Genomic DNA, 144,179 nt, shown 5'->3' with positions numbered 1-144,179 from the left:
ATAGTCTGGCCATTTATCTGCTTCCGCTAACCGTATGATTGCCTTTTGTCACATTAATGGCCAAACGATCCATTAGATACTTGGGAGTCCATTTATTCAATATTTTCACATGATGTAGGTACCCTTTCAATAACTTTCCAACTTAGAGGAACAGAGTTGACGACATAATATTGCTCTGTTTCTACTGAGAAATTTTAGCCCAGTTTTTTTTCTTTTTTTGTTGTTTGTTTTTTTGAAATTTTTTTTTGTTTAGTTTATATTGTTTACGATTTTTCTTATTGATTTGGGTTTTTTAAATTTATATAATAAACCCTTTTCTTTCCTTTTTATTATATTAATTTACTAAGAGATCGTTGGATCTACAGTTTTTATATTTTATTGTTCTTTATGATTATCTATACCATGATTGTTATCCTGATCTTTGTCTTACATGTATAAACATTGATGCTATATATCAATCTGTATTAATTTGAAAACTAATACCTGGGAAATGAATTTTCAAGGGTATACATGCTATCGTAAGGACAGGAAGGTGGGCAGAGGGGGTGGGGTGGCCCTGTTGGTGAGGAATGAGATTCAGTCCCTTGCAAGGGGGGACATTGAATCAGGAGAAGTAGAGTCAGTGTGGATAGAACTGAGGAACTGTAAGGGCAAAAAAGACCCTAATGGGTGTTATCTACAGGCCTCCGAACGGTGGCATGGATATTGGGTGCAAGCTGAATAATGAGTTAATGTTGGCATGTGGCAAGGGTAATGTCACAGTAGTTATGGGGGATTTCAATATGCAAGTGGACTGGGAAAATCAGGCTGGTACTAGACCCCAGGAAAGGGAGTTTATAGAGTGCCTCCGGGATGCATTCTTGGAGCAGTTGGTACGAGAGCCGACCAGGGAGAGGGCTATTCTGGATTTAGTGCTGTGTAATGAGCAGGATTTGATAAGAGAACTCGAAGTAAAGGAGCCATTGGGAGGTAGTGACCATAACATGATAAGTTTTTATCTGCAATTGGAGAGGGAAAAGGGCAAATCAGAAGGGTCAATTTTGCAGTTGAACAAAGGAGACTATGGAGCCATGAGAGAGGAGCTGGCTAAAGTTGACTGGGCGGGCATCCTAGCAGAATTGTCAGTGGAACAGCAATGGCAGGTATTCTTGGGAATAATGCACAAGGTGCAGGATCAGTTTATTCCCCAGAGAAGGAAAGACTCAAAGAGGGGAAAGGGGCCACCGTGGCTGACAAAGGAAGTCAGAGATAGCATTGTGTTAAAAAGGAAGAAGTATGGCAGAGCCAAGCTGAGTGGGAAGATAGAAGATTGGGAAATTTTTAAGGTGCAGCAGAATTTAACTAAAAAGGTAATTCGGGAAGAAAAAATGAGGTACGAAGGCAAGCTAGCCAGGAATATTAAGGAGGATAGCAAAAGCTTTTTTAGGTATGTGAAGGGAAAGAAATTAGTTAGGAACAACGTTGGGCCCTTGAAGACTGAATCGGGTGAAATTATTACGGGAAATAGGGAGATGGCAGTAGAATTTAATAAGTACTTTGGATCTTTCTTCACTGGGGAAGACGTAAGAAATCTCCCAGAGGTAAGGATGGACAAAAGGCAGAGGGTGACAGAGGAACTGAAGTGGATTGACATTAGGAAAGAAATGGTGATGGGTAGACTAATGGGGCTGAAGACTGACAAATCCCCAGGTCCAGATGGTCTACATCCCAGGGTACTAAAGGAGGTGGCTCTAGAAATTGTGGATGCATTGGTGATCATTTTCCGATGTTCCTTAGATTTGGCGTCAGTTCCTGAGGATTGGAGAATGGCTAATGTTATCCCACTTTTTAAGAAAGGAGGGAGGGAGAAAACAGGGAACTATCGTCCAGTTAGCCTAACATCTGTGGTGGGGAAGATGCTAGAGTCCATTATTAAGGATGAAATAACAGCATATTTGGATAGCAATGATAGGATTGGGTTGAGTCAACATGGATTTACTAAGGGCAAATCATGCTTGACTAATCTATTGGAGTTTTTTGAGGGTGTAACCAGGAATATAGATGAAGGAGATTCAGTGGATGTTGTATACCTTGACTTTCAGAAGGCATTTGGTAAAGTGCCGCACAGGAGATTGGTGGGTAAAATTAGGGCTCATGGAATTGGGGGGTGGGTATTAACATGGATAGAAAACTGGTTGGCGGATAGGAAACAAAGGGTAAGGGTGAATGGATGTTTCTCAGAATGGCAGGCCGTGACTAGTGGGGTGCCACAGGGCTCGGTGCTGGGACCGCAGCTGTTTACAATCTATGTTGATGATTTAGATGAAGGCATTGTGAATAACACTAGCAATTTTGCTCATGATACAAAGTTGGGTGGCAGTGCGACATGTGTAGAGGAAGTTAGGAGAATTCAAGGTGATTTGGATAGGTTGGGTAAGTGGGCAGATACTTGGCAGATGAAGTTTAATGTGGATAAGTGTGAGGTTATCCACTTTGGGAGCAGGAACAGGTAGGCGGATTATTATCTGAATGGTGTGGAGTTAGGTAAGGGGGAAATACAAAGGGATCTAGGAGTCCTTGTTCATCAGTCACTGAAAGTGAATGAGCAAGTGCAGCAGGCAGTGATGAAGGCTAATGGAATGTTGGCCTGTATTACAAGGGGAATTGAGTACAAAAGCAAAGATTCTTTTGCATTTGTACAGGGCCCTGGTGAGACCACTCCTGGAGTATTGTGTACAGTTTTGGTCTCCAGGGTTAAGGAAGGATATCCTGGCTATAGAGGGCGTGCAGCGTAGGTTTACGAGGTTAATTCCGGGGATGTCAGGACTGTCTTAGACTGGGATTGTACACGCTGGAATTGAGAAGATTGAGAGGGGATCTGATTGAAACATACAGGATTATTAAGGGATTGGACAAGATAGAGACAGGAAATATGTTCCAGATGTTGGGGAAGTCCAGGACCAGGGGGCATGATTTAAGAATAAGGGCTAGGCCACTTAGGACAGAGGTGAGGAAAAACTTCTTTTCCCAGAGGGTTGTGAATTTGTGGAATGCACTGCCTCAGAGGGCAGTGGAGGCCAATTCTCTGGGCACTTTCAAGAAGGAGCTAGATAGGTTTCTTATAGATAGGGGAATCAAGGGATATGGGGACAAGGCAGGAACAGGATATTGATTGTTGAGGATCAGCCATGATCTCAAAATGGCGGTGCAGACTCGAAGGGCTGAATGGTCTACTTCTGCTCCTATTGTCTAATAAAAAGATTGAAAAAGAAAAAAAGAATAGGAGGAGATGGCAGATGAATGCGCGTCTGAGGAGTTGGTGCAGGGGGCAAGGTTTTAGATTTTTTGGATCATTGGGATCTCTTCTGGGGAAGGTGGGACCTGTACAGATTAGATGAATTACACCTGAACTCGGGGGACCAATATCCTTGCAGGCAAGTTTGCTAGTGTGGTTCAGGAGGGTTTAAACTAGTTTGCAAGGAGGATGGGAACCGGAGGGGTAGGTCAGAGGAAGAAGTGCATGGAGTAAAGTCAGATCTAACATATAGAGAGGCTTTGAGGAAGGAGAAGCAGAGTATAGGGTATAAAAGTAGAAAGGTGGATGGGCTAAAGTGCATTTACTTAAATGCAAGAAGTATCAGGAACAAGGGTGATGAACTGAGAGCTTGGATAAATACATGGAACTATGATATTGTGGCTCTTGAAGAGACTTGGCTGTCACCAGGGCAGGAATGGAGACTGGATATTCCTGGATTTCAGTGCTTTAAAAAGGATGGGGGGGGGGGGGGGGAGAAGAAGAGGGGTGATGTTACTGGTCAGGGATACTATTACAGCTGCAGAAAGGGTGGATAATGTAGAAGGATCCTTTCTAGAGTCAGTATGGATGGAAGTTGGGAACAAGAAAGGAGCAGTTACTCTACTGGGAGTATTCTATAGGCCCCCTGGTAGCAGCAAGGATACTGAGGAGCAGATTGGGAGGCAGATTTTGGAAAGGTACAAAAATAACACTGTTGTTATCATGGGAGACTTCAACTTCCCAAATATTGATTGGCACCTGCTTAGTACCAAAGGTTTAGACAGGGCAGAATTTGTCCAGGACAGGTTCCTGTCACAGTATGTATGGTTCCCTGAAAGCAGTGTCACAGGTAGACAGGGTTGCGAAGAAAGCTCTTGGCATGCTAGCCTTCAGTCAGGGCACTGAGACAGAAGTTGGGATGTCATGCTGCAGTTGTACAAGATGTTGGTGTGGTCACATTTGGGATATTATGGGCTACAACAGGCTACAAAACAAAGTTGGGCAGCATAGTTAACAAAAGCACATCCCTTCCTGATGAGCTTAATGCATTCTATGTGCATTTTGATCAGAAGGGATGCAGATTGTCACCACCCACCCTGACAGTCCCCGACGCAAATGAACTCATGGTCACCATTGAGGATGTAAGATCAGTCTTCCGGAGAGTGAACCCGAGGAAAGCATCTGGCCCAGATGGTATCCCTGGCCAAATGCTCAGATCTTGTGCTGATCAGCTGGCAAGGGTATTTGCAGACATACTTAACCTTTCTCTGCTTCAATCTCAGGTTCCCACATGTTTTAAGAAGACCACTATCATCTTGGCACTGAAGAAAAACAAGGTAACATGCCTTAATGACTACCAACCAGTGGCTCTGACATCCACCATCATGAAGTGCTTTGGGAGACTGGTCATGGCACGCATCAACTCCAGCCTCCAGAAAACTTAGACCCAACTGCAGTTTGCCTACCACTGTAACACGTCTACAATGGATGCCATCTCCCTGGCCCTACACTCATCTCTGGAGCATCTGGACAGTGAAGACACCTATGTTATACTATTGTTTATTGACTACAGCTCTGCCTTCCATACTATCATTCCAAGCAAACTCATTACCAAACTCTGAGACCTGGGACTCAAACCTCCCTCTGGAACTGGATCCTTGACTTTCTGACCAACAGATTTGCAATCAGCAACACCTCTAGCATGATTATTCTCAACAATGGTGCCCCACAAGGTTGCAGCCTCAGCCCTCTACTCTACTCCCTAAATACTCATGACTGTGTGGCCAGATTCTGCTCTAACTCCATCTAAAAGTTTGCAGATGATACCACTGTAGTGGGCTGTATCTCAAATAATGATGAGTTGGAATACAGGAAGGAGATAGAGAGCTTAGTGACATGGTGTCATGACAACAACCTTTCCCTCAATGTCAGCAAAACAAAAGAGTTGGTCATTGACTTCAGGAAATGGGGCAGTGTACATACACCTGTCTACATCAATGGTGCTGAGGTCAAGAGGGTTGACAGCTTCAAGTTCCTAGGAGTGAACATCACCAATAGCCTGTCCTGGTCAAATCACGTAGATGCCATGGCCAAGAAAACTCACCAGTGCCTCTACTTCCTCAGGAGGCTAAAGAAATTTGGTTTGTCCCCTTTGACACTCACCAATTTTTATCAATGCACCATAGAACCATACAGCACAAAAACAGGCCCTTCGGCCCACCATGTTATGCTGTCCATCAAACCACCCTCACACTACCTAACCCCTTCCTCCCGCATATCCCCCCATCCCACACTCCTCCATATGCCTATCGAACAAGCTCTTGAACCTGTCCAATGTATCTGCCTCCACCAACCACTCTGGGTGGAAAAACCTCCCCCTGACATCTCCCTTGAACCTCCCACCCGTAACCTTAAAGCCATGCCCTCTTGTCTTGAGCATTGGTGCCCTGGAAAGGAGACGCTGACTGTCTACTCTATCTATTCCCCTCAATATTTTATATACCTCTATCATATCTCCTCTCATCCTCCTCCTTTCCAGTGAATAAAGCCCTAGCACCTTAAGCCTCTCCTCATATTCAATAATCTCTAATCCAGGCAGCATCCTGGTAAATCTCCTCTGCACCCTCTCCAACACCCCCACATCCTTCCTATAATGAGGCAACCAGAATTGAACACAGTACTCTAAGTGTGGCCTAACTAGAGTTTTGTAAAGCTGCATCATCACCTCACGGCTCTTAAACTCAATCCCTCAATTTATGAAAGCCAACATCCCATTGGCCGCCTTAACTGCTCTTTCCACCTGTGAGGCAACTTTCAGTGAACTGTGAATATGAACCCCCAGATCCCTCTGCTCCTCCACACTGCCAAGTACCTTGCCATTTACCCAGTACTCTGCCCTGGAGTTTGTCCTTCCAAAGTGTACCACCTCACACTTCTCCGGATTGAACTCCATCTGCCACTTGTCAGCCCAGCTCTGCATCCTATCAATATCCCTCTGTAAGCTCCGACAGCCCTCCACACTATCCACAACACCGCTGATCTTAGTGTCATCTGCAAACTTACTAACCCAGCCCTCCACCCCCTCATCTAAGTCATCTATAAATATCACAAAAAGTAGAGGTCCCAGAACTGATCCCTGTGGGACACCACTAGTCACTGCCTTCCAATCCGAGGGCACTCCTTCCACCACAACCCGCTGCTTTCTACATGCAAGCCAATTCCTAATCCACACAGCCAAGCTTCCTTGGATCCCTTGGCCTCTGACCTTTTGAAGAAGCCTACCATGAGGAACCTTATCAAACACCTTACTAAAATCCATGTAAACCACATCCACCGCACTGCCCTCATCAATCTTCCTGGTCACCTCCTCAACGAACTCTATCAGGCTTGTGAGGCAAAATCTTCCCTTCACAAAGCCATGCTGGCTGTCCCTAATCAGTCCATGATTCTCTAGGTGTTCATAAATCCTATCCCTTAGAATCCTTTCTAACAGCTTACCCACCACAAACGTGAGACTCACTGGTCTATAATTCCCTGGCCTATCCCTATTACCTTGTTTGAACAAGGGGACAACATTCGCAACCCTCCAATCCTCTGGTACCATCCCTGTGGACAATGAGGACTCAAAGATCCTTACCAGCGGATCAACAATCTTCTCCCTAGCCTCTCGAAGCAGCCTGGGGGAAATCCTGTCAGGCCCCGGAGACTTATCTGCCTTAATATTATTTAAGAACTTCAACACATCCTCTCTCTTGATATCTACAACCTCGAGAACATTACCCCTACCAGCACTCCCTTCTGCGTCATCAAGACCCCTCTCCCTGGTGAATACCGAAGAGAAGTACTCATTGAGAACTTTTCCCACTTCCGCCGCCTCCAGGCAAATTCTCCCACCTTTGTCCTTAATCGGACCTACCTTTACCCTGGCCATCCTCCTACCCTTCACGTACTTGAAAAAGGGATTTTCCTTAATCCTACTAGCCAATGTCTTTTCATGTCCCCTTCTAGCTCTCCTCAGCCCTTTCTTAAGTTCCTTCCTTGCTACCCTATATTCCTCACGGGCCCTGTCTGAACCTTGCTGCTTATACCTCATGTATGCTACCTTCTTCTCCCTAACAAGTCGTTCCACCTCTCTTGTCACCCACGGTTCCTTCACCCTGCCATTCCTTCTCTGCCTCACTGGGACATATTTATCCCTAACATCCTGCATAAGATCCCTGAACATCGACCACATCTCCATGGTACATTTTCCTTCAAAAAGGACATCCCAATTTACACTCCCAAGTTCTCTGCTTATAGTCTCATAGTTCGCCCTTCCTCAATTAAAAATCCTCTTGTCCTCTCTGCACCTGTCCCTGTCCATGACAATTTTAAAGGTTATGGAGCAATGGTCACTGTCCCCCAAATGCTCACCCACCAATAGATCCTTCACCTGTCCCGGTTCACTTCCTAAAACTAGATCTAACATGGCATTCCCTCTAGTCGGCCTGTCAACATACTAAATCAGGAATCCCTCCTGGACACAGTTAACAAATTCCGTCCCATCTATACTTTTGGCACTAAGCAGGTTCCAGTCTATATTTGGGAAGTTGAAGTCTCCCATTATAACAACCCTGTTATTTTTGCTTCTCTCCAAACACTGCCTGCCAATCTGCTCCTCTATGTCTCTACTGCTACTGGGGGGCCTATGGAATACTCCTAGTAGAGTAACTGCTCCTTTCTTGTTCCTTAATTCCACCCATACAGACTCTAGAGATGATCCTCCTACAACATCCATCCTTTCCACAGCCGTAACAGTGTCCCTGACCAGTATCGCCACCCCTCCTCTTCTTCCCCCCTTCCCCAACCCTCTGAAAACACCGAAAACCAGGAATATTCAAGATCCACTCCTCTCCTGACATCAGCCATGTCTCAGTAATAGCCATGATATCATAGTCCCCCATACTTAACCAAGCCCTCAGTTCATCCCCCTTATTCCTGACACTTCTTGCATTTAAGTAAACACACTTCAGTCCATCTACCTTACTATTTTTATAGCCTGTATTCTGTTTCTCCTTCCCCAAAGCCTCTCTACCTGTTTGATCTAACTTTTCCCCATCCCCTTCTTCCTCTGACCTACTCCTTTGGTTCCCTTCCCCCTCACAAACTAGTTTAAGCCCTCCCGAACCACCCTAGCAAATCTCACCGCAAGGATATTGGCCCCCTTCTGGTTCGGATGTAACCCGTCCTCTCTGTACAGGTCCCACCTTCCCGAGAAGAGATCCCAATGATCCAGAAATCTAAAACCCTCCCTTCTGCACCAGCTTCTCAGCCACGCATTTATCTGCCACTTCCTCCTATTCCTGCCTTCACTATCGCGTGGCACTGGCAGCAATCCTGAGATTGCTACCTTTGAGGTCCTGTTCCTCAATTTTCTGCCTAGCTCCCTGAACTCACTCTTCAGGACCTCATCCCCCTTCCTACCTATGTCATTGGTGCCAACATGGACCACAACTTCTGGCTGCTCTCCCTCCCGCTCAAGAATCCTGTGGACCCGATCAGTGACATCCCGGACCCTGGCACCTGGGAGGCAACATACCATCCGGGATTCATGCTCACTGCCACAGAACCTCCTGTCTGTTTCCCTGACTATCGAGTCCCCTATCACTACCGCATGTCTCTTTCCCACCCTTCCCTTCTGAGCAGCAGTACCAGTCCCAGTGCCAGAGACCTGGTTACTGCAGCTAGGCCCCTGCAGGTCATCCCCCTCAACAACTTCCAAGGCAGAAAACTTGTTACTGAGGGGAACAGCCTCCGGGGCTCTCTGTCCTGTCTGCCTGCCTGACTTCTTCCTCTTCCCTCCCCTGACAGTCACCATTCTACCTGCCTCCTGAGCCTCAGATGTACCTGCTCTAGGGGGGGTGACTGTCACCTGATGGACTGTGTCGACATAACTCTCTCCCTCCCTTATGCTGCACAGTGTTTGTAGCTGCGACTCCAGCTCATCAACTCTTGAGCCGAAGTTCATCCATCCTCAAGCACTTACTGCAGATGTGGCCATCATGGACCGCAGCAAGGTCCACGAGTTCCCACATCAAACAGCTGCAGCATATGACCATGTCCTCCATCTGACTACCTTTCTTTTTTCCCTAGTTAGTCCCACCTACAAATCTATAATGAACAACAGGTAAACCCTGCCTTTACCTACTTACCAGCTACTTACCCTCCTTGCCCCTTCACGCCGAAGCCCCTTGAGCCAAAGCCCAGAACACTCCGCTGCCCGCTCCGACGCTGCCCACTCTATAGGCTGTTTGCTTTTTAAGCTGCCCGTACTGTGCCTGCACAGTCCATTGTCTACATGTAGCAAGGCCTAGACAACATTCACATGTGTGCTGATAAGCAAGTTAACCTCCTTGCCTCAAATGTGCCCTGTCATGGAGACACAAAAGTTCCTTAATCACTGTTGGGTCTGAGTTCCAGAGTTTCCTGCCCAACAGCACTGTGGAAGCACCTTCCCACCTTCCTTGGTTCAAGATGGAGGATCACCACTGCCTTCTCCAGGGTAATGAGGGATAAATGCCATCAATACCCAGATCCTGGAAAATGAATCCATAAAAATCCCTTGTAAGATGGTGGGAGTCCTGGGAGGAGGTCCACACTTCAGGGAGGAGTGCTTGGCCTTATAAGGGCAGCAGTGTAAATTTAGCTGGATGATAGCTACACTCTAAGGGTTAAACTAGAAAGAGAGATTTGACAACCATTTCCGTACTCTGACATTCAGAATGTCAAGGGTGATGGTGACACGAAGGGTTGGGGAACACTGCTGCAGTAGTGGCTCTGCTGAATATAATGGGATAATTTGTTCAGATAATGAACTGCAGAGAGCAGGATACATTCCTTTGTTTAAATCAGTTGAGTAGTTATCAGCCTTGTTTGGGAAAATTTGTAATGCTCCTTGTTTGGGAAAATTTTCCACATATTTTGTTGATTACCATTGAGTCAGTTCTGGTTCAGTATTAAGTATCTGAGTTTCAGAACACATATTCAGTCACCTACCAATCTGTTTACACTTCCAAAACGTTCAGCCACACCCAAGTCTCATGTTCCAGGCTTAAGTTCAATTTCCCACAGCCAGGTTTTTCTGTTAGGCAGATAACATAAATGTATATAGTTCCTGGGCAGGATCGTGTTGAGAGATGTAAACAAACAGTTTGAGATTATAGCATTGATTTCCCGGAAGACACAAAAGCCTGAGAGCACGTACCACCAGACTCAAGGACAGCTGCTATCCCGCTGTTATCAGACTCTTGAACAGACCTCCCACATGATAAAATTAAACTTTTGATGTCCCAATTTACCTCATTGTGGCCCTTGCACTTTATTAATTTACCTGCACTATATTTTTTCTGCAGCTGCAACACTATATTCTGCATTCTGTGAGTAGGGTTAAGGAGAATCCCAAGGATTTTTCTCACGTACGTGAAGAGCAGAAGGATGACGAGAGTAAAGGTAGGACCGATTAGAGACAAAGGTGGGAAGATCACAAAATCACAAGATAAGGGAGCAGAAGCAGGCCATTCGGCCCATCGAGTCTGCTCCAAGGAAAGGGAAAATAGAAATGAGAAATGGGGAATGGGGGAAAGAAAGAAAAAAAACTATTCTAATCCCAATTCCCGGCCTTATCCCCATATCCCTTGATATCCTGACTATTTAGGTATCTATCTATCTCCTCCTTGAACACCCCCACTGATCTGGCTTCCACTGCTGTACGTGGCAAGGAGTTCCACAAATTCACCACCCTCTGGCTAAAGAAATTTTACCCTCTAATTGAAACTGTACCCTCTAATTCTAAGACTGTGCCCTCTGGTCCTGGACTCGCCCACCAAGGGAAACAGCCTAGCCACATCTACTCTGTCCTTTCCTATCAATATTTTAAATGTTGCTATGAGGTTCCCTCTCATTCTTCTGTACTCCAGTGAGTACAGTCCAAGAGCCGACAAATGCTCCTCATACGTTAGCCCTTTCATTCCTGGAATCATCCTCGTAAATCTCCTCTGAACCCTCTCCAACGTCAGCACATCCTTCCTAAGATGTGGGGCCCAAAACTGCGCACAGTATTCCAAATGAGGCCTCACTAGTGCCCCATAGAGCCTCATCAACACTTCCTTACTTTTATGCACTATACCTCTCGAAATGAATGCCAACATAGCATTCGCTTTCTTTACCACCGATCCGACCTGGTGGTTAACCTTTAAGGTATCCTGCACGAGTACCCCCAAGTCCCTTTGTACTTCCATGCTTTGAATTTTCTCTCTTCCTAGATAATAATCTGCCCACTTATTTCTGCTTCCAAAGTGTACAACTGCACATTTCTCAACATTGAATCTCATCTGCCATTTCCTTGCCCATTCTCCTAAACTGTCTAGGTCCCTCTGCAACTTTCCTATCTCTTCAATACTCCCTACTCCTCCACCTATCTTGGTGTCATCCGCAAACTTAGCCACAAAACCATTTATTCCATTATCCAAATCGTTAATGTACAAGATGTGCCTGGAAGCTGTGGAAGTGGGTGAGGTTCTCAATGAATACTTCTCTTCAGTATTCGCCAAGGAGAGGGGTCTTGATGACGCTGAGGACAGTGTTGGTCAGGATAATGTTCTAGAGCATGTAGATATCAAGAGAGAGGATGTGTTGGAGCTGTTAGAAAATGTTAGGACAGCTAAGTCCCTGGGGCCTGACGGAATATTCCCCAGGCTGCTCCGTGAGGCGAGGAAGGAGATTGCTGAACCGTTGGCTAGGATCTTTGAGTCTTCGTTGTCCATGGGAATGGTGCTGGAGGAATGGAGGGTGGCAAATTTTGTCCCTTTATTCAAAAAAGGTAGTTGGGATAGTCCAAGGAATTACAGACCAGTGAGCCTTACGCCTGTGGTGGGCAAGCTGTTGGAAAAGATTCTTAGAGATAGGATCTATGAGCATTTAGAGAATCATGGACTGATCAGGGACAGCTAGCATGGCTTTGTGAAGGGAAGATCATGTCTTACAAGCCTGATAGAGTTCTTTGAGGAGGTGACCAGGAAGATTGATGAGGGTAGTGTAGTAGATGTGGTCTACATGGGTTTTAGTAAGGCATTTGACAAGTTTCCACATGGTAGGCTTCTTCAGAGGGCATGGGATCCAGGGAGGCTTGGCTGTGTGGATTCGGAATTGGCTTGCCTGTAGAAAACAGAGGGTTGTGGTGGAGGGAGTGCATTCAGATTGGAGGGCTGTGACTAGCAGTGTCCCACAAGGATCGATTCTGGGACCTCTACTTTTCATGATATTTATTAATGACTTGGATGAGGGGGTAGAAGGGTGGGTTAGCAAGTTTGCAGATGACGCAAAGGTTGGTGTGTTGTGGATAGTGTGGAGGACTGTCGAAGATTGCAGAAGGATATTGATAGGATACAGAGCTGGGCTGAGAAGTGGCAGATGGAGTTCAATCTGGAGAAGTGTGAGGTGGTACACTTTGGAAGGACAAACTCCAGGACGGAGTACAAGGTTAATGGCAGGGTTCTGGCGAGTGTGGAGGAGCAGAGGGATCTGGGGGTTCATATCCACAGATCACTGAAAGTTGCCTCACAGGTGGATAGGGTAGTTAAGAAAGCTTATGGGATGTTAGCTTTCATAAGTTGTGGGATAGAGTTTAAGAGCTGTGAGGTAATGATGCAGCTCTACAAAACTCTGGTTAGACCACACTTGGAGTACTGTGTCCAGTTCTGGTCACCTCATTATAGGAAGGATGTGGAGGCGTTGGAAAGGGTGCAGAGGAGATTTACCAGGATGCTGCCTGGTTTGGAGACTATGGATTATGAGGAGAGACTAAAGGAGCTAGGGCTTTACTCATTGGAGAGAAGAAGGATGAGGAGACATGATAGAGGTATACAAGATATTAAGAGGAATAGATAAAGTGGACAGCCAGCGCCTCTTTCCCAGGGAACCAATGCTCAATACAAGAGGGCATGGCTTTAAAGTAATGGGTGGGAAGTTCAAGGGAGATGTCAGAGGGAGGTTTTTCACCCAGAGAGTGGTTCGTGCATGGAATGCGCTGCCTGGGGTGGTGGTGGAGGCAGGTACCTTGGTTGAGTTCAAGAGATTGTTAGGTAAGCATATGGAGGAATTTAAAATAGAGGGATATGTGGGAGGAAGGAGTTAGATAGTCTTAGGTGTAGTTTAAAGGTCGGCACAACATTGTGGGCTGAAGGGCCTGTATTGTGCTGTATTGTTCTATGATTCTGTTTTCTTTTTGCTACTTCAATGTACTTACGTATGGCATGATCTGCCTGGATGGCACACAAACAAATTTTTTCACTGCATCTCAGTACATGTGATAATAATAAACCGATACTAATTCAACTGTAAAAAAAAAAAATAGCCTAGACTTTAACATTCAGTCACTGGGGATTCACCAGGCCACCCCTTGTTCCCAGATTCTGAGAATCTCTTCCTGAAAGGTCATTTTAAGAAAATACAAACAAAGTCGTTATTTAAGTGATATATTGTGTCAAGACCGGGAAATGTTCCAGAAACACTTGCAAAGTCTATTAAGTTGATTGGAACCCACTGGGTCCCACAAAAACTGCAGGTCATCAGGGAATGTGTTAGAATTTGAGTTTTGAGTTGTTTTGCCGTAATATCTTTGTAACTATAAAGGTAAATTAAAGAGATTATGACCAATACTACTGAATGTAAAATAACAAGGGTTTGTTTGAAAAGAAGTGCAGGAAAGTACATTTATAATAGTAATTATTAAAAATATGATTTTAGGCCATTAAGTTGTTAAAATGGAAGTCAAGGGAATGATGGATGGGACAAATCTGTGTGCAATGTCATTGATATCCTGAGGCCCTCTTCGTCATCGCAGGGGACTTCAATCAGGCCAACCTCAAGAGTGTGTCACCAAAATACGATCAGCACATCCCCTGCTCCACCAGGGGCACCAACACCCTTGACCACTGCTATACAACCATCAAAGATGCCTTCTGAGCCACCCCTCGTCCTCATTTTGGGAAATCAGACCACCAGGCTGTGCTCCTTCTCCCTGCATATAAACAGAGACTGAAATGTGAAGATCCGGTACGGAGAGTCGTGCAGTGCTGGTCTGAGGAAGCAGATGAGCTCCTACGTGACTGCTTTGAGACAGTGGACTGGTCCATGTCCAAAGACTCAGCTGCCAGCCTTGTTGAGTATGCCACCACCATCACAGACTTTATCAGCAAGTGTGTGGAGGACTGTGTCCAAAGAGGACAATAAGGGTGTTCCCAAACAGGAAACCATGGATGAACCGGGAGATCCACTCCCTACTGAAGGAGAGGACGGCTGCACACAAATCTGCTGATCCTCATCTGTACAAGAAATCGAGGTATGACCTTCAGAAAACTATCAGGGATGCCAAGAGGCAATACCAACTCAAAATAGAGTCCCTGACCAGCTGTCAGTTATGGCAGGGCTTACATGCCATAACAGGCTACAAGATAAAGTCGGGCTGTATAGCTAACAACAGTGCATCCCTTCCTGATGAACTTAATGCATTTTATCTGCATGTTGAACAGAAGGGAAGTGGATTGTCACCATCCACCCTGTCAGCCACCAATGCAGCTGAACCTGTGATCACAGTAGAGGACATAAGATCAGTCTTCCAAAGAGTGAACATGAGGAAGACACTGGGCCCAGATGGTGTCTCTGGCCGTGTGCTCAGATCTTGTGCTGATCAGCTGGCAGAAGTACTTGTGGATATATTTAACCTCTCCCTGCTTCAATCTCAGGTTCCCACTTGTTTTAAGAAGACCACTATCATTCCGGTACCGAAGAAAAGCAAGGTAACATGCCTCAATGACTACTGACCAGTGGCTTTGACATCCACCATCATGAAGTGCTTTGAGAGGTTGGTCATGGCATGCATCAACTCCAGCCTCCCAGACAACCTGTACCGATTGCAATTTGCCTATCGCTGAAACAGGTCTACAGCGGATGCCATCTCCCTGGCCCTACACTCAGCTCTGGAGCATCTGGACAGTAAAGACACCTACGTTAGACTATTATTTATTGACCTTCAATACAATAATCCCAAGCAAGCTTGTCACCAAACTCCCAAGACCTAGGACTCAACACCTTCCTTTGTAACTGGATCCTTGACTTTCTAACAAACAGACCGCAATCAGTGAGGATAGGCAGCAATACCTCTGGCACGATTATTCTCAACACTGGTGCCCCACAAGGCTGTGTCCTCAGCCCTCTACTCTACTCCCTATACACTCCTGACTGTGTGGCCAGATTCTGCTCTAACTCCATCTACAAGTTTGCAGATGATACCACCGTTGTAGGCCGTATCTCAAACAGCGATGAGTCGGAGTACAGGAAGGAGATAGAGAGCTTAGTGGAATGGTGTCATGACAACAACCTTTCCCTCAATGTTCACAAAACAAAAGAGCTGGTCATTGACTTCAGGAAAGGGGGCGGTATATATTGAACGGTTCCCTTATACAATGAGACGGACTATGACCTCACGATCTACCTTGTTGTGACCTTGCACCTTATTGCACTGCACTTTCTCTGTAGCTGTGACACTTTACTCTGTACTGTTTTTGTTTTTACCTGTACTACATCAATGTACTCTGTACTAACTCAATGTAACTGCACTGTGCAATGAATTGACCTGTATGATCGGTTTGTAAGACAAGTTTTTCACTGTACCTTGGTACAATTGATAATAATAAACCGATACCAATTTCGTCATTAGCAGTAGGGTCAACAACCTGAGGACATAGAATTAAGATGTTTAGCAAAAGAATGAAAATTAACACAAGGATAAAATATATTTGATGTATGCAGTGAATAGTTAGGGTCAGTAATGAACTACAGTGGGGAATTGTGGAGGCAGTTTCAATTGTAGGGCTCAAAAGGGAACCGAATCAGTATTGGGGCCAGCGGTGTGGGATTAGCTGGATTGTCTTACATTGAGCCAGTACACACTTCCAGGCCGAATGGCCTCCTTCCATACAGTAACCATGCAGTTTTGTTAAGAACTTGTCAACATTCACCCTGTCATACCCACTCCATATCTTACGAATTTCAATAAACTTTCTCCTCATTCTCAACACCAAAGAACGTGGATCTTATATCTGAAATCCAATCTACTGAGTCTCTGTGGATCCATTGTGTTAATTTTCTGGATCTGCCTGCCACAAGGGACCTTGTTTGAATACTTTATTAAACTCCATTGATGTTGTCTGGATTAGAGAATTTTAACTCTTAAGGAGAGGTTGGACAAATTTGGGTTGTTTTCACTGGAGCGGCAGAGGCTGAGGGGAGACCTGATCGAAGTTTATAAAATTATGAGAGGTAGATAATCAGAATCTTTTCCATGGGTGGAAATGTCAAATATCCGCACAGAAGCTTAAGGTGAGAGGTGGAAAATTTAAAGGAAACAGAGAGTGGTTGGTGCCCGGACGACATTGCCAAGGAGGTAGTGGAAGAGACATGATAGCAACGTTTAAGAGACACTTACTCAGACCCATGAACAGGCAGGAAATAGAGGGCAGGCAGATGGGATTAGTTTAAATTGACATCATAGTCAGCGCAGACCTGGTGGGCTGAAGGGCCTGTTCCTGTGTTGTTCTACGTTGTACAGTATGTTCTTTATGTTCTTTAGCCGCTCATGATAGAACAATAATTCTTTGGGACATTGGAGGAAATTGGACCACCCGGAGGAAACGCACATAAATGTGGAGAGAATCTACCAACTCCACAGACAGCATCCGAGGTCAGGATTGAAGCCAGTCCCTGGAGTTTCGAGGCAGAGGCACTATCTGCTGCAGTACCCTGCTGTCTTCCATTATTGAGTTCCAAGCAATCCAGCAAAGGATTAATAGATATTTCTGGAAAGGGAGGCCCGTGTTCTGAGGTGATGTTGGAGAGGTGAGACTTGGGACATAAAAGCTCCCAAGGTTCTTGACAGGCTGGGTGTAGGGAGGATGATTCCCCTGGCTGAGCAGGATCGCTGAGAGCTGGGGTAGTTGCAGGAACAGAGTTCATGGTCTGGAGCGGGAACAGGTGTGTGATAAGGAGCGGGGACAGGTGTGACACAGAGTGGGCACAGGTGTGTGACATGGAGCAGGCAGAGGTGTGTGACACAGTGCAGGCACAGGTGTGTGACACGGAGCAGGGACTGGTGCATGACACAGAGTGAGGATGTGTGTGACATGGAGCAGGGACACGTGTGTGACACGGAGTACGGATAGGTGTGTGACTCGGAGTGGGCTTATGTGAGTGACATGGAGCGGGGACACGTGTGACATGAAGCAGGCACAGGCATGTCACACACAGCAGGGACACGTGTGACAGAGCAGGGACAGGCGCGTGACATGGAGTGGGGACACGTGTGACACGGAGCAGAGAACTCCAGGCCAGTCTGGGATAAGTGTAACTATAAGATAACGAAAAACATTCTTAGCAAGTTTCAGCAGCAACACAGATCAATGATGAGTTTTTGAAAACTTCCAATAATCAAACTGGGCCACCTTTGATTTATTATAAAGTCATAGAGCAATACAGCATGGATACAGGCCCTTAGGCCCAACCAGTTCATGCTGACCATGGTGCCCACTCAGCTAGTCGCAATTTCCTGCGTTTGGCCCATATCCCTCCAAGCCCCGCCCCTCCATGTACCTATCCAAGTGCTTCTTAAATGATCCTGTTGTACCTGCCTTACCCACTTCCTCTGGCAGCTCGTTCCATATACTTACCACCCTCTGCGTGAAAAAGTAGCCCCTCAGGTCCCTTTTAAATCTTTCCCTCTCACCCTAACCCTAGTTTTGGACTCCCCTACCCCGGAAAAACAGCTATTACCATCCACCTTATCTATGCCTCTCATAATTTTAAACACTTATAGAAGAATGAGTGTTATAAGGTCGCCCCACATTCTCCTACGTTCCAAGGAATAAAGACCCAGCCTGGCCAACCTCTCCCTGTAACTCAGGCCCTCGAGTCCTGGCAACATCCTCGTAAATCTTCTCTGCACTTTTTCCAGGTTAACCACATCTTTCCTACAACAAGGTGACCAAAACTGTACACAGCGCTCCAAGTGCGGCCTCACCAACGACTTGTTCAACTGCAACATAATGTCCCAACTCCTGTACTCAGTGCCCTACTTGTGACACAGCTTTCAATGAAATATGCACCTGTACTCCTAGGTCCCTCTGTTCCATTACACCCCCTAGTGCCCCACCATTCACACTATAAGTCCTACGTTGGTTTGTTTTCCAAAATGCATCACTTACACTTATCTGTGTTGAAGTCCATTTGCCATTCCCAGGCCCATTTCCCTAAATGATCAAGATGCCCCTGCAATCTATGATAACCCTCTTCACTACATGAATGTACGAGGCATAAGATAAGATAAGATAAGATCTTTATTAGTCACATGTACAGCGAAACACACAGTGAAATGCATCTTTTGCGTGGAGTGTTCTGGGGGCAGCCCAGAAGTGTCGCCACGCTTCCAGCGCCAACATAGCATGCCCACAATTTCCTAACCCGTACGTCTTTGGAACTTGGGAGGAAACCGGAGCACCTGGAGGAAACCCACGCAAACATAAGGATAACGTATAAACTCCTTACAGACAGCAATGGGAATTGAACCCGGGTCGCTGGCGTAGTAAAGCGTTACGCTAACCGCTACACTACCGTGAGTAAGATTGCTGATGACACTAAAATAGGTGGCATAGTGGACAATGAAGAAGGTTATCAAAAATTACAGAGGGATCTTGATCAGCTGGGTAAGTGGACTGAAGATTGGCAAATGGAGTTTAATTCGGATGTGTGCGAGGAAAAGTCAAATCCAGGTAGGAATTTCACAGTTAATGGCAGGGCACTGGGGAGTGTTGTAGAACAGAGGGAACTTGGAGTACAAGTACATGGTTCACTGAAAATTGGAGTCACAGGTAGACAGGGTGGTGAAGAAGGCTTTTGGCACGCTGGCCTTCATCAGTCAGGGCATTGAGTATAAAAGTCGGGAGGTTAGGGTGCAATTGTACAGGACGCTGATGAGGCCACACTTGGAGTATTGTGTTCAGTTTTGGTTGCCTTGCCATAGGAAAGATGTTATTAAACTGGAAAGAGTGCAGAAAAGATTTACAAGGATACTGTCAGGACTTGAGGGACTGAGCTATAGGGAGAGGTTGGACAGGCTAGGACTTCATTCCTTGGAGCGTAGGAGACCGAGAGAGGATCTTGTAGCGTGTATAAAATCATGAAGGGTATAGATAGAGTGAATGCATTCAGTTTTTTCCCAGAGTTGGGGCATCTAGAACTAGAGGGCACAGGTTTAAGGTGAGAGGGGAAAGATTTAAGAGGAACTTGAGGGACAATTGTTTTACGCAAAGGGTGTATCTATGTGGAATGAGCTGCCAGAGGAGGTGGTTGAGGCAGATACAATAACAACTTTTAAAAGACACTTGGACAGGTACATGGATAGGAAAGGTTTAGAAGGTTATGTGCCAAATGCTGGCAAATGGTATGGGGTCATCTTGGGTCGACATGGACTGGTTGGGCTGAAGGGCCCTGTTTCTGTGCTGTATAACTCTACAACGTTATCAACAACACCTCCTAGTTGTGTGTCATGCACAAACTTACTGATCAAGCCTTGTACATTTACATCCAAATCATTTATATAAATAACAAACAACAAGGGTCCCAACAGCGACCGCTGCGGCACACCACTAGTCACCAGCCTCCATTCCGAGAAACAACCTTCAACCACCACCCTCTGCTTCCTACCTCCGAGCCAATTTTGAATCCACCTAACTAGCTGTCCCTGGATTCATGAGACCTAACCTTCCAGACCAGCCAGTCATGTGGGACCTTGTGAAAGGCCTTGCTGAAGTCCAAGTAGACAACATCTATTGCCCTACCTTCATCTACGCTTATGGTCGTCTCTTCAAAATACTCTAAAAGATTCGTCAAGCACAACTTTCCACACACAAAACCACGCTGACTCCTAATCAGACTCTGTCGATCCAAATGCTGGTAGATCCTGTCCTCAGAATTCCATCCAGTAACTTCCCCACCACCGATGTCAGGCTGATTGGCCTGTAGTTCCTTATCCTGCTACCTTTCTTAAACAATGGAATAACATTAGCCACCTTCCAGTGTTTTGGAACTTTAACCAGTGGCTAACAATGAAGCAAAATATCTCCACAAGGGCCTCTGCAATTTCTCCTCTAGCCTTCCACAAACTCTGAGGATGCACTTGGTCAGGTTCCTGAGGATTGATCCACCTTAATGCTCTGTATTCTGAAAACAAAATGATAGAGTCATCAGTCATCCAACACAGAACCAGGCCCTTCAGCCAATCAACTACTTGCTGTTCATTAAGCACCCATGTACAGTAATTCTACTTTATTCTCCAGCATCAGTATGAAGTCCTCCAGATTCTACCCCTTATCTACAGACAAGGGCCATTTACAATCACCAAATAAACCTACCAATCAGTTTTCTGATTGAGAGAATTAGACTCAACAACAAACTGCTCTCTGTAAAATTCAGCCAATTGTAAGTTTTCCTATTTTCATGGTTCAACTTAATTCAGTTCAAGAGACTTTTGGTGACAACAGACCACTGTGGTACAGGTACACAGGTCTCCTTTCCCTCATGACTTTCCGTGGTGGGTAACAACACCCTGAGCTATTTGGGCCCAGTCATTTCTCACCCATATCTTACACTTCACTTGTTATGGGCATGTTGCTTCTCTTCCAGACTCAGTTGTTCTTACTGGTACTTTTTATGCAGTTAGTCTTGCATAGTGGTTCCAATAGATCTTCCTTCAGTGATAAGGTCCTGCAGATGTTTTAACCCTTCTGTTGGTTTCTTTCCCTTAGTTAACATTCTGCCCCAATCAAACTTTTTTTGAGAGCCGTATCTCATTAGTACATTCCTTCCAGATTGAATGAATGTTCTGGTCCCACTCACCTGTCTATTTAAAGCATAACACTGCTCTTTAGCTCATTCCTAACTGAAGCCTGACTTTCACAGCTGGTAAATGTCCAAACATTCCATCTTGTGCAGCTTTCCAGTCACAATCGACCTTCCTGCTACTCATGCCTTGTACCCCTCTGCTCCTGACTTCATAAATGGTTGCAGTTATTTTTTACAATCTTTTAAAACATTGTTCTATAACTGTGGAATGCAAGCAAGTCAGCCTCAATCCAATCCCAAGATCCACAACATTAGCCACCTTCCAGTCTTCCAGTACCTCACCCGTGGCTAAAGATGACGTGAATATCTCTGCTAGCACCTCTGTAATTTGAACAGAGAGACTTAGGAGTACAAGTACATAGTTCCCTGAAAGTGGCGACACAGGTAGACAGGGAGGTGAAGAAGGTGCTGACTTTTATTGGTCAGGGCATTGAGTACAGGGGTTGGGACATCATGCTACAGCTGTACAAGACATTGGTGAGATCACACTTGGAATATTGTGTGCACTTCTGGTCACAGTACTATAGGAAGGGTGTCATTAAGCTAGGGGGTGCAGAAAAGATTTACAAGGATGTTACTAGGACTGGAGGGCTTGAGCTATAAGGAGAGACTGGATAAATTGGGACCTTTTTTCCCTGGAGTGAAGGAGGCTGAGGGTAACCTTATAGAGGCTTATAAAATCATGAGAGGCATAGATAAGGCGGACAGTTGGACAGGTACATGGATTGGACGAGGTTTAGAAGGTTATGGGTCAAACATTGGCAAATGGGACCAGCTTGGATGGGAATCTTGATTGGCATGGACAAGTTGGGCTGAAGGGCCTGTTTTCGCTGCATGTGTGACTCTGCTGACACAACCCTGTAGCCTGGAGGAAATACTCTGGATTATGTACTTAGTTTTTGTCTGAGAATAAAAAGTTTCTGTGAAAAAACATGGACAATTTGAGATCGGATCTGAAGCCGGCACAGTCATTGCATCATCTGGTGCTGGGGCATGCATTAGGATTTCTGCAGAATGTGCGTTATGGAAAAGCTGATCAACAGTGGACCACATAACAACATGTTGTGGGCTGAAGACCCTGTCCTGAGCTGTACTGGTTCTATGTTCCTATGTTCACTTATCTTGCTTTGGCAGCACATACAGTAGAGTAAAATTGGAATGATACACAGCATGGCCCTGTGCAAGGATGACATGAAAATTCGTGAAGTGTTCCATTTTTTTTTGAGCAGGCATGGTAGTGTAGCGCTTAGCGTAACATTATTACAGCATCAACGACCCGGGTTCAATTCCAGCCACTGTCTGAGTGGGTTTCCTCTGGGTGCTCTGGTTTCCTCCCACATTCCAAAGACGTACAGGTTAGGAAGTTGTGAGCATGCTATGTTGGTGCCGGAAGTGTGGCAATGCTTGCAGGCTGGCCCCAGAACACGCAACGCAAAAGATGCATTTCACTGTGTGTTTCAATGTACATGTGACTAATGAAGATATCTTATCATCACTCAAGACAGGTGATGGTGACGTTGCAGGAATACCTTGCTTTTCCTCGAGAGCATTACATTAGTTATCTAACTTTAAACCAGACTTGTAATCGTTACTCTGGGAACTGTGGCCACCGGATGTAACTTTTGGGGCTGACTGTCTTCCTGCCCACAGATTATTCACTTCTACAGTTGTCTGCTGACCTCTTTGGGTGTGTGAATCTTGATCAGCCATGACCATAGACAATCCTGTTTGAAGTATCAAATCAAATATCAGCTTGGGAAATGTCAACAGTTCCTCTGATTGGGTTTATTCTTCAGTTCGCACACAGGAGCGGAGGATGATTGGAAGGGGTGGGGTAGGGTGGGAAAGGGTCACCTAAAATTGGAAAACTCAGTGTTCATGCCATTGGGTTGTAGACTGCCCAGGCAGAATATGAGCTGTTGGCCTCCAAATTCTGTTGGGCTTTTTCCTAGCAGTGGAGAAGGCCAAGGGTGGACAGGTCAGTGTGGGAACGGGATGGTGGATTGAAATGATGTGTAATGAAGAGCTCAGGGTCTACTGCATTTGGTGCTCCCGATGTGACCTCCTCCACATCAGTGAGACGAAGTGCAGACAGGGTGACATTTCACAGAGCACCTTCGCTCTGTCTGCAATGGCCATCCTAAGCTTTACCCTATCAGAGACATTCTCTTTGTCCTGTCCATCCTTCCACAACCCTCTCTGAGACTTAAAACCAACTTGTTTTCTTTCAATCTCAATTCTGATGAAGGGTCTTTGATCTGAAACATGAACTTTGTTGCCTTTTTTTCACAGATACCTCCTGACCTGCTCAGTGCTTCTGGCATTAGTTGGACCATGCCAGGAGGTGGTCACCTCTCAGCTTCATCTTCTGCCGTCAGAGGGGGAATGGGTAACCACCAGGCAGACCAAGAGGCTCTGGCAGGTAGTGTATGTCACTCCCTAACTAGTCTTCACCTCGAAATACAGCGGTAGTAGTGGTTCCTCAAGGACACACAGCCTGAGACACATCTATGGCATTTGGGTATCTCAGTTGTACAGATCTGAGATAGAAAGGACTCTAGAGATAGGGGTTCAATAGGGGAGGAGGTTGGTGTTTCTGTGACCGCAGATATGATTCCAATGGGATATGTTGCCTCTCAGATGCCAGGGTCAAGGATGTCCACTCATGAACTGATTGCAGAATGTTGAGGCTGTGAATTGTGAAGGGTATGAGTACTTGATATCCAGAGGTCATGGTCTAAATGAATACAGTACAACCCCATGTTACAGAATGGCTGTGTTCCTAGAAAACTCTCTGTATTGTGATTTTCATAACATGAACCCTTGACAAAAATTGACAAAATTTGGTATTTCTGATGCACTTTGTGTTTATTTGGTTATTTTTTTCACACACAAATTCCATACGAGCAAATTTTTATTCCGTGTCTCAACTCTTGGTTGATACTTTGTGAATTCTGTGAGGGTGACTTTCTGTTACCTGACTGCTGTAGGACCTGAAAGACAGGAATGTTTGGATAGTTGTCAGAACCACACACAGTGAGAAAAGAAAGAAGTGTGGTTGGAGATTGTACCTGAGGGATGGTTTCAATTCCTGTGGCATTCAGGAGAATTAGGACCTGCAAAATGGGAAATAGTCTTCTGGCAGAGAGTTGTTTACTCTTTAGTTAAAGGGGGCTGGGGATTCAGGTAGTGAACTGATGAAGCGTGGATGTGGGAGGTGATGACTCAGCCATTACTGGAACATGGCTTTGTGAGCAGCTGCTGTGGCTAAGGTTGCTTGATTTCTCAGGTGAGGCAGTAGTGGTCCACAAAGGAGAATAAAAAAAAGATCTTTTAAATCAGGAAGTGTATTCAGGCTTTTGCTAAAGAGAGAGAAATTTTTATTGTAAGTGAAAATAAATTAATGGTACAGTAATCCAGTAAACAAGCTTTTATCGAGAGCTTGCTTTGTTTACCCACCTGGTTCAGAGGGACACCTGAGAACTCACTGGAATATTGTAAATAACAAACCTGATCACCCACACATTAAGTGATATTATAGATCTATTTACATCACTATTAAACATGAAGTCACATCAGGCCTTTATAGCACACAGCCCTTCCATCGTTGGAACAAATGCACTGTCATACCGTCGTATGATCAATGATTGGCATTTGATTCTTTGGATTGTCAATGTTACCAGACGGTCGTCAGTACCAGGTGGTTCCTCCACACCCACTAGTGCATTGTTGATCACAGTCGGATGTCTGCACAGGGAACTGTTGACCCACAACCCAGGGCAGGACCACGACACTCCACTTGGTTCTTTGTGTTCATCTAACAAAGCTACAATTTCAGATTTCTTTGTGTTCTCAGCGTTACCTGTTTGGCATGGACTGGTTGGGCTGAAGGGCCTGTATCTGTCTGTATTGCTCTATGACTCTGTGACTACCATTTGGCTGTGGATACGATGTTGATGTTGAAAACTCCAACACTGCAAGTTCTGCTGATGTAAATTCCTATCACTAACTGCTCCTTCAAACCCAGTGACTGTTATATAGAGCCAGGGAGTCATATAGCACAGAAACAGGCCCTTTGGCCTATCATGCCCATGCCAACCCTTTTGCCCATTAACACTAATCCCATTTTCCTGCACCAGTTATACTGTTCTATCCCTATTAGAAGTCCCTTCAAGAGACATTTCTTCCTCCTTTGTTGTTTCTCTCATAATTTTCCTCGTAACACAGAAAGAGGCCACTTGGCCCATCAAGTCTATGCTGGCTCTCAGAGCACACCGATCAATCCAATTTCCATAGATATCTCCCTGCAACCCATCCTCCCTCACATTCCCATAAAGTCCCATTTGATGGTCCTGAGACCCTACACTTGGGTAATTTAGTTAATTACCCCACCAGCATGTGTTTGAGATGTGGGTGGAAGCTGGAGAACCCAAGGGAAACCAACTGGTCACCGGAGATTGTGCAAACTTCACACAGGCAGCAGCCAAGTTCGAACCCCTGAAGCAGAAAGGCAGAAGAACTACCTGCTGTGCCACCATACCACATCCTCCTGCAACAGTCATTTGGAATCGAGGAAGACTTCCTTCAGACTGCTTTTGTGGATCCTGAGCGGACTTATGAGGCCAACCAGGGAACTGTGTACCCTACCGCACATGGGTGGATGAGCTACAAGCTAAGAAAAGTAAATAGGGAGGTCGTCAATAGAATGTTGTCGGGTCTTCAGGAGTTGAGTTACTGGGAAAGATTGAACAGGTTAGGACTTTATTCCTTGGAGCGTAGAAGAATGAGGGGAGATTTGATAGAGGTTTACAAAATTATGAGGGGCATAGACAGGGTTAATGCGAGTTGGCTCTTTCCACCTAGATTAGGAGAGATAAGTACGAGAGGACATGGCTTTAGGGTGAAAGGGGAAAGGTTTAGGGGGAACATTAGGGGGAACTTCTTCACTCAAAGAGTGGTGGGAGTGTGGAACGGGCTGCCATCTGATGTAGTAAATGCAGGCTCACTCTTAAGTTTTAAGAATAAATTGGATAGATACATGGATGGGAGAGGTCTGGAGGGTTATGGACTGGATGCAGGTAAATGGGACTAGCGGAGTAATGTTTTGGCACAGACTAGAAGGGCCAAATGGCCTGTTTTCTGTGCTGTAGTGTTCTATGGTTCTATGGTTGTAAATCTCCTGGGCCTGACCAGGTTTATCCAAGAAACACTGGGGGAGGCTGGAGAAGAAATTGCAGGGGCCTTGGCTGAGATATTCGCATCATCATTAGACACGGGTGAGGTGCCAGTAGACTGGAGGGTAATGAATATTGTGCCTTTATTTAAGAAGGGCGGCAAAGAAAAACCTGGGAACTGTAGACCAGTATGTCTAACATCTGTGGTGGGTAAGTTACTAGAGAGGATTCTGAGGATAACATATATATACATCCAGAAAGACAGGGGTTGACTAGGGGTAGTCAGCATGGCTTTGTGCATGAGAGATCGTGTCTTACAAACTTGATTGAGTTTTTTGATGAGGTGACTAAGAAAGTTGATGAGGGCAGGGCAGTAGACAAGGTTAATATGGATGTCAATGAAGCCTTTGGTAAGGTTCCACATGGTAGGCTGCTCTGGAAGGTTAGATCACATGGAATCCAGGGAGAGCTGGCTAATTGGATACACAGTTGGCTTGATGGTAGAAAACAGAGGTGATGGTGGAAGTTGTTCTCGCACTGGAGGCCCGTGACAGTGGTGTGCCTCAGGGATAAGTGTCCATTGTTGTTTGTCATTGATATCAACAATTTGGATAAGAATGTACAAGGCATGGTTAGTAAGTTTGCAGTAGCTTAAAATAAGTATTATATTTATAGTATTAATGGTAGGACTGTTGGCAGTGTGGAGGATCAGAGGGATCTTGGGGTCCGAGTCCATAGGACACTCAAAGCAGCTGCACAGGTTGACTCTGTGGTTAAGAAGGCATATGGTGTATTGTCCTTCAATCGGGGGAATTGAATTTAGGAGCCGAGAGGCAATGCTGCAGCTATATAGGACTCTGGTCAGACCCCACTTGAAGTACTGTGCTCAGTTCTTGGTCACCTCACTACAGGAAGCCATAGAAAGGGTGCAGAAGAGATCTAACAAGGATGCTGCCTGGATTGTGGAGCATGCCTTATGAAAGCAGGTTGAGGGTACTCGGCCTTTTCTCCTTGGAGCGATGGAGGATGAGAGGGTGACCTGACAGAGGTGTATAAGATGATGAGAAGCATTGATCGGGTAGATAGTCAAAGGCTTTTCCCCAGGGCTGAAATGGTTGCCACAAGAGGACACAGGTTTAAGGTGCTGGGGAGTAGGTATAGAGGAGATGTCAGGGGTAAGTTGTTTACTCAGAGAGTGGCAAGTGCATGGAATGGGCTGCCAGCAATGGTGGTGGAGGCGGATACAATAGGGTCTTTTAAAAGACTTGGATAGGTACATGGAGCTGGATAGGTAAGCCTAGTAATGTCTAAGGTAGGGACATGTTCGGCACAGCTTTGTGGGCCGAAGGGGCCTGAATGTGCTGTAGGTTTTCTACGTTCTATGTTCTAGAACAGTTCTGGGGATGTTGGTCTGGGAGTGGATGGGGGGAGGGGGAGAGGGAGGGGAGGTGGGAGAGGGGGGTTCTGGGAGAGGATGGGAAAGGTGAGGGGGAGTGGGAGAGGATGGGGTGGGAGGTGGGAAAGGAGGGGAATGAGAGGGAATGGGAAGAAGGGAGGGAGTGGGAGAGGATGAGGAGGAGAGCGAGGTGGGAGAGGATGAGGAGGAGAGCGGAGGTGGGAGAGGATGAGGAGGTGAGGGGAGGTGAGTCTGGGAGAAGTGGGAGTGGGAGAGGACACTCTGTTGGTTTAATTATCATTTCAGGGGATTTGGTGGATTTGCAGTTACGGTGAGATGCGGATGCGGATTTTGCAGATGAGGTGAGGTGCCTGCTGCAGGTAGTCCATCACGGGTGTCTGTAGGAAGCAGGGATCCCTGCTGCCAGTGCTCTGTGCTATCTGTGAGTGCTTCATGGTTAAACACCCTTCACCTCAGTCAGCTTGAAGAGAATATGTGATGAATAAAGAATGGGATTAGTGTAGGATTAGTGTAACTGAATAGTCGATGGGCCATGCAGACATGATGGGCCGAAGGGCCTGTTTCTGTACTGTGTCTCTCTTATGTATTTTTGAATTTATTGTGCAATTAAAGCTATCCCCAAATGAATCATCCTCACTGTGGGAGGGGAGGTACTGAGGGATGGTCACTCTGTGGGGTGGTGGTACTGACGGAGGATCACTGTGGGAGGGGAGGTACTAAGGGATGGTCACTCTGTGGGGTGGTTGGTACTGGCGGAGGATCACACTGTGGGAGGGCAGTACTGAGGGAGGGTCCCACTGTGGGAGGGGTGGTACTGAGCCCTTAGCAAAATGTTGCTAATGAAATAGTGAATATTTTCAACATATAAAAGCTTATTTAAAAATGTTTCTTGTGTGTCTTGGGGTGTTGGGATTTTTACTATCATGTGACAGTATGTAAAGATTGTTCAACCTATTTATTGGAACAACAAAGATTTTAAAACAACATAGCATGTGTTTTAAACTAAAAAAAAACGTAAGATACTGGAAATATGACTTCTGGAAAGAATTAGGAGTTTACTGAGACTGGAGACTGATGTCTGGAAGTTTATCTGGAACATCTAGAGATCAGGAAATACTGCTTGTTTTCATTCAAACCTGCATGAAATCATAATTCCTGTTCTAACCCAGACCCATCAATCCCACTCATTCCCTCACACGCACATGCATGCACACGCGCACGTACACACACGCGCACATGCACATATACCCACCCACACACATGCACACCCACACACACACACACAGAGACACAGACACACACACACACACACACACACAGACACACACACACAGAGACACAGACACACACAAACACACACACACACAACAAAATTTAAAAAACAGAGAAAAACACAGGCAGAAACACAAACACACACACAGAAGCAATAAACAAGGTGATGGAGGAACTCAGTGGGGTCAGGCAGCATCTGAGGAAGGAAATGAACAGTCGACACTTCAGGTCGAGATTACTCCAGTGAAGGGTCTCAAGCCGAAATGTCACTGTCTGACCCGCTGAGTTCCTTCAGCAGTTTGTTTTTGCTCTAAATTCCGGGATCTGCATTCTCTTGTGTCTCCAACACAGACGCAGAAACACACTCAGAAAAATACACAATCCAGTCAGAGAAAAATACATAAACAACACACACAGAAACATGCACATAGAAACACACACACAAAGAAACACACAGAGACACACCCACAGAAACACACACACAGAAGCATACACACAGAAACACACGCACAGAAACACATGCACACAGAAATTGGTATTGGTTTAATTATTGTCACTTGTACCGAGGTAAAGTGAAAAACTTGTCTTGGATACCGTTCATAACAGATCAATTCATACACAAGTGCATTGAGGTAGTACAAGATAAAAAACAATAACAGATAAAGTGTCACAGCTACAGGGACGTGCATTGCAGGTGGACAATAAGGTGCAAGTTCATAACAAGGTAGATTGTAGGTCAAGAGTCCATCTCATCGTATAAGGGAAACCGTTCAATAGTCTTATCACCGTGGAATAGAAGCTGTCCTTGAGTCTGGTGGTACGTGCCCTCAGGCTCCTTTATCTTCTACCTGATGGGAGGAGGAGAGAAGAGAGAATGAGCTGGGTGGGTGGGGTCTTTGATTATGGTGGCTGCTTTGCCAAGACAATGAGAGGTATAGACAGAAACACACGCACACAGAAACACTCAAACTGACAAGAGTACCATAGAAGAAGAATCTGTGGAGTGCATCAGCAAGGCTTCTCAGTTATGCAACAGGCTATTTAGATTAGATCATAGAACATAGAACAGTACAGCACAGTACGGGCTCTTCAGCCCACGATGTTGTTCCGACCTATATAAACATTCACGTTCAATCTATCCTCCTCTCTACTTCACCTCCGATAACCCTACCTTTTTCTTTCATCCATATAGTCTATCTAAGAGTCTCTTATCGTATCAGCCCCAACCACACCACCCATGTGTAGTGAGGGATTAATAAGATATCTTGTGGTTCAAGGAGGAAGTGACCACAATACGATAGAATTCCAGCTGTAGTTTGAGGCTGACTACAGGACCAAAACTACGGTCTTCTGAAATAAGGGCAATTATAATGGTATGAAGGTGGAGGTGTATAAGGTGGACTGACAAGATAAGGTAAGGGATAGATCAGTAGATGAACAGTGACAGATGTTCAAACAGCTGGTCTACACTCAGCAGCATTTATCCCAATTAGAGAGAAGGATTCCATGAGACAGAGGCACTATCTGTGATTAACAAAGGAAGTCAGGGATTGTAAATCAGTTTATTATTGTCACCTATACTGAGGTACTGTGAAAAACTTGACTTGCATACCATCCATACAGATCAATTCAACACACAGTACATTGAGGTAGTACAAGGTAAAACAATTACAGAATGCAGAATAAAGTGTCATGGTTACAGAGAAAGTGCAGTGCAGGCAGACAATAAGGTGCAAGATCATAACAATCTAGATTGTGAGGTCAAGAGTCCATTTTATCGTACTAGGGAACCATTCAATAGTCTTATAACAGTTGGATAGAACCTGTCCTTGAGCCTGGTGGTACGTGCTTTTAGGATTTGTATTTGTGGTAAATGAGGGCTCACTCTTAAGTTTAAGAATAATTGGATAGATACATGGATGGGAGAGGTCTGAGGATTATGGACTGGGTGCAGGTCAATGGGACTAGCGGAATAAAGTTTTGGCACAGACTATAAGGGCCGAATGGCCTGTTTTCTGTGCTGTAGTGTTCTATGGTTCTATGGTTTTATGGTGCCTTCTGCTGATGGGAGGGGAGAGAAGAGAGAATGTCCGGGGTGGGTGGGATCATATCTGACCCAGAGGAAGGGAATGAGAAAAGTGTTTGACAAGATCCCATATGGTAAGTTGATTAAGGAAGATTAAGATGCATTGGATCCATGGTGACTTGATAGTTTGGATTCAGAATTGGCTTGCCCATAGAAGACATAGGGTTGTGGTGGAAGGGTGTTATTTGGTTGGATGTCTGTGACCAGTGGTGTTCTGCAAGGGGCAGTGCTCAGAGCTCTGTTATAATGACTTGGATGAAAATGTAAATGAGTTGGTTAGTAAAGTTTGCAGATGGTGAAGAAGGTCATCAAAGGATGCAGCAGGGTGTAGATCAGTTACAGTTATGGGGGAAGAAATGGCAGATGGTGTGAGGTGTTGCACTTTGGGAGGTCAAATTAAGGGGAAAGTATACAGTTAATGGCAGGACCATTAACAGCACTGATGTGCGGTGGGATCTTGGGGTCCAAGTCCATAGCTCCTGAAAGTGGCAACGTAAGGAGATTGGGTGGTAAAGAAGGCATGATGCATGATTGCCTTCATTGGTTGGGACATAGATTATAAGATTCAGGAAGTCATGTTGCAGCTATATAAAACTTTGGTTAGCCGCACTTGGAGTATTGCGTGCAGTTCTGGTCGCCCCATTACAGGAAGGATGTGGAGGTTTTGGAAAGGTTGCAGAGGGGGCTTACCAGGATCCTGTCAGAATTAGAGGGTATTAGCTATGAGGCTATGACAAACTTGGATTGTTTTCGCTGGAGCATCGGAGGCTGAGGGGAGACATGATAGAGGTTCATAAGATTATGAGAGGCATTGGTAGTGTAGACAGTATCTTTTTCCCAGCGTGGAAATGTCTAATACCAGAGGGCATAGAACATAGAACAGAGAACATAGAACATAGAACACTACAGCACAGGAACAGGCCCTTTGGCCCACAATGTTGTGCCGAACTAATTAAGATAATGACACCTAATCCCTTCCATCTGCACATGGTCCATATCCCTCCATTCTATGCACATCCATGTGCCTATCTAAGAGTCTTTTAAACACCTCTCGAGTCTGCCTCCACCACCACCTTAAATGTGTGCCCAGAATTGAATGCAAAACCCCAGGTGCATTCATAATACTAGCAGTGCAATGTTGTAAGCTAATTGGATGCTGGTAAACTTTGTCCGATGCACTCCTTCTGCAGATGGTGTTGAGTGTGAAAATTCTAGGATTTGGGCCCAGCATTACTGAAGATGCCAATTTAGAATTTACAGCACAGAGACAGGCTATTTGGCCCTCATGCCTCATTGTGGTGTATGAATTGGGATGGAGATTTGCAAGTGTCACGATGTTGCCACACTTGTCTCCATTGTTAGTAGGTTACAGTATTCTTGATGAGTTCTTATAGTGCATGTTGTGGTTACTAATACTGGCAGCCCCAATGCATCTTTTGAGGAGTGGGTGGAGACCATGAGTCATGAGATAAAGGTGCTGCTAAAGCAAGTGTTAAGCTTCTTGTGCATCCTGTCTGTCGCATTGAACTAATTGTCTCTTCTGGGGAAGGTACAACCTGTACAAAAAGGATGGGTTACACCTGAACTGGAGGGAGACCAACTGGTGGGCAGGTTTGCTAGAGCTGTTGGGGAGGGTTTAAGCTAGTTTTATAGGGGGATGGGAACCAGAGTGATAGGTCAGAGGTTGGTGCATTTAGTGTACAAGTAGATGCAGAGTGTAGAAAGACTGTGAGGAGGACAGGCAGTTGAAAGGGCAAAATTGCAGTCAGTTGGATGACAATAGACAATAGACAATAGGAGCAGCAGTAGACCATTTGGCCCTTCGAGTCTGCACCGCCATTTTGAGATCATGGCTGATCCTCAACAATCAATATCCTGTTCCTGCCTTGTCCCCATGTCCCCTGATTCCCCTATCTATAAGAAACCTATCTAGCTCCTTCTTGAAAGTGCCCAGAGAATTGGCCTCCACTGCCCTCTGAGGCAGTGCATTCCACAAACTCACAACCCTCTGGGAAAAGAAGTTTTTCCTCACCTCTGTCCTAAATGGCCTAGCCCTTATTCTTAAATCATGCCCCCTGGTCCTGGACTTCCCCAACATCTGGAACATATTTCCTGTCTCTATCTTGTCCAATCCCTTAATAATCCTGTATGTTTCAATCAGATCCCCTCTCAATCTTCTCAATTCCAGCGTGTACAATCCAGTCTCTCCATCCTCTCAGCATAAAACAGTCCCGACATCCCCGGAATTAACCTCGTAAACCTACACCACACCCTCTATAGCCAGGATATCCTTCCTTAACCCTGGAGACCAAAACTGTACACAATACTCCAGGAGTGGTCTCCCCAGGGCCCTGTACAAATGCAAAAGAATCTTTTTGCTTTTGTACTCAATTCCCCTTGTAATACAGGCCAACATTCCATTAGCCTTCATTACTGCCTGCTGCACTTGCTCATTTACTTTCAGTGACTGATGAACAAGGACTCCTAGATCCCTTTGTATTTCCCCCTTACTTAACTCCACACCATTCAGATAATAATCCGCCTTCCTGTTCCTGCTCCCAAAGTGGATAACCTCACACTTATCCACATTAAACTTCATCTGCCAAGTATCTGCCCACTTACCCAACCTATCCAAATCACCTTGAATTCTCCTAACTTCCTCTACACATGTCGCACTGCCACCAACTTTGTATCACCAGCAAAACTTGCTAATGTTATTCACAATGTCTTCATCTAAAGTGTGTCTACTTTAATGAGAGAAGTATCAGGAACAAGGGTGATGAACTTAGAGCATGGATCAGTACATGGATGGCTCAGGGACAGGAATGGTTACTTCAAGTACTGGGATTTAGATGATGTTTCAGAAAGGACAGGGAGGGAGGCAAGAGAGGTGGGGGAGTGGCACTGTTGATCAGAGGTAGTGTCCTGGCTGCGGAAAAGGTGGAACGTCATGGAGGGACTGTTTACAGAGTCTCTGTGGGCGGAGGATGGGAAACAGGAAAGGGTCAATAACTTTACTGGATTTTTTTTATAGGCCACCCAATTAGTGACAGGGATATCGAGGAGCAGATAGGGAAGCAGATCCTAGAAAGGTGTGAGAATAACAGAGTTGTTTGTTATGGGAGATTTTAATTTCCAAATATTGATTGGCATCTCTATACAGTGAGGGGTTTAGATGGGGTGGAGTTTGTTAAGTGTGTTCAGGAAGGATTCTTGACAGAATATGTAAATAAGACTACAAGAGGAGAGGCTGTGCTTGATTTGATATTGGGAAATGAACCTGGTCAGGTGTCAGATCTCTCAGTGGGAGAGCATTTTGGAGATAGTGATCATAATTCTATCTCCTTTACGATAGCATTGGAGAGAGATAGGAACAGACAGACTAGAAAGGCGTTTAGTTGGAATAGAGGGAATTATGAGCTCTCAGGCAGGAAATTGGAAGCTTAAATTGGGAACAAATGTTCTCAGGGAAAAGTACGGAAGAAATATGGCAAATATTCAGGGGGTATTTGTGTGGAGTTCTGCATAGGCATGTTCCAATGAGACGGGGAAGTTACGACAGGAAGTTACAGGCTATAATAAATCTAGTCAAAAGAAAAAGAAAAGCTTACAAAAGGTACAGAGAGCTAGGTAATGTTAGCGATCCGGAAGATTATAAGGCTAACAGGAAGGAGCTTAAGAAGGAAATTAGGAGAGCCAGAAGGGGACATGAGAAGGCCTTGGCGGGCAGGATTAAGAAAACCCCAAGGCATTCTACAAGTATGTGTAGAGCACAAGGATAAGATGCGAAAGAATAGGACCTATCAAGTGCAGCAGTGGGAAAGTGTGTATGGATCTGGAAGAAATAGCAGAGGTACTTAATGAATACTTTACATCAGTATTCACTACGGAAAAGATCTGGGTGCAGAGGAGATTTACAAGGATGCTGCCTGGAATGTGGAACATGCCTTATGAAAGCAGGTTGAGGTAACTCAGCCTTTTCTCCTTGGAGAGACGGAGGATGAGGGGGGACGTGATAGAGGTGTATAAGATGATGAGAGCTATTGATTGGGTAGATAGTCAGAGGCTTTTCCCCAGGGCTGAAATGGTGGCCACAAGAGGACGTAGGTTTAGGGTGCTGGGGAGTAGGTATGGAGGAGATGTCAGGGGTAACTTTTTCACTCAGAGAGTGGTGAGTGTGGGGAATGGGCTGCCGGCAACGTGGTGGAGGCGGATACGATAGGGTCTTGTAAGAGACATTTGGATAGGTACATGGAGCTGAGGAAAAATAAGGGCTATGGTAAACCTAGTAATGTCTAAGGTAGGGACATGTTCGGCACAGCTTTGTGGGCTGAAGGGCCTGAACTGTGCTGTAGGTTTTTATGTTTCTTTGTTCCTACGATGTTGTGGCCATTACAGACACTTGGCTGTCACAAGGGCAGGAATGGCTGCTGGATATTCAGGGGCTTAGATGTTGCAAAAGGGACAGGGACGGAGGTAAAAGAGGTGGGGGAGTGACTTTGTTGATCAGGGACAGTATCACAGCTGCAGAAAGGGAGGAAGTCCTGGAGGGATCATCTACTGAGTTAGTGTGGGTGGAAGTCAGAAACAGGAGGGAGCGTTTGCTCTATTGGGAGTATTCTACAGACCCCCCAGTAGCAGCAGAGGCACTGAGGAACAGATCAGGAGGCAGATTTGGGAAAGGTGCAAAAATAACAGGGTTGTTGTCATGGGTGATTTTAAATTCCCTAATATTGATTGGCACCTCCTTACTGTAAAGGAGATAGATAGAATATTGAGCACTACAGCACAGTACAGGCCCTTCGGCCCACAATGTTGTGCCGACATTTTATCCTGCTCTGAGGTCTATCTAACCCTTCCCTCCCACATAGCCCTTCATTTTTCTATCATTCATGTGTCTATCTAAGAGTCTCTTAAATGTCCCTAATGTATCTGCCCCCACCACCTCTGCTGGCAGTGCATTCCATGCACCCACCACTCTCTGTGTAAAAAACTTACCCCTGACCTTCCTCCAATCACCTTAAAATTATGTCCCCTTGTGTTAGCCATTGTCACCCTGGGAAATATGGCAGAGTTTGTTGGGAGTGTCCAGGAAGAATTCCTGGCACAGTATGTGGACAGGCTGACTAGAGGAGAGGCCATTCTGGACTTGGCACTGGGCAATGAGCCTGATCAGGTTTCAGATCTCTCGGTGGGAGAGCATTTTGGAGACAGTGACCATAACTCCTTAACTTTTACCAAAGCCTTGGAGAGCAATAGGACCAGACGATATGGGAAAGTATTTAATTGGAGGGGGAATTAGGTTGCTATTAGGCAGGATAAAATGTCGGCACAACATCATGGGCCGAAGGGCCTGTACTGTGTACTATGTTAAGGTGGAGGGAGGTAAATATTTAAAAGGTCGAGGAATTGAGGGTTATGGGGAACTGGCACAGAAGAGGAGTTGAGGCAGCATAGATCAGCCATGGTCATATTGAATGATGGGATAGTCCTGATGGGCCGAGTGGCCTCTTCCTGTTCCAATTTTCTTGAGTTCTTGTGTCACACAGAACATATACATGGTCTTCTGCTTACATTGTCCCATACTTCCTTACAATATAGGAAACCATTCAACCCATTGATTTCATGCCAGCTCTCTGAGAAAGGCCATTCCCCCAGTATTTCCACATAACACTCTCTCTCACATGCCCATTAACACCACCCTCCCACCACTCACCTGCACAAGGAACAAGGAAGAAAATGGCCAAGTGTGCGAAGTGGGAGGAAACCGGAGCACCTGGAAGAAACCACGTGGTAATGGAAGAACATGCAAACTCCACACAGACAGTACCAGAGGTCAGGATCAAACCTAAAAGTCATGTGAATATTGGCAATGATGGCTGCCTTCACTAAGAAGTGGGTCTTGATGTAAGTGAAGTGGTCCACACTTTCCAGGGGCTCACCTTCAACCTGTATCATTGGTGAATGGTTTTGTGTAACTGGGCTACTTGGTAGAACCATAGAACCATAGAAAAACTACAGCACAGAAAACAGGCCATTCAGCCCTTCTAGTCTGTGCCGAAACATTATTCCTGCTTGTCCTATTTACCTGCCCCCAGCCCATACCCCTCCAGACCTCTCTCGTCCATGTATCTATCCAATTTACTCTTAAAAGTTAAGAGCAAGCCCCAATTTACCACATCAGATGGCAGCCCGTTCCACACTCCCACCACTCTTTAAGTGAAGAAGTTCCCTCTAATGTTCCCCTAAACCTTTCCCCTTTCACCTAAAGCCATGTTCCTCTCGTACTTATCTCTCCTAATCTAGGTGGAAAGAGCCTACTTGCATTAACCCTGTCTATGCCCCTCATCATTTTATAAACTCTATCATATCTCCCCTCATTCTTCTCCGCACCAAGGAATAAAATCCTAAACATGCTCAATCTTTTCTTATAACTCAAATCCTGAAGACCCAAAACAGTCTTGTAAATCTCCTCTGCACTCTTTCAATCTTACTGACATCCTTCCTGTAGTTCGGTGACCAGAACTGCACACAATATTCTAAATTTGGTCTCACCATGACTTATACAACCTCACCAAAACATTCAACTCCTATACTCTATACTTTCATTTATAAATGCCAGGATTCCAAAAGCCTTTTTTACAACCCTGTCTACCTGTGACTCTACTTTCAAGGAATTATGTATCTGAACTCCCAGATCCCTTTGTTCCTTCGCACTCCTCAGTGCCCTACCCATTTACTGTGTATGTACTCCCTTGATTTGTCCTTTCAAAATGCAACACCTCACACTTGTCTGCATTAAATTCCATCTGCCATTTTCTGGACCATTTTTCCATTTGGTCCAGATCCCTCTGCAAGCTTTGAAAGCCTTCCTCACTGTCCACTACACCTCCAATCTTAGTGTCATCCGCAAATTTACTAATCCAATTTACCACATTATCGTCTACATCATTGATATATACAACAAACAACAATGGCCCCAACACAGATCCCTGAGGCACACCACTAGTCACAGGCCTTCAATCTGAGAAACAACCATCCACAACCACTCTCTGTCTTCTCCCACTCGCCATTTTGAATCCAGTTTACAGCCTTCCATGGATACCCATTGACTGAACCTTCTGAACTAATCTCCCATATGGGACCTTGTCAAAGGCCTTACTAAAGTCCAAGTAGACAACATCCACAGCCTTACCTTCATCTACTTGCCTTAGTGACCTCCTCAAAAAACTCCACAAGATTCGTTAAAACACGATCTACAACGCACAAAGCCACGCTGACTATCCTTAATCAACCTTTGGCTGTCCAAATACTTATATGTCCTATCTCTCAGAGATACCTTCCAATAATTTACCCACTACTGATGTCAGGCTCACTGGCCTGTAATTACCTGGTTTACTCTTCGAGCCTTTCTTAAACAATGGAACAACATGAGCTGTCCTCCAGTCCTCCAGCACCGCACCCGTGACTAAGGACATTTTAAATATATCTGCCAGGGCTCCTGCAATTTCTACACTAGTCTCTCTCAAGGTCCGAGGAAATATCTTGTCGGGTCCTGGGGATTTATCTACCTTTATTCGCTGTAAAGGCATCAAGTACCTCCTCCTTTTTAATCTCTATATGTTCCATGACACTACTGCTTGTTTCCCTTCCTTCCATATCCACGATGCCAGCTTCCTGAGTAAATACTGATGCAAAAAAACTCCTGAGGCTCCATGCATATACGACCACTCTGATCTTCTAGGGGACAAATTCTGTCTCTTACTATCCTTTTGTTCTTAATATACCTGTAGAAACCCTTTGGGTTTACCTTCACATTATCTGCCAAAGCTGCCTGTCTTCTTTTTGCCTTCCTGATTTCCTTTTTAGTATTTTCTTACATTTCCTATACTCTTCAAGTACCTCATCCGTTCCTAGTTGCCTATACCTGCTATACACACCTCTCTTTTTCTTAACCAGCTCACCAATATCCCTTGAAAACCAAGGTTCCCTATGCTTGTTACCTTTGCCTTTAATCCTGACAGGAACATAAACTCTGCACTCTCAAAATTTCGTCTTTGAAGGCTTTCCATTTACTGAGCACATCCTCGCCAGAAAATAACTTATCCCAATCCACCCTACCTAGATCCTTTCTCATTTCCACAAAATTGGCCTTTCTCCAATTTAGAACCTCCACTCGAGGACCAGACCTATCCTTATCCATAATTATCTTGAAACTAATTGCATTATGGTCACTGGACCCAAAATGCTCACCTACACATACTTCTGTCACCTGACCTGTCTGGCTCCCTAATAGGAGATCAAGTATTGCATTCTCTCTCGTTGGCACCTCTATATATTGATTTAGAAAACTTTCCTGAACACATTTGACAAATTCCAAGCCATCCAACCCTTTCGCAGTGTGGGAGTCCCAGTCAATATGTGGAAAGTTAAAATCCCCAACTATTACAACTTTCTGTTTCTTACATCGGTCTGCTATCTCCCTACAGATTTGTTCCTCCAATTCTCTCTGACTATTGGGCGATCTATAATACAACCCTATTAGTGTGGCCACACCTTTTCTGTTCCTCAGCTCCACCCATATGGCCTCTGTAGACAAGCCCTCCGGGTGTCCTGTCTACGCACAGCCGTGATCTGTTCCCTGACCAGTAATGCCACTCCTCCCCCTTTCATCCCTCCCCCTCTATCACGTCTGAAGCAACGGAAGTCTGAAACATTAAGCTGCCAGTCCTGCCCCTCCTGCAACCATGTCTCACTAATAGCAATAACATCGTAATCCCATGTGACCTTTGTTTTTGAATGGTGAGTGCAAGGCCATACTTCTGTATGCTTTATTGAACAAGTTGATAAGGGTTTGGGCCTTGACCCTCAATATGTGCGCTAACTCAAGGGTCATCTATGTACTGCAACTCAGCTACTGGGGTTGTGGTGACCTTGGTTCTGGAGGAGGCAATGTAGATTGAACAGTTTTGCTATAGTCCTTTAGATCTGTACCACTCCACAAGGAAGCTTGTTGAAGGTGAGGTGCAGCATTGCAAGGAGAAAGATTGAAGCAAGTGTTCGGGCAATGACGCAGCCTTGCTGAAACGCATCTAACCAGAGACTGGTTCTGTGCTGACTCTTTAGTTTGGAACAGCTTGCATGTAACCATGAAGCAGACATAAAATGGAGATTAATTTTTGCAGTTTGCTAATTAGTTGTGGGTGCTCCACAATGCCTCTCAGTTCTCTCTGATTGTGTCTTTTTTGCACTAAGGTCCTGTTTCTGCACATCTTTTTTCTCTCTCCCTTCACTGTCTTGAATAGTTTACGTATCATGTATATTCCATGTGTTGTCTGAATCTGCGTGCCTCTGATGCTACCGCAAGTTTTTTATCGTATCTATATCTCACTGTACTTGTGCATATGACAATAAAACTCGGCAACTTGTCAGTAAAAAGCTTTAGTGAGGCTACATACAGTGGCTGGGGCTGCTCCTGTATTTAGTGAGGCTATATACAGTGGCTGGGGCTGCTCCCTGCATTTAGTGAGGCTACATACAGTGGCTGGGGCTGCTCCCTGCATTTAGTGAGGCTACATACAGTAGCTGCGGCTGCTCCCTGCATTTAGTGAGGCTACATACAGTGGCTGGGGCTGCTCCCTGCATTTAGTGAGGCTACATACAGTGGCTGGGGCTGCTCCTGCATTTTTCTTGGAGCTTGCCAGCATTTGCACCGTGGCCTTTCATTCTTTAGCAATTCAAGTGTTTGTTAAACATTGTTACAGCCTCTGCCTCTGCCACTCCCTCAGAGAGTGCGTTGCAGTTACCCTGCTTAATAAAAGAACAGAATATGAATCATAGAATCATAGAACAGTACAGCACAATACAGGCCCTTCGGCCCACAATGTTGTGCCGACATTTAAACCTCACCTAAGACTATCTAACCCTTCCTCTCATATATCCCTCAATTTTAAATTCCTCCATATGCTTATCTAACAATCTCTTGAATTTGACCAATGTACCTGCCTCCACCACTACCCCAGGCAGCGCATTCCATGCCTCAACCACTCTCTGGGTAAAAAACCTTCCTCTGATATCTCCCTTGAATTTCCCACCCAAAACCATGCCCCCTTGTATTGAGGGAGACTTCATTCACTTCAATTAAGTGCCTGCTGAGCGGAACAAACGGAGGAACTCAACAGTCGAGCAGCATCTATGGCGGGAAGAATTATCCATGTTTCAGGTTGAAACGCTGCATCAGGACTGAGAGGGGAGATGGTCAGTGTAGAGAGGAGAGGGAGAGTAGTGAGACAGGGGCCAGTCGGTGGTTGGTGACCAAGGATGGTGAAGGATGACGGCAGATGGAGCGAGGTGGGGGCAGGGGAGGGTGAAGGTGGGGACAGCTGCTGGAGGGAGATGAGCAGGAACACAAAGCACTCCCAGTGCTGGACCAAGTAAAAGGAGGTGGGAATGGGAACCATCAGGGAGAGGTGAAGGGCAGATGAAACAGGAACCAGAGGGCGTAGGGGGTTTGAGAGCCAGTGGGTGAAATGTGTGGGTAGCAGGTGGATAGAACAAGGAGGTGGAAAACTGGTGATTTGGGAATAGAGGGGTGGTATGGGAAAGGGGTCAAAATGGGAGGACTGGAGGTGGATTGGGAGAGAGAGAGTGGGGGTAGAGTTGGGGAACACAGGAGGGAAAGGGTTATCTGAAATTGGAAAATTCAATCTGCCTGTCTTCCTTCACCCTCCTTGATCTACAATCATCTACTGGTTCGTATCTAACCAACTCCCCTCTCTTCGTTATACTACCTATCTTCCCTCTCCACTCTCGACCTGAAACATCGACAATTCCTTTCCACCAGAAGTACTGGTCACCCACTGAGTTCCTCCAGCAGATTGTTTGTTGCTCTAGATTCTAGCACCTACAGTCTTTCTTGTGCCCAGTTAATGAGTTTTGTTCTTTGTTTTAAAACCATAGAACGATACAGCACAATACAGGCCCTTCGGCCCACCATGTTGTGCCACCCTTCAAACCACACCTAAGATTATCTAACCCCTTCCTCCCACATATCCCTCTAATTTAAATTCCTCCATATGCTTATCTAACAATCTCTTGAACTTGACCAACGTATCAGCCTCCACCACCACCCCAGGCAGCGCATTCCATGCACCAACCACTCTCTGGGTGGAAAAACCTTCCTCTGACGTCACCCTTGAACTTCCCACCCAATACCTTAAAGCCATGTCCTCTTGCTTTGAGCATTGGTGCCCTGGGAAAGAGGCCGTGCTGTGAAGTTTGAGCACTTCATAGCCATGCAGTCAGAAAGTTTAACAATTCTGACTGGTAACATCAGTAGTTTAGATTGCTTGTTGTCTCTACATCTTCCTTGTGAAGTGTACATCATACAGTGATAACTATATCTGGTCAGATCAGTATGAGTGTTTAACACTAATCCCTAAACCAGCAAACAACACTTGAAGAGACAAATTACTTTTTCTGACATGAATTTTACTTCAGATTCAAAGTTGTCTCCAGCTGTGTTTTCAGCCTCCCTGACTCTGGAATTTGAGACCTGGCAATTTTCCAACATGCGTATTCACAATGAAGTGCTAATGAACCACATCTTATTACCTCTTACCAGTGATTGGATGTGGTTTGTTTATTTCTTTATCCGATTACCAGAACTGATTCAAGCATTACCACACAGCGTGTCACAGTCAGAGCTAACATTTTAACCCAGTGGATGGTTGAGCAGAAAAATCTTTTCTAAGTCTTGGGATGACAAAATGAATTGTTATCAGAATCTATCACAAAATCTGTTTCCAACTCCTTCTCTCTACCTGACAAATGTCTGAAGCTGAAAAAACGTTCTTGCAATCCTTCCATTGTCATTGAGGCTAGTTGCTGGAAAACCTCGTGCCATCGCTAAGAACCTCTACTTTCACAGCTTTGCTTCAGTTCCTCTACTGAAGAATCCTCACCCCTAGTGACAGTCTCACCTATTCCAACCCTAACCTCCCCTCAGCTTGCACTGAAAAATTGAGAACGTTCGAAAACCAACTTCCTTGTGTGTTAATCTGCACCATCACCTCACTGACCACTTCTGCTTGAAAATCAAAAGAATACAGGTGCTGGAAATCTGAAATAAAAGCAGAAACTGCTGGAAATGCTCAGCAGATATCAGGCAGCATATGTGGAAACAGAGATATTGTTTCAGGTTGAAGATGTTTCATCAAAACAGGGAAAGAGAGAAAAAAGTTAGTTTTAAGTTGCAAAGCAGGTGGGGTGGGATGAAATATCTCTGATCTCACAGAGGACGAGCAGTGGTTTTTGAAAAGTCTGTTACGGGTGAGCAGCTGTTAGTTCCACAAAGGAAGAAATGAGATACTCTGTATTCTGTATTCTTCTGGGCATCTGTATTCTTTTGATTTTCAAGCAGAAGTGGTCAGTGAGGTGATGGTGCAGGTGACGGTGCAGATTAACACACAGGAAAGTTGGTTTTCGAACATTCTCAATTTTCAGTGCAAACTGAGGGGAGGTTAGGGTTGGAATAGATGAGACTGCCACTAGGGGTGAGGATTCTTCAGTAGAGGAAAAGAAGCAATGAGGTACTGCAGAGTGAATATAGGGAGTTAGGCAGAAGGTTAAAAAGCAGGACCTTTGGATCTCTGGATTACTCCCAGTGCCACGTGCTGGTGAGGGTAGGAATAGGAGGATGGGCCAGGTCATTGCGTGGCTGAGGAGCTGGAGCAGATCAGATCAGATATCTTTATTAGTCACATGTACATCAAAACAGTGAAATGCATCTTTTGCGTAGGGTGTTCTGGGGGCAGACTGCAAGTGTTGCCACACTTCCGGCGCCAACATAGCTGCCCACAGCTCCTAACCTGTACGTCTTTGGAATGGTGGGAGGAAACCGGAGCACCTGGAGGAGAACCCACGCAGTCACGGGGAGAACAGACAAACTCCTTACAGACAGTGGCCGGAATTGAACCCAGGTCGCTGGCGCTGTAAAGTATTACGCTAACTGCTACACTACCGTCAGGTTCTTGGACCATTAGGATCTCTTCTGGGGCAGAGGTGACCTGTAGAAGAGGGATGGGTTGCACCTAAACTGGAGGGGAACCAATATCATGGCAGACAGATTTGCTACTGCTACTTGGGAAGGTTTAAATTAGTCTGGCAGATGGGTGCGACCCAAAGTAATAGTGTGGCAGATAAGAAAGTTGAGGCAAATGTAGAGGTTAAAGCCAGCAAGTTCAGTCGGCAGAACAGGGACAAGGAAGATCTGATAGGTTAAACTGCATTTATTTTAATGCAAGAAGCCTGACAGGTAAGACAGATGAACTCAGGACATAGATACATACGTGGGACTGGGATATTATAGCCATTACAAGAACGTGGTTGAGGGACGGGCAGGATTCAATATTCTGGGGTGCAGATGCAGCAGGTGTGATAGAGGTGAGGTAAGAGTGGAAGGGGGAGTTGCCTTCTTTTGATTAGGAAGGACATCACAGTGGTACATAGAGAGGATATTCATGGGGGATCATCTAGTGAGGCTCTATGGATGGAACACAGAAATAAGAACGGGTGATCACTTTGATGGATTGTACCATAGGGCCCCCCAACAGTCCAGCAGGAATTAGAGGAACAAATATGTAGGGAGATGAGAGATATAATAGGGTTGTAATAGTTGATGATTTTAAACTTCCATCATATTGATTGGGACTGCCATTGTGCTAGGGGTTTGGATGGAATGGAATCTGTTAAGTGTGTTCAGGAAAGTTTCCTCAAGCAACATGTGGATTGGCCCACTAGAGAGGGGGCAACACTTGACCTTTTGTTGGTTATTGAAGTGTCAGTGGGGGAGTACTTTGTGATCAGTGACCATAATTCCATTACTTTTAATATAATAATGGAAAAAGATAGGACTGGTCCACAAGTTAAAGTCCTAAATTGGGGAAAGGTTATTTTTGATGGCAGTAGACAGGAATTTGCAAAGGTTGATTGGGAGATGCTGTTTGCAGGTAAACAGACATCTGGGAGGCTTTTAAAAGTGAGACGGAGAGTCCCTTTTAGAATGTAGAACAGTGAACATAGAGCACTACAGCACAGTACAAGCCCTTCGGCCCACAATGTTGTGCTGACATTTTATCCTGCTCTAAGATCTATCTAACCCTTCCCTCCCACAGAGCCCTCCATTTCTCTATCATTCATGTCTACCTAAGAGTCTCTTAAATGTCCCTAATGTAGCTGCCCCCACAACCTCTGCAGTCAATGCGTTCCATGCACTCACCACTCTCTGTGTAAAAAACTTACCCCTGACATCCCCCTTATACCTTCCTCCAATCACCTTAAAATTTCGTCCCCTCGTGTTAGCCATTTGTCACCCTGGGAAAAAGTCTCTGACTGTCCACTCGATCTATGCCTGTTATCGTCTTGTCCACCTCTATCAAGTCACCTCTCATCCTCATCTCTCCAAAGAGAAAAGCCCCAGCTCACTCAACCTGTCAACCTTAGAGTGAGGGGCAAGGCTGGCAGGAGCAGGGAACCCTGACTGACATAGGATATTGAGGCTCTGGACAGGAAAAAGGAGGCATGTGTCAGGGATAGGCACTTAGGATCAAGCGAGTCCCTTGAGGAGCAAAAGGGGTGTAGGAGTACCCTTAAAAGAGAAATCAGGAGAGCAAAAAGAGGACGTGATAGCCTTGGCAGACAAGATGAAGGAGAATCCTAAGAGATTCTATATGGAGAGCAAAAGAGTAAAGAGAGAGAGAATGGGGCCCTTAAGGATCAATGTGGTTGTCCATGTGCATAGCCACAGGAGATGGGCAAGGTATTAAATGAATATTTCTCATCCGTATTTACCATGAAGGTCATGGAGCTCAGGAATTCAGGGAAGAGAATAGTGATGTCCAGAGACATATCCACATTTCAAAAGAGGAGGTGTTGGCAGTCTTAAAGTGCATAAATTAAATCCCCAGGGCCTGACCAAATAAATCCTAAAATATTGTGGGAAGGAAGGGAAGACATTGCGGGGGGCCCTGGCAGAGATACTTAGATATATCAGGGAGGGAGAGAGTTATGTAGATGCTGTGCATCGGGAGACAGTCACCCCCCTTAGAGCAGGTACTTCTAGGGTCCAGGAGGCAGATAGAAGGGTGACTGTCAGGGGAGAGAAAAAGAAGAAGAAAGGGAACAGGCAGATAGTGCAGAGGACCCCGGAGCCTGTTCCCCTCAGTGACAGGTTTTCCGGTTTGGAGACTGTTGAGGGGGACGACCTACATGGATCAAGTAGCAGTAGCCAGGTCTCTGGCACTGGGACTGGTCCTGCTGCTCAGAAGGGAAGGGAGGAAAAGAGGAAGGCAATAGTGATAGGGGACTCGATAGTCAGGGAAACAGATAGGACGTTCTGTGGAAGTGAGCATGAATCCCGGATGGTATGTTGCCTCCTAGGTGCCAGGGTCCTGGGATGTCTCTGATCGGGTCCACAGCATTCTTCAGCGGGAGGGAGAACAGCCATAAGTCGTGGTTCATGTTGGTACCGAACGACATAGGTAGGAAGAGGGATGAGGTCCTGAAAAGTGAGTTTAGCGAGCTAGGCAGAAGGCTAAAGAACAGGACCTCAAGGGTAGCAATCTCGGGATTGACGCCAGTGCCACATGATAGTGAAGGTAGGAATAGGAGGAGATGGCAAATAAATACGTGGCTGAGAAGTTGGTGCAGGGGGGAAGGTTTTAGATTTGTGGATTATTGGGATCTCTTCTGGGGAAGGTGGGACCTGTACAGAGAGGACGGGTTACACCTGAACCCGAGGGGGGCCAATATCCTTGCAGGCAGGTTTGCTAGGGTAATTTGGGAGGGTTTAAACTAGTTTGCGAGGGGAATGGAAACCAGAGGGGTAGATCAGAGGAAGAAGGGGATGGGGAAGAGACAGATATAACAGGCAGAGAGGCTTTGAGGAAGGACAAGCAAGAGTACAGGGTATAAAAGTAGAAAGGTGGATGGGCTAAAGTGCATTTACTTAAATGCAAAAAGTATCAGGAATAAGGGAGATGAACTGAGAGCTTGGATAAGTACATGGGACTACGATATTGTGGCTCTTACAGAGACGGCTGACACCAGGGCAGGAATGGATATTGAATATTTCTGGTTTTCAGTGTTTTAAAAGGGATAGGGAGGGAGGCAGAAGAGGAGGAGGGGTGGCGATACTGGTCAGGGACACTGTTACAGCTGCAGAGAGGGTGGATAATGTGGGGGGATCCTCTCTAGAGTCAATATGGGTGGAAGCTAGGAACAAGAAAGGAGCAGTTACTCTACTGGGAGTATTCTATAGGCCCCCCGGTAGCAGCAGGGATACTGAGGAGCAGATTGGGAGGCAGATTTTGGAAAGATGCAAAATAACAGAGTTGTTATTATGGGATACTTCAACTTCGCAAATATTGATTGGCACCTGCTTAGTGCCAAAGGTTTAGATGGGGCGGAGTTTGTTAAGTGTATCCAGGATGGATTCCTGTCACAGTATGTTGACAGGCCGACTAGAGGGAATGCCATATTAGATCTAGTTTTAGGTAATGAACCGGGTCAGGTGACAGATCTCTCGGTGGGTGAGCATTTTGGCAACAGTGACCACTGCACCATAACCTTTAGCATTGTCATGGACAAGGATAGGACCAAAGGGGACGGGAGGATATTTTATTGGGGAAGGGCAAATTATGAGGCTATAAGGCTAGAACTTGAGAGTGTAAATTGGGAATGACATTTTGAAGGGAAATGTACTATGGAGATGTGGTCGTTGTTCAGGGACCTTTTGCAGGATGTTAGGGATAAATTTGTCCCAGTGAGGCAGAGAAAGAATGGCAGGGTGAAGGAGCCATGGGTGACAAGAAAGGTGGAACAACTAGTTAGGAGGAAGAAGGCAGCATACATGAGGTGTAAGCAGCAAGGATCAGACAGGGCTAATGAGGAATATAGAGTAGCAAGGAAGGAACTTAAGAAGGGGCTGAGGAGAGCAAGAAGGGGACATGAAAAGGCTTTGGCGAGTAGGGTTAAGGAGAATCTCAAGGCTTTTTTCTTGTACGTGAAGAGCAGGAGGATGACGAGAGTAAAGGTAGGTCTGATTGGAGACAAAGGTGGGAAGATGTGCCTGGAAGCTGTAGAAGTGGGTTGAGGTTCTCATGATACCTCTCTTCAGTATTCACCAAGGAGAGGGTCTTGATGATGCTGAGGACAGTGTTGGTAAGGGTAAATGTTCTAGAGTATGAAGGTAACAATAAAAAGGATGTGTTGGGAAGCTGTGAGAAAATATTAGGACTGATAAGTCCCCGGGGCATGATGGAATATTCCCCAGGCTGCTTTGTGAGGCAAGGGAAGAGATTGCTAAACCGTTGGTTAGGATCTTTGAGTCCTCGTTGACCACAGGAATGGTGCCAGAGGATTGGAGGGTGGCAAATGTTTGTCCCCTTATTCAAAAAAGGTAGTAGGGATAGTCCAGGGAATTACAGACCAGGGAGCCTTACACCTGTGGTGGGCAAGCTGTTGGAAAGGATTCTAAGAGATAGGATCTGTGAGCACTTAGAGAATCATGGACTGATTAGGGACAGCCAGCATGGCTTTGTGAAGGGAAGATCTTGCCTCACAAGCCTGATAGGGTTTTTTGAGGAGGTGACCAGGAGAGTTGATGAGGGTAGGGCAGTAGATATGGTCTACATGGATTTTAATAAGGCGTTTGACAAGGTTCCACATGGTAGGCTTCTTCAGAAGGTCAGAGGGCAAGGGATCCGGGAGGCTTGGCTGTGTGGATTCAGAATTGGTTTGCTGTAGAAAGCAGAGGGTTGTGGTGGAGGGAGTGCATTCAGAATGGAGGGCTGTGACTAGTGGTGTCCCACAGGGATCAGTTCTGGACCTCTAATTTTTGTGATATTTATTAATGACTTGGATGAGGGGATGGAAGGATGGGTTAGCAAGTTTGCAGACAACACAAAGGTCGATGGTGTTGTGGATAGTGTGGAGGGCTGTCGAAGCTTACAGAGGGATATTGATAGGATGCAATGCTGGGCTGAGAAGTGGCAGATGGTGTTCAATCCGGAGAAGTGTGAGGTGGTACACTTTGGAAGGACAAACTCCAAGGCGGAATACAAGGTTAATGGCAGGATTCTGGGGAGCGTGTTGGAGCAGACGGATCTGGGGTTCATATCCACAGATCACTGAAAGTTGCCATCACGTAGATAGGGTAGTTAAGAAAGCTTATGGGATGTTAGCTTTCATAAGTTATGGGATCAAATTTAAGAGCCGCGAGGTAATCATGCAGCTTTACAAAACTCTGGTTAGACCACACTTAGAGTACTGTGTCCAGTTCTGGTCACCTCATTATAGGAAGGATGTGGAGGCATTGGAGAGGGTGCAGAGGAGATTTACCAGGATTCTGCCTGGTTAAAGAGAGTATGGATTATGAGGAGAAACTAAAGGAGCTAGGACTTTACTCATTGGAGAGAATGAGGGGAGACATGATAGAGGTATACAAGATATTAAGAGGAATAGATAGAGTGGGCAGCCAGCTCCTCTTTCCCAGGGCACCAATGCTCAATACAAGAGGGCATGGCTTTAAGGTAATGGGTGGGAAGTTCAAGGGTGATGTCAGAGGGAGATTTTTCACCCAGAGAGTGGTTGGTGCATGAAATGTGCTGTCTGGGGTGGTGGTGGAAGCTGATACATTGGTCAAGTTCAAGAGATTGTTAGATAAGCGTATAGAGGAATTTAAAATAGAGGGATATGTGGGAGGAAGGGGTTAGATAATTTTAGGTGTGGTTTGTTGTCGGCACAACATGATGGGCTGAAGGGCCTGTATTGTGCTGTATTGTTCTATGGTTCTACCATTATCTCTCGGATCCTAAATCAAATTCCATGATTGATGAAGGACAATACAACGTATGCCTTCTTCACCACAGAGTCAACCTGTGCAGCTGCTTTGAAACATAGAAACATAGAAAAACTGCAGCACAATTCAGGCCCTTCGTCCCACAAAGCTGTGCTGAACATGTCCCTACTCTAGAAATTACTAGGCTTACCCATAGCCCTCTATTTTTCTCAGCTCCATGTACCTATCTAACAGTCTCTTAAAAGACCCTATCGTATCCGCCTCCAACACACCGTTGCCGCAGCCCATTCCATGCACTCAACACTCTCTGAGTAAAAAACTTACCGCTGACATCTCCTCTATACCTACTCCCCAGCACCTTAAACCTATTCCTCTTGTGGCCACCATTTCAGCCCTGGGGAAAAGCCTCTGACTATCAACTGATCAATACCTCTTATCATCTTATATACATCTATCAGGTTCCCCTCATCCTCCGTCATTCCAAGGAGAAAAGGCCGAGTTCCCTCAACCTACTTTCATAGGGCATGCTCTACATTCCAGGCAGCATCCTTGTAAATCTCCTCTGCACTCTTTCTATGGCTTTCCACATCCTTCCTGTAGTGAGGTGACCAGAACTGAGCACAATACTCCAAGTGGGATCTGACCAGGGACCTATATAGCTGCAACAATACCTCTTGGCTCCTAAATTCAATTCCCTGATTGATGAAGGACAATACACCATATGGCTTCTTAACCACAGAGTCAACCTGCGCAGCTGCTTTGAGCGTCCCTCTGGAATTGGACCCCGAGATCCCTCTGATCCTCCACACTGCCAAGAGTCCTACCATTAAGACTATATCTTCCATCATATTTGACCTACCAAAATGAACCACTTCACACTTATCTGGATTGAAACTGCATCTGCCACCTCTCAGCCCAACTTTGCATCCTATCTATGTCCCTCTGTAACCTCTGACAGCCCTCCAAACTATCCACAATACCCCGAACCTTGTGTCATCCGCAAACTTACTAACCCAACCCTCCACTTCCTCATCCAGGTCGTTTATAAAAATCACAAGAGTAAGGGTCCCAAGTAGAGATCCTTGAGGTACACCACTGTCACCAACCTCCACGCAGAATACGACCTTCAACAACCACTCTTTGCCTTCTGTGGGCCAGCCAGTTTTGGATCCACAATGCAATGTCCCCTTGGATCCCATGCCTCCTTACTTTCTCAATAAGCTTGCATGGGGTACCTTATCAAATGCTTTGCTGAAATCCATATACACTACATCTACTGCTCTCCCTTCGTCGATGTGTTTAGTCACATCCTCAAAAAATTCAATCAGACTCGTAAGGCAGGACCTGCCCTTGACAACACCATGCTGACTATTCCTAATCATATTATACCTCATAAATCCTGCCTCATCAGGATCTTCTCCATTAGCTTACCAACCACTGAGGTGAGACTCACTGGTCTATAATTCCCTGAGCTATCCCTACTCCCTTTCTTCAATAAGGGAGCAACATCCGCAACCCTCCAATCTTCTGGAACCTCTCCCGTCTCCCATCGACGATGCGAAGATCATTGTCAGAGGCTCCGCAATCGCTTCCCTTGCCTCCCACAGCAGCCTGGGGTACATTTCATCCAGTCCCGGTGACTTATCCAACTTGATGCTTTCCAAAATTTTCAGCAGCTCCTCTTTCCTAATATCTACATTCTCAAGCTGTTCAGCCCACTGCAAGTCCCCACTACAATCGCCCAGATCTTTACCGTAGTGAATACTGACGTAAAGTATTCATTAAGTACCTCCGCCATTTCTTCTGGATCCATACACACTTTCCCACTGCTGCACTTGATAGGCCCTATTCTTTCGCATCCTATCCTCTTGCTCTTCACATACCTGTAAAATGCCTTCAGGTTTTCATAGATCCTGCCCACCAAGGCCTTCTCATACCCCCTTCCTGGCTCTCCTAATTTCCTTCTTAAGCTCCTTCCTATTAGCCTTATACTCTTCCAGATCTCTAACATTACCTAGCTCTCTGTAACCTTTTGTAAGCTTTTCTTTTCCTTTTGACTAGATTTATTCATCATAAGAACTCTGTTATTCTCACACCTTTCTAGGATCTGCTTCCCTATCTGCTCCTCAATATCCATGTTACTATTGGGCGGCCTATAAAAAACACACAGTAAAGTTATTGCTGTTCCTAAACTCCACCCACAGAGACTCTGTAGACAGTCCCTCCATGACGTCCGCCTTTTCTGCAGCCGTGACACTATCTCCGATCAACAGTGCCACTCCCCCACCTCTTTTACCTTCCTCCCTGTCCTTTCTGAAACATCTAAACCCGCACTTGAAGCAACCATTCCTGTCCCTGAGCCATCCAAGTCTCCGTAATGGCCACGACATCATATTTCCAAGTATTGATCCAAGCTCTAAGCTCATCCACCTTGTTTCACAATACTGCTTGCGTTAAAATAGACACATCTCAAGCCTGTCTGAGCACATCCCTTCTCTATCACCTGCCTATCATACCTACTACTAGCTTTCTCTATTTGAGAGCCAAACACCTCTTCCCCAGTCTCTCCAGTTCGGATCCCACCCCCCAACATTCTAGTTTAAACTCTCCCCAGTAGCCTTAGCAACTATCTCCGCCAGGATATTGGTCCCCCGGGAGTCAAGTGCAACCTGTTGACAATAAAGGGTACAGCCACAGGGGTACTCTCTGGTACCTGACTCTTCCCCTTCCCCTTCCCCCTCCTGACTGTGACCCACTTGCCTAACTCTCGTGGCCCTGGTGTGACCACCTGCCGAAAACTCCTTTCTATCACCTCCTCATTCTCCCTGACCAGACGAAGGTCATCGAGCTGCATCTCCAGTTCCCTAACACGGTCCCTCAGGAGCTGCAGCTCGAGACACCTGGTACAGATGTAGCCTTTCCGGAGGCAGGGAGACTCGGAGAACTCCCACATCTGAGTACAGGAAAGCACACTCCTGCCCCTTTCTTTCCTCGAGCCACCTACCTTTCCTCACCCCTTTTAAGCCGAAGCCCCTTGAGCCGAAGCCCAAAACACTCTGCTCCCTCTCACTCTGCTGCCTGCTCCGACGCTGCCTGCTGGATATGGCAGTTTGCTTTTTAAACTGCCCATGCCTTACCTGCCGACGTCACGTGCCTGCGCAGTCTAGTCCCCACTATTCCCGATTAAAAACTTATAAAACAACTTAAAAAAAGAACTTTATAAAATCTAACCCTTATGATAAAAAACCATATTAAAAATAAAAGAAAAAAAAGACTCAGATCCCAAGATCCCTCTGATCACACTGCCAAGATTCTTACCATTAATACTATATTCTGCCATCATATTTGACCTACCAAAATGAACCACTTCAGACTTATCTGGGTTGAACTGCATCTGCCACTTCTCAGCCCAGTTTTGCATCCTATTTATGTCCTGCTGTAACCTCTGACAGCCCTCCACACTATCCACAACACCTCCAACCTTTGTGTCATCAGCAAACTTACTAACCCACCCCTCCACTTCCTCATCCAGGTCATTTATAAAAATCATGAAGAGTAAGGGTCCCAGTACAGATCCCTGAGGTACACCACTGGTCACCGACCTCCATGCAGAATATGACCTGTCAACAACCACTCTTTGCCTTCTGTGGGCAAGCTTGTTCTGGATCCACAAAGCAATGACCCTTTAGATCCCATGCCTCCTTACTTTCTCAATAAGCCTTGCATGGGGTACCTTATCAAATGCCTTGCTGAAATCCATATACACTACATCTACTGCTCTTCCTTCATCAATGTGTTTAGTCACATCCTCAGAAAATTCAATCAGGCTCTTAAGGCAGGACCTGCCCTTGACAAAGCTATGCTGACTATTTCTAGTCATATTATACCTCTCCAAATGTCCATAAATCCTGCCTCTCAGGATCTTCTCTATCAATTTACCAATGACTGAAGTAAGACTCACTGGTCTATAATTTCCTGGGCTATCTCTACTCCCTTTCTTGAATAAAGGAACAACATCCACAAACCTCCAATCCTCTGGAACCTCTCCTGTCCCCATTGATGATGCAAAGATCATCTCCAGAGGCTCAGAAATCTCCTCCTTCGCCTCCCACAGCAGCCTGGGGTACATCTCATCTGGTCCTGGTGACTTAGCCAACTTGATGCCTTCCAAAAGCTCCAGCACATCCTTTTTCTTAATATCTACATGCTCAAGCTTTTCAGTCTGCTGCAAGTCATCACTACAATCACCAAGATCCTTTTCCATAGTGAATACTGAAGTAAGGTATTCATTAAGTACCTCTGGTATTTCCTCAGGATCCATACACACTTTCCCACTGTTACACTTGATGGGCCCTATTCTTTCACGTCTTATCCTCTTGCTCTTCACACACCTTGGGGTTTTCCTTAATCCTGCCCACCAAGGCCTTCTCATGGCCCCTTCTGGCTCCCCTAATTTCCTTCTTAAACTCCTTCCTGTTAGCCTTATACTCTTCCAGATCTCTAACATTACCTAGCTCTCTGAACCCTTTGTAAGCTTTTCTTTTCTTCTTGACTAGATTTATTACAGCCTTTATACACCACGGTTCCTGTACCCTATCATAACTTCCCTGTCTCATTGGAACGTACCTATGCAGAACTCCTGAAAGCCTCATAATTCCCCTTACTCTGATTAAACGCTTTTATAATCTGTCTGTTCCAATCTCTCTCCAATGCTATTGTAAAGGAGATAGGATTATGATCACTATTTCCAAATGCTCTCCCACTGAGAGATCTGACACCAGACCAGGTTCATTTCCCAATACCAAATCATGTACAGTCTCTCCTCTTGTAGGCTTATCTACATATTTTGTCAAGAAACCTTCATGAACACACTTAACAATCTCCACCCCATCTAAACCCCTTGCTCTAGGGAGATGCCAATTGATATTTGGAAAATTAATATCTCCCATCATGACAACTCTGTTATAATCACACCTTTGCAGGATCTGTTTACCTGTCTGCTCCTCGATATCCCTGTTACTATTGGGCGGCCTATAAAAAACACACAGTAAGGTTATTGCTGTTCCTAACCTACACCCACAGAGACTCCGTAGACAGTCCCTCCATGACATCCACCTTTTCTGCAGCCGTGACACTATCTCTGATCAACAGTGCCACTCCCCACCTCTATTTGCCTTCCTCCCTGTCCTTCCTGAAACATCTAAAACCCAGTAACCATTCCTGTCCCTGAGCCATTCACCACATCATAGCTCCAAGTACTGATCCAAGCTCTAAGCTCATCTGCTTTGTTCACAATACTCCTTGCATTAAAACAGATGCATCTCAAACCGTCGGTGTGACCGCATCCCTTCTCTATCACCTGCCTATCCTCCCTCTTGCACTGTCTACAAGTTTTCTCTATTTGAGAGTCTATGTTCTATGAATATTTCTCTTCTCTGTTTACCGTGGAGAAAGACATGAAGACTCGGGAACTCGGGAAAGTTTATGGGGATGTAATGAGGATAGTGCACATTACAGTAGAGGAGGTGATGGACATCTTAAAATGTTTGAAGGTAGATAAAATACTGGGGCCTGATCCAAGAACACTGTGGGAAGCTAGAGAGGAAGATACATGCATCTACTGAGATAGAAGCATAGAACAATACAGCACAATACAGGCCCTTCAGCCCACAATGTTGTGCCGACCTTTAAACCACACCTAAGACTATCTAACCCCTTCCTCCCACATATCCCTCTATCCTAAATTCCTCCATATGCTTATCTAACAATCCCTTGAACTTGACCAACGTATCAGCCTCCACCACCACCCCAGGCAGTGCATTCCATGCACCAACCACTCCCTGGGTAAAAACCTCCTTTTGATATCTCCCTTGAACTTCCCACCCATTACTTTAAAGCCATGCCCTTTGTATTGAGCATTGGTGCCCTGGGAAAGAGGCGCTGTCTGTCTATCTATTCCTTTTAATATTTTGTAAACCTCTGTATATGACCCTATCTACCTGAGATGACACTTTCAAGAAACTGTGGATCTGTACTCCCAGGTCCCTTTGTTCTACTGCACACCTCAGTGCCCTACCATTCACTGCGTAAGTCTTACCCTGGTTTGTCCTCCCAAGTGCAACACCTCACACTTGTCTGCATTAAATTCCATCAGCCATTTTTCAGCTCATTTTCCCAGCTGGTCAAGATCACTTTGCAAACTTTGATAGCCTTCCTCACTGTCCACTACACCACCAATTTTGGTGTCATCTGCAAATTTGCTGATCCAGTTTACCACATTATCATCTAAATCATTAATATAGATGATAAACATAAACAGACCCAGCACCGATCCCTGCGGCACACCACTAGTCACAGGCCTCCAGTCAGAGAGACAACCATCTACTACCACCCTTTGGCTTCTCCTGCTAAGCCAATGGTGAATCCAATTGGCTACTTCATCCTGAATGCCAAGTGACTAAACCTTCTGGAGCAGCCTCCCATGCAGGACTTTGTCAAAGTCCTTGCTAAAGTCCATGTAGACAACGTCCATCGCCTTCCCTTGATCAACCTTCTTGATAACCTCCTTGAAAAACTCTAAGACTGGTCAGACATGATCCACCATGCATAAAGCCATGTTGATTATCCCTAATCAGGCCCTGTTTATCCAAATACATATCGTGTCCCTTAGAATACCTTCCAATAATTTACCCACGACTGACGTCAGGCTCACCAGCCTATAATTTCCCAGCTTATTCTTAGAGCTTTTCTTAAACAACGGAACAACATTAGCTATCCTCCAGTCCTCCAGCACCTTACCCGTGGCTAAGGATGTTTTAAGAGTAAATACTGATGCAAAAAATTCATTACGATCTCCCCCATCTTTTTCGGCTCCATGCATAGATGACCACACTGATCTTCAAGAGGACCAACTTTGTCCCTTACTAACCTTAATATAGCTATAGAAACCCTTGGGATTCTCCTTCACCTTGTCTGCCAGGGTAACATCATGTCCTCTTTTGGCCCTCCTGATTTCTCTCTTAAGTGTTTTCATTCATTTCTTATACTCCTCAAGCACCTCATTTGATCCTAACTGCCTATACCTGATGTGCACCTCCTTTATCTTTACCAGGGCCTCAATATCCCTCGATAACCAAGGTTCCCTAAACCTGTTAGCCTTGCCTTTTATTCTAACAGGAACACATAGATACTGTACTCTCAATATTTCACTTTTGAAAGCCTCCCACTTACCAAGCATCTCTTTACCGGAAAACAGCCTATCCCAATCCATGCCTGCCAGATCTCTTCTGATGCCATTTAAATTGGCCATACTCCAATTTACTGTGGATTCAGGATGAACATGGGCTGAGTCTTGATTTTATGATGTTTCCACAAGTGCAGCTGACTGCAATGAGGTCCTCCCCAGGACAGGAAGGATCAAATCACCCCCTCTCAATAAGAAGCCATTGGCTAGAGGTGGGCCAATAGCAGTCACTGTGACCTACCCCAATCCTCCAATCTGATGTCTTTTTCCTGAGAATCAGCCTCAGCAAAGACAACACGTCTACTGGGTACATGCATCCTTTCCAGACACCTACAGTTGTGTGGTTCTTGGATGACAAGATGCTTTAAGCAAATGACAGATACCATTTCGCTGGCCTTACAAATAACACCAACTGGTAGGAGTAATGTCGTTGCCCAGGAGAGGAACGACAGTAAAAGAGATGTCCCTCCCAGCAGTGTCCCACCCAAGTATCAGTGTCCCAATGGCCATATCTGTCTTGGCACAGGTGAGCTGCCTGCAGACTCTGAACTCGGGGGACACCAGCCAAGAGCATCTAAGGGTGAAGGTAAGCCAGCCCTGCTGAAGCCATTCAGGCTAAACCACAGAGCAAGAGAAAAACATCACAATTCACCAGAGGTTTGGATGTAGGTGTTTGTGACAATGTTTTTTGTTACCCTTCTTTGTTGTTACTATTCTGGTGTTCAAAGAGATGTTCAATTGCTTGGCAGAGAATGCACAGGTGAAGACTGCTGAGACCAATGGGCAGGGAAGCTTGGTGGGTGAGGGGTGGTGGGACCTTTGGTTGTGAGTGATTGAATAACTGAGAGAAATTGTGACAGCTCCAGAACCAGTGTGTGGTGGTGTATGGGGGCAGAATTACCCTCCTCATCAACTCCCTCAACAAGCATTTTTCCTTCTGCTGTTTTGGCCTTCATTACCATGCCATTGGCAATGAGAACCACTTCCCATGGCCAGTCCATGGCCCGGCACTCATTCACTCTTATTCCTCCTCATAGTGACTCTTGCCCACACTGACTTTTGATCCCATTCTCACTGACCCTTGGCCATGTCCCCACTGACCTTTGATCCCATTCTCACTGATCCTTGGCCATGCCCTCATTTACACTCAAAATCACTTACAACAGACTATAAACATTCCCCTCCCTCAGTAATGATGACACCCAGCACAAGAGTGCTAAAAGCATCTTCCAACAAGCTCAGTCAGCAGTGTAGAGTGGAAGATTCACCTACCTCCCAGTGCTTGCCCATTAAAAGAAGCCAAACTTAAGCCAATTTAATCTGTGTGATGTCAAGATCTCTGATGGACAGCGAGGAAGGCTTTCAAAGCTTGCAGAGGGATCTGGACCAACTGGAAAAATAGGCCAGAAAATGGCAGATGGAATTTAATGCAGACAAGTTTGCAGATGACACAAAGATCGGTGGTGTTGTGGATAGTGTGGAGGGCTGCTGAAGCTTACAGAGGGATATTGATAGGATGCAGAGCTGGGCTGACAAGTGGCAGATGGAGTTCAATCCAGAGAAGTGTGAGGTAGTACACTTTGGAAGGACAAACTCCAAGGCAGAGGTACAAGGTAAATGGCAGGATTCTGGGCAGTGTAGAGGAACAGAGGGATCTGGGGGTTCATATCCACAGATCACTGAAAGTTGCCTCACAGGTAGATAGGGTAGTTAAGAAAGCTTATGGGATGTTAGCTTTCATAAGTCGTGGGATCGAGTTTAAGAGCCGCAAAGTGATGATGCAGCTTTACAAAACTCTGGTTAGGCCACACTTAGAGTACTGCACCCAATTCTGGTCACCTCATTATAGGAAGGATGTGGAGGCATTGGAAAGGGTGCAGAGGAGATTTACCAGGATGCTGCCTGGATTAGAGAGTATGGATTATAAAGAGAGACTAAAGGAGCTAGGGCTTTACTCATTGGAGAGGAGGAGGATGAGGGGAGACATGATAGAGGTATACAAGATATTGAGAGGAATAGATAGAGTGGACAGCCAGCGTCTCTTTCCCAGGGCACCAATGCTCAATACAAGAGGGCACGGCTTTAAGGTAATGGGTGGGAAGTTCAAGGAAGATGTCAGGGGGAGGTTTTTCACCAAGGGAGTGGTTGGTGCATGGAATGTGCTGTCTGGGGTAGTGGTGGAGGCTGATACATTGGTCAAGTTCAAGGGATTGTTAGATAAGCATATGGAGGAATTTAAGATAGAGGGATATGTAGGAGGAAGGGGTTAGATAGTCTTAGGTGTGGTTTGAAGGGCGGCACAACATGGGGGGGGGTGTATTGTGCTGTACTGTTCTATGATTCTAAGTGTGAGGAGTTGCATTTTGGAAGGACAAATCAAGGTAGGACATACACAGTAAATGGTAGGGCACTGAGGAGGGCGGAGGAACAAAGGGATCTGGGAGTTCAGATACATAATTTCCTGAAAGTGATGTCACAGGTAGATGGTTGTAAAGAAAGCTTTTGGCATCCTGGCATTCATAAATCAAAGTATTGAGTTCAGGAGTTGGGATGTTATGCTGAGGTTGTATAAGACATTGGTGAGGCCAAATTTAGAGTATTGTGTGCAGTTCTGGTCACCTAACTATAGGAAGGATATCATTAAATGCAAGTAGACACTTTCCACCTAGATTAGGAGAGATAAGTACGAGAGGACATGGCTTTAGGGTGAAAGGGGAAAGGTTTAGGGGGAACATTAGGGGGAACTTCTTCACTCAAAGAGTGGTGGGAGTGTGGAATGAGCTGCCATCTGATGTGGTAAATGTGGGCTCACTCTCATGTTTTAAGAATAAATTGGATAGATACATGGATGGGAGAGGTCTGGAGGGTTATGGACTGGGTGCAGGTCAATGGGACTAGTGGAATAAAGTTTTGGCACAGACTGGAAGGGCCAAATGGCCTGTTTTCTGTGCTGTAGTGTTCTATGGTTCTAAGAAGCAACTGATCCCTGGATACAGCAAAAGTTTCAGAACCAAATAGTATCCCAGCTGATATTGAAGAACTGAGCTCCAGAACTACCTTCACCTCCAGCCAGGCTGTTCACTACAGTTACACAGCCGACATCTACCCAACAATGTGGAAAGTTGCTATGTTCTGTTCATGAAAAGCAGGACAAATCCAATCTGTGTCAGAACTGGCTGATCAGTCTGCTCTCATCAGCAGCTAGTTTTTGGAAGGTGTCATTGACGGTGCTTTCAGGCAGCCCACTCACCAATGGTGTGCTCACTGATACCCATTTTGGGTTTTGGCAGGAACACATGGTGCCAGACCTGGTCCAAGCATGGACTAAAGAGTTGAATTCCAGAGTTGAGGTCAGAGTCTTTACAGAAGCAGTATTTGACAGAGTGTGGCACAATGGTAAAATCAATATCAATAGGCATCAAAGGGAAATACTAACATACTGGACCTGGTTTTAGGAAATGAGCCAGGCCAAGTGACAGACCTGACAGTGGGTGAACATTTTGGGAATAGTGACCATAACTCATTATGTTTTAAGATAGTTAGGAGTACGGATAAAATCAGATCTTGTGGAAGATACAAAATTGAGGGAGGGCAAATTATGACAGAATAAAACAGGAGCTAAGGGACATTGATTGGGAGCAGCTGCTGTCGGACAAGTCCACGTCTGACATGTGGGAGTTGTTTAAAGACCAGCTGATCAGAGTTCAGGATTGGCATGTTCTGGTAAGGAGCAAGGATTTTAGGGAGCTAAAATCATACTGGGCCCTTGTGGTATATAAAGATAGCAGGAAAATGCTCAAGCAGGCAATTAGGAAGGCCAAAAGGGGCCATGAAATGTCCTTGGTGAGCAGGATTAAGGATAATCCCAAGGAATTTTATACTTGCATTAAGCAAAAGAGGATAACAAAGGAGAGGGTAGGTCCACTTAAGGATAAAGGAGGGAATTTGTGCTGAGGTACTAAAGGAGTACTTGTGTTGATATATACAGAGGAGAAGGATTTGGAGGAGAGTGAAAATAGAGTGGGGCATGTAAAGTGCTGGGATTAAGGAGAAGTCGGTGCTGGGTCTTCTGAAAAGCATTAAGATGGATAAATCCCCAGGGCCTGATGGCATAAATCCCTGAATATTGAAAGAAATAAGTGAGGACATTGCTAGGGTTTTGACAAGTATCTTGTAGCAAATGTTCTGCCTTTGTTCAAGAAGGGAAATGGGGATAATCCAAGTAATTATAGGCCAGTGAGCCTCACATCAGTGGTAGGGAAGCTATTGGAGAGGATGCTGAGGGATAGGTTTTATGCACAGTTGGAAAGGCACTGCCTGCTTAGGGACAGTCAGCATGGCTTTGTGCAGGGCAGGTCATGCCTTACAAACTTTTTGATGTATATCAATGATTCGGATGAAAATGTAGGTGGATGGATTTGCAAATTTGCCGATGACACAAAGGTTGGTGGAGTTGTGGACAGTGTAAAGGACTATCAAAGAATACAGTGGGATATAGATCAGTTACAGATATGGGCAGAGTAGTGGCAGATGGAGTTTTATCTGGACAAGTGTCAGACGTTGCACTTTGGGAAGTCAAATGAAAGGAGAACGTATACAGTTAATGGTAAGCCCCTTAATAGCATTGAGGTACAGAGGGATCCATAGTTCACTGAAAGTGGTTACACGTGGATAAGATGGTAAAGAAGGCATATGGCATGCTTGCCTTCATTGGGAGCGGTGTTGTGTATAAGAATAATGAAGTCCCGCTGCAGCTGTATAAAACTTTAGTCAGACCACACTTGGAGTATTGTGTGCAGTTCTGGTTGCCCCATTACAGAAGAATGTGGAGACTGTGGTGTGGGTGCAGGAGAGGTTTACCAGGATGCTGCCTGGACTAAAGGGTATGAGCTATAAGGAGAGGTTGGACAAACTTGGTTTATTCTAGAACATAGAACATAGAACAATTACAGCACAATTCAGGCCCTTCGGCCCACAAAGCTGTGCCGAACATGTCCCTACCCTAGAAATTACTAGGCTTACCCATAGGCCTCTATTTGACTCAGCTCTATGTACCTATCTAACAGTCTCTTGAAAGACCCTATCGTATCAGCCTCCACCACCATTTCCGGCAGCCCATTCCATGCACTCACCACTCTCTGAGTAAAAAAATTACCCCTGACATCTCCTCTATATCTACTCCCCAGCACCTTAAACCTAGGTCCTCTTGTGGCCACCATTTCAGCCCTGGGGAAAAGCCTCTGACTATCTACCCTATCAATACCTCTCATCATCTTATACACCTCTATCAGGTCCTCCCTCATCCTCCGTCTCTCCAAGGAGAAAAGGCCGAGTTCCCTCAACCTGCTTTCATAAGGCATGCTCCGCATCCCAGGTAGCATCCTTGTAAATCTCCTCTGCACCCTCTCTATGGCTTCCACCTCCTTCCTGCAGTGAGGTGACCAGAACTGAGCACAATACTCCAAGTGGGGTCTGAACAGGGACCTATATAGCTGCAACAATACCTCTCGGCTCCTAAATTCAATTCCCCGATTGATGAAGGACAATATACCATATGCCTTCTTAACCACAGGGTAAACCTGCGCAGCCACTTTGAGCGTCCTATGGACTCAGACCCCAAGATCCCTCTGATCCTCCACACTGCCAAGAGTCCTACCATTAAGACTATATCCCGCCAACATATTTGACCTACCAAAATGAACCACTTCACACTTCTCTATAAAGCGTCAGTGGCAGATGGAAGACCTGATAGAGGTTTCTAAAATTATGAGAGGCATGGGTAAGGTAGACAATCAGAGACTGTTCCCCAGGGTAGAAATACTTTTAAGGTTGGGGGGGTGGACTTTAAAGGTGACGTGAAGGGTAAGTTATTTTTATGCAGAGAGTGGTGGGTGCCTGGAATGGGTTACAAGGGGTAGTAGAGGAAGCAGGCAGCTTGGTGGAGTGTAAGAGGCTTTTGGATGGACACATGAATATGAAGGGAATGGAGGGTAATGGATGATACACAGGAGGAGGACACGACATTGTGGCTGAATGACCAGTCCAGTGCTGTACTCTTCTATGTTCTATGTTGCAGAAAATATGGTCCCCCCTACACCCCCCCTCTGTCCCCCTTCCCTCTCCAACTCCCCTCTCACTCCCCCCACCTCTCACTCCTCCTGCTCCCCCTACAACTTCCTTCTCCCACACCTTCCACCCTCCCTCTCCCCCTTCCCCCCTCCCCCCCTCCCCCTCTCTCCCCTCCTTCCTCCTCTCCCCTCCTTCCCCCAGCCCCTCCCTCCCCTCCCCCTCACCCCTCCCTCCTCCTCTCCCCTCCCCTCCTCTCTCCACCTCCCCTCCCCCCCACTTCCTTCCCTGCTTCCCTCCCCTCCCCAACCATGCCCCTCCGTCCCTCCCTTCCCCCCTCCCCTTCCCCCTCCCCTTCCCCCCTTCTCCCCACCTCCCCCTCCCCTTCCCCTTCCATCCCCTCCCCCTTCCCCCTCCCTCCTCTCTCCCCTTCCCCCTCCCTCCTCTCTCCCCTTCCCTCCTCCCCTCTCCTCTCACCTCCGCTATCCCCTTCCCCCCTCACCCCTCCCCTTCCCTCCCCTCCCCCTCTCCCCATCCCTCCTTCCCTCCCCTCTCCCCCTCCCCCTCTCCCCTCACCCCTTCCCCCTCCCCATCCCTCATTCCCTTCCCTCCCCTCCCTCCCCCATCCCTCCTTCCCTTCCCTCCGCTCCCTCCCCCTCCCCTCCCCTCCCTCCTCCCCTCCCTCCCCCTCCCTCCCCCTCCTCCCCCCTCCCACCCCCTCCCCTCCCCCTCCCCCTTCCCTCCCCCCTCCGTCCCCCCATCCCCCTCCCTCCCCCTCCCTCCCCCTCCCCCTTCCCTCCCCCCTCCCTCTCCCCTTCCCTCCCCTCTCCCCCTCCTCCTTCCCCCTCTCCCCCCACCCGCCCCCTCTCCCTCCCCCTTCCCTCCCCCCTCCCCTCCCCTCCTTCCCTCCCCTCCCCCTCTACCCCTCCCCCTCCCTCCCCACCCCATCTCCCCCTCCCCCTCCCTCCCCTCCCCATCTCCCCCTCCCTCCCCTCCCCATCTCCCCCTCCCCCTCGCATCTCCCACTCCCCCTCCCTCCCCACACCATCTCCCCCTCCCCCTCCCTCCCCTCCCCATCTCCCCCTCCCCCTCCCTCCCCTCCCCATCTCCCCCTCCCTCCCCTCCCCATCTCCCCCTCCCCCTCCCTCCCCTCCCCATCTCCCCCTCCCTCCCCTCCCCATCTCCCTCTCCCTCCCCTCCCCATCTCCCCCTCCCTCCCCTCCCCATCTCCCCCTCCCCCTCCCCCCCCATCTCCCCCTCCCCCTCCCTCCCCTGCCCATCTCCCTCTCCCTCCCCTGCCCATCTCCCCCTCCCTCCCCTGCCCATCTCCCCCTCCCCATCTCCCCCTCCCCATCTCCCCCTCCCTCTTCCTCCTCTCCCCCTCCCCTCCCCTCTACCCCTCCCCCGCCCTCCCCTCCCCATCTCCCCCTCCCTCCCCACCATATCTCCCCCTCCCCCTCCCTCCCCTCCCCATCTCCCCCTCCCCTCCCTCCACTCCCCATCTCCCCCTCCCCATCTCCGCCTCCCCCCTCCGCATCCCCCCCTCCCCATCCCCCTCTCCCCTCCCATCTCCCCTCCCATCTCCCCCTCCCTCATCTCCCCCTCTCGCCCTCCCCCTCTCCCCCTCCCTCCCCCCTGCCCCCCTCCCCCTCCCTCCCCTCTCCCTCCCCCCCTCTCCCCCTCCCTCCCCTCCCTCTCCCCCCCTCTCCCCCTCCCTCCCCTCTCTCCCCCTCCCTCCCCTCCCCCTCCCCCCCTCTCCCCCTGCCCCTCCCCCTCCCCCCCTCCCTCTCCCTCCCCTCCCCCCTCTCCCTCCCCTCCCCCTCCCTCCCTCCCCTCCCCCTCCCCCCTCTCCTCCCCCTCCCTCCCTCCCCTCACCCTCCCCCCTCTCCCCCTGCCCCTCCCCCCCTCTCCCCTCCCCCTGCCCCCTCTCCCCCTCCCACTCCTCCCCCCTCTCCCCCGCCCCCTCCCTCTCTCCCCCTCTCCCTCTCCCCCCCCTCCCCCCTCTCCCCCCCTCCCCCCTCCCCCCCTCTCGCCCCCCCTCCCCCACCCCACTCCCCCCCAACCCCCACTACCCCGCTCCCCCCCGCCCCACTCCCGCCCTCCCCCTCTCCCCCCTCCCCCTCTCACCCCCTCCCCCACTCCCCCTCCCCCACTCCCCCCCTCCCCCTCCCCCACCCCACTCCCCCCTCCCCCTCTCCCCCCTCCCCCACTCATCCTCCCCCTCCCCCACTCCCCTCCCCCCTCTCCCCCTCCCCCCTCCTCCCCCTCCCCCCCCACTCCCCCTCCCCCTCCCCCCCCACTCCCCCTCCCCCCTCCTCCCCCCTCCCCCTCCCCCCTCTCCCCCTCCCACTCCTCCCCCTCTCCCCCTCCCCCCCCTCTCGCCCCCCTCCCCCTCCCCCACCCCACTCCCCCCCAACCCCCACTACCCCGCTCCCCCCCACCCCACTCCCGCCCTCCCCCTCTCCCCCCTCCCCCTCTCACCCCCTCCCCCACTCCCCCCCTCCCCCCCACTCCCCCACTCCCCCCCTCCCCCACTCCCCCCCTCCCCCTCTCCCCCCTCCCCCACTCATCCTCCCCCCCTCCCCCACTCCCCTCTCCCCCTCCTCCCAGTCCCCCTCCTCCCTCCTCCCCCCCTCCCCTCCCCTCCCCCCTCCCCCCTCTCCTCTCCCCCCTCTCCCCCTCCCCCCTCCCCCTCTCCCCCTCCCCCCTCTCCCCCTCCCCCTCCCCCCTCTCCCCCTCCCCCCTCTCCCTCTCCCCCTCCCCCCTCTCCCTCTCCCCCTCCCCCCTCTCCCTCTCCCCCTCCTCTCCCCCTCCCCCCCCTCCCCTCTCCCCCCTCCCCCTCCCCTCCCCCCTCTCCCCTCCTCCCTCCCCCCTCTCCCCTCCTCCCTCCCCCCTCTCCCCTCCTCCCTCTCCCCCCCCTCCCCGTCTCTCCCCTCTCCCCCCCTCCCCGTCTCTCCCCTCTCCCCCCCTCCCCGTCTCTCCCCTCTCCCCCCCTCCCCGTCTCTCCCCTCTCCCCCCCTCCCCCCCTCCCCGTCTCTCCCCTCTCCCCCACTCCTCCCCTCCCCCTCCCCCTCCCCCACACACCTGTGCCCCTCCCCATTTCCGCACCTGCGCTGCCCCTCCCCACACCCGGACTCTGCTCCGCCCACTCTGTTCCCGTTTAAAATACAGGGCTGCCGCGCGGTCTCGGGGACCGCCCTGTTTCACCGCGGATCTCGGTCATGAGTGTCCCGGGGCAGCCGGTTTGCGCGCAGCTTCCAGAATATACACAAGATGCGAAAACCAATCCGCCTGCCGAGATGACCATGGGTCCGGCTCCCGGGATGACCATGGCTCCCGGGATGACCATGGGTCCGGCTCCCGGGATGACCATGGCTCCCGCTCCCGCGATGACCATGGCTCCCGGGATGACCATGGGTCCGGCTCCCGGGATGACCATGGGTCCGGCTCCCGGGATGACCATGGGTCCGGCTCCCGCGATGACCATGGGTCCAGCTCCCGCGATGACCATGGGCTCCGGGATGGCGGTGGGACCCGTTTCCGGGATGATAATGGCTCAGGCTCCCGGGGTGACCATCGCCGCGGCCCCCAATGTTTCTGTGCAACGGGCACAGAGCCACGACTTTCTGGTGTGGTCCATCTTCAACGTGATTCACATGAACATATTCTGCCTCGGCTTTATCGCGGTGGCTTTTTCTGTGAAGGTAAACCCCAAGCATCCTCTCTGCGGGGGAGAGGGAAAGATTTTAATTGGGTAGGATTGCGGCTGGGAGGTTGGAGGCAGTGAATGAGGTGGTGGGGGTGAGAACCTGCGACCTCTCCCCCTGGTTGTTCACTTCCCAGGGTGAAGCTAACGTTGGCAAGGCCAATATTAATATCTCCCTTCACTAACTGCTCTTGGGAGGATGGCTTGTATTTCAGGAAAGTGAGAGGCAGTATGATTGACGAGTTGGATGTGGAGAAGATGTTTCCTCTTCTGGGGGAATCTAGAACTAGAAAAGTATGATTGCCTATCTCGGAGGCCACTGCAGTTTATTTGTCTACCTGCACTTCACTTTCTCTCTGTAACTGCGACGCTACATTCTGCTCTGTTTTCTCACTATCTCGATGTACTTGTCTGGAATGATCTGTCTGGATGGCACGCAAACAAAAGCTTTTCACTGTACCTGATAATAATAATGATCCAAACCAACAATGAGTTTTAGAAACTTTCTTCTTCAAAAGGTGGAAGCAGAGCCTTTGAATATATTTAGGAGAGGTGTATGCGTGCTGGATAAGCTAGAGGCTGAAATATAACCATGGGTGGGAGGTTCTCAGTGAGGGGCAAGCTTCAGGTGTGGACTGATAATTTGTATGTTTTCCAATCCTCTTTGGTGCCAGTGAATTGGAAGGTTGCTGATGTTGAACCCTAGTTTAGAAAGGGGAAAATGAGACTGGAAGCTACAGGTCAATCCGCCTTATACCAGTGGTGGGCGAACTATTGGAGAAATTCTGAGGCTGGCTTGTCAACACTTGTAGAGGCACGGCAGCAGGAATATGTGCAGAGAGGGCAGGATGACTAACTTAACCTCTTTTATTGGAAGTAGTAGATATGAGTGGAGAATTTGAGGTGGTCTGTGCAGGTTAACACAGACTTTGGACAAAGCTGCATGGTAGATTGACCAGGAGAGTAAAAGACATTGGGCTGGTTTGCTTTCCTTGGAGCAGAGGAGGCTGAGGGCAGACCTGATAGAGGCACATAAAATTAGCAGGAAATATTCCCCATAGCAGAGACATTTAAATGGGTTAGGGTAAGGGGTAGGAGGTTTAGTGAGGATCTAGGGAGGAAGTTAGGGTTAGGCTTCAGGGCATTGAAAGGGGGAGGGTGAACAGCTAGAGTTCACTTTCCAGATCAGTTCCAACGACAGTGGTAGGAAGAGGGATATGTCCTGAGGCAGAGTTAGGAACCCTAAGAAAGAGGTTAAAAAGCAAGGGTGGTAATAGCAAGGGTGATAATCGCAAGGTTATTACCAGCACCAGGTGTTAGTGAATACCGAAATGTGAGGATAAAGCAGATGAATGTGTGGCTGGAGAGATGGTTTGGAAGGCTTTAGCTCCTGAGAAATTGGGATCAGGGAGGTGGGATCTCAATAAGTCCTCAAAGGAATAGAAGACAACAGTTCAGGTAAACAAAGAGAAGAGGAGCCCAAGTTGGCCATTTGGCTCTCTGAGCCTGCCCTGCCTTTCAATATGATCGTGGCTGATCCTCTATCTCAATATTCCTGCTCTCTGCCCACCCCAAAATGCCTTTTATGTCTAGAAATTTACCTCCTTCAGTATATTCTTGGCTTCCACATGTCTCTGTGGTACAGAATCCAAAGGCTCACCACCCTCTGATAGACCTAACTCAGTCTCAGTTCTAACTGCCTTATTCTGTATCCTGATACTGTTACACCCAGTTCTAGGCCCAGCCAGTGGATACATCTTCCCCATATTCATCCTATGTAGCAGAGCAGAATTTTATGTATCAATTAGATCTCCTTTCGTTTTTCAAAACTCTAGTGAATACCAGCCTAGTCAACCCAACCTCTCTTCATACAACAGTGCTGCCATCCAGAATCAGCTAGTGAACCATTGTTGCAGCCTTTCTATGATATGATATGATTTCTTTATTAGTCACATGTATATTGAAATACACAGCAAAATGCAATTTTTGCGTAGAGTGTTCTGGGGGCAGCCCACAAGTGTCGCCACACTTCCGGCACCAACATAGCATGACCACAACTTCCTAACCCGTACGTCTTTGGAATGTGGGAGGAAACCGGAGCACCTGGAGGAAATCCACGCAGACACAGGGAGAAAATACAAACTACTTACAGACAGCAGTGGGAATTGAACCCGGGTCGTCAGTGCTGTAAAGCATTACGCTAACCGCTGCACTACGATGCCTGACAAGCACACCTTTTAAGTAAAGAGACCAAAATTGCATGTAATACTCCAGTACAAAGACCTGTATAATTGTAGGTTGACGCCCTTGCTCCTGTACTCAAAACCTCTTGCAATGAAGGCCAATGTACCATTTGGAAAACAAATAAAATTGCAAGTGCTGAAATCCTGCAATTCCTGGGTTCAATTCTGGCTGCTGTCTGAAAGTTGGTGCCAGAAGCATGGCGACACTTGCAGACTGCCCCCAGAACACGCTACACAAAAGATGCATTTCACTGTGTTTCAATGGACTTGTGACTAATAAATAAATCTTATCTTAAGTCAAAACCAGAAAATGTTGGAAGAACTCAGGCTGCGAGGAAGGGCCCCAACCAAAAACGTTGACTGGTTTCTTCCTCCACAGAAGCCGCTCAACTGGCTAAGTTCTTCCAGCATTTCTGTTTTTGTTCCAACAAACATTTGTCTCCTTAACTGCTTGCTGCAGCTGCACGTTTACTTTCACTGATTGGTGTACAAGGTTAGATCCCTGGTTATATCGACATTTCCCCAATACATTGTACTGCACCTGCCAAGTACTTGCCTACTCATTCAGCTTGTCTGAATCTTGGCAAAGCTTCTTGGCATCCTCCTCACAACTTGCAATCCCACTTAGTTACATGTGGACGGCAAACTTGGAAATGTATTATATTTGGTTCCCTCGTTCAAGTCATTGATGCATACTGTGACTAGCTGGAGCCCAGGTACTGATCCCTGCAGCACTTCACTTGTTGACCATATTGGCTTTATCTAATCCAGTGGCTTTGTGTCTGAGTGTCTTGTAACCACATTCTATGTAGTAGACTACAGCGTTTTCCCTACTACTGACATTAGACTCACCAGTCTGTGGTTTCCTATTTTCTCTCTCAATCCTTTTTTTAAATGGTAGGATTGCATTTTTCAGCCTCCAGTCAGCAAGAACCGTTTCATAATCTACAGAAGTTCGGTAGATGACAATCCAGGTATTCACTCTTTCCAGAAGTACTCTGCAATGCAGATTATGAAGCCTGGGGTTTATCAGCTTTCAGCCTCATTAATTTTTCCAGTACTTTTTTGCTACCCCAAGGTATCTAAGGAAGATAGATCCCTGGGACCTGATTAAGTGTATCCTAGGACATTGTGAGAAGCCAGGGAAGGGGGCCACTTTTGAGGGGCAACTTTTTTTTTTACGCAGAGGGTGGTGAGTATATGGAACGAGCTGCCAGAGGAAGTGGTTGAGGCAGGTACAACAGTATCATTTAAGAAGCACTTGGATAGGTACATGGAGGGGCGGGGCTCTGAGGGATGTGGGCCGAAGGCAGGAAATTGGACTAGCTGGGTGGGCACCGTGGTCGGCATGGACTGGTTGGGCCGAAGGGCCTGTATCCATGCTGAATTGCTCTATGAATCTATGGCTCTCTAGAAACAGGCCCTTCAGCCCACTGTGTCTATGCTGACCACCATGCCTATCTATAATAATCCCACTTGCCTGCATTAATTCCATCTCATTCTGGGCTGTGTCCACAACTCTCTGCAGTTTCTTGCAGTCCTGAGCAGAGCAGTTGCCATACCAAGCCGTGATACATCCAGATAAGATGCTTTCTATGGTGCATCGATAAAAGTTGGTGAGAGTCAAAGGGGACAAACTGAATTTCTTTAGCCTCCTGAGGAAGTAGAGGCGCTGGTGAGTTTTCTTGGCCGTGGCATCTACATGATTTGACCAGGACAGGCTATTGGTGATGTTCATTCCCAGGAACCTGAAGCTCTCAACCCTCTTGAACTCAGCACCATTGATTAGACAGGTGCATGTACACCGCCCCCTTTCCTGAAGTCAATGACCAGCTCTTTCGTTTTATTGACATTGAGGGAAAGGTTGTTGTCGTGACACCATTCCACTAAGCTCTCTATCTCCTTCCTGTACTCCGACTCATCACTGTTTGAGATACGGCCTACAACAGTGGTATCATCTGCAAACTTGTAGATGGAGTTAGAGCAGAATCTGGCCACACAGTCGTAAGTGTATAGGGAGTAGAGTAGAGGGCTGAGGACACAGTCTTGTGGGGCACCAGTATTGAGAATAATCGTGCCTGAGTTATTGCTGTCTATCCTCACTGATTGCAGTCTGTTGGTTAGAAAGTCAAGGATCCAGTTACAGAGGGAGGTGTTGAGTCCCAGGTCTCGGAGTTTGGTGACAAGTTTGCTTGGGATTTTTGTATTGAAGGCAGAGCTGTAGTCAATAAACAATAGTCTAATGTACGTGTCTTTACTGTCCAGATGCTCCAGAGCTGAGTGTAGGGCCAGGGAGATGGCATCTGCTGTGGAACTGTTTCGGCAATAGGCAAATGGCAGTGGGTCATGATTGTCTGGGAGGCTGGAGTTGCCATGACCAACCTCTCAAAGCACTTCATGATGCTGGATGACAGAGCCACTGGTCAGTAGTCAGAGGCACGTTACCTTTTCTTCAGGGTTGTTTTTCAGACTGGAGCCTGTGATTAGAGATGTGTTGTGTGGATTGCTGTCGGTTTCACTGTTGTTTGTAATGTATATTAACAATTTGGAGAATGTATGTGGCATGGTTAATCCTTTTGCAATCTAAGATACAACAGGATCTTGATCAACTGGGCCAGCGGGCTGAAGAAGACAGATGGCTTTTAATTCTGATAAATGTGAGGTTTGCATTTTGTTGCAAACATAAACCAGGGCAGGACTTGCACAATAATTTCTGTTCAGTATAGCTCTATGACTCTGACTTTAAACTGAATTTCCTTTAATTCCTGCTTTTCATTTGGCTCCTGGTTGCCCAGCATTTGTAGGAAGTTATTTGCGCCCTCCTCCATGAAGGCAGTACCAAAGTATTTGTTTGATGCTGTCATTTCTCCATTCCCTACCATTAATTCTGCTGTTTGACTGTGAGATCTGCATTTGTCCTCACTAATCTTGTTCTTGTTACATACTTATAAAAGCTTTTACAGTTGCTTCACAGTACTGTAGCAGTTAGCATAACTCTATTAGAGACCAGCAACTCAGGTTCAATTCTGCTGCTGTCTGTAAGGAGTTTGTACATTCTCCTTGTATTTGCATGGGTTTCATCCAGGTGCTCCGGTTTCCTCCCACATTCCAAAGACATACGGGTTAGGAGCTGTGGGCATGCTATGCTGGTGCCAGAAGTGTGGTGACACTTGCAGGCTGCCCCCAGCACATTCTCAGTAATGCAAAAAGACGCATTTCACTGTTTTGATGTACATGTGACTAATAAATAAATCTTGTCTTTGGAAAGCAAAGAAAGGAAAATACCATAGATGTCAAGAGGGGCAATAACCAGAGCGTATCAGAAAAGAACAGAACATTTGCTACTTTTGTTTTATCTTTGCTACTCACATAACCGACCATATCCATTGGCCCCATGCCGCCTTCAACTTCCTTACATTTCTTTGTCATCAGCAACTATAACCTTCATGTCTTCAAAGCTATTTATTTTAATGATTAAAAAAAACTTAGGGCCCAGCTTCAACGCATGGTCCCCACTCCTTGTACCTTGCCAACGAGAAGGTCCATTTATGCCCACTCTGCAGTTCCTGTTAGAGGCTACAGGTGCTGAAATCTGGAGCAACAAACAATCTGCTGGAGGAACTCAGCAGGTCGAGCAGCATCTGTGGGGGAGGGATAAGAATTGTCAATGCTCACATCAAAACACTGCACCATAATCCTGAGTTCCTCCAGCAGATTGTTTGTTGCTCTTTTCTGTTAACCAGCTAGTCCTCTATCCACATCAACACATTACATCCTGCACCGTGAGCTTTTACTTTCTGCAATAACCTTTCAGGTGGCACCTTGTCAAGTGCCTTCTGGATCATTCATCCACCCATTCCCCTATGCATAGGGCATGCTATTACTCAAGAGAACTCCAATAAATTAGAGTCACAGGGTTATACAGTGTGGAGACAGACCATTTAGCACACCACATCCATGTCTGTAGCCAATAGCAGGGCTCTGGGACAATCCAACAGACCAGGCTGTACTAATGAAGAAAAACATCACATATGGATGACTGCCAGTTCAGATACAGACAGCAAAAGGGAGATTCTCCAACCTATAATTGGAGAATTCAGTACTGAGTCTGGAAGGTTGCAACAGACCCTGATGGGTGTTGCACTGCACTGACTATCTTCAGCTCCTCTAAACTTCTGCAGATCAAAGGTATAGCTATATAAAAAAAAATTGTAGAAGAGGCAAGGCTGCAAACTACAGGCCTGACATCAGTGGTAGGTAAGTTGTTGGAGAAGATTCTGAGTGATAGGATTTATATTCACTTGGAAAGACAGGGACTGATTGGAGGTAGTCAGCAGGGTTTTCTGCAGGGGAGGACATGTATTGCACATATGAGTGTTTTGAGAAGTAACCAAGGAGAATGATGAAGGCAGAGCAGTAGACATGATTACATGGATTTTATAACAGAACAGTACAGCACAGGCCCTTTGCCCATGATGTTGTGCTGACCTACTCCATGATCAAACTAACTCTTCCTTCTTACGTAGTCCATAACCTTTCATTTTTCTTACATCCATGTGCCTATCTAAGAGTCTCCCAAATGTCAAAACTTATTTTTGGCTTTTAACAAGGTCCCCATAGTAGGCTGGTTCAAAAGGTTAAGGTACAAAGGATCCAAGGCATGTTGGCAAACTGGGTCCAAAATTGGCTTTGTGATAGGAGGCAGAGGGTAATAGTGGAGGGGTGTTTTTCTCACTCAGTCTGTAACAAGTGGTGTACCACAGGGATTGATGCTGGGACCTTTATTGTTTGTCATCTATATCTCAATGGCTTGGATGAGAATGCCTGTTCTGATTAGAAGTTTGTGGATGACAAATTGGTGGAAGTGTGGATAGTGAAGTTTGCCTAATGCTGCAGAAGGTCAGAGATCTGATGGAAAGCTGGGTGAAGCATCGGCAGATGTAATTTAATCCAGACAATGCTCTATGTTCTAAAAGTGTGAGAAAATGCACTTTGGGAGGTCAAATTTTGATAGGATCTGTAGAGTAAATGGCAGATATATATATATAGCATTAATATATAGAGGAACCTTGGGGTGCAAGTTCATTGCTTCCTGAAAATGGAGAAACAGGTCGATAGAGTAAAGGTGGAATTTGGTGTACTTGCCTTCATAGGCCAAGGCATTGGGTGTAAGAGTTGGGATGTCATATTGCAGTTGTACAAGTTGTACATTGGTTAGACAGCATTTGGAGCACTATGTACATTTCTGGTTACCACACTATAGGAAGGATGTGGTAGCAATAGTGTGCACAAGAGATTCACCAGGATGTTGTCTGGGTGAGAGGGCTGTAGTTACAAGGAGAGGTTGGATGGCTGGGTTTATTCTCACTGGAACTTGGGAGGCTGGAGGGTGACCTTACAGTTAATAAAATTTGAAAAGTGTAGATAGGATAGATAAACATTTTTCCCTGGTCATTGGAAATGTTATTACTTTTTCTACTAATTTCCACCCTGCCCTCACTTTCACATGGTTCTCCTCAGACTCTTCCCTTTCTGTATCTCTTGCTCTATCTCCCCATCTCAGGAGATGGCTAAATACAAACATCCATTACAAACTATCGGTCCCTTGACAATATCTTGACTATATCTGTTGCCACCCTGTCTCCTGTAAAGGTTTTTCCATTCTCTCAGATCCTCCAACTCCAGCACATTTACTCTGATGATGAAACATTTCAGATGCCTCTGAAATGTTTTTCTTCCTGACCCATGGCTTCTCCTCCACCATTGTTAACACAGCCCTTGACCCCATCTCAACTATTTCCTGTATTTCTGCTCTCACTCCCCTCTCCTTTTGGGGATTCTCCTGGTCCTGGTCTTTCACCCCACCACCTCTGCATTCAGCAGATCATGTTACACAATTAGCATCAGCTCCAACAAGATTCAACCACCAGATACAACTCTCCCTCTCCTCTGCTTGCATTTAAGGGATCACCACTTAACTTCCTGGTCTACTGTTCCGTCTGAACCAACTATTCCCTGTCCCACTGCACCTCACATGGAACACTGAACAGTACAGCACAGGAACAGGCCCTTTGGTCCATGATTCTGTTTTAAAATAGTTATGGAAAAGGATAGGACTGGTACACAAATTAAATTCCTAAATTGTGGGAAGGCCAATTTTGATAGTATTAGACAGGAGCTTTCAAAAGTTGATTGGGGAGGCTGCAGACAAAGGGACATTTGGTGGTGGGTATATGGAACATACTGCCGGAGGAAGTGGTAGAGGTGGATACAAATGAGACATTTAAAAGATGTTTGGACAGGTACATGGAAAGTTTAGACCGATATGGGCCTAAGGTAGGTAAATGGTACTAGTTCAATGAGGCAACTTGGTCATCATGGATGAGTTGGGTGAAGGGTTTGTTTTCCATGCCGTATAACTCCATGACTGTCTGTGCTGACCATGATACCATGTAAGCAAATTCCATCTGCCTGCACATGTTCTATTCACTGTTCATGTGCCTGTCTAAATGCCTCTTAAACATTGCTACTGTACCTGCTTCCACCACTCCCCCTGACAGAGTTCCAGGCACCCACCACTGTAAAAACAACTTTCCTTGTAAATCTCCTTAAAACTTTCCCCTCCTCACCTTAAAACTGAGCCATCTAGTATTTGATATTTCTACTCTGGGAAATATCCACCCTATCAAATACCTCTCAGATTCTATCAGGTCACCCCTCAGCCTCCAGTGCTCCAGAGAAAACAATCCAAGTTTGTACAACCTTTCCTTATAGCTCATACCCTTCAATCCAAGCAACTACATGAGAGACTTGTCCTTTCACCTCTTCCTTTCCTACCATCCAGGGACCTAAACAGTCTTCCCAGGTAAAGCAGTGATCCACACACATCTGAGTTTGCATTGGGTGTTTACAATGTGTTCTGCTCTACACTGGTTGAAACCAAATATAGATGAGATGACCACTTTGTGGAACACCTGCTTTCAGCCTGCAGGAGTGACTGAGCTTCCATTTAATTCCTGCCAGTTTAATTTCCCTATCCCACTCCGTGTCTCCATCCTCCTGCAATGTTACAACAAGGCCCAAAGCAAACTTGAGAGACAACATCTCATCTCCTGTCTGGGTACATCGCAACCTTCTGGATTCAATATTGAGTTCTGACTTTTTAGGTAACTCACTTTCTCTTTGTCTGTATCAGAAGTGGCCATTTGTCAGTCATCCTGTCCCCATTGGCCTAGGCTGGTGTGCTGAGCATGTCTCACAGCCCTGCCATTATAACAGTGTCATGTGCTTCTTACTGCCACAATTATCTGTTTGGTCTTTCCCTATGAGAGATATTCCTTTGTTCTACCCACTTCTCCCCACCTTCTCTGCTTTGAGACAGTGGACTGGACCATGTTCAAAGACTCAGCTGCCAGTCTTGATGAGTGTGTCACCACCATCACAGACTTTATCGGCAAGTGTGTGGAGGACTGTGTACCAAAGAGGACAATACAGGTGTTCCCAAACAGGAAGCCATGGATCCACTCCCTACTGAAGGAGAGGACCGCTGCACACAAATCTGGTAATCATGATCTGTACAAGAAAGCGAGGTATGACCTTTGTAAAGCTATAAGGGATGCCAAGAAGAAATACCAACTCAAAATAGTCCCTGACCAGCTGCCAGTTATGGCAGGGCTTACATGCCATAACAGGCTACAAGATGAAGTCAGGCTGCATAGCTAACAGCACATCCCTTCCTGATGAACTTAATGCATTCTATGCACGTTTTGAACAAAGGAAGTGGATTGTCACCATCCACTCTGACAGCCACCAACATAGCTGAACCTGTAATCACAGTGGAGGACACAAGATCAGTCTTCCGAAGAGTGAACACGAGGAAAGCACCTGGTCCAGATGGTGTCCCAGGCCGCGTGCTCAGATCTTGTGCTGATCAGCTGGCAGAAGTATTTGCAGACATATTCAACCTCTCCCTGCTTCAATCTCAGGTTCCCTCCTGTTTTAAGACCACTATCATCCCAGTACCAAAGAAAAGCAAGGTAACATGCCTCAATGACTACTGACCAGTGGCTCTGACATCCACCATCATGAAGTGCTTTGAGAGGTTGGTCATGGAACGCATCAACTCCAGCCTACCAGACAACCGGGACCCATTGCAATTCGCCTATCGCCGAAACAGGTCTACAGCGGATGCCATCTCCCTGGCCCTTCACTCAGCTCTGGAGCATCTGGACAGGAAGGAGATAGGGAGCTTAGTGGAATGGTGTCACGACAACAATCTTTCCCTCAATATCAACAAAACTAAAGAGCTGGTCATTTCCTTCAGGAAAGGAGGTGGTGTACATACCCCTGTCTACATCAATGGTGCTGAGGTCGAGAGGGTTGACAGCTTCAAGTTCCTGGGAGTGAACATCAACAACCTGTCCTGGACAAACCACGTGGATGCCATGGCCAAGAAAGCTCACCAGCACCTCTACTTCCTCAGGACGCTAAAGAAATTTGGTTTGTCCCCTTTGACTGTCACCAACTCTTACCAATGCACCACAGAAAGCATCCTATCAGGATGTATCACGGCTTGGTATGGCAACTGCTCTGCCCAAGACCGCAAGAAGCTGCAGAGAATTGTGGACACAGCCCAGCGCATCACGGACACCAGTCTCCCCTCCTTTGGACTCTGTCTTTACCTCTCGTTGTCTTGGTGAAGCAGCTAGCATAATCAAAGACCTCACCCACCCGGGACATCCTCTCTTCTCTACTCTTCCATCAGGTTGAAGATACAGGTGCCTGAGGGCACGTACCACCAGACTTAAGGACAGCTTCTACCCCACTGTGATAAGACTATTGAAGGTCCTTTATACAATGAGATGGACTATGACCTATGACCTCATGATCTACCTTGTTGTGACCTTGCACCTTATTGCACTGCACTTTCTCTGTAGCTGTGACACTTTACTCTGTACTGTTATTTTATTTGCCTGTACTACATCAATACACTCTACTAACTTGAAGTAACTACACTGTGTAATGAATTGACCTGTAAGATCAGTTTGTAAGACAAGTTTTTCACTGTACCTCAGTACGTGACAATAATAAACCAATACCAACTGAAAGCAATCCTGTTTTGTCTCTAAGTTCTGACAAAAGTTAACTGTTTCACACTCCACAGATGCTGCCTGACCTGCTGAGTGTTTCCAACATTTTCTGTTTTGCTTTCAGATTTCTAGCATTTGCAGTTTGATTTTCATTTACTGTTGAAGTTTAATGTAGGACTAAATGGTTAAACAATGAAAGTCACTAAGTATAGACAGAATTATGATTCCAAAGTGAATGTCAAAATTCTGTAACTTTTGCACATTCAGCTGTGAATGTTGGTGGACAGGAACTAACTGAGGTTCCCCATGCTCGTCAGTGACAATGCCCAGCACATGGGTTTAAGGCAGGTTAGCAATGGGGTAGAAGGTTGGAGCAGGCAGACAGGAACAACACCACACACAGCAGCCCTCCAATCACACACCATCCTGACTTGGAAACAAATTACTGCTGCATCAATATCCAAAAATTCCCTTACAATAGCACCATGGATGTCCCTCCATGGAATTCTGTTTGAAGGGGGATACACACCAGCTTCTTCAGGGCAACTATATAGGGCAATAAATACTGGCCTTGCCACATCCAGATCTCAAGAATGAATTAAAATAACAAGTTTTAAGGCCCCTTCTGGCACATTAAATGCTTCAATGAATTTACAATTGCTTCAGTGTTGGAAAACAAGGTTAAATTGATATTTGCCTGTTGGTGTTGACTTCCTGATTGTTATTTGGTTCCATCTCTGAGTTAACGTGGTAAACAATTCAAGTGCCTGCTGCCTAACAAATTGAAAACAACTAGAACATGACCCATGGGACTGGGACATGGTAGTCATAACAGAAACATAGTTGAGGAAGGGGTAGGACTGGCAGCTCAAAGTTCTGGGTATAGATGCAACAGGTGAGTTGAGGTGGGGGTAAGAGGGGCAATTGCATTTTTGATTAGGGAGGACATTTTCCCTCCTATATATTGGGTTTCCCCCTTTTCCTATCTTCAGTCCTGAAGAAGGGTCCTGACCCGAAACGTTGACCGCCTGCTTTTCTCCACAGATGCTGCCTGGCCTGCCGAGTTCTTCCAGCATCATCATGTTTTTCATTTAGATTCCAGCATCTGCAGTCCTTTGTTTCTCTAGTACTCCAGCAGTACCTAGAGAGGATATTCCTGGGGGATTGTCCAGTGAGGCTCTATGGGTGGAACTCAGATATAAGAAGGGTGTGATCACTGATGGGTTTGTACTATAGACCCCCGATTAGTCAGCGGGAATGAGAGGAGCAAAAATGGAGGGAGATCAGATAGATGTAAGAATAGGGCTGTAATACCAGGTGATTTTTTTTAACTTCCCTCGTATTGCCTGGGACTACCATAGTGCTAACAACTTGAAGGGGGTGGAATTTTTTAGTGTCCAGGAAAATTATCAGCAATATGTGGATGGTCCCACTAGAGAGGGGTCAACACTGGACCTCCTGTTGAGAAATTAGGCAGGGCAAGTGACTGAAGTGTCAGTCAGAAGTACTTTGGGACCGGTGACCATAGTTTTAAAATAGTTTTGGAAAAGGATAGGACTGGTCCACAAATAAAAGTCTGAAATTGGGACAAGGCTAATTTTGGTGGCATTGGACAGGAAGTTGCAAAGGTTGATCGGGAGAAGATGTTTGCAGGTAAAGGGATGTCTGGCAAGTGGGGGGGGCAGGCTTTAAAGTGAGATAGAACTATAGGACACGACAGCACAGAAAAAACAGGCCATTTGGCCCTTCTAGTCTGTGCTGAAATGTTATTCAGCTAGTCCCATCTACCTGCACCCAGTCCATAACCCTCCAGACCTCTCCCATCCACGTATCTATCCAATTTATTCTTAAAACTTAAGTGAGCCTGCATTTACATCAGATGGTAGTCCGTTCCATACTCCCACCGCTCTGAAATTTCCCCCTAATGTTCCCCCTAAACCTTTCCCCCTTCACCCTAAAGCCATGTACTGATCTCTCCTAATCTAGGTGGAAAGAGCCTACTCACATTAACTCTGTCTATACCCCTCAATTTTGTAAACCTCTATCAAATCTCCCCTCATTCTTCTACGCTCCAAGGAATAAAGTCCTAACCTGTTCAATCTTTCCCTGTAACTCGACTCCTGAAGACCCGACAACATTCTAGTAAATCTCCTCTGCACTCTGTCAATCTTACTGATATCCTTCCTATGGTTAGGTGACCAGAACTGCACACAATACTCCAAATTTGGCCTCACCAATGTCTTATACAACCTCACCATAACATCCCAGCTCCTATACTCAATACTTTGATTTATGAATGTCAGGATGCCGAAAGCCTTTTTTACAACCCTGTCTACCTGTGACACCACTTTCAGGGAATTATGTATCTAAACTCCCAGATCCCTTTGTTCCTCTGCACTCCTCAGTACCCTGCCATTTACTGTGTATGTCCTCCTTGATTTGTCCTTCCAAAATGCAACACCTCACACTTGTCTGCATTAAATTCCATCTGCCATTTTCTGGCCCATTTTTCCATTTGGTCCAGATCCCTCTGCAAGCTTTGAAAGCCTTCCTCACTGTCCACTACACCTCCAATCTTAGTGTCATCAGCAAACTTGCTGATCCAATTTACCACATCATCATCATCTAGATCATTGATATATACAACAAACAACAATGGCCCCAGCACAGATGCCTGAGGCACACCACTAGTCACAGACCTCCAGTCTGAGAAACAATCATCCACTCAGCCAATCTTGAATCCAGTTTACAATCTCTCCATGGATACCCAGTGTCTGAACCTTCTGAACTAACCTCCCATGTGGGATCTTGTCAAAGGCCTTACTAAAGTCTATGTAGACAACATCCACAGCCTTTACTTCATCTACTTTCTTGGTAACCTCCTCAAAACCCTACAAGATTCGTTAAACATGATCTACCACGCACAAAGCCATGCTGACTATCCTTAATCTGCCCTTGGCTGTCCAAATACTTGTATATCCAATCTCTCAGAACACCTTCCAATAATTTACCCACTACTGATGTCAGGCTCACCGGCCTGTAATTACCTGGTTTACTTTTAGATCCTTTTTTTCAACAATGGAACAATGAGCTACCCTCCAGTCCTCTGGCACCGCACCCGTGGCTAAGGACATCTTAAATATATCTGCCAGGGCCCCTGCAATTTCTACACTAATCTCTCTCAAGGTCCAAGGAAATATTTTCAGGCCCGGGGGATTTATCTACCTTTATTCGCTGTAAGGCAGCAAGCACCTCCTCCTCTTTAATCTCTATATGTTCCATGACACTACTGCTTGTTTCCCTTCCTTCCATATCCACTATGCCAGTTTCCTGAGTAAATACTGATGCAAAAAAACTGTTTAAGATCTCCCCCATCTCCTGAGGCTCCACACATAGATGACCACTCTGATCTTCTAGGGGACCAATTTTGTCCCTTACTATCCTTGTACTCTTAATATACTTGTAGAAACCCTTTGGGTTTACCTTCACATTATCTGCCAAAGCAACCTCATGTCTTTTTGCCTTCCTGATTTCCTTTTTAGGATTTTCTTATGTTTTCTATACTCTTCAAGTACCTCATTTGTTCCTAGTTGCCTATACCTGCTATACACCTCTCTCTCTTTCTTAACCAGATCACCAATATACCTTGAAAACCAAGGTTCCATGTGCTTGTTAACTTTGCCTTTAATCCTGGCAGGAACATGCAAACTCAGCACTCTCAAAATTTCACCTTTGAAGGCCTTCCATTTACTGAGCACATCCTTGCCAGAAAACAACTTATCCCAATCCACTCTTCCTAGATCCTCACTTCACAAAATTGGCCTCTCCAATTTAGAACCTCAACTTGAGGACCAGACCTGTCCTTATCCATAATCAACTTGAAACTAATGACATTATGGTCACTGGACCCAAAATGCTCACCTGCACATACTTCTGTCACCTGACCTGTCTGGTTCCCTAATGAGATCAAGTATTGCATTCTCTCTCGTTGGTACCTCTATATATTGATTTAGAAAACTTTTCTGAACACATTTGATAAATTCCAAGCCATCCAGCCCTTTCACAGTGTGGGAGTCCCAGTCAATATGTGGAAAGTTAAAATCCCCTACGATTACAGCTTTCCATTTCTTATATTGCTCTGCTATCTCACTACAGATTTGTTCCTCCAATTCTCTGACTATTGGACTATCTATAATACAACCCTATTAGTGTGGGCACACCTTTCCTGTTCCTCAGCTCCACCCATATGCCCTCTGCAGACAGGACAACCTGGAGGGCTTGTCTACACACAGCTGTGATCTGTTCCCTGACCAGTAATGCCACTCCTCCCCCTTTCATCCCTCCCCCTCTATCACACCTGAAACAACAGAACCCCAGAACATTAAGCTGCCAGTCCTGCCCCTCCTGCAACCGTCTCACTAATAGCAATAATGTCGTAATCCCACGTGCCAATCCACGCCCTAAACTCATCTGCCTTACCTACAATCCTTCTTGTATTGAAATAGATGCACCTGAGAACATTTCTATCATGTACAAACCTGATTTGTCTATACCTGCAGTCCTCGCATGACCTTTTCCCTCCTCCACCTCACTATCTGCTCTAACACTCTGGTTCCCCTTCCCCTGCAAATCTAGTCCAAATCCCCCAGAGCAGCACTAGCAAACCTACCCACAAGAATGTTAGTCCCCCTCCAGGTCAGATCCCACTTTTCTGGGTGGAAAGCCTAATTGTCTAGAAACATGAAGCCCTCCCTCCTGCACCATTTCCTTAGCCACGTATTTAGCTGCATGATCCTCCTATTTCTAGCCTCACTAGCTCATGGCATGGGTAGCAATCCTGAGATTGCAACCTTGGATGTCCTGTCCTTCAACTTTGCACCTAACTCTCTAAACTCTTTGCAGGATCTCCTCCTCTTTCCTATCCACGTCACTGCTCCCTACATGGACCACGACATCTGGCTACTCACCCTCCCTCCTGAGAATGAGGAGAACTCAATCCGAGATGTCACAGGCCCTGGCACCAGGGAGGCAACAGACCAACCAGGATTCTCGATCTCTCCCACAGAACCTCCTATCTGTCCCCCTAACTATCTAATCCCCTATCACTACTGCTCTCCTCTTTACCCTCCCTCCTGAGCTGAGAGTCCCATATCAGTGCCAGAGACCCAACCCCTACAACTTGTCCCTGGTAGGTCATCCCCACTAGCAAAACAGTATACTATTGTTGATGGGAACAGCCACAGGGGTGCTCTGCTCTCTGTCTATACCCCTTCCCTCTCCTGACAGTCACCCAGCTACCTGCATCCTAACTTTTAGGGGTTGACTATCTCCCTGAAACTCCTGTATATTTCTGCCTCTGCCTCACAAATGATCCAGAGTTCATCCAACTCCAGTTTCCTAACTCGGTTTATCAGGAGCTGCAGCTGGATGCACTTTTACAGGTGTAGTCATCAGGGACAAGTGTGCTGTCCCTGACTTCCCACATACTGCATACAGAGTACACAACTGCCCTAACTGCTGCTATCACTATCTACTCCTAAGTTAATTAAATTAAAGGAACTTACCGGCCTTACCTCTGGGAGCAAGCTCTTCCTCAGCCTCTGCTCACCAAAGCCTCAAAGTTCCACTCTTACCCTGAGCCACTCACACAATGGCCACTCTTCTTCAGTTACTCCTCCTGATATTTGTCCCTGCCAATTCCCTCAAGTACACACTCCCTCTATCAAGCACTCAACACTCTGTTTAACCCTTCAGTTGCCCTCCTCTTATTAAGCTTTTTAAATACACTCACCGGACCTGAAAGGGAACTGCTGCTCCAACGGCTGCTTCTGTAAAAGAAAAGCCCGTGAAACACACAAGCTTCTTAAATACACTCACCGTACCTGAAAGGCAACTGCTGCTCCAATGGCTGCCAGGGAGAGTTCAGGGCCAGCACATTCCTGTTAGAGTGAAGGGCAAGGCTGGAAGGAGTAGGGAACCCTGGATGCTGAGAGATATTGAGGAGCTGGTCAAAAAAAGAGGCATATGTCAGGTATAGGCAGCTGGGATCAAGTGAATCCCTTGAAGAGTATAGGGAGAAATAAGCAGGGAAAAAGATACATAGGATAGCTTTGTCAGGTAAGGTAAAGGGGAATCTAAAACATTCTACAGGTATATTAAGGGCAAAAGAGTAACTAGGGAAGAGTATAGGGCCCTTTAGAGTCACAGAGCACTGCAGCACAGGATCTTCGGCCCACCTAGTCCATGCCAACCTGATCTTCTGCCTAGTCCCATCTACCTGCACCCGGACCATATCCCTCCAAACCCCTCCCATCCATGGACCTATCCAAACCTCTTAAATATTACAATTGAACCCACATCCACCACTTCCACTGGCAGCTCGTTCCACACTCACACCACCCTCTGAGTGAAGAAGTCCCCCCTCAGATTCCCCTTAAATATTTCACCCTAAACCTATGTCCTCTAGTTCTAGTCCCACCCAACCTGAGGGGGGAAAGCCTGCATGCAGTTACCTTATCAATGCCCTTCATAATTTTGTATACCTCTATAAGATCTCCCCTCATTCTCCTGCGCTCCCGGGAATAAAGTCCAAACCTATTCAACCTTTCCCTGTAACTCAGGTCCTCAAGTCCCAGCAACATCCTTGTAAATTTTCTCTCCACTCTTTTAAGCTTATTGATCTCTTTCCTGTAGGTAGGTGACCAGAACCTTACACAATACTCTAAATTTGGCCTCACTAACATCTTGTACAACTTAAACATAACATCCCAACTCCTGTATTCAATTTAAGGATCCCTTAAAGGATCATTGTGGGTCCACAGGAGATGGCCAAGGTATTAAATGAATATTTCTCATTTGTGTTTATCGTGGAGAAGGCCATGGAAGCTAGGGAACTCAGAAGAGCATAGCAATGTCTTGAAACTTATCCACATTAAAAAGAGGTGATGCTGGAGGTTTTAAAGTGCACAAAGGTGGATAAGTCCCAGATCCTGCCCAACTGTATCCCAGGACATTTTGGGATGCCAAGGAAAAAATTTGCTGGGGCCCTGGCAGGGATATTTAAACATAGAACATAGAACAGTACAGCACAGGAACAGGCCCTTCAACCCACGATGTTGTACCAAACTAATTAAACTAGTTGTTAAACACTTAACTAAACTATTCCCTTTTACATACACAATATCCATATCCTTCCATTCTCTGCACATTCATGTGCCTATCTAAGAACTTCTTGAACGCTTCTATCATATCTGCCTCTGCCTCTGTCTCCCCAGGCAGAGTATTTCAGGCAATATATACCCTGCACATCTCCTTTGAACTTCCCCCTCTCACCTTAAATGCATGCCCTCCGGTATTAGACATTTTGATCCTAGGAAAAAGATACTGGCCGTGCCTCTCATAACGTAATAAACTTTTATCAGGTCTCCCTCAGCCTCTGCTGCTCCAGAGAAAACAACCCAAGTTTGTTCAACCTCTCCTTATAGCTCATGCCCCCTAATCCAGGCAGCATCCTGGCGAACTTCTTCACCCTCTCTAAAGCCTCCACTTCCTATAATGGTGTGACCATATTTGAATGCAATACTCCGGATGTGGCCTAACTGGAGTGTTATAAAGCTGCAACATAACTTCCTGACTTTTGAATTCAATGCCTCGACTAATAAAAGCAAGAATGCCATATGCCTTCTTTACCACCTTATCAACCTGCATTGCTAATTTCAGGGAGTTATGGACTTGGACCCCAAGATCCCTCTGTACGTCAATGCTGTTAAGGGTCTTGCATTAGGTACTGTCCCTTTATATTTGACCTCCCAAAGTGCAACACTTCACATCTGGCCGGATATCTGCAACTGATCTATATTCTGCTGTATCACTTGGCAATCTTGTACGCTGTCCACAACACCACCAATCTTTGCATCATCTGCAAACTTACTAATCCACCCATCTACATTTTCATCCAGGTCATTTATATACATCACAAACAGCAGAGGTCCCAGTACGAATCCCTGCACAGCACTTCTAGTCACAGACCTCCGGCTGAATAAGTCCCATCGACCACTACCCTCTGTATTCTATGGCAAGCCAATTCTGAATCCAAACAGCAAGTCACAGTGGATCCCATGGATGAACGTGGATATTTGTAACATCTTTAGACACAGGTGAGGTACCCTAAGACCTGGAGGGTCGCTAATGCTGTGCCTTTAGTTCAGAAGGGCTGCAAGGACAAGTCAGGGAATTACAGGCCACTGAGTCTAACATCAGTGGTAGGAAAGTTACTGGAGGGGATTCTGAGAGACAGGACCAATCTGAATTTGGAAAGGCAAGGACTGAGTAGGGGTAGTCAGCATGGCTTTGTGCGTGGGAAATCATGTCTCATGAAATTAACTGAGTTTTTTGAAGATGTGACTAAGAAGATTGATGAGGGCAGGGTGGTAGATATAATCTACATGGACTTTGGCAAGGGCTTTGACAGCGTCCTGCATGGTATGCTGGTCTGGAAGGTTATATCACTTGGGATCCAGGGTGAGCTGGCCAATTGAAAACAATACTAACTTGGTGGAAGGAGTCAGAGGGTGGTAGTGGAGGGTTGTTTTTCAGATTGGAGACCTGTGACCAGCAGTGTGCCATAGGGATTGATTCTGTGTCCTCTGTTGTTTGTCAACTAGATTAACAATTTGGATGGGGAAGTAGTTGGCATGGTTAATACATTTGTGGATGACACCAGGATTACAGCAGGAGCTAGATTAACTAAGAAAGTGGTTGGAGTATTATATGCAGTTCTGGTCACCTAGCTATAGGAAGGAGGTCATTAAGCTGGAAAAGGTTCTCTCTGAATGCCTCTTAAACATTGCTATTATATCTGCCTCCACCACCTTCACAGGATTTTACCGGGACCGGAGGGCTTGAGTTGTAAGGGGAGACTGGATAGGTTAGGGCTTCTTTTCCCAGGAGCAAAGGAGGCTGAGGGGTGACCTTGTAAAGGTTTATAAAATCATGAGGGGCATAGATAAGGTGAATGGTCAATCTTTTTCCAAGGTTAGGGGAGGGCCTGGATTTAAATTCAGAGGAGAAAGATTTAAAGGGGATCTGAGGGGCAAGTTTTCACATAGGGGGTGGTGGGTATATGGAATTAGCTGCCAGAGGAAGTGGTAGAGGCGGGTACAATTACAATGTTTAAAAGACATTTGGACAGGTACGTGGATAAGAAAGGTTTGGAGGGATATGGGCCAAACGCAGGCAAATGGGACTAGCTCAGGTAGGCATCAAGGTCAGCATGGATGAGTTGGGCCAAAGGGCCTGTTTCCATGCTGTACAACTATGGCTCTATAAATACTGTCTCCTGATTCTCTGGCTTTACATCTAGAATTCCACCTAAGGTGTAGGCTGCAGATAGTTGGGTGACCACCAGGAGAGGGAAGTGGAAGAGACAGACAGTGCAGGGTCTGCCTGTGGCCATTCCCCTCAGTAACAAGTATACTCCTTTGGATACTGCTTGGTGGGGGCGGGGGGATGATCTTTGTGGACACAGCAACAATAGCCAGGTCGGTGGCACTGAGACCAGCTCTGAGGCTCAACGGGTAAGGGAGAAGTTAGGCATGGTGGCAGGAGAATAGTTAGGGGGACAGACAGGAGACTATATGGCTTCAAAAGTAATGCCAGGATGGTGTGTTGCCTCCTGGGTGCCAGGATCAGGGACGTCTCGGAGCAGCTGCAGAATAGTCTCAAGGGGGAGGGTGAGCAACCGGAGGTTGTGGTGCATGTTGATGGATGAGGTCCTACGGCGTGAATATAGGAAGTTAGGAGAGAACCTAAAAATCAGGATCTCAAGGGTAGTAATCTCTGGATTACTCCCACTGCCACGTGCTGGTGAAGGTAGAAATAGAAAGATAGCTCAGATGAATGTGTGAATGAGGAGCTTATGCAGGGAGCAAGGATTGTTGGGATCTCTTCTGGGGTGGGGGTGACCTGTACAAGAGACACAGGTTGCACTTGAACTGGAGGAAGACCAATATTCTGGCTGGGAGGTTTGCTAGTGCTAATCAGGAGTGTTTAAACGAGAGTGACAGGGGTGTGGGGCCGTGTTCAGTAGAGTGGCTAATGAGAAATCAGGGGATAATACTGTAGCCAATGAGAGCAAAGTTTAGTCATCAGGCACTCCGAGTCCATAGGACGCTCAAAGCAGCTGCACAGGTTGACTCTGTGGTGAAGAAGGCATACTGTGTATTGTCCTTCATCAATCGTGGAATTGAATTTAGGAGCCCAGAGGTAATGTTACTGCTATATAGGACCCTGGTCAGACCCCACTTGAAGTACTGTGCTCAGTTCTGGTCACCTCACTACAGGAAGGATGTGGAAGCCATAGAAAGTTTGCAGAAGAGATTTACAAGGATGTTGTCTGAATTGGGGAGCATGCCTTATGAAAACAGGTTGAGTGAACTCGGCCTTTTCTCCTTGGAGCAACGGAGAATGAGAGGTGACCTGATAGAGGTGTATAAGATGATGAGAGGCTTTTCCCCAGGGGTGAAATGGTTGCCACAAGAGGACATAGGTTTAAGGTGCTGGGAAGTAGATATAGAGGAGATGCCAGGAGTAAGTTTTTTACTCAGAGAGTGGTAAGTGTGTGGAATGGGCTGCCGGCAATGGTGGTGGAGGTGGATACGATAGGGTCTTTTAAGAGACTTTTGGATAGGTACATGGAGCTGAGAAAAATAGAGGGCTATGGGTAAGCCTAGTAATTTCTAAGGTAGGGACATGTTCGGTACAACTTTGTGGGCTGAGGGGCCTGAATTGTGCTGTAGGTTTTCTATGTTCTATGTTCTACACAGAAAATGGTGGGTGCCCGGAATGTGCTGCCGGGGAGGTGGTGGAGGCAGATATAATAGCAATGTTTAAGAGGCATTCAGAGAGAAGCATGAACAAGCAGGGGATGAAGGGGTAAAGACCATGTGCAGGCAGGTGGGATTAGTTTGATTGGCATCATAGTTGGCACAGACATGACGGTCCATCTCTATGTTCTAAGATCATGGCTGATCTTTCCTCAGCAAGTGGAAGCAGATACAATAGCAACGTTTAAGAGACATTTAGACAGGGACAAAAACAGGCAGATTTCTGAGGGATATAGATAATGTGCAGGCAGAAAGGATTAGTTTGGATTGGAATCATGGCTGTACTCAACTGTTCTGTGGTGTCTGTTTAAGGTGAGAGAAAACAGGTTTAAAAGTGGGTCTAAGGGGTAAAATTTTCACACAGAGTATTTGGTGTCTGGAACGAGCTGCCAGAGGAGGTGGAGACGGGAACAGTAACAACATTTAAGAGGCATCTGGACAAGTCCTTGAATGAGCAGGGCCCAGAATGAGATGGAATTAATGCAGGCAAGTGGGATTATTATAGATAGGCATGGTGGTCGGCATAGACACAGTGGGCTGAAGGGCCTGTTTCTAGAGAGCCATAGATTCATAGAGCAATTCAGCATGGATACAGGCCCTTCGGCCCAACCAGTCCATGCTGACCACGGTGCCCACCCAGCTAGTCCAATTTCCTGCCTTCGGCCCACATCCCTCAGAGCCCCGCCCCTCCATGTACCTATCCAAGTGCTTCTTAAATGATGCTGTTGTACCTGCCTCACCCACTTCCTCTGGCAGCTCGTTCCATGTATTCACCACCATCTGTGTGGAAAAAGTTGCCCCTCAGGTCACTTTTAAATCTTTCCCCTCTCACCCTAAATCTATGCCCCCTAGTTATGGATTCCCCTACCCTGGAGAAAAGACTGTAACCTGTTATTAGGGAATAGACCTTATCACTGCCTCTCATAATTTTATGCTATACAACTTGGATTCACCAGGATGTTGCCTGGATCAGACCATTTCAGTTACATGGAGAGACTGGATAGGCTGGGTTTGATTTCTCTGGAGCGGAAGAGGCTGAGGGGTGACCTGAGTGAGGTACATAAAATTACTGTATGAGAGGAGTAGAAAGAGGTAGTAATTTTTTCCCAAGGTGGGGCCTCTAGGACAAGAGGACATAGGCTTAAGGTGAGAAGTATGAGGTTTAGAGGGGATTTGGGAGGGGGGAATTTTTTCACACACAGGGTGGTTGGAGTCCAGAAGACACTGCCTGTGGAGGCAGAGACACTCATTACATTTAAGATGCATCTTGTCAAGTTCTTGAATTGCCAAGGCATAGAAAGCTACAGACTTAATGTAGGTAAATAGGATTGGTGTAGACAGGTACAATGGCCGGCATGGACATGGTGGACCGAAGGGCATGTTTCTGTGCTGTATGACTAAGTGCTGCCTGAGTGGTTCCAACAGTGTTATCTCATTCACAGCTTCCTATTCCTGACCAGGGAGGGGTTTAAGTTGAGCAGCAAGATAGAAAACTGACAGCAAACAAATTCTAGAAAGGAAAGAGGCAGAACTGGTGTTTGGAAGGCCATGGAGTTAGTTTGGAGGAAATAGGAAACAAGTTTGTTGGCACTAAAAGCAAAGAGCACACAGTACTCAGCAGCTCAGGCAGCAGTTATGGAAGAGAGAAACTGAGTTAATGTTACAGATGATTGACATCACAGCGGAACCGGCCAACTTTGACAAAAGCAGGAAAGGGTGGTTATCTGAAATTGTTGAATTAAATATTGAGTCCTGAAGGCTGCAATTTTCTTGATGGAAGATAAGGTGCTGTTTGTTGAGCTAATCTTGGCCTGCGTTAAAGCAGTCTGTTACTGCTTTAATTGTAGTGTTAGTTTTATCAGTTTGCGATATAATTTAGCAAAAATACACTGGATAATTACTTGAAGATAAATCAGAGCAATGGGAGGCATTCGGAGAGGGGACACTGGGGGAAAAAGGGAACTCCCATTTCTGGATCCCCGTGAATATCAAGGAACAGACAGAGCAGATACAGAAAAAAATCAAAGCAAAATGGATTCTATCAAAGAGCAAATTGCAGCCTAAAATTATAAATAAATAAATTTTAAATAATTTATCTGCATCTGTCTTCTCATAGGATGAAGCTATAGGCATTCACATTAGCAGGGAAAATGTGGAATAGGGGAAAATATACACCGAGAGAATATATTAAGGGGTCTCCCAAAAGTAAATAAATTATTAGGATTGAATGAAAATAAATGAGGAATGAAATAGAAAAGCAAAATAAATTTGGAGAGACTTAAGTTTGTTTGAAGGTCCATGAACTTGTCACTGCAGAGAAGGGTTTGATAGAAACAGCCCTTTTGGCCCAACTTGTGCATGCTAAGTTGCCCTCCTGAGCTAGTCCCATTTGCTTGAGTTTGGCCCATACCCTTCTGAACCTTTCCTACCAATGTACCTGTCTGAATGTCTTTAAATATTATAATTATACCTGCCTCTACCACTACCTCTGGCAGCTCGTTCCATGTCATACCACTCTCTGTGCAAAAAAAAACTTGCCCCTCAGTTCCCCTTTAAATCTTTTCCTTCTCACCTTAAACCTGTGCCTTCTAGTTGTTCAAGGTTGTTGTTCAGGGATAGCAATCCCTTCATGGTTGTTGTCATGGGTGATTTCAACTTCCCTAATATTGATTGGCATCTCCTGTGTAAAGGGGATAGGTGGGGTGGAGTATGTGGACAGGCGAACTAGAGGAGAGGCCATTCTGGACCTGGTATTGGGCAATAAGCCTGATCAGGTTTCAGATCTCTTGGTGGGAGAGCATTTTGGAGATAGTCACCATAACTCCTTGACCTTTACCATGACCTTCAAGAGAGATAGGAGCAGACGATATGGGAAAGTATTTAACTGGAGGAGGGAGAATTATGATGCTATTAGGCAGGAACTTAGGAGTGTAAATTGGGAACAGATGTTCTTGGGGAAGTGCACAGCGGAAATGTAGAGGTTGTTTAGGGAGTACCTGCATGGGGTTCTGGATAGGTTTGTCCCATTGAGGCAGGGTAAGGATGGTAGAGTGAAGGAACTGTGGTTGACAAGAGATGTAGAATATCTTGTCAAGAGGAAGAAAGAAGCTTACCTGAGGTTCAGAAAGCGTGGATCAGACAGGGCTCTGGAGAGTTACAAGGTAGCCAGGAGGGAGTTTGAATGGACTTGGGAGAGCTAGAAGGGGGCATGAGAAGGCCTTGGTGAGTAGGATCAAGGAAAACCCCAAGGTGTTCTACACGTATGTGAAGAATAGGAGGATAACTAGTCAGGGTAGGACCGATCAAGGATGAAAGAGGAAACATGTGCCTGGAGTCAGAAGAGGTAGGGGAGGTCTTTAATGAATACTTTGCTTCGGTATTGATCAGTGAGTGAGACCTTGACATTTGTGAGGATGGTGTACGAAAAGCTGATACGCTAGGGCATGTTGACATGAGGAAAGAGGATGTGTTGGAATATTTGAAAAACATCAGGATAGATAAGTCACTGGGGCCAGACAGGATATATCCAAGGTTATTACAGGAAGCTAGGGAAGAGATTGCTGTGCCTTTGGCGATGATCTTTGCGTCCTCACTGGCCACAGGAGCAGTGCCAGATGAGTGGAGGGTGGCAAATGTTATTCCTTTGTTTAAGAAAGGGAGTAGGGATAACCCTGGGAATACAGACCAGTGAGTCTTACTTCAGTGGTGGGCAAATTACTGAAGAAAGTTCTTAGAGACAGGATTTATGGGCATTTGGAGAAGCATAGGCTGATTAGAGAAAGTCAGCATAGCTTTGTGAGGGGCAGGTCGTGCCTCCAATTCTGATAGAATTCTTTTAAGATGTGACAAAGCACATTGATCTGAGACCTAGGACTCAACACCTCCCTCTGTAACTGGATCCTTGACTTTCTAACCAATCAGTGAGGATAGGCAGCAATACCTCCAGCACGATTATTCTCAACACTGGTGCCCCACAAGGCTGCATCCTCAGCCCTCTACTCTACTTCCTATACACTCATGACTGTGTGGCCAGATTCTGCTCTAACTCCATCTACAAGTTTGCAGATGTTGTAGGCCGTATCTCAAACGGCGATGAGTCGGAGTACAGGAAAGAGATAGAGAGCTTAGTGGAATGGTGTCATGACAACAACCTTTCCCTCCATGTCAACAAAACAAAAGAGCTGGTCATTGACTTCAGGAAAGGGGGCAGTGTACATGCACCTGTCTATATCAATGGTGCTGAGGTCAATAGGGTTGAGAGCTTCAAGTTCCTGGGAGTGAACATCACCAACAGCCTGTCCTGGTCAAATCACGTAGACACCATGGCCAAGAAAGCTTACCAGTGCCTCTACTTCCTCAGGAGGCTACAGAAATTTGGTTTGTCCCCTTTGACTCTCACCAACTTTTATAGATGCGCCATAGAAAGCATCCTATCTGGATGTACCACGGCTTTGTACAGCAACTGCTCTGCTCAGGACTGCAAGAAACTGCATAGAGTTGTGGACACAGCCCAGTGCATTAAGGACACCAGCCTCCCCTCCTTGGACTCTGTCTTTAGCACTCGCTGTCTTGGTGAAGCAGCCAGCATAATCAAAGACCCCACCCACCCGGGTCATTCTCTCTTTTCTCCTCTTCCATCAGGTAGAAGATACAGGATCCTGAAGGCACGTACCACCAGACTTAAGGACAGCTTCTACCCCACTGTGATAAGACTATTGAACAGTTCTCTTATACAATGAGATGGACTATGACCTCACGATCTACCTTGTTGTGACCTTGCACCTTATTGCACTGCACTTTCTTTATAGCTGTGACACTTTACTCTGTACTGTTATTGTTTTTACCTGTACTACATCAATGCACTCTGTACTGACTCAATGTAACTGCACTGTGTAATGAATTGACCCGTACAATCAGTTTTTAAGACAAGCTTTCACTGTACCTCGGTACAAGTGACAATAATAAACCAATACCAATACCAAGATAGAGCAGTGGATGTACTGTACATGGATTTTATTAAGGCATTTGATGAGATTCCTCATGGAAGGTTCATTCAGAAAGTCAGGAGGCATGGGATCCAGGGAAACTTGGCTGTGTGGATTCAGAATTGGCTCTCCCATAAAAGACAGAGGGTGGTGGTAGATGGAGCGTATTCTGCCTCGAGGTCGGTGACCAGTGGTGTTCAGCAGGGATCTGTTCTGAAACCCCTGCTCTTTGTGATTTTCATAAACGACTTGATTGAGAATGTGGAAGGGCGGGTTAGTAAGTTTGCAGGTGACATGAAGGTTGGTGGTGTTGTGGATAGTGTAGAAGGTTGCTGTAGATTACAACAGGATATTGATAGAATGCAGGGCTGGGCTGAGAAGTGGCAGATGGAGTTCAACCTGGAAAAGTGTGAAGTGATACACTTCAGGAGATCGAATTTGAAGGCAGAATGCAAGGTTAATGGCAGGATTCTTTGCAGTGTGGAGGAACAGAGGGATCTTGGGGTCCACATCCATAGATCCCTCAAGGTTGCCGCGCATGTCGATAGGTTGTTAAGAAGGATATATGGAGTGTTGGTCTTCATTAGTTCAGGAATGTGGTAATGTTGTAGCTCCATAAAACTCTGGTTAGACCACACTTGGAGTATTGTGTTCAGTTCTGGTCACCTCATTATAGGAAGGATGTGGAAGCTTTAGAGAGGGTGCAGAGGAGATTTACCAGGATGCTGCCTGGATTGGAGAGCATGTCTTATGAGGATAGGTTGAGTGAGCTGGGGCTTTTCTCTTTGGAGAGGAGGAGGATGAGAGGTAACTTGATAGAGGTGTACAAAATGATAAGAGGCATAAGTGGACGGTCAGAGACTTTTTCCCAGGGCGACAATGGCTAACACAAGGGGACATAATTTTAAGGTGATTGGAGGAAGCTATAAGGGGGATGTCCGGGGTATGCTTTTTACACAGATTCGTTGGTGTGTGGAATGCACTGCCAGCAGAGGTTGTGGGGAGAGATACATTAGGGACATTTAAGAGACTCTTAGGTAGACACATGAATGATAGAGAAATGGAGGGCTCTGTGGGAGGGACGGGTTAGATAGATTTTAGAGCAGGATTAAATGTCGGTACGACATTGTGGGCCGAAGGGCCTGTACTGTGCTGTAATGTTCTATGTTTTGATTCCCCTACCCTGGGGAAAGACCGTGATCATCCACCTTATCAATGTCCCTTGTGATTTTATAAACCTCAAGGGTTTTCCCTCAGTCTCCTTTGCTCCAGGGAAAACAATCCCTACATATGCAGTCTTTCCCCACATTAAGCCCTCCAGTACCTGCAACATCCTTGTGAATCGTTTCTACACCCTCTCCAGCTTAATCCCATTCTTCCTATTGTATGGTTACTAGAACTGCACACAATACTCCAGGTGTTGGCTCACCAAAGTCCTGTAACATGACATTCCAACTCTTTAACTCAGTACCTTGTAGTTGACCATTTGGCAGCAGAAGAATGTCCTCTGAAACTTCTTGACAAAACCTTAACATCCCACAGAGAGCATTGGCTATAAGGAAATGTTGGACAACTTTGGATTTTTGAACTTTTGAGGGCCGACCTGATATAAGTTTTTAAAATGATGAGAGGTTTCGATAGGGAGACATGTAGAAATGTAAAATACCAGAGGGCGGAGGTTTAAGGTGACAGGGGGAAAGCTGAAAGATTTATGAAGCAATTTTTTTTACACACAGTGGTGGGTGCCTGGAACACACTGCCAGGGGAGGGGGTGGAAGCAGATACAAAAGCAATGTTTAAGAGGTATTGCGACAAAGTCATGAACCAGCAGGGAATGGAGGGATACAGACCATATGCAGACAGATGGGATTAACTAGATTGGTATTATGGTCAGTGCAGACATGATGGGCCAAAGGGCCTGTTCCTCCACTGTTCTATGAGCTATGACTCCTGGGAATCCTAGGGCCCTGACGACAAAGGCAGGGGAACATTCGGGACGGTATGGAGAATCCCAAGTTCATGCATTGGAAGCACAGAGAAGCCTAGTGTATTTGGTGGAAGGAGTGAATCTTCCTCTTCAGTTACTGCCTGCACAGTCATGTCTGTGATTCTCACATCAGCCTCAGCCCCTTCAATTTATGTAGTGCTGGAATGGATCCCCAATCCCAAGGGATTACCTAAGAAGATGAATCTCCCTTTACTCCTTGCACCTTATAAACCCACCCAGCCTAATCACACTCTTCCTTCACCCTTCACCCTGCTTACTGTCCCATGCAGTATATAATTCCCCTCTCCCCCCACTCCACACCCTTTAATGTACCACATTGTATATTCTCACTGCACTTGTTCTCTGCACCCTTTAATAATCACCCAGTTGAATCCCCTTTTCCCTTGCTCCCTGAACCTTTTAATATCCATTTTTCTGGTCAAATGTTGATTGCCTCTTCAATTATCTCACTTCCATTTTCCTTTGCCTTCTAGGCCAGAGACCGGAAACTTGTTGGTGATCTGGATGGAGTCAGACACTACGGCAACACAGCTAAATACCTCAACATTGCAGCAACTGTTCTCTGTCTCCTTGTCTACCTAATTCTGATTATATTAGCATGTCTGGGTGTTTTTACCACGAGTTATTATTATGGGTAAAAAGCAGCCTGTGGGGTCTGGGAGAGGAGGTGTCATCATATCATAATAGTTTCTGAACTGCTTCAAAACTTTAAGACCTGGACTGTTATCCTGTCTTGTGTTAATGCCAAGCTAGTTCAAAAGGATGTTGAGATGAAGGATTGATCATTGAGCATAAAATATGCACAATAAAAATTGCAATGAATATGCTTTCTGTTTGTACTGGAACATCATGGCTCTATTCATCGCAGCTCAACAATTGACCATCACTTTCCTGCCTCTCTCCAGTTCCTCATCTAGTAACCTTCAAGTTCAATGTTATTGTTGTTATAGACATACATACACAGAGAATAAATGCCATGAAAGTTAGCATTTTGCAGCAGCAGCACAATACATCACAAGACAAGGACAAACATAAGCTAATATAAACTTAAATAAACATAAATTATATCCTTGAAAATCCCTTTTAAAATTATGGAACCAGCTGCCATCCTCTTCTTAGGAACATAATTTCAGATCAAGACAACTCTGAGTGAAAAGATATATATCACTAGAGCATTAGCTGATACAAAATTGGCTTGCTGGTAGGAGGCAGAGGTTGGTGGTGGAGGGTTGTTTTCAGATCGAAGGCCTGTGACCAGTGGTGTGCCACAGGGATCATGCTGCGTCCATTATTGTTTATTATATATATTAAGGTAGGAAGAGAATGCAGGTGACATGGTTGGTAAGTTTGTGGATAACACCAAAATTGGTGGAGTGGTGGACAGTGAAGAAGGTTGTCTAAGGTTACAACAGGATCTAGATCAACTGGGAAAATGGGCCAAGGAATGGCAGGTGGAATTTAACTCGGATAATGCAAAGTGATGCATTTTGGGGTTTAACCAGGCGAGGACTTGCACAGTGAATGGCAGGACCCTGGGGAATGTTGTTAAACGGAGAGAACCAGGGGTAATAATACATAGTTCCTTGAAAGTGGTGACATGGTCAACAGAGTGATAAAGAAGGATATTGTATGTTTGCCTTCATCGGCTGAAACATTGTGTTTAAGAGTTGGAATGTCATGTTACGGTTATACAAATCATTGGTTTGACCGCATTTGGAGTATTGGGTGCAGTGCTGGTCACCGCGCAATAGGAAGGAGGTGGTTAAGCTAGGGAGGGTGCAGAAAAGATTCACAGGAATGTTGACTAAACTGGAGGGCTTGAATTCTATGTGAGATTGGATAGGCTGGGACTGTTTTCCTTGGAGCACAGGAGGCTGAAGGGAGACCTCATAGAAGTTTATAAAATTATGAGGAGCATAGACGGGTTAGACAGTCACATATGGGAAAGTATTTAATTGGGGAGGGGGAATTATGATGCTATTAGGCAGGACCTTGGGAGTGTAAATTAGGAACAGATGATCCTGGTGAAGTGCACAATGGAAATGTGGAGGTTGTTTAGGGAATACTTGCATAGGATTCTGGATAGGTTTGTCCCACTGAGACAGGGTAGGAAGGTAGAGTGAAGGAACTGTGGTCGACAAGAGATGTAGAATATCTTGTCAAGAGGAAGAAAGAAGCTTACCTGAGGTTTAGAAAGCATGGATCAGACAGGGCTCTGGAGAGTTACAAGGTAGCCAGGAGGGAGCTTAAGAATGGACTGAGGAGAGCTAGAAGGGGGCATGAGAAGTCCTTGGTGAGTAGGATCAAGGAAAACCCAAAGGCATTCTACATGTATGTGAAGAATAGGAGGATGACTAGAGTGAGGGTAGGACTGATCAAGGATGAAAGAGGAAACATGTGCCTGGAGTTGGAAGAGGTAGGAGAGGTCCTTAATGGATACTTTGCTTCAGTATTCACCAGAGAGAGAGACCTTGACGTCTGTGAGGATGGCGTACAACAGGCTGATACGCTGGGGCATGTCGACGTGAGGAAAGAGGATGCGCTGGAACTTTTGAAAAACATTGGGATAGATAATGTCAGCGGGGCCGGACGGGATATATCCAAGGTTATTACAGGAAGCGAGGGAAGAGATTGCTGTGTTTTTGGCAATGACCTTTGTGTCCTCACTGGCCACAGGAGTAGTGCCAGATGATTGGAGGGTGGCAAATGTTGTTCCTTTCCTTAAGAAAGGAAGTGGGGATAACCCTGGGAATTACAGACCAGTGAGTCTTACTTCAGTGGGGGGCAAATTACTGAAGAAGATTCTTAGAGACAGGATTTATGGGCATTTAGAGAAGCATAGGCTGACTAGGGACAGTCAGCATAGCTTTGTGAAGGGTAGGTTGTATCTCATGAGCCTGATTGAATTCTTTGAGGATGTGACTAAGCACATTAATGAAGCTAGAGCAGTGGATGTGAGGTACATGGATTTTAGTAAGGTGTTTGATAAGGTTCTTCATGGAAGGCTCATTCAGAAAGTCAGGAGGCATGGGATCCAGGGAAACTTGGCTGTGGGGATTCAGAATTGGCTCGCTCATGGAAGACAGAGGATGATGGTAGAAGGAGCGTATTCTGCCTGGAGGTCAGTGATCAGTGGTGTTCGGCAGGGATCTGTTCTGGGACCCCTGCTCTTTGTGATGTTTATAGATGACTTGGATGAGGATGTGGAACAGCGGGTTAGTAAGTTTGCATATGACACAAAGGTTGGTGATGTTGTGGATAGTGTAGAAGATTGTTGTAGATTACAACAGGACATTGATATGATGCAGAGATGGGCTGAGAAGTGGCAGATGGAGTTCAAACCGGAAGAGTGTGAAGTGATACACTTTGGAAGATTGAATTTGAAGGCAGAATACAAGGTTTATGGCAGGACTCTTTGCAGTGTAGAGGAACAGAGGGATCTTGGGGTCCACGTCCATAGATCCCTCAAGGTTGCCGTGCAGGTTGATAGGATTGTTAAGAAGGTGTATGGTGTGTTGGCCTTCATTAGTCAGGGTACTGAGTTCAAGAGCCACGAGGTAATGTTGTAGCTCCATAAAACTCTGGTTAGAGCACACTTGGAGTATTGTGTTCAGTTCTGGTCACCTCATTATAGGAAGAATGTGGAAGCTTTAGAGAGGGTGCAGAGGAGATTTACCAGGCTGCTTGGATTGGAGGGCATGTCTTATGAGGATAGGTTGAGTGACCCAGGGCTTTTCTCTTTGGAGAGAAGGAGGATGGGAGGTGACTTGATAGAGGTGTACAAGATGGCATAGATCAAGTGGACAGTCAGAGACTTTTTCCCAGGGAGAAAATGGCTAACACAAGGGGGCATAATTTTAAGGTGATTGGAGGAAGGTATAAGGGGGATGTCAGAGGTAAGTTTTTTTACACAGAGAGTGGTGGGTGTGTGGAACGCACTGCCAGCAGAGGTTGTGGGGGCAGATATATTAGGGACATTTAAGCGAATCTTAGATAGCCGCATGAATGATTGAGAAATAGAGGGCTCTGTGGGAGGGAAGGGTTAGATGGATCTTAGAGCAGGATAAAATGTCAGCACAACATTGTGGGCTGAAGGCCTGTACTGTGCTGTAATGTTCTATGCTCTTTCTTGCCTAAGATCATTCTTGTGAACCTCAGCTGGACCCTGTCCCAGAGGATATGCTGGAACTTTTGAAAAACATTAGGATAGATAATGTTAGCGGGGCCGGACCGGATATATCCAAGGTTCTTACGGGAAGCTAGGGAAGAGATTGCTGTGCCTTTGGCAATGATCTTTGCATCCTCACTGGTCACAGGCGTAGTGCCATATGATTGGAGTGTGGCAAATGTTGTTCCTTTGTTCAAGAAAGGGAGTAAGGATAATTCTGAGAATTACAGGCCAGTGAGTCTTACTTCAGTGGTGAGCAAATTACTGGAGAAGAGAGACTGGATTTATGAGTATTTGGAGAAGGTTAGGCTAATTAGGGACAGTCAACAGTCTTTGTGAGGGGCAGGTCATGCCTCACGAGCCTGATTAAATTCTTTGCAGATGTGACAAAGCACATTGACGAAGGTTGAGCAGTAGATGTGGTGTACATGGATTTTAGTAAGGTGTTTGATAAGGTTCCTCATGGAAGTCTTATTTAGAAATTCCGGAAGTATGGGATCCAGGTAAACTTGGCTGTGTTGATTCTTAATAGGCTTGCCTACAGAGGGTGGTTGTAGGTGGAGCGTAGTTTGCCTGGAGGTCAGTGACTGGTGGTGTTCCACAGGGATCTGTTCTGGGAACCCTGCTCTTTGTGATTTTTATCAATGACTTGGATGCGGATGTGGAAGGGTGGGTTAGTAAGTTTGCAGGTGACACGAAAGTTGGTGGTATTGTGGATAGTGTGGAAGGTTGCTGCAGGTTACAACAGGACATTGATAGAGCTGAGCTGAGAAGTGGAAGATGGAGTTCAACCTGGAAAAGTGTGAAGTGATACACTTTGGAAGATTGAATTTGAAGGCAGAATTCAAGGTTAATGGCAGGACTCTTCCCAGTGTGGAGGAACAGAGGGATCTTGGGGTTGAAGTCCATGGATCCCTCAAGGTTGTCATGCAGATTGATAGGGTTGTTAAGAAGGCATATGGTGTGTTGGCCTTCATTAGTCGGGATGTTGAGTTCAAGAGATTTAAGGTAATGTTGCAGCTCCACAAAACTCTGGTCAGAGCACACTTGGAGTGTTGTGTTCAGTTCTGGTTGCCTCATTATAGGAAGGATGTGGAAGCTTTAGAGAGGGTGCAGAGGAGATTTACCAGGATGCTGCCTGGACTGGAGAGCATGTCTTATGAGGATAGATTGAGCGAGCTAGGGCTTTTCGGGAGCAAGCAGAATCAGCCAAGGACTTACGAACAGATAAGTTTTTTTTCCCTAATGGTTTGGGGCTAGCGGGGAGAGACTATGCAAGTGCATGACGTAAGCTTTCAGCACACGAACAGTTTAAAAAGAAGGCCGCCATATCCAGCGGGCAATGTTCAGAGCTGGCAGCGGAGTGAGAGGGAGCAGAGTGATTGGGCTTTGGCTCAACAGGCTTAGGTGTAAAGGGTCGAGGCGGGTGAGTAGCTGATAAGTAAAGGTAAGGTTTAACTGTTATTGTTATAAGTTTTAAGTAGAACAAAACTAGGTAGGGAAAGAATAGTTGAGATGGAGGACATAGTGATGTGCTGCAGGTGCTTGATATGGGAGCTAGTGGACCCTGCTGGGGTGCACGGTGACCACTTCTGCAGTACGTGTTGAAAGCTGGAGGAACTTCGGCTCAGAAATGATGAGCTGTCGCAGCTTCAAACACTGTGAAGTATCAGGGTGGGAGAGAGTTATGTAGAAGCTGTGCATCGGGAGACAGTCACACCCCCTTAGAGCAGGTACTTCTAGGGTCCAGGAGGCAGATAGAAGGGTGACTGTCAGGGGAGAGAAAAAGAAGAAGAAAGGGGACAGGCAGATAGTACAGAGGATCCCGGAGGTTTTTCCCCTCAGTGACAGGTTTTCCGGTTTGGATGCTGTTGAGGGGGACGACCTACAAGGATCAAGCAGCAGTAGCCAGGTCTCTGGCACTGGGACTGGTCCTGCTGCTCAGAAGGGAAGGGAGGAGAAGAGGAGGGCAATAGTGATAGGGGACTCGATAGTCAGGGAAACAGATAGGACGTTCTGTGGAAGTGAGCATGAATCCCGGATGGTATGTTGCCTCCCAGGTGCCAGAGTCTGGGATGTCTCTGATCGAGTCCACAGCATTCTTCAGCAGGAGGGAGAACAGCCAGAAGTCGTGGTACATGTTGGTACCAATGACATAGGTAGGAAGAGGGATGAGGTCCTGAAAAGTGAGTTTAGGGAGCTAGGTGGAAGGCTGAAGAACAGGACCTCAAGGGTAGCAATCTCAGGATTGACGCCAGTGCCACGTGATAGTGAAGGTAAGATTAGGAGCAGGTGGCAGATGAATGTGTGGCTGAGGAGTTGGTGCAGGGGGGAAGGTTTTAGATTTGTGGATCATTGGGATCCCTTCTGGGGAAGGTGGGACCTGTACAGAGAGGATGGTTTACACCCGAACCAGAAGGGGGCCAATATCCTTCCAGGTAGGTTTGCTAGGGTGGTTTGGGAGGGCTTAAACTAATTTGTGAGGGGGAGGGGAACGAGAGGGGTAGGTCAGAGGAAGGTGTGGATGGGGAAAAGTCAGATCTAACATGTAAAGAGGCTTTGAAGAAGGAGAAGCAGAGTATAGGGTATAAAAGTAGAAAGGTGGATGGGCTAAAGTGCATTTACTTGAATGCAAGAAGTATCAGGAATAAGGGTGATGAACCGAGATCCTGGATAAGCACATGGAACTATGATATTGTGGCTCTTGCAGAGACTTGGCTGTCACCAGGGCAGGAATGGATATTAAATATTCCTGGATTTCAGTGTTTTAAAAGGGATAAGGAGGGGGGGAGAAGAGGAGGAGGGGTGGCGTTACTGGTCAGGGATACTACTACAGCTGCAGAAAGGCTGGATAATGTGGAAGGATCCTCTCTAGAGTCAGTATGGGTGGAAGTTAGGAACAAGAAAGGAGCAGTTACTCTACTGGGAGTATTCTATAGGCCCCCAGGCAGCAGCAGGGATACTGAGGAGCAGATTGGGAGGCAGATTTTGGAAAGGTGCAAGAATAACAGGGTTATTATCATGGGAGACTTCAACTTCCCAAATATTAGAAACATAGAAACATAGAAAAACTACAGCACAATTCAGGCCCTTCGGCCCACAAAGCTGTGCCAAACATATCCCTACCCTAGAAATTACTAGGCTTACACATAACCCTCTATTTTACTCAGCTCCATGTACCTATCTAACAGTCTCTTGAAAAACCCTATCGTATCCGCCTCCACCACCGTTTCCATCAGCCCATTCCACGCACTCACCATTCTCTGAGAAAAAAACTTAACCCTGACATCTCCTCTATATCTACTCCCCAGCACCTTAAACCTGTGTCCTCTTGTGGCCACCAATTCAGCCCTGGGGAAAAGCCTCTGACTATCTACCCGATCAATACCTCTCATCATCTTATACACCTCTATCAGGTCCCCCCTCATCCTCCGTCTCTCCAAGGAGAAAAGGCCGAGTTCCCTCAGCCTGCTTTCACAAGGCATGCTCCGCATTCCAGGCAGCATCCTTGTAAACCTCCTCTGTACCCTCTCTATGGCTTCCACATCTTTCCTGTAGTGAGGTGACCAGAACTGAGCACAATACTCCAAGTGGGGTCTGACCAGGGACCTATATCACTGCAACAATACCTCTCGGCTCCTAAATTCAATTCCCCCATTGATGAAGGACAATACACCATATGCCTTCTTAACCATACGGTCAACCTGCGCAGCCGCTTTGAGCGTCCTATGGACTCGGACCCCAAGATCACTCTGATCCTCCACACTGCCAAGAGTCCTACCATTAATACTATATTCCACCAACATATTTGACCTACCAAAATGAACCACTTCACACTTATCTGGGTTGAACTGCATCTGCCACTTCTCAGCCCAACTCTGCATCCTAGCTATGTCCCTCTGTAACCTCTGACAGCCCTCCAAACTATCCACAATACCCCGAACCTTCGTATCATCTGCAAACTTACTAACCCACCCCTCCACTTCCTCATCCAGGTTGTTTATAAAAATCACAAAGAGTAAGGGTCCCAGTACAGATCCCTGAGGTACACCACTGGTCACCGACCTCCACTCAGAATACGACCATTCAACAACCACTCTTTGCCTTCTGTGGGCCAGCCAGTTCTGGATCCACACTGCAATGTCCCTCTGGTTCACTGGTCTCCTCACCTTCTCCATAAGCCTCACATGGGGTACCTTATCAAATGCCTTGCTGGAATCCATATACACTACATCTACTGCTCTCCCTTCATCAATGTGCTTAGTCACATCCTCGAAAAATTCAGTCAGGCTCGTAAGACAGGACCTGCCCTTGACAAAGCCATGCTGACTATTCCTAATCATATTATACTTCTCCAAATGTTCATAAATCCTGTTGTCAGGATCTTCTCCATCAGCTTAACAACCACTGAGGTAAGACTCACTGGCCTATAATTTCCTGGGCTATCCCTATCCCCCTTCTTGAATACGGGAACAACATCTGCAACCCTCCAATCTTCCAGAACCTCTCCCGTCTCCATCGACAACGCAAGAATCATCGTCGGAGGGTCCGCAATCTCCTCCCCCACCTCCCGCAGCAACCTGGGGTACATCTCATCCGCTCCCGGCGACTTATCTAACTTGATGCTTTCCAAAAGTTTCAGCACCATCTCTTTTCTAATATCTACATGCTCAAGCTTTTCAGGCCACTGCTAGTCCCCATTATAATCCCTCAGATCTTTTTCCGTGGTAAATACTGACGTAAAGTATTCATTAAGTACCTCCGCTATTTTACCGGATCCATACACACTTTCCCACTGCTGCACTTGATAGGCCCTATTCTTTCGCATCTCATCCTCTTACTCTTCACATACTTGTAGAATGCCTTGGGGTTTTCCTTAATCCTGCCCGCCAAGGCCTTTTCATGTCCCCTTCTGGCTCTCCTAATCTCTTTCTTAAGTTCCTTCCTTTTAGCCTTGTACTCCTCCAGGTCTCTAACATTACCTAGCTCTCTGTACCTTTTGTATGCTTTTCTTTTCCTTTTGACTAGATTTATTATAGCCTTCATACACCACGGTTTCTGTATCCTACCATGACTCCCCTGTCTCATGGGAACATGTCTATGCAGAGCTACACACAAATACCCCCTGAATATTTGCCACATATTTTCTGTACTTTTCCCAGAGAACAACTGTTCCCAACTTAATCTTCCAATTTCCTGACTGAGAGCCTCATAATTCCCTTTACTCCAAGTAAACACCTTTCTAGTCTGTCTGTTCCTATCCCTCTCCAGTGCTAACATAAAGGAGATAGAATTATGATCACTATCACCAAAATGTTCACCCACTGAGAGATCTGACACCTGACCAGGTTCATTTCCCAATATCAAATCAAGCATAGCCTCTCCTCTTGTAGGTCTATCTACATACTGTGTCAAGAACCCTTCCTGAACACACTTAACAAACTCCACCCCATCTAAACCCCTCACTGTCTGGAGATGCCAGTCGATGTTTGGGAAATTAAAATCCCCCATCACAACAACTCTGTTATTCTCACACCTTTCTAGGATCTGCTTCCCTATCTGCTCCTCAATAACCCTGTCACTATTGGGCGGCCTATAAAAAACACCCAGCAAAGTTATTGACCTCTTCCTGTTCCTAAGAGACTTCGTAGACAATCCCTCCACAATGTCCGCCCTTTTCCGCAGCCGTGACACTATCTCTGATCAACAGTGCCACTCCCCCACGTCTCTTGCCTCCCTCCCTGTCCTTCCTGAAACATCTAAAACCCGGCACTTGAATCAAGTATTCCAGCTCCCGAGCCATCCAAGTCTCCGTAACGTCCACCACATCATAGCTCCAAGTATCGATCCAAGCCCTAAGCTCATCTGCCTTGTTCACAGCACTCCTTGCATTAAAATAGACACATCTCAAGCCTGTCTGAACACGTCCTTCTCTATCACCTGCCTATGGTATTTATTCCTAGCCTCCTCTATTTGAGAGCCAAACACTTCTTCCCCCGTCTCTCCAGTACGGATCCCACCCCCCAACAATTCTAGTTTTAAACTCTCCCCAGTCGCCTTAGCAAACCTCCCCGCCAGTATATTGGTCCCCCTGGATTGGCACTTACTTAGTACCAAAGGTGGCGCAGAGTTTGTTAAGTGTGTCCAGGATGGATTCCTGTCACAGTGTGTTGACAGGCTGACTAGAGGGGATGCCGTATTAGATCTAGTATTAGGTAATGAACCAGGTCAGGTGACAGATCTCTCAGTGGGTGAGCACTTGTGGGACAGTGACCACCGCTCCCTAACATCTAGCATAGTCATGGACAGGGAGGGGAGCAAAGAGGACGGGAAGATACTTAATTGGGGAAGGGCAAATTATGAGGCTATAAGGCTGGAACATGTGAGTGTGAATTGGGATGACATTTTTGAAGGGAAATGTACTATGGAGATGTGATCGTTGTTCAGGGATCTCTTGCAGGATGTTAGGGATAAATTTGTCCCAGTGAGGCAGAGAAAGAATGGCAGGGTGAAGGAACCATGGGTGACAAGAGAGGTGGAACAACTAGTTAGGAGGAAGAAGGCAGCATACATAAGGTGTAAGCAGCAAGGATCAGATAGGGCTCATGAGGAATATAGGGTAGCAAGGAAGGAACTTAAGAAGGGGGAGCAAGAAGGGGACATGAAAAGGCCTTAGTGAGTAGGGTTAAGGAAAATCCCAAGCTTTTTTAACTTATGTGAAGAGCAGAAGGATGACAAGAGTAAAGGTAGGACCTATTAGAGACAAAGGTGGGAGGACGTGCCTGGAAGCAGTGGAAGTGGGTGAGGTTCTCAATGAATACTTCTCTTCAGTATTCACCAAGGAGAGGGGCCTTGATGTCGCTGAGGACAGTGTTGGTAAGGTTAGTGTTCTAGAGCATGTGGATATCAAGAAAGAGGATGTGTTGGAGCTGTTAGAAAATATTAGGACAGATAAGTCCCCGGGGCCTGACGGAATATTCCCCACGCTGCTCTGCAAGGTGAGGGAGGAGATTGCTGAACCGTTGGCTAGGATCTTAGAGTCCTCGTTGTCCACAGGAATGGTACAGGAGGACTGGAGGGTGGCAAATGTTGTCCCCTTATTCAAAAAAGGTAGTAGAGATAGTCCAGGGAATTACAGACCAGTGAGCCTTGTCCGTGGTGGGTAAGCTGTTAGAAAGGATACGAAGAGATAGGATCTATGAGCATTTAGAGAATCATGGACTGATTAGGGGCAGCCAGCATGGCTTTGTGAAGGGACGATCTTGCCTCACAAGCCTGATAGGGCTCTTTGAGGAGGTGACCAGGAAGATTGATGAGGGTAGTGCAGTGGATGTGGTCTACATGGATTTTAGTAAGGCGTTTGATAAGAATCCGCATGGTAGGCTTCTTCAGAAGGTCAGAGGCCAGGGATCCAGGGAGGCTTGGCAGTGCGGTTTCAGAATTGGCTTGCCTGCAGAAAGCAGAGGGTTGTGGTGGAGGGAGTGCATTCGGATTGGAGGGCTATGACTAGTGGTGTTCCACAGGGATCGGTTCTGGGACCTCTACTTTTCGTGATATTTATTAATGACAGATGAAGGGGTGGAAGGGTGGGTTGGCAAGTTTGCAGACAACATAAAGATCGGTGGTGTTGTGGATAGTGTGGAGGGCTGTTGAAGCTTGCAGAGGGATATTGATAGGATGCAGAGCTGGGCTGAGAAGTGGCAGATGGAGTTCAATCCAGAGAAGTGTGAAGTGGAACACTTTGGAATGACAAACTCCAAGGCGAAGTACAAGGTAAATGGCAGGATTCTGGGCAGTGCAGAGGAGCAGAGGGATCTGGGGGTTCATATCCACAGATCACTGAAAGTTGCCTCATAGGTGGATAGGGTAGTTAAGAAAGCTTATGGGATGTTAGCTTTCATAAATCGGGGGATCGAGTTTAAGAGCTGCGAAGCAATGATGCAGCTTTACAAAACTCTGGTTAAGCCACACTTAGAGTACTGTGTCCAGTTCTGGTCGCCTCATTATAGGAAGGATGTGGAGGCATTGGAAAGGGTGCAGAGGAGAGTTACCAGGATGCTGCCTGGATTAGAGAGTATGGATTATGAGGAGAGACTAAAGGAGCTAGGGCTTTACTCATTGGAGAGGAGGAGGATGAGGGGAGACATGATAGAGGTATACAAGATATTAAGAGGAATAGATAGAGTGGACAGCCAGCGCCTCTTTCCCAGAGCACCAATGCTCAAAACAAGAGGACATGGCTTTAAAGTAATGGGTGGGAAGTTCAAGGGAGATGTCAGAGGGAGGTTTTTCACCCAGAGTGTGATTGGTGCATCGAATGCCCTGCCTGGGTGGAGGCTGGGTGGAGGCTGATACATTGGTCAAGTTCAAGAGATTGTTAGATAAGCATATGGAGGAATTTAAGATAGAGGGATATGTGGGAGGAAGGGGTTAGGTGTGGTTTGAAGGACGGCACAACATGGTGGGCCGTAGGGCCTGTGTTGTGCTGTATTGTTCTGTGGTTCTATCCAAGAGGGGTTCTTGAAACAGTCTGTGGAGAGACCAACTGGAGGAGAGAACCCAGGCCAGGGGACAGACCTGATAGTGGGTGAACATTGTGGGAATAGTGACCACAACTGATTATATTTTAAAATAGCTATGAGCAAGGATAAAATCGGATCTTGTGGGGAGGTACTAAATTGATGGGGGGCAAATTACGACAGGATAGGACAGGAGCTCAGGCATTGATTGGGAGCAGCTGCTGTCGGACAAGTCCACATCTGACGTGGGAGTTGTTGAAAGACCGGATGATGAGACTTCAGGATTGGCATGTTCCGGTAAGGAGTAAGGACAAGGACAATAAGGTAAGGGAACCTTGGATGACCCGAGAGGACCTAAACTTAGTCAGGAAGATAAAGGAAGCAGATGCAAGGTTTAGGAAGCAAAAATCATACTGGGCCCTTGTGGAACATAAAGATAGCAGGAACATGCTCAAGCAAGCGATTAGGAAGGCCAAAGAAGACCTTGAAATGTGCTTGGCAGCAGGGTCAAGGATAATTCCAAGGCATTTTATATTTGTATTAAGAAAAAGAGAATAACCAAGGAGGGGGTAGGTCCACTCAAGGATACAGGAGGGAATTTATGCTTGGAGTCAGAGCAAGTGGCTGAGGTACTAAATGAGTACTTTGTGTCAATATTTACCGAGGAGAAGGAGTTGGAGGATAGTGAAAACAGTGGGGCATGCTAATGTGCTGGGGCATTTCGGGATTGAGGAGGCAGTGCTGAGTCTACTGGAAAGCATTAAGGTGGATACGTCCCCAGGGCCTGAATATTGAAAGAAGTGAGGAGATTGCTGTGGCTTTGACAAGGATCTTTGTGTCCTCACTAGCAACAGGCAAGGTCCCAGAGGACTGGAGAGCAGCAAATGTTGTGCCTTTGTTCAAGAAAGGAAATGGGGATAATCCAAGTAATTATAGGCCAGTGAGCCTCACTTCAGTGGTAGGGAAGCTGTTGGAGAGGATGCTGAAGGATAGAATTTATGCACATTTGGAAAGGCATGGCCTGCTTAGGGACAGTCAGCATGGCTTTGTGCGGGGCAGGTCATGCCTTACAAACTTGACTGAGTTTTTTGAGGTGATAAAGGAGTATAATGAGGGTAAGGCAGTGGTCGTTATCTACATGGACTTTAGTAAGCCATTTGACAAGGTCCCTCATGGTAGGTTGATTCAGAAGATGCATGGGATCCAGGGTAAATTGCAATTTTGGATTCAGAACTGGTGCCTATAAAAGACTCAGAGTAGGGGTGGAAGGCTGTTATTCTGGTTGGAGGTCCGTGACCAGCGGTATTCCGCAAGGACGGTTGTTTGTGATGTAGAGCAACGATTTGGATGAAAATGTAGATGGGTGGATTAGCAAGTTTGTGGATGACACCAACGTTGATGGAATTGTGGACAGTGTAAAGGACTATTTAAGAATACAGGGAGATATAAATCAGTTACAGATATGGGCAGCGAAGTGGCAGTAAAAGTTTAATCCAGGCAATTGTGAGGTTTTGCATTCTGGAAGGTCAAATGAAAGGAGAAAGTATACAGTTAGTAGTAAGCCCTTAATAGCATTGAGGTACAGGGGTATCTAGGGGGTTCAGGTCCATAGTTTACTGAAAGTGGCTACACAAGTGGATAAGGTGGTAAAGAAGTCATATGGAATGCTTGCCTTCATTGGTAGAGGTGTTGAGATATGAGTAAGGAAGTCACGCTGCAGCTGTATAAAACTTTAGTCAGATGGCACTTGGAGTATTGTGTGCAGTTCTGATCGCCCCATTACAGGAAGGATGTGGAGACTGTGGAGAGGGTGCTGAAGGGGTTCACCAGGATGCTGCCTGGATTGGAGGATATGAGCTATCCAGTTGGACAAACTCCGAGAGTCAGAGGTTGAGGGGGGACCTGATAGAGGTTTTTTTAAATTGAGAGGCATTGATAGGGTAGACAGTCAGGATCTGTTCCCCAGGGTAGAAATGTCAAACACCAGAGGATATGCTTTTAAGGTTAAAGGGGGGAAGCTTGAAGGCAACGTGAGGGGCACGTGTTTTATGCAGAGTGGTAGGTGCCTGGAATGGGTTACCAGGGGTAGTAGTGGAAGCAGGCAGTTTGGTGAAGTTTAACAAACACGAATGCAGGAGGAACTCAGCAGGTCAGGCAGCATCTATGTAGTCCTGTTGAAGGGTCTTAGCCTGAAATGTTGACTGTTCATTACCCTCCATAGATACTGTATGACCTGCAGAGATCCTCCAGCATTTCGTGCGTGTTGCTCCAGATTTCTAGCATCTGCAATATCTCTTGTGGCTTTTAGATAGACACATGAGTATGAAAGGAATGGAGGGATATTGTTGATAAACAGGAGGAGGACATTTAGTATACTTCAGCATCAAGATCAGCACAACATCATGGGCCAAATGGCCTGCCCAGTGCTCTACTGTTCTATGTTCTTTCCATCTTCAAGTTGTCAAGTTTATTGTCCTGAGCACAAGTACCGTGAGGATATTACAATGAAAATCTTGCTGGCAGCAGCAGTCCTGGGATTTCGATACAGACAACACACAGAATATAAATTATATATACATTTATACCCTTCAGTAAAAAAAAAGACTGTGATAAGACCTTAAACAAAGAAACAATTGAAAACAAGTCCATGGTAGTGCAAGAGGTAGTCCGTAGTGTTCTGTTGCTGAGGTAGGGTTAGGGTTGTGCCAGTTGGTTCAAGAACCTGATGGCTGTAGGAAAGTAGCTGTTCCTGAACCTGGTGACATGGGACTTCAGGCTTCTGTACCTCCTGCCTGATGTAGCAGCTTAATAACATCCTTCCCGTAGTTAGGCAACCAGAACTGCACACAATACTCCAAGTGTGGTCTCACCAACTACTTGCACAGTTGCAACATGATGTCCCGACTCCTGTACTCAATGCCCTGTGATGAAGGCTAGCGTGCTAAATGCCTTCTTCACCAATCTGCCTACCTGTGTTGCCACTTTCAGGGAACTATAGAACATTACAGCACAGGCCCTTCAGCCCACAATGTTGTGCTGACATTTTATCCTGCTCTAACATCTATCTAACCCCTCCCCTCGTAGATGTCCATGGTGATCTTCAAGAGGACCAATTTTTTCCCTTGCTTCCCTTTCCCTCTTTATAGCTATAGAAACCCTTGGGATTCTCTTTCACCCTTTCAGCCAGAGCAACCTCATGTCCTCTTTTTGCCCTCCTGATTTCTCTCTGAAGTGTTCTCTTGCATATCTGATACTCTTCATTTGATCCTGCCTATACACGATATGCGCTACCTTTTTCTCTACCAGGGCCTCAATATCCCTTGATAACCAAGGTTCCCTAAACCTTGCCTTTTATTCTAACAGGAACATAAAGATTCTGTACTCTCAATATTTCACTTTTGAAAGCCTCCCACTTACCAAGCATCTCTTTTCTGGAAAACAGCCTATCCCAATCCATGCCTGCCAGATCCCTTCTGATGCCATCAAAATCAGCTTTACTCCAATTTAGAATCTCAACCCAAGGACCAGTCCTATCCTTCTCCATAATTATCTTGAAACTAATGAAATTATGATCACTGGATCCAAAGTGTTCCCCTACACACACTTCTGTCACCTGCCCTGTCTCGTTCCCTAAGAGGTGATCCAGTATCACGTTCTCTCTAGTTGGGACCTCTACATATTGATTAAGGAAACTTTCCTGAGCACATTTGACAAACTCTACGCCATCCAATCCTTTATAGTCTGGGAGTCCAAGTCATATGTCTCCATGACACAAACTTTTAATTGCATAAGAAAAACAGCATTATGCACTTGTACCTGATGCTCTAATACCCTCAGTAACTCCCAACAATATTTTCAGTCATAGCTATTTTTCAGTTCATGGGAATAAATTCAAGTAACTCCATATATTGTAATAGGCTCTTGTGAATTGCCTTATTGAATGTCTTCTGAAAATCCATACACATGGTGAGTGAAATAAAAACAGAAAACTAAATTCAAAAACCCCACCAATAATCTTCAAATCTCCAACATGTTGTCAATGACTTTATTAATACCATCCAAGCCACATCTTGTCCCCATTTTATAGAACAGAAATCTGTAATATTGCAAGGTGATTAAGTATATTGGGCCTCCATGGAGATTACAGAGAAAAAAAGCAATAGCTGAACAATACATCAAGAAATTAAAGAGCTCCATCATAAGACCACTCCTGCCATGGCCAATAAACTGCTGTGACCATCACTTCTCTTCCCACCTTCAATGTGTGGGACTATTTCAGGCTTCTCATCACGCTAATTGTTCCAGTAGCTACCAATCCAATGAAGATTATGAAGACAATAATGCTGAGCAATGTAGCTGCAATGTTGAGTGACCGTGCTGTAGACCCATAATGCTGAGCTCCTTCTATGTCACCAACAACTTTTCGATCTCTGGACTAAAAGAAAACAAGTGTAAATAAATAAGCTTCGGAACAATACAGTGTGCAAGCAGCCCATCCTGACCACCAGGTTAGTGATACCTAATTGGTAGCTGACTAGTTGTCTGGTTGTCCTTTACTGCAGCTACTCATTTTATTTCAAAATACACTTGACTCATTAGAAATTCTAAAATGTATAAACGCAGTTCAAGCCAACAATTTTCATAATCAGAAATGTTATTCCATTACTTAAACACATCATCAGGTAGCATCCACTTACAAACTTAAGTAAAGGTTTTAATGCAAATTTGAAATAATCTGCAGGCAATAGCAGGACATTCCAAAACTGTGGCTCTTCCCCATAAGGCCCCTACAGCTTACTTACACAGGACATCTCTGCAGGAGTTCCAGGCCTAACCATTTTCAGCTGCTTCATCAATGACTACCTTCAATCAAAGTCAGACTATGGATGTTCACCGATGACTGCACAACGTTCAAAACCATTCGTGAATCTTCAGATAATGAAGCAGTCCACATCCAAATGCAGCAAGACCTGGACAATATCCAGGCCCTAGCTGACAGGTGGCAAGTAACATTTGCACCACACATCGCTTGATCAAAATCCTGGAACTCTTCCCTAATAGCATTGTAGGTATATCCACACCTCAAGCACTGCAGAAGATCAAGAAGGCAGCTCACCACCACCTTCTCAAGGGGAATTAGGGATTCGCAATTAAATGCTGGCTCAGCTTGCGAAGCCCACATCCCTTGAATGAATAATAAAAAAGTTGGATTAAAACACAGTCCTCGCTGTCCAGGACGCACACAGCCCCCGCTGTCCAGGATGCACACAGCCCCTGTGCTAATTACAGACCCTGAGGCGTCCAGTGAGCCAGTGGTTGCCACATGCTCCCTTCCATGGATACCAGGGCACAGATGTATTCTCAGAAGAGGGCAAGTTGTCAGTTCTGAGAGACACCCCTTCCCTGACTCTGCTGCCCAAGTCTGTGAATGGCCACTCTGACTAGGCCCAGTAGCAAATCAACAAGGAGGTGCCACAACCAACTCTGCGTGCCAAAAGGGGCTGAAGTGCAAGCAGGAGCGGCCCTTTCAATGACTCAAACAGTAACTGCAACTTCTCAAACTCATGTTATACTGCACATGAAACAACTGACTGCAGTCCTTAATCAGGAGACACAGAACCACAGCAGAGACCCAATGCTTCCTCTTTTCCCAGAAGAAACCCATCAGACTCCTCTAAATCTTGGTGATAAAGGCAAGGGGTGGGACCAAATTGACTAATCGTTAACAGCTTGGAGGTCATCAGTTGGTCAGTTTACAACTAGTACTCAGCCGCGGCAGGAAAGCACTCAGAGCAGTCCTGTACAACTTTCTAGCCAGATGTTGACTTTCACCTCCAGTTTGATGACCAGGCGGTTTCAGTGTGGATCTCATGGAAATGGTATCATCTCCTCTGGCGAACTCCATCTGCTACTGATCTACTTAAGAGTCTGGAACAGTTCTCCCAATTGATCTGTTTGGCGGATGTGGCAAAAAAGAACAGCTGACGATACCTACCTCCCAATAGGAGACAGAGGAACTGATATGTAGAAAGATTATGGAAAGGTGTAAAAGCAGCAGGGATGTCTTAGTGAGTGACTTTAACTTCCCCAGTATTGACTGGGATTTCCTTAGGGCAAGAGGTTTAGAGGGGAAGAATCACTTCAGTGCACTCAAGTGGGTTTCCTAAAACAGTACTTGGAATGTCCAACTAGAGAACTGTCCATAACAAAACTTGTTTTGGGAAATGAGCCCGGCCTTTCATTGGGGGAGCATTTTGGGAACAGTGATTACAACTCCTGAAGTTTTAAGGTAGTTAAGAATATGTCTGTACCTTGTGGGAAAGTACTAAATCAGGGAAGGGCAAATTATGACATTTAGACAGGAGCTAGGGGGAGTAATTGGGAGCAGCTGTTATCAAGAAAGTCCAGCATGGTACTGTAGCAGTTAGCGTAACACTATTACAGCGCCAGCGACCCGGGTTCAATTCCATGTTCTCCCAGTGTCTGTGTGGGTTTCCTCCAAGTGGTCCGGTTTCCTCCCACATTCCAGGTTAGGAAGTTGTGGGCATACTATGTTGGCGCTGGAAGCATGGCAACACTTGTGGGCTACCCCCAGACCACTCTGTGCTAAAGGTGCATTTCACTGTGTGTTTCGATGTACATGTGACCAATGAAGATATCTTATCTTATATCTTATATGACATGTAGGAGTTGTTTAAAGATCAGATGCTCAGAATTTAGGACCAGTATGTTCCAGTAAGGAGCATGGACAAGGATGGCAAGGTAAGGGAATCTTGGATGACAAGAGAGGTTATGAATTGAGTCGAAAAGAAAAAGGAAGCATATGTAAGGTTTAGGAATCTAAAATCAGACATGGCCCTTGAGGAATATAACGATAGCAGGAATGAGTTAGGAAGGCTGAAAGGGGCCATGAAATGTCCTTGGCAAGTAGGATTAAAGAAAATCCTAAGGCAATTTATACTTACATTAAAAACAAGAAGATAATTAGGGAGACAGTAGGACCACTCAAGGATAAAGGAGGGAATTTATGCTCGGAGTCAGAGGATGTGGGCAAGGTACCAAATGACCCCTTTGCACTAGTATTCTCCAAGGAGAAAGACATAGAACAGTACAGCACCAAACAGGCCCTTTAACGCACAATGTTGTGCTGAACTAATTAAACTAGTAATTAAATGTCAAACTAAACTAATTCCCTCTGCCTACACAATGTCCATATCCCTTTGTTCCCTGCACATTCATAGAACGTAGAACACTACAGCACAGTACAGGCTCTTTGGCCCACGATGTTGTGCCAACATTTTATCCTGCTCTAACATGTATCTAGCCCTTCCCTCCCACATAGCCCTCCATTTCTCTATCATTCATGTGGCTATCTAAATGTCCCTAATGTATTTGCCCCCACAACCTCTGCTGGTAGTGCGTTCCACGTACCCACCACTCTGTGTGTAAAAAACTTACCCAACATCATACCTTCCTCCAATCACCTTAAAATTATGTCCCCTCGTGTTAGCTATTTTTACCCTGGGAAAAAGTCTCTGACTATGCCTAACAAAGAGCCTCTTAAATGCCTCTATTGTATTTACCTCCACTACCACCCCAGCACCACTCTCTTTGTAGAAAAAAAACTTGCCCCACACTGTCGGAGCGGGCGGCTGAGTGAGAGGGAGCAGAGTGTTCTGGGCTTTGGCTCAAGGGGCTTCGGCGTAAAGGGGCGAGGAAAGGTAGGTGACTTGAGTTAAGGAAGGAGTATGAGTGCGGTTTCCTGTCCTCAGTGTCAGATGTGGGAGTTCCTGGAGCCTCCCTGCCTCCGGGAAGGCAACGTCTACGCCCGGTGTGTTGAGCTGCAGCTGCAGCTCCTGAAGGACCGTGTCAGGGAACTGGAGATGCAGCTCGATGACCTTTGTCTGGTCAGGGAGAGTGAGGAGGAGTTATAGGCAGTGGTCACACCAGGACCATCAGAATCAGGCAGTTGGGTCACAGTCAGGAGGGGGAAGGGGAAGGGGAAGAGTCAGGTACTAGAGAGTACCCCTGTGGCTGTACCCCTTGACAATAGGTACTCCTGTTTGAGTACTGTTGGGGGAGACAGCCTAACTGGGGGAAGCAACAGTGGCAGTGTCTCTGGCACAGAGCCTGGCCCTGTGGCTCAGATGGGTCGGGAAGGAGTGAGGAGGGCAATAGTGATAGGGGACTCTATAGTTAGGTGGGCAGACAAGCGATTCTGTGGACACAGGAAGGAAACTCGGAAGGTAGTTTGCCTCCCAGGTGTCAGGGTCCGGGATGTTTCAGATCGTGTCCAAGATATCCTGAAGGTGGAGGGAGAACAGCCAGAGGTCGTGGTACATATTGGTACCAACGACATAGGTAGGGAAAGGAATGAGGTCCTGAATAGAGACTATAGAGAATTAGGAAGGAAGTTGAGAAGCAGGACCTCAAAGGTAGTAACTTCCGGATTACTGCCTGTGCTAAGCGACAGTGGGTATAGGAACAGAATGAGGAAGAGGTTAAATGCGTGGTTGAGGGATTGGAGTAAGGAGCAGGGATTCAGTTTTCTGGATCATTGGGGCCTCTTTTGGGGCAGGTATAACCTGTTCAAAGAGGATTGGTTGCACTTGAATCCCAGGGGGACCAACAAACTGGCGGGGAGGTTTGCTAAGACTACTAGGGAGAGTTTAAACTAGAATTATTGGGGGGTGGGATCCGTACTGGAGAGACTGGGGAAGAGGTGTTTGGCTCTCAAATAGAGGAAGCTAGGAGTAAGCACCATAGGCAGGTAATAGAGAAGAGTTCAGACAGGCTTGAGATGTGTCTATTTTAAGGCAAGGGGTATTGTGAACAAGGCGGATGAGCTTAGAGCTTGGATCAATACTTGGAGCTATGATGTGGTGGCCATTACAGAGATTTGGATGGCTCCGGGGCTGGAATGGTTGATTCAAGTGCCGGGTTTTAGATGTTTCAGGAAGGACAGGGAGGGAGGCAAGAGAGGTGGGGGAGTGGCACTGTTGATCAGAGACAGTGTCACGGCTGTGGAAAAGGTGGACGTAGTGGAGGGATTGTCTACGGAGTCTCTGTGGGTGGAGGTTAGGAACAGGAAGGGGTCAATAACTTTACTGGGTGTTTTTTATAGGCCGCCCAATAGTGACAGGGTTATTGAGGAGCAGATAGGGAAGCAGATCCTAGAAAGGTGTGAGAATAACAGAGTTGTTGTGATGGGGGATTTTAATTTCCCAAACATCGACTGGCTTCTCCAGACAGTGAGGGGTTTAGATGGGGTGAAGCTTGTTAGGTGTGTTCAGGAAGGGTTCTTGACACAGTATGTAGATAGACCTACAAGAGGAGAGGCTGTGCTTGATTTGATATTGGGAAATGACCCTGGTCAGGTGTCAGATCTCTCAGTGGGTGAACATTTTGGTGATAGTGATCATAATTCTATCTCCTTTACGTTAGCACTGGAGAGAGATAGGAACAGACAGACTAGAAAAGCGTTTACTTGGAGTAAAGGGAATTGTGAGGCTCTCAGGCAGGAAATTGGAAGATTAAGTTGGGAACAGATGTTCTCTGGGAAAAGTACGGAAGATATGTGGCAAATATTCAGGGGATATTTGTGTGGAGTTCTGCAGACATGTTCCGATGAGACAGGGGAGTCATGAGAGGATACAGGAACCATGGTGTACGAAGGCTATAATAAATCTAGTCAAAAGGAAAAGAAAAGTATACAAAAGGTACAGAGAGCTAGGTAATGTTAGAGATCTGGAAGAGTACAAGGCTAAAAGGAAGGAACTTAAGAAAGAGATTAGGAGAGCCAGAAGGGGACATGAGAAGGCCTTGGCGGGCAGGATTAAGGAAAACCCAAAGGCGTTCTACAAGTACGTGAAGAGTAAGAAGATGAGATGCAGAAGGATAGGGCCTATCAAGTGCAGCAGTGGGAAAGTGTGTATGGATCCGGAAGAGATAGCAGTGGTACTTAATGAATACTTTACATCAGTATTCACCACGGCAAAAGATCTGGGCGATTGTAGTGGGGACTTGCAGCGGCCTGAAAAGCTTGAGCATGTAGATATTAGAAAAGAGATGGTGCTGAAACTTTTGGAAAGCATCGAGTTCGATAAGTTGCCGGGAGCGGATGAGATGTACCCCAGGTTGCTGTGGGAGGCGAGGGAGGAGATTGCGGAGCCTCTGACAATGATCTTTGCATCGTCGATGGAGACAGGAGAGGTTCCAGAAGATTGGAGGGTAGTGGATGTTGTTCCCTTATTCAAGAAGGGGAGTAGGGATAGCTCAGGGAATTATAGACCGGTGAGTCTTACCTCAGTGGTTGGTAAGCTAATGGAGAAGATCCTGAGAGGTAGGATTTATGAACATTTGGAAAAGTATAATATGATTAGGAATAGTCAGCATGGCTTTGTCAAGGGCAGGTCCTGCCTTACGAGCCTGATTGAATTTTTTGAGGATGTGACTAAGCACATCGATGAAGGGAGAGTAGTAGATGTAGTGTATATGGATTTCAGCAAGGCGTTTGATAAGGTACCCCATGCAAGGATTATGGAGGTGGTGAGGAGACATGTGATCCAAGGGGACATTGCAGTGTGGATCCAGGACTGGCTGGCCCACAGAAGGCAAAGAGTGGTTGTTGAAGAGTCGTATTCTAAGTGGAGGTCAGTGACCAGTGGTGTACCTCAGGGATCTGTACTGGGACCCTTACTCTTTGTGATTTTTATAAACAACCTGGATGAGGAAGTGGAGGGGTGGGTTAGTAAGTGTGCAGATGACACGAAGGTTGGGGGTGTTGTGGATAGCTTGGAGGGCTGTCAGAGGTTACAGAGGGACATAGCTAGGATGCAGAGTTGGGCTGAGAAGTGGCAGATGCTGTTCAACCCAGATAAGTGTGAAGTGGTTCATTTTGGTAGGTCAAATATGTTGGTGGAATATAGTATTCATGGTAGGAATCTTGGCAGTGTGGAGGATCAGAGGGACCTTGGGGTCCGAGTCCATAGGATGCTCAAAGCGGCTGCGCAGTTTGACTCTGTGGTTAAGAAGGCATATGGAGTACTGTCCTTCATCAATCGGGGAATTGAATTTAGGAGCCGAGAGGTATTGTTGCAGCTATATAGGTCCCTGGTCAGACCCCACTTGGAGTATTGTGCTCAGTTCTGGTTGCCTCACTACAGGAAAGATGTAGAAGCCATAGAGAGGGTGCAGAAGAGATTTACAAGGATGCTGCCTGGAATGCGGAGCATGCCTTATGAAAGTAGGCTGAGGGAACTCGGCCTTTTCTCCTTGGAGAGACGGAGGATGAGGGGGGACCTGATAGAGGTGTATAAGATGATGAGAGGTATTGATCGGGTAGATGGTCAGAGGCTTTTCCCCAGGGCTGAATTGGTGGCCACAAGAGGACGTAGGTTTAAGGTGCTGGGGAGTAGCTATACAGGAGATGTCAGGGGTAAGTTTTTTACTCAGAGAGTGGTGAGTGCGTGGAATGGGCTGCTGGAAATGGTGGTGGAGGCGGATATGATAGGGTCTTTCAAGAGACTGTTAGATAGGTACATGGAGCTGAGTAAAATGGATATGGGTAAGCCTAGTAATTTCTAGGGTAGGGACATGTTCAGCACAGCTTTGTGGGCCGAAGGGCCTGAATTGTGCTGTAGTTTTTCTATGTTTCTATGAATATACCCCCTCTCACCTTAAATGCACAACCTCTAGTTTTAGACATTTTGACTCTGGCAAAAAGATATTGGCTGTCTACTCTATCTATCCACCTCATAATCTTATAAACTTTGGTCAGGTCACCCCTCAGTCTCTACCACTCAAGAGAAAACAACACAAGTTTATCCAACCTCTCCTGATAACACATGCCCTCTAATCCAGGCAGTATCCTGGTACACCTCTTCTGTACCATCTCTAAAGCCTCCACATCCTCCCTATAATGAGGCAACCAGAATTGAACTAGATGTGTCTTAACTAGTTATTTTTATATACAGCTGCAACATGACTTCCTGACCTCAATGCCTTGATTAATAAAGGCAAGCATGCCACCCTATCGACTTGTGCAACTACTTTCAGGGAGCTATAGTCTTGGACCCCAAGATCCCTCTGTACCTCAACACTGTTAAGGGTCTTGCCTTTACATTTAATCTCCCAAAAGTGCAACATCTCACACTTGGCAGGATTAAACTCCATCTGCCATTTCTCCACCCATGTCTGCAACTGATCTATATGCCTTTGTATCCTTTGGCAATCTTCTACAGTATCCATAATGCCACCAATCTTTGTATCGTCTGCTAACTTACGAACCCACCCATCCACAGTTTGCAGATGACAAAGATTGGTGGAGTTGTGGACAGTGAAGAAGGTTGTCAAAGGACACAGCAGGATATAGATCAGTTGCAGATATGGGTGGAGAAATGGCAGATGGAGTTTAATCTGGGCAAGTGCAAGTACTGCATTTTGGGAGGTCAAATGTAAGGGGAAAGTATACAGTTAATGTCATGACCCTTAACAGCACTGATGTACACAGAGATATTGGGTTCTAAGTCTATAGCTCCCTGAAAGTGGCCATGCAAGTAGACGGGATGGTAAAGGCGGCATATACAGTATATGGCAAGCTTGCCTTCATTGGTCGGGGCACTGAGTATTAGAGTGTGGAAGTCATGCTGTAGCTATATAAAACTTTGGTTAGGCCACACTTGGAGTGTTGTGTGCAATTCTGGTTGCCCCATTATAGGAAGGATGTGGAGGCTTTAATTTTCTTTAAATTTTATTTACAGCGTGGTAACAGGCACTTCCGGCCCAACGAGTCCGCGCCGCCCATGAGGTTCACCAAAATGCTGCCTGGACTAGAAGAGGAGGTTGAATACGCCTGGTTGTTTTCTCTGGAGCATCAGAGGGCGAGGGGGGAACTGATGGAAGTTTTTAGAATGAGAGGGATAGGTATACAGTCAGAATCTTTTTCCCAGGGTAGAAATGCCAAGTACTAGAGGACATGCATTTAAGGCAAGAGTGGGAATGTTCAAAGGAAATCTGCAGGGCAATTTTTTTTTTAAATACAGTGGTAGGAACAGGCTGCCGGGGCAGTAGTGGACGCAGATATGACAGTGGCATTTAAGAGGCTGTTAAATGCATGAATATTCAGGGCAGGAGGGATATGGCCATTGTGTAAGCAGAAGGGATTAGTTTAGTTAGACATTTAATTACTAGTTTAATTAGTTCAGCACAACATTGTGGGCCGAAGGGCCTGTTCCTGTACTGTACTATATTCTATGGACAGGGATAGGAGGGTAGACATAGAATTACAGAATGGTTGCAGCATGAAAGTCTGTACCAGCTCTAGTTCAGCCGGTCCCAGTCCACCTGCCCTCCCCCCATTGCCCTGGATATTCTTTCCTTTCACATACTTACATACTTATCTGGTTCCTTTTGAATCTGGAAATAAATCTGCTTCCACTCTTTCTCCAGAGGGTGTTCAGATCCTCAGCAATCACTGTGTAAAGATTTGCCTCATGTCACTTTTCAAATACCTTCATTCTCTGTTCCCAGGTTCTTGACCCCTCTGTCAATAGGAACACTCTCCATACACTGTGGATTCATTAGGTGTGAGGTGCTCTTGGCACTACCGTATGTGGCACAGCCATAGCCTGTATCCTTTTCCTTCACTGTGATAGTTACCCAAGCCATCTTCTGTTCCATTTGAGGATCTAAGATGGAACACATCCAATGGGTTGAGATGCGCAAGTCTCTAGAGCATGGGGGATAAAGTGTCCTCAACACTGCCCTTGTCCTGATGGCCACCTTTCCGTGTGGCTGTATTAAGCTGTATGTAGAACTGACATAGGCAAACACCAAGGATCTCCAAGTACTGAGGTTCCACCTGTCCCAGTGCAGCACAGGATGGGCCTGACCTTCTGGACATGCAATGTTCCATTCAGTTGGACAATGTTGCACAACATTGACTTTGTAGAAAGAATTCCTTTGACTACAAGTCCATCAGACAATGGTCAGCACAAAATGTCCTAGAGGTCCTGTTGGAGAAGGACTCCATGGATCCTATGGGATTGCTTGCCAAATAGACTGTTAAAACCACCTGGCAGAATGCCTCATGACCAGAACTCACCAACAAGCACAAAGACCTCACTTGGCTGAGAGAGAGAGAGCCCCACACTAGCAGATCCTCCCTGCATGGTTGGAGGCTCACTCCCAAACTCTGCTACTCTGGACAGCTGCCATGAAGATGAAACAATCACCCACCTCTGTGCAGAACAAAATGCACCCCCTCCCCCACAGAACACCCACCCCATCACAGAACCCCCCCAGAACAACACCCCTTTCACAAAACAGCCCCCCTCACAGGACACCCCACCGACAGGACACCCCCCCCCCGAACAACAGCCCACCCCCCCAACAGAACACCCCCCAGAACATCCCCTCACACGACAACAAGCTCCCCCCCTCCCGCCTCGCACGGCGGTGGCGGGAACGTGGGGGGGGGGGAGGGGTTGACGGGAACGGTGGCGGGAACGGGGGTGGGGGGGGCTTTGCCAACAGCTCACCCCTCGCCCCGCACTCACTTTGACCGAAAAGATACTGGCGACGAGCCCCAGGCAGCAGCAGTTCATGTAGGAAAGGTTGAAGAGGGACCAGGCCAGGTGGTCGCGGACGGAGTCGCGGTGAGCCATGCGGGCGATTGCGGCCAATGGCGGGACTTGGTGCTGCGGGAGGGGCCGGACGGGCCGATGGGCGGGGCTTTGGACAGGGGGCGGGGCCTTACTGGAGTCGGTGTGCGGGGCTTGGCGGTGCGCACCCCTCCTCCCCCCTCCCCCCCCAGTTTTTAATTGAGGGGAAAGATCTAAAGGGGCAACTTTTTCACAGAAAGGCTGGGGGTATGGAACAAGTTGCCAGGAGAGGTTGCGGCGGGTACAATTAGAATCTTTAAAAGACATTTAGACAGGCTCGTGGTAAGGAAACGTTCAGAGAGATTTTGCCAAACCCAGGCAATTGGGGTTACCTTAGCGAGGCATCTCAGTCGGCATGAACAGGTTGGGCGGAAGGGCGGAAGGGCTTGCTTTCTTGTTGTACAACTCCGTGAATCTATGAAAATTCTGGGAAGTGGAATTAGTGTGGAGCAGGAATTGACAGTCAGGATGCATGTGATAGACCGAATGGACTGTTTCCATGTTTGGAACCTCGAGTACGTGGAACTATGATGTTGTGGCCATTACAGAGACTTGGCTGTCACAAAGGCAGGAATGGCTGCTGGATATTCTGGGGTTTAAATCTTTCAAAAGAGACAGGGGTGGAGGTAAAAGAGGTGGGGGAGTGTGTTTGCCTATCAGAGACAGTGTCACAGCTGTAGAAAAGGAGAACGTCCTAGTGGGATCGTCTACTGAGTTACTGTAGGTGGAAGTCAGAAACAGGAAGGGAGCGATCACTCTATTAAGAGTATTATACAGATCCCCCAAAAGCAGCAGAGGCACTGAGGAGCAGATTGGGAGGCAGATTTTGGAGAGGTGCAAAAATAACAGGGTTGTTGTCATGGGTGATTTCAACTTCCCTAATATTGATTGGCACCTCCTTAGTGTAAAGGGGATAGATGTGGCAGAGTTTGTTAGGTGTGTCCAGGAAGGATTCCTGACACAGTATGTGAATAGGCCAACTAGAGGAGAGTCTATTCTGGACCTGGTACTGGGCAATGAGCCTGATCAGGTTTCAGATCTCTCAGTTGGAGAGCATTTTGGAGATACTGACCATATCTCCTTGACCTTTACCATAGCCTTGGATAGGAGCAGATGATACGGGAAAGTATTTAATTGGGGGGGGGGGGGAGGTGGGGGAACTATGATTCTATCAGGCAGGAACGAGATCATAAATTGGGAATAAATGTTCTTGGGGAAGTGCACAGTGGAAATGTAGAGGTTGTTTAGGGAGTACTTCCATGGTGTTCTGGATGGGTTTATCCCATTGAGGCAGGGTAAGGATGGTAGAGTGAAGGAACTGTGGTTGTCAAGAGATGTAGAATATCTTGTCAAGAGGAAGAATGAAGTTTACCTGAGGTTTAGAAAGCATGGATAAGACAGGGCTCTGGAGAGTTACAGGATAGCCAGAAGGGAGCTTAAGAATTAACTTAGGAGAGCTAGAAGGGGGCATGAGAAGTCCTTGGCAAGCAGGATCAAGGAAAACCCAAAGGCATTCTACATGTATGTGAGGAATAGGAGGATGACTAGAGTGAGGGTAGAACTGATCAGGGATAAAAGAGGTAACGTGTGCCTGGAGTTGGAAGAGGTAGTGGAAGCCCTTAATGAATACTTTGCTTCAGTATTCACCAGAGACGGAGAGACCTTGACATTTGTTAGGATGGCGTACAAGAGGCTGATACGCTAGGGCATGTCAATGTGAGGAAAGCGGATGTGCTGGAACTGTTGAAAAGCAGGATAGATAAGTCACCGGGGCTGGACAGGATCTATCCAAGGTTATTGTGGGAAGTGAGGTAAGAAATTGCTGTGCCTTTGGTGATGATCTTTGTGTCCTTTCTGGCCACAGGAGTAGTGCCAGATGATTGGAGGGTGGCAAATGTTGTTCTTTTGTTTAAGGAAGGGAGTAAGGATAAGCCTGGGAATTACAGACCAATGAGTCTTACTTCAGTGGTGGGCAAATTGGTATTGATATTGGTTTATTATTGTTATTTGTACCGAGGTACAGTGAAAAACTTGTCTTGCATACTATTCGTACAGATCAATTCATTATACAGTGCATTGAGGTATTACAGAGTACATTGAGGTATAAAATTTAAATTTAAAAGTGTAGAATGATTATTAGTAAAAATGATGAGTAGATCTGCAGAGAGCAGCTTGCAAAGAGTCGGAGAAGATTCTTAGAAACAGGATTTATGGATACTTGGAGAAGCATAGGCTGATTAGAGACAGTCAGCATGGCTTTGTGAAGGGCAGGTCGTGCCTCACGAGCCTGATTGAATTCTTTGAGGATGTGACAAAGCACATTGATGAAAGTAGAGCAGTGGATGTGGTGTACATGGTTTTTAGTAAGGTGTTTGATAAGTTTCCTCATGGAAGGCTCATTCAGAAAGTCAGGAAGCATGATATCCAGATAATCTTGGCTATGTGGACTCAGAATTGGCTTGCCTGTAGAAGACAGAGGGTGGTGCTAGATGGAGCATATTCTGCCTGGAGTTCGGTGACCAGTGGTGTTCTGCAGGGATCGGTTCTGGGTTCCCTGCTCTTTGTGATTTTTTTTATAAATGACTTGGATGAGGATGTGGAAGGGTGGGTTAGTAAGTGTGCTGATGATACAAAGCTTGATGGTGTTGTGGATAGTGTAGAAGGTTGCTGTAGATTACAACAGGATATTGATAGAATGCAGAGCTGGGCTGAGAAGTGGCAGATGGAGTTCAAACAGATAAGTGTGAAGTGATACATTTCGGGAGATTGAATTGGTAGGCAGAATACAAGATTAATGGCAGGACTCTTAGCAGTGTGGAGGAACAGAGTGATCTTGGGGTCCACGTCCATAGATCCCTCAAGGTTGCTGTGCAGGTTGATAGGTTTGTTAACCATAGAACCACAGAACCATAGAACAATACAGCACAATACAGGCCCTTTGGCCCACCATGTTGTGCTGCCCTACGAACCACACCTAAGACTATCTAACCCTTTCCTCCCACATATCCCTCTAACTTAATTTCCTCCATATGCTTATCTAACAATCTCTTGAATTTGTCCAATGTATCAGCCTCCACCACCACCCCAGGTAGCGCATTCCATGCACCAACCACTCTCTGGGTGAAAAACCTCCCTCTGACATCTCCCTTGAACTTCCCACCCAATACCTTAAAGCCATGTCCTCTTGTTTTGAGCATTGGTGCCCTGGGAAAGAGGCACTGGCTGTCTACTCTATTTATTCCTCTTAATATCTTGTATACCTCTATCATGTCTCCCCTCAGCCTCCTTCTCTCCAATGACTAAAGCCCTAGCTCCTTTAGTCTCTCCTCATAATCCATACTCTCTAATCCAGGCAGCACCCTGGTAAATCTTCCCTGCACCCTTTGCAATGCCTCCACATCCTTCCTATAATGAGATGACCAGAACTGTACACAGTACTCTAAGTGTGGCCTAACCAGAGTTTTGTAATGCTGCATCGTCACTTTGCGGCTCTTAACCTCGATCCCCCGATTTATGAAAGCTAACATCCCATAAACTTTCTTAACTACCCTATCCACCTGCAAGGCAACTTTCAGTGATCTGTGGATATGAACCCCAGATCCCTCTGCTCCTCTACACTGCCCAGAATCCTGCCATTTACCTTGTACTCTGCATTGGAGTTTGTCCTTCCAAAGTGTACCACCTCACACTTCTCTGGATTGAACTCCATCTGCCACTTGTCAGCCCAGCTCTGCATCCTGTCAATATCCCTCTGCAAGCTTCGACAAGATTCAATATTTGCTTTATTGTCATTTCTCTGAGTATTTACATACACAAAAAAACAAAATACTGTTTCTCACCAGCTGATATCAGTGCAACAAAAAGAACAGTGATAAATATCTAAAATAGCCCTCCACACTATCCACAACACCACCAATCTTTGCGTCATCTGCAAACTTGCTAACCCAGCCTTTCACCCCCTTATTTAAGTCATTAATAATTATCACAAAAAGTTGAGGTCCCAGAACCAATCCCTGCGGGACACCGCTAGTCACAGCCCTCCAATCTGAATCTAAATAAGAAGGCATATGGTGTGTTGGCCACCATTAGTCGGGGTATTGAGTTCAACAGCCATGAGGTAATGTTGCAGCTCCATAAAACTCTTGTTAGACCACACTTGAGTATTGTGTTCAGTTCTGGTTGCCTCATTATAGGAATGATGTGGAAGCTTTAGAGAGGGTGCAGAGCAGATTTTCCAGGATGCTGCCTGGATTGGAGAGCATGTTTTATGATAGGTTGAGTGAGATAGGGCTTTACTCTTTGGAGAGAAGGACGATGAGAGGTTTACAAGATAATAAAAGGCATAGATCAAGTGGACAGGCAGAGACTTTTCCCAGGGCAACAATGGCTACCATGAGGGGGCATAATTTTAAGGTGATTGGAGGAAGATATAAGGGGGATGTCAGGGATAAGTTTTTTTACATAGAGAGTGGTTGGTGCATGGAACACATTGCCTGCAGAGGTTGTGGGGTCAGATACATTAGGGACATTTAGGATATTCTTAGATAGACACATGAATGATATAGGAATGGAAGGCTATGTGGGAGGGAAGGGTTAGATAGATATTAGAGCAGGATAAAATGTCGGCACAACATTGTGGGCCGAAGGGCCTGTACTGTGCTGTAGTGTCCTATGTTCTATGTCCTAAATTCCACTTCCCATCCCCTGGCCCCCATTTGGTCCAGATCCCCTTGTAAACTTAGATAACCCTCTTCACTTGAATCACCAATGGACAGAAGGCTACAGGCTAAAGTGGTACTGTGTAGATGGGTACCTGATGGGTATCCTGGACGATTGGCCAAAGGGTGTGTTTCTGTGCTGCAGGACTCTATAATCTGCCATTGGGAAACGCAGCCACAGATTGAACCCTCTCACCGGATCACACCTGGAAATCCAGTCCAGCCTTCCTGATTATCAGGATTCAAGTCACAGTCGGGATTGCACTCGGGTTTAACCCAGCTGCAACATCTCACTTGGAGGTTTAACACGCCCAGGGTAGGGGACCCAGCTTCTTAAACACCCCACTTCCCCCAGAGACTGCATCAGGAGTTCTAACCTTCCCACTGGAATACACCTGGGGATTGAAAACACCTGCGGAAAGTACATCCCATGGGCGGGGAACACGACCCAGAATTTAACTCACCTGGCAGAGATTTAACACCCCGACAGAACGTTACTAGCAATGTCATGCGCTCTCGGAGAACACACCGAGAGTTGCCGAGAGGACTTAATGCATTCGGCGAATCACAAAATGCGGATTTAATTTACCTGTCGGAAATTCACGCGGAGGTGTAATGCAAACTGTGGGCGCGCTCCCGCAGCAAATTGAACTCCACGCTTGAAGTGCACCAGGAGATTTATTCCCAACGCTGTCAGACTCGGGATTTAATTTGCTCACAACAAACACACCCGGGAAACTATTTCTCCCGTGGTGAGAGCGCCCGAGGGGTACACAGCTGGGATTCCACATACCCGCGGGATCTAATCTCGGGGTTTATTCCATGTGCAGGGATCGGAATTGATCTCATCCGAGTGACTGGCACCCGGGGTGTAACACATCCAGCTCTGAAAATACCCCCGGGAATTTAACCCGAGAACGCATCCGTCATTTAACGCGCCCGCGGAGACTGCGCCAGGGAGTTTAATCCACCCGGAGAACGAAGCGCGGATCTGATGCATCCACGAAAAGAGGCTCTGAGAATGAACGGGCGCGAGGCGAAAACAGCCAGGAATTTAACCAGATGCCCTGGGGATATTATTCGCCCACCAGAAGCTTTAACCCATCCGGCTGGGCAGCAGTAATTAGCCTGGGTCCAACCCACGGGGATTTAACACACCTGCGTGTGTTGCGCCCTAGAAATTAAGCATCCGCCGATATCGCTTCCAACCTGCACAGCGCGCACTGAGAGTGTTGTAACACAGCCGCGGGAAGGCTACCCATGGTATAGAACCCACATAGGAAAACACCTGGGCAATTAACGGTGAATATATCTGGCGGTGTAATCCACGGGTGATCAGTCCCACCCGCGGGTGGGCGCCCGGGGTTTATTACCCCACCCCCCAACCCTCCCCTCGAGTACGAAGCCCGGGGTCTATTTCCTTCCTGGCCCTACGGAGCCCAGGGGTTTATCACCCTCTCACCTCGGGTACGAGCCTAGGTAAATACCCCCGCCCTCGCCTCGAGTACGGAGCTCGGGGGTTTATCCATCCCCGCCTCGGGTACGAGCCTGCGGGTTTATCACCTCCTCGAGTACGGAACCTGGGGGTTTATTTCTTCCCCCCGCCCGGGTACGGAGCACGGGGCTTAATTCCCCCACCTCGGGTACGGAACTGGGGGGTTTATTCCCCTCTCCCCCGGGTTACGGAGCCCGGCTGTTAATCCCCCGGCCTCGGGTACAGAGCCCGGGGGTTTATCCCCACGCCTCGGATACGGGGCTCGGGGGTTCATTCCACCCCCAGGGTTACGGAGCTCGGGGGTTTATTTCGCCCCCCCCCGGGTTACGGAGCCCGGGGGTTTATTCCGCCCTCTCCTCGGCTACTGAGCCCAGGGGTTTATCACCCCCTCAACGGGTACGAGCCTGGGTAAAAAACCCCGCCCTCGCCTCGAGTACGGAGCTCGGGGTTTATCCATCCCCCTCGCCTCGGGTACGAGCCCGCGGGTTTATCACCACTCCCTCCTCGAGTACGGAGCTCGGGGGTTTATTCCCGCCCCCCCCCCCCGGGTTTCGGAGCCCGGGGGTTTATTCCGCCCTCTCCTCGGCTACGGAGCCCAGGGGTTTATCACCCCCTCACGTCGGGTACGAACCTGGGTAAATCCCCCCTCGCCTCGCCTCGAGTACGGAGCTCGGGGGTTTATTCCCCCCTCCCCCGGGTTACGGATCCCGGGGGTTTATCACCACGCCTCGGGTACGGAACCCGAGGGTTTATTCCGACCTCTCCTCGGCTCCAGAGCCCAGGGGTTTATCACCCCTCACCTCGGGTACCAGCCTGGGTAAATACCCCCTCGCCTCGCCTCGAGTACGGAGCTCGGGGGTTTATCCATCCACCTCACCTCGGGTACGAGCCCGCGGGTTTATCTCCACTCCCTCCTCGAGTACGGAGGCCGGGGGTTTATTCCCCCCACCTCCGGTTACGGAGCCCCGGGGTTTATCCCCCGCCTCGGGTATGGAGCCTGGGGCTTAATTCCCCCACCTCGGGTTCGGAACATGGGGGTTTATTCCCCCCCCCCGGGTTACGGAGCCTGGGGGTTTATCCTTCCGCCTCGGATATGGAGCCCGGGGGTTTATCCTCCTGCCTCGGGTACGGAGCTCGGGGGTTTATTCCCCTCCCCCCCCGGGTTACGGAGCCTGGGGGTTTATCCTTCCGCCTCGGATACGGAGCCCGGGGGTTTATCCCCACGCCTCGGGTACGGAGCTCGGGGGTTCATTCCACCCCCAGGGTTACGGAGCTCGGGGGTTTATCCTCCTGCCTCGGGTACGGAGCTCGGGGGTTTATTCCCCCCCGCCCTCCCCGGAGCCGGGGCTGTTTGTTCCCCGGCGTCGGGCACGGAGCCCATGGATTTATCACCCTTCTCCAACGTATATACGGCTGTCCTGCGGATTTCTTTCCATAGTCTGGCCGCGGGGAGAGGAGACTCACATGGGGAAGGTTACGCCCCGCGGGGGTCTCTTCCCCTCTCCGTGGGAATCACCTCTCTCCCGCCCGGCACTTTTGTCCTGTGCCCGGCGGTCTCCCCGCATCGCCGAGTCTCCTCCCTTCCACCCCGTCCGCCAGCCTCGCCTCTCCCCAGCAGTTGTCACCCACCCCAGTCTCAATATTCTTTCCCCCTCCTTGGGGTCCCTGCATCACCGCTCCGCACTCACTTTGACCGAGAACACCATCGCGGTGAAGCCCAAGCAGCAGATATTCATGTAGAGAAGGTTGAAGATGGACCAAGGCAGGTGGTCGCGGACCGGGAGCGCGCCGGACGCCACCTGGACGGTGCGAGGACTCATTGGCATCTGGTCACCTCGGTACTCCATGCTGCACTGGTGCGGGACACGGTGAGAGCTCAGACACTATAGTTACTGCTCAGAGTGGACTGTGAAAGGCGGGGCTTCTCAAAACCACGTTGCCAACGAACCGCACAAATAAATGACGAATATGATGTGATCGGCCATCAGGGCGACAAGGCATGGTGTTGAGTGTACTCGGACCAGAGGTTTAGGAAGGGGTGGCAAAAGTGGGTGGGATGGGACAACGAGAGAAGGATGAAGTCGGTGCTCTATTTCCCACGCCTCAGAAGCTACAAAACTCAAGTTGAAGTAAGTCCTCCTGAGGGACTGGGTGTTGGAGGGAACGAATGTTAGAGGGGTGAGGGGTGGCGGAGCGTTGCTCGGGTCTCTGGCCCTGGGTGATGTTGAACTTCCTGAGTCTGGTTGGCTCCGCACAAGTCAGAGCAAGTGGAGAGTGTTCCAACACACTGCTGACTTTTTTTAATACATATTTTATCCGGAATAAAAATAAAGGAAAAGGAAAAGTGCAAAACTCTTACATTCTTAGCGTCACTTGATCAATACATCGTCTTCGTGGCTATCCCTCGAGGTCGAGGATGATGGTCTTCGTTCCGTTGATCTATTTATGGGCTCTCAAGTGGCTTATGAGTCCAGTCTTGGTCCTGAAAGTTCTCCCGCATTCAGGACAGGTAGTTCCAGATGGCAGATCGGGCTTTGGCTGTTGCTGCCTCTCTTCCCATTTTCTTCTCTTTTCCTCTAATTCTGCACATCTGTTGACTTCGAAAGTTGCTGTTCCTTCTCGGATGATGGTTTGCCAGAGTTTCCTGTCCTTGGCATTGGTTTCCCAATTGTTGATGTCGATGTTACATTTCTTCATGTTGGCTTTTAAGACGTCTTTGAATCTCTTCTGTTGTCCGCCTCTTTTACGTTTGCCTACTTTAAACTGGGAGTAGAAGATTAGTTTTGGCAGACGTGAGTTGGTTCTTGATAACATAGGCTTCAATGCTTGTTATTTTGAAATATCTTAACTATCAGCTGGGAAGATAGAAGGACCAATGTCAGCATGCTAAATGATCAATACATAGCGTTGTTGTAACTGAGTAAACTTAGCCACACTTGGAAATATAAAAGTCTTTATTAACACAGCAGATCTACTGGATAGAATCTAGTATCTCCTCCCGACACCACGTGTAATACTTTTTCGACACAAAGATAACAATGAAGAATTAACTACAGGTTCACCTATTTAACTTTAACACTTTGAATGTAGACAGGTAACTTTGCAGAGTTATATATTTACAGTGGGAGCACATCCCCACTACCAGAACCCCTTTGAATATTCAATACTGGTGGCTGCTCCAAAAGCATAAACTTCAGACACCCAAAATATACCTTTTGTTACAGTGTTGAAGGATGTCTCACTGAATATACAACTAACCAGAATATTCAATGACAAAACACATCTGTCTTGATGAAAAACACGATGATGCTGGAGGAACTCAGCAGGCCCGGCAGCATCTGTGGAGAAAAGCAGGCAGGCAACATTTCGGGTCAGGACCCTTCTTCAGGACTGAAGGTAGGAAAAGGGGAAGCCCAATATATAGGAGGGAAAAGCAGAGCAGTGAGAGGTGGACAAAAGAAGGGAGGTCGGGTGGGCACAGGGTGGGGATAGGTAGATGCAGGTAAGAGACAGTGATGGGCAGGTGCAGGGGAAGAGGGGAGAGCAGATCCACTGGGGATGGGTCAAAGATAAGGAGAGAGAGGGGAAAAAAAGGGGCAGAAAAAAGAGATCAGCCAGGAAAGGGAAGAAGAGAAGAAGCATTGTGGTGGGGAGGGGGTGTTGTGGGGGGGGGGGGGGGGGTTACCTAAAGTGGGAGAATTCAATGTTCATGCCGTTAGGCTGCAAGGTTCCAAGATGGAAAATGAGGTGCTGTTCCTCCAGATTGCGCTTGGAATTCTGGCAGTGGACGAGGCCACTGACATATGTTATATTGTAGGAGGGGGAAGTTGAAGTGACTGGCAATGGGGAGATGCAGAGCGCAGTTAATGACAGAGTGCAGGTGTTCTGTGAAATGGTCCCTAGTCTGCGTTTGGTCTCACCAATGTAGAGGAGGCCACACTTGGAGCACCGAATGCAGTAGATGATATTAAGGGAGGTACAGGTGAATCTCTGTCTCACCTGAAAGGACTGTTTGGATCCCTGGATGTAGGGGCAGCGGAAAGTTCCTGGGGTGGGAGTGGGATCGGGGGGTGGGGGTGGGGGAGGAGTGAACTAGGGAGGTGCAGAAAGAGTGGTCCCTGCAAAGGTGGATAGGGGTGGGGAGGGGAAGATATGCTTGGTGGTGGGGTCCCGTTGGAGATGGAGGAAGTGGGGGAGAATGATGTGTTGGATACATAGGCTGGTAGAATGAAATGTGAGGACAAGGGGGACCGTATCTCTGTTGGGTCTGGGAGGGGTGGGAGTGAGAGCAGAGGTGCGGGAAATGACAGAGATATGAGTGCAAGCTCTCTTGACCACAGTCGGGGAGAAGCCACGGTTAGAAAAGAAGTTTGACATCTCAGATGTCCTGGAGTGGAAAGCCTCATCATGGTAGTAGATGCGGCAGAGGTTGAGAAATTGAGAAAAAGGGATAGCATCCTTGCAAGAGACAGGGTAGGAGAAGCTGTAATCAAGGTAGCTGTGGGCATCAGTGGGTTTGTAGAAGATGTCAGTGGATGATGGATCTCCTGAGATGGAAAGATCAAGGAAGGAGAGAGAGGTGTTGGAGATAGTCCATGAATTGGAGAGCAGGGTGAAAATTTGTGACAAAATTTATGAAACTATCGAGTTCCGCATGGTTACAAGAGCTGACACCAATGCAGTCATCGATATAGTGGAGAGAGTCGAGGAATAAGGCCAGAGTAGACTTGGAACAGAGAATATTCAACATAGCCAATGAAGAGGCATAGCTGGGGCCCATGTGAGTGCCCATAGCTACACCCTTGGTCTGTTGAAAGTGAGAGGAATCAAAAATGGTTTAGGGTGAGGACAAGTTCAGCCTGGTGGAGGATAGTGTTTGTGGAAGGGGACTGGTTCTGTATCTGGTCAAGAAAGCAGTGGGTGGTGAGGTTGTCATGATGAGGAACGGAGTATATAGGGACTGGACGTCCATGGTGAAGATGAGGTTGTGCGTGCCGGAGAACTTAAAGCTATGAAGAATTGGAGAGTGTGTGATGTGTTATGGATGTAGGTGGGAAGGGATTGGGCCAGGGGAATGGGATAGTGTCCAGGTACGAGGATACAAGCTCCGTGGGGCAAGAACATGCAGAGACAATAGGTTTGCCAGGACAGTCCATCGTGGATTTTGGAGAGGAGGTAGAAGTGGGCAGTCTTAGGTTATGGGACTATCATGTTGGTAGCTGTGGGGGGTGGGGAGGAGATCTCCCGAGGTGATGAGGTCATTGATGGTGCAGGGAATAATGTCCTGGTGATCCTTGGTGGGGTCATGGTTCAGAGGCAGGTATGTGGAAGTGTCCAAGAGTTGGCATCTGGCCTCTGCATGGTAAAGGTCAGTACACCAGACTACCACAGCACCACCTTTGTTGGCTGGTTTGATGATGACAATGTCAGGGTTGGTTCGGAGGGAGTGGAGAGCAGAGTGTTCAGAAGGGGTGAGGTTGGAGTGGGTGAGAGGGGCAGAAAAGTCAAGACAGCTGATGTCGCGCCGACAGTTGTCTATGAATAGGTCCAGGGAAGGTAACAGGATTGGTGGGCAGTCCAGGTGGAAGAAGAGGGCTGGAGGCGGGAGAATGTGTCATTAGAAGGGGGAGAGGACTTCTTACCAAAGAAAAGGCACGGAGGCGCTGGAAAAAGAGTTCTGTGTCTATGATGCCATCTTGTTCCACATGGCTTCAGGTCCATATCCAGGCCTCCCAGCTGGATTTCATCCTGTATCTCTGGTATGTTCACTCTATCCATCGCTGCTCTCTCTGATTCTCCCTCTGTGCCCTCTCGTCTACATCAAAACCTTCTGGCCTTCTCTCTTTCTGTTTTACAGCTCCAAACCTCGCTCTCCAAGATGTGCCCAGGACCATTATTTTTCTCCGTTCTCCGTCGTATCCACACTCTCAGTGGAATTAATTGCCATCTGATGTGGTAAATGGGGGCTCACTCTTAAGTTTTAAGAATAAATTGGATAGGTACATGGATGGGAGAGGTCTAGAGGGTTATGGACTGGATGCAGGTCAATAGGACTGGCGGAATAAAGTTTTGGCACAGACTAGAAGGGCAGAATGGCCTGTTTTCTGTGCTGTAGTGTTCTATGTGGTTCTATGGACAATTCTTAGCCTTTCTCACCACCAACAAGGAATGCAAGTTCGCTGGCCTCCAGGCCCCTGCTGCCGCACACACCTCTGGCTTTGCCCTTCCCCACCTGCTCCATTTCGGAGTTTCCTGCCACCACACGGTCCTCGGCACCCCCCCCCCCCACCTTCCCCGCCTGCTTGAACACCCCCACCCTACACCACTTTCTGCTCCTCCCACCCCCTTCCTCTCTGGGGCCTCCCTCTCTTCAGGCTTTGCTTTCTGTTGCCTCTGCTCTGTTTCTTCCCCCGTCTACTTCTAATACTGCATCCCACCTTGCACCTCCACCAGCCCACTCCCAGACCCCTTTATCCCCTCCCCCTACCCTGATCTCTCCCCCACTCCCCCTCTTGTTACCTTCCAGACATCCACCTCCTATCCTACATAGCACTCTTCACGTCCCACTCCCAACCCCTCTCACCCCTCTCCTCTCACCAGCCCAGCCCCCCCCACACCCCTTCCCCCCACCCTTCTAGCCCCAACTCTAACCCCTGCCGAGTCTTTACCATCCCCCCTGACCTTTCCTCTCTGAGTCTGAGCAGTCTTTTCTCAGCAAGTACCTCTGCACCCCCACCTCAATGAATTCTGAGCCCGGCACAATGCCTAGCTCTTTATCCACTGCCTCCATGCTTCTTTGGTAAGCTCTCCCCTGCACCTGCCTATCACTATCTCTTACCTGCATCTACTGATCACCACCTTGTGCCCACCCCCACCTCCCCTCTTTTGTCCACCTATCACTGCTGCTTTTCCCTCCTATATTTTGGGCTTCCCCTTTTCCAATCTTCAGTCCTGAAGAAAGGTCCTGACCCGAAACATTGACCACCTGCTTTTCTCCACAGATGCTGCCTGGCCTGCTGAGTTCCTTCAGTGTCATAGTGTTTTTCTTCTAGATTCCAGCATCTGCAGTCCTTTATTTCTATTTCTTCAGCTAAGGTCTCTTTCTTTGTTATTGCAAAGTTAGAGCAGTGGGAATGACAGTCAGGGCAGTAGTTTGCTCCTCTTGTGGGATGTGGGAAGTCAGGTAGATCTCCAGTGTCCCTGATGACTACACCTGTGAGGTTTATCAGCCTATAGTTCCTTACAGACCATGTTAAGGAACTAGAGCTGGAGCTGGATGAACTCCAGGTCATTTGGCAGGCTGAGGGTTTGATAGACAGGAGGTACAACCACACCTAGGTTGCAGGATGCAGGTAGCCTGGTGACCGTCAGGAGAGAAAAAGGGAATAGGCAGTCAGTTCAGGGTACCCCTGTGGCTGTTCCCCTCAATAACAACTATACTGCTTTGGATACTGTTGGAGGGGGGAACGACCTACCAGGGGAAAACCACAGCAGCCAGGTCTCTGGCACTGAGTCTGGCTCTGTGGCTCAGAAAAGAAGAGGGGAGAAGTGGAGTGCAATAGTGATAGGAGATTCATTGGTTAGGAGAACAGGAGATTCTGTGGACAAGAACGTGACTTCCAGATGGTATGTTGCCTCCCAGGTGCCAGGGTCAGAGGTGTTTCAGATTGAGTCCCCAGCATTCTTAAGGGGGAGGGTGAGCAGCCAGAAGTCATGGTACACATTGGTACCAATGACAAAGAAACATAGAAAAACTACAGCACAATTCAGGCCCTTCAGCCCACAAAGCTGTGCTGGACATGTCCCTACCCTAGAAATTACTAGGCTTACCCATAGCCCTCTATTTTTCTCAGCTCCATGTACCTATCCAAAAGTCTCTTAAAAGACCCTAACGTATCTGCCTCCACCACCGTTGCCAGCAGCCCATTCCATGCACTCACCACTCTGAGTGAAAAACTTACTCCTGACATCTCCTCTATACCTACTCCCCAGCACCTTAAACCTATGTCCTCTTGTGGCCACCATTTCAGCCCTGGGGAAAAGCCTCTGACTATCTACCCTATCAATACCTCTCATCATCTTATATACCTCTATCAGGTCCCCCCTCATCCTCCGTCTCTCCAAGGAGGAAAGGCCGAGGTCCCTCAACCTACTTTCATAAGGCATGCTCCACATTCCAGGCAGCATCCAAGTAAATCTCCTCTGCACCCTCTCTGTGGCCTCCACATCCTTCCTGTAGTGAGGTGACCAGAACTGAGCACAGTACTCCAAGTGGGGTCTGACTGGGGTCCTATATAGCTGCAACAATACCTCTCGGCTCCTAAATTCAATTCCCCAATTGATGAAGGACAATACACCATATTGCTTCTTAACCACAGAGTCAACCTGTGCAGCCGCTTTGAGCATCCTGTGGACTCGGACCCCAAGATCCCTCTGATCCTCCACACTGCCAAGAGTCCTACCATTAAGACTATATTCCGCCATCATATTTGACCTACCAAAATGAAGCACTTCACACTTATCTGGATTGAACTGCATCTGCCACTTCTCAGCCCAACTTTGCATCCGATCTATGTCTCTCTGTAACCTCTGACAGCCCTCCAAACTATCCACAACACCCCCAACCTTCGTGTCATCCGCAAACTTACTAACCCACCCCTCCACTTCCTCATCCAGGTCGTTTATAAAAATCACAAAGAGTAAGGGTCCCAGTACAGATCCCTGAGGTACACCACTGGCCACTCTTTGTCTTCTGTGGGGCCAGCCAGTTCTGGATCCACACTGCAATGCCCCCTTGGATCCCATGTCTCCTTACTTTCTCAATAAGCCTTGCATGGGGTACCTTATCAAACGCCTTGCTGAAATCCATATACACTACATCTACTACTCTCCCTTCATCGATGTGCTTAGTCACATCCTCAAAAAATTCAATCAGGCTCGTAAGGCAGGACCTGCCCTTGACAAAGCCATGCTGACTATTCCTAATCATATTATACCTCTCCAAATGTTCATAAATCCTGCCTCTCAGGATCTTCTCCATTAGCTTACCAACCACTGAGGTAAGACTCACCGGTCTATAATTCCCTGAGCTATCCTTACTCCCTTTCTTGAACAAGGGAACAACATCCGCAATCCTCCAATCTTCCAGAAAGATTGGAAGAGGGATGAGGTCCTGAAGAAAGAGTATAGGGAGTTTGGAAAGAAGCTAAAAGCAGGAACTCAAGGGTAATAATCTCTGGATTGTTGCCTGTACCACGCGCCAGTGATGGTAAGAATAGGAAAATGTGGCAGACGAATGTGTGGCTGAAGAGTTGGTGCAGGAGGCAGGGTTTCAGGTTTGTAGATCATTGGGATCTCTACTGGTAAAGGTATGATACGTACAAAATGGACAGGTTGCACCAGAACTTCAGAAGGACCAATGACCTTGTGGGCAGGTTTGCTGGAGCTGTTGGGGTGGGTTTAAACTGGGTTGGCAGGAGGATGGAAAGCAGAGTCTTAGATCAGATGATGGAGCAGTTGGTGTAAAGGTAGACACAATGTGCAGAGAGACTGTGAGGAAGGATAGGCAGTGGATAGGGCATAAATGCAGTCAGTTGCATGGGTTGAAATGAGTTTAATGCGAGAAGTATTAAGAATAAGGGTGATGAACTTAAGAGCATGGATGCATACTTGGAATTACGATGTTGTGGCCATTACAGAGAGTTGGCTGTCATAAGGGCAGGAATGGTTGCTGGATATTCCAGGGTTTAGATATTTCAAAGTGGACAGGGACAGAGGTAAGGGGGGGGGGGGGTGGGTAGTGTTGCATTGCTAATCAGGGAGAGTATCACAGCTGCAGAAAAGGAGGACGTCATGGATGGATTGTCTCCTGAGTCGGTGTGGGTGGAAGTCAGAAACAGGAAGGGAGCAATCACTCTATTGGGAATATTCTATAGGCCCCCCAATAGCCACCAAGACACTGAGCAGCAGGTAAGTAGGTAGATTTTGGAAAGGTGCAAAAATAACAGGAATATTGTCATAGGTGACTTCAACTTCCCTAATATTGATTGTCACCTCCTTAGTGCAAAAGCTTTAGCTAGGGCAAAATTTTGTTAGGTATCCAGGAAGGATTCCTGACAGAATATGAGGCTGACTAGAGAGGCCATACTGGATTTAGTACTAGGCAATAAACCTGGTCAGGTGACAGACCTCTCAGTGGGAGAGCATTTCAGAGATAGTGGCCACAACTCCCTACCATTTAGCATAGCCATGGACATGGATAGGAGCAGATGATATGGAAAAATATTTAATTGGGGGAGGGCTGATTACATTGGTATTAGGCAGGGACTTGGGAGTGTAAATTGGGAACAGATGTTTTCAGGGAAATGCACAGCAGAAGTATGGAGGTTATTGCCTGACAACTTGCATGGGGTTCTGGATAGGTTTGTCCCACTGAGACAGGGAAAGGACGGTAGAGTGAAGGAATCTTGGTTGACAAGAGGTGGAACGTTTAGTCAAGAGGAATAAGAAGAATACTTAAGGTTTAGGAAGCAAAAATCTGGCAGGGCTCTTGAGAATTATAAGGTAGCCAGAAAAGAGCTTCAGAAGGGACTTAGGAGAGCTGAAGGAAGACATGAGAAGGCCTTGGCATACGTGAAGAGCAGAAAGATGAAGGTAGAACCACTCAGGGATAAAGAGAGAAACATGCCTGGAGGTGGAGGAGGTAGGGGAGGTCCTTAATGAATACTTTGCTTCAGTGTTCACTCAGGAGAGGGACTTTAATGAAAGTGTGGTCAGTGTAGAGCAGGCTAATGTGCTGGAGCATATTGAGGTTAAGAAAGAGGTAGTGTTGGAGTTTCTGAAAAACATTAGAATAGATAAGTCCCTGGGGCCAGATGGGATATATCCCAGGTTACTACAGGAGGTGAGGGAAGAGATTGCTGTGGCATTGATGATGATCTTTGTGTGTTCCCTGGCCACAGGAGTGGTACCAGAGGATTAAAGGACAGCAAATCTTTCCTTCTTCAAGAAAGGTTAAAGGGATAATTCTGGGAATTATAGACTAGTGAGTCTTGCATAAGTGGTGGGCAAACTATTGGAGAGGATTCTTAGGGACAGGATCTACGAGCATTTGGGGAAGCATAGTCATATTAGGGATAGTCAGCATGGCTTTGTGAGGGGCAGGTCAAGCCTCACAAGCCTAATTGAGTTTTTCAAGGAGGTGACAAAACAAATTGACGAAGGTAGAGTAGTGAATGTAGTGCATATGGATTTTAGCAAGGTGTTTGACAAGGTTCCCCATGGTAGGCTCATCCAGAAAGTCATGAGGTATGGAATCCATGGTAACTTGGTTGCATGGATTTGGAATTGGCTTGCCCACAGAAGGCAGAGGGTAGTAATAGATGGTATGTGTTCTGCCTGGATGTCAGTGACTAGTGGTGTTCCACAGGGATCTTGTCTGGGACCTGTACTTTTTGATTTTTTTTATATAAATGACTTGGATGAGGATGTGGAAAGGTGGGTTAGTAAGTTTTCAGATGACACAAAGGTTGGAGGTGTTGTGGATAGTGGAGGTTGTTGAGGGTTACAACAGGATACAGAGTTGGGTAGAGAAGTAGCTAATAGAGTTTATAGAACATAACACCACAGGACCTTCAGCCCACAATGTTCTGCCAAAATTTTATCCTGCTCTAAGATCTATTTAACCCTTCCCTCCCACAGAGCCCTCCATTTTTCTATCAATCATGTGGTAATCTAAGAATCTCTTAAGTGCCCCCAATGTATTTGCCTCCACCACCTCTGCCAGCAGTACATTTCACACACCCACCACTCTGTTTTTTAAAAAAAAAATTGCCTGACATACCCCCTATACCTTCCTCCAATCACATTAAAATTATGCTCCCTCATGCAAGCCATTTTTGTCCTGGAAAAAATCTGACTGTCCACTCGATCTATGCCTCTTATCATCTTGTACACCTCTATTAAGTCACCTCTCATCCTCCTTGTGTTACAATGTCGAGCAAAGAGAGAGATCAGAGAACCCAAATGCAGTGCACGGGTATGAGACTGGAGTCAGGATGCTTCCTCAGAACAGGACACAGGCTCCGAGACAGAGTCCCAACACAGAAACAGGATATCCTAGGGGAAACAGCAAAACCAGGGCTGCTCTAGAGTCAACAACTCTAAGCAGCTAGGAAACAACATATACCCAAAAGTTGACCAATACTCTGGCAACTAGTGCTAGTGAAACCAGGGTTCTTATGCTAGTCTCCTGATGGAGCTCAGGTGTGTGTCGTTATGTGATTAGTAGTGCATGGATTCCATGTGCTGCACAACAAGGCACCATCAATGGAGCTGAATCGAGGGCCAGCACTTGGAACCTTTACACCTTGAGGGATCTATAGACGTGGACCCCAAGATCCCTCTGTTACTCCACACTGCTAAGAGTCCTGCCATTAACCTTGTATTCTGCCTTCAAATTTTATCTTCTAAAGTATATCACTTCACACTTTCCCGGGTTGAACTCCATCTGTCAATTCTCAGCCCAGCTCTGCATCCTATCAATGTCCTGTTGTAATCTACAGCAACATTCTACACTATCCACAACACCACTAACCTTTGTGACATCAGCAAACTTACTAACCCACCCTTCCACATCCTCATCCGTCATTTATACAAATCGCAAAGAGCAGCAGTCCCAGAATGGATCCCTGTGGAACACCACTGATAACCGACCTCCAGGCAGAATACGCACCACCCTCTGTCTTCTATGGATGAGGCAATTCTGAATTCACACAGCCAAGGTTCCCTGTATCCCATGCCTCCTGACTTTCTGAATGAGCCTACCATGAGGAACCTTATCAAATGCCTTATTGAAATCCATGAACATCACATCCACTGCTCTACCTTCACCAATGTGCTTCGTCACATCCTCAAAGAATTCAATCAAGCTTATGAGGCACGACCTGCCCCTCACAAAGCCATGCTGACTGTCCCGAATCAGCCTCTGCCTCTCCAAATGCCTATAAATGCTGTCTGTATGAATCTTCTCCAGTAATTTGCCCACCACTGAAGTAAGACTCACTGGCCTGTAATTCCCAGGGTTGTCCCCACTCCCTTTCTTGAACCTGGAAAAGTGTGAAGTGATACACTTTTTGAAGAATGAACTTGAAGGTAGATTACAAGGTTAATGGTAGGAATCTTAGCAGTGTGGTGGAACAGAAGGATCTTGGGGTCCAAGTCCATAGATCCCTCAAAGTTGCCAGGTTGGTTGATAGGGTGGCTAAGAAGGTGTATGGTGTGCTGGCCTTCATTAGTCGGGGGACTGAGTTTAAGAGCCACGAGGTAATGTCGCAACTCTATAAAACTCTTATTAGACTGTGTTAAAGTCGACCTGTGCTTCTGGAAAGAATCAGACAACAGCAGAACAAAAGAACTTACAATAAATGCTTTATTAGCTTTCGCTAGCAGGAGTGGGGAAATACAGAGACAGAGTAAACCATGTAACTCTAACTCTATACCGAAACCCACTCAAAGAAGGCTTGGCTACAGCGTATTTTTGTACCCTTTTTCGTGGGAACGCTGGGTGAGAAACTACACTTACACAGGCAACTGTTTACATAAAGTTTCGAACATAACAAGATATAGGTAAAAAAACTAGTTCCCCCTTGCACCTGCCATTAAAACTAGACATAACTAAATCACACCATAGTGAGATCATTCTTTACCTTGAGAATCCTTTCACAGTGAGAACCATACTGAAAAGCATACTATTAACTCTTACACTGCCAGTCATTAACCCTTGCGTTCCCAGCTATCTTTCATAACTGAGTATTGTGTTCCGTTCTGGTCGCCTCATTATAGGAAGAATGTGGAAGCTTTAGAGAGGGTGCAGGGGAGATTTACCAAGATGCTGCCTGGATTAGAGGACATGTCATATGAGGAGAGCTTAAGCGAGCTAGGGATTTTCTGTTTGGAGCGCAGGAGGATGAGAGGTGACTTGATAGAGGTGTATAAGATTAGGAGGGGCATAGATAAAGTGAACAACCAGCACTGTGTCCCCAGGGCTGCAATGGCCAATGCCAGAGGACATCCTTTTAAGGTGAGTGGAGGAAAGCTTAGGGGGGATGTCAGAGGTAGGTTTTTTTACACAGAGAGCGGTGGGTGCCTGAAGCGCACTGCCGGGGGTGGTGGTAGAGGCTGATACAATAGGGACATTTAAAAGACTCTCAGATAGGCACATGGATGTAAGAAAAATGGAGGGTTACAGAACATAGAACATATAACAGTACAACACAATACAGGCCCTTCGGCCCACAATGTTGTGCCGACCTTTAAACCTCAC

The 144,179-nt window shown here is 46.7% G+C and overlaps 2 protein-coding genes and 1 pseudogene across 2 annotated transcripts; 2 read left to right on the top strand and 1 right to left on the bottom strand.

Moving 5' to 3' along the window:
* Positions 1–22,385: 22,385 nt before the first annotated feature.
* Positions 22,386–22,483, top strand: LOC127578025 (uncharacterized; annotated as a pseudogene).
* Positions 22,484–66,593: 44,110 nt separating this feature from the next.
* LOC127577865 (tetra-peptide repeat homeobox protein 1-like) lies at positions 66,594–97,058 on the top strand. Its single transcript, XM_052029493.1, has 2 exons — positions 66,594–67,083; positions 96,767–97,058. Exons 1-2 carry the CDS (start codon positions 66,601–66,603, stop codon positions 96,929–96,931), a joined length of 648 nt encoding a protein of 215 aa, XP_051885453.1. The 5' UTR covers positions 66,594–66,600; the 3' UTR covers positions 96,932–97,058.
* A 15,953-nt stretch (positions 97,059–113,011) lies between these two features.
* On the bottom strand, positions 113,012–131,768 carry LOC127577776 (dispanin subfamily A member 2b-like). Its single transcript, XM_052029326.1, has 2 exons — positions 131,545–131,768; positions 113,012–113,415 (listed from the first exon to the last, which is right to left on the bottom strand). Exons 1-2 carry the CDS (start codon positions 131,701–131,703, stop codon positions 113,251–113,253), a joined length of 324 nt encoding a protein of 107 aa, XP_051885286.1. The 5' UTR covers positions 131,704–131,768; the 3' UTR covers positions 113,012–113,250.
* Positions 131,769–144,179: the final 12,411 nt, after the last annotated feature.

This window comes from Pristis pectinata, chromosome 14 (genome assembly GCF_009764475.1).
Source record: "Pristis pectinata isolate sPriPec2 chromosome 14, sPriPec2.1.pri, whole genome shotgun sequence".
Taxonomy (NCBI): Eukaryota; Metazoa; Chordata; class Chondrichthyes; order Rhinopristiformes; family Pristidae; genus Pristis; species Pristis pectinata.
Note: the sequence above shows the minus strand (reverse complement) of the source record. Positions and strands in the feature narration are given on the sequence as shown.

Coding starts and splice junctions, on each gene's coding strand:
- LOC127577865 (XM_052029493.1), top strand. CDS start 66,601: ATGAGTGTCCCGGGGCAGCCGGTTTGCGCGCAGCTTCCAGAATATACA. Junction 67,084..96,766: donor CGGTGGCTTTTTCTGTGAAG/GTAAACCCCAAG, acceptor TTTGCCTTCTAG/GCCAGAGACCGGAAACTTGT.
- LOC127577776 (XM_052029326.1), bottom strand. CDS start 131,703: ATGGAGTACCGAGGTGACCAGATGCCAATGAGTCCTCGCACCGTCCAG. Junction 113,416..131,544: donor CGATGGTGTTCTCGGTCAAA/GTGAGTGCGGAG, acceptor GTTTTCTTTTAG/TCCAGAGATCGAAAAGTTGT.